General features: G+C 42.5%; 8 protein-coding genes across 13 annotated transcripts in view; 3 read left to right on the top strand and 5 right to left on the bottom strand.

Moving 5' to 3' along the window:
* The window catches only part of kcnt1a (potassium sodium-activated channel subfamily T member 1a), a gene marked incomplete at its 3' end in the record, with an annotated part of 29,895 nt that extends 3,513 nt beyond the window's left edge, over positions 1 to 26,382 (top strand). Inside the window, exons 2-30 of one of the 2 annotated variants that reach the window (XM_083929509.1) lie at positions 3,597 to 3,676; positions 3,768 to 3,915; positions 4,868 to 4,915; positions 5,558 to 5,606; positions 5,810 to 5,869; positions 6,191 to 6,265; positions 7,270 to 7,353; positions 7,785 to 7,879; positions 9,757 to 9,937; positions 10,020 to 10,184; positions 10,417 to 10,553; positions 11,789 to 11,852; positions 12,228 to 12,336; positions 13,792 to 13,900; positions 14,903 to 15,052; positions 15,909 to 16,138; positions 16,258 to 16,474; positions 17,540 to 17,645; positions 17,764 to 17,936; positions 20,241 to 20,312; positions 20,492 to 20,626; positions 21,029 to 21,140; positions 22,202 to 22,303; positions 22,528 to 22,611; positions 22,703 to 22,831; positions 23,877 to 24,171; positions 24,265 to 24,327; positions 24,416 to 24,500; positions 26,265 to 26,382. In XM_083929509.1, coding sequence (XP_083785635.1) covers positions 3,597 to 3,676; positions 3,768 to 3,915; positions 4,868 to 4,915; positions 5,558 to 5,606; positions 5,810 to 5,869; positions 6,191 to 6,265; positions 7,270 to 7,353; positions 7,785 to 7,879; positions 9,757 to 9,937; positions 10,020 to 10,184; positions 10,417 to 10,553; positions 11,789 to 11,852; positions 12,228 to 12,336; positions 13,792 to 13,900; positions 14,903 to 15,052; positions 15,909 to 16,138; positions 16,258 to 16,474; positions 17,540 to 17,645; positions 17,764 to 17,936; positions 20,241 to 20,312; positions 20,492 to 20,626; positions 21,029 to 21,140; positions 22,202 to 22,303; positions 22,528 to 22,611; positions 22,703 to 22,831; positions 23,877 to 24,171; positions 24,265 to 24,327; positions 24,416 to 24,500; positions 26,265 to 26,382 — 3,475 coding nt within the window. Of the gene's footprint in view, positions 1 to 3,596; positions 3,677 to 3,767; positions 3,916 to 4,867; positions 4,916 to 5,557; positions 5,607 to 5,809; positions 5,870 to 6,190; positions 6,266 to 7,269; positions 7,354 to 7,784; positions 7,880 to 9,756; positions 9,938 to 10,019; positions 10,185 to 10,416; positions 10,554 to 11,788; positions 11,853 to 12,227; positions 12,337 to 13,791; positions 13,901 to 14,902; positions 15,053 to 15,908; positions 16,139 to 16,257; positions 16,475 to 17,539; positions 17,646 to 17,763; positions 17,937 to 20,240; positions 20,313 to 20,491; positions 20,627 to 21,028; positions 21,141 to 22,201; positions 22,304 to 22,527; positions 22,612 to 22,702; positions 22,852 to 23,860; positions 24,172 to 24,264; positions 24,328 to 24,415; positions 24,501 to 26,264 lie in introns of both variants that reach the window. The other variant, XM_083929508.1, reaches the window with a different exon arrangement.
* A 4,162-nt stretch (positions 26,383 to 30,544) lies between these two features.
* camsap1a (calmodulin regulated spectrin-associated protein 1a) lies at positions 30,545 to 49,972 on the bottom strand (the record flags this gene model as incomplete). Its single annotated transcript, XM_083929291.1, has 20 exons — positions 30,545 to 30,835; positions 30,932 to 31,050; positions 31,784 to 31,905; positions 32,008 to 32,095; positions 32,427 to 32,489; positions 32,680 to 32,888; positions 33,015 to 33,151; positions 34,140 to 34,742; positions 34,908 to 36,627; positions 36,771 to 36,852; positions 37,195 to 37,280; positions 37,537 to 37,663; positions 37,774 to 37,870; positions 37,957 to 38,096; positions 39,138 to 39,279; positions 40,150 to 40,182; positions 41,687 to 41,767; positions 41,851 to 42,012; positions 43,363 to 43,625; positions 49,786 to 49,972. The coding sequence occupies 20 exons, from the start codon at positions 49,970 to 49,972 to the stop codon at positions 30,545 to 30,547; spliced, it is 4,752 nt and encodes a 1,583-aa protein (XP_083785417.1).
* Positions 49,973 to 55,072: 5,100 nt separating this feature from the next.
* notch1a (notch receptor 1a) lies at positions 55,073 to 77,223 on the bottom strand. The gene is made up of 34 exons (XM_083929788.1): positions 77,002 to 77,223; positions 75,709 to 75,790; positions 68,880 to 69,142; positions 68,452 to 68,790; positions 67,307 to 67,429; positions 66,961 to 67,194; positions 66,696 to 66,851; positions 66,406 to 66,591; positions 66,186 to 66,299; positions 65,436 to 65,549; positions 65,096 to 65,329; positions 64,890 to 65,000; positions 63,302 to 63,494; positions 63,041 to 63,186; positions 62,817 to 62,930; positions 61,966 to 62,085; positions 61,692 to 61,844; positions 61,372 to 61,600; positions 61,077 to 61,278; positions 60,825 to 60,978; positions 60,515 to 60,699; positions 60,211 to 60,343; positions 59,853 to 60,110; positions 59,655 to 59,767; positions 58,966 to 59,537; positions 58,416 to 58,856; positions 58,149 to 58,294; positions 57,835 to 58,048; positions 57,616 to 57,700; positions 57,347 to 57,509; positions 56,951 to 57,249; positions 56,698 to 56,845; positions 56,508 to 56,605; positions 55,073 to 56,401 (listed from the first exon to the last, which is right to left on the bottom strand). Exons 1-34 carry the CDS (start codon positions 77,057 to 77,059, stop codon positions 55,151 to 55,153), a joined length of 7,431 nt encoding a protein of 2,476 aa, XP_083785914.1. The 5' UTR covers positions 77,060 to 77,223; the 3' UTR covers positions 55,073 to 55,150.
* Positions 77,224 to 94,196: 16,973 nt separating this feature from the next.
* Positions 94,197 to 111,651, top strand: sec16a (SEC16 homolog A, endoplasmic reticulum export factor). Of its 4 annotated transcripts, XM_083929791.1 has the most exons (30): positions 94,197 to 94,255; positions 96,319 to 99,749; positions 99,903 to 100,054; positions 100,307 to 100,395; positions 100,578 to 100,671; positions 100,798 to 100,996; positions 101,866 to 102,049; positions 102,155 to 102,297; positions 102,517 to 102,578; positions 103,063 to 103,201; positions 103,304 to 103,546; positions 103,636 to 103,733; positions 103,851 to 103,932; positions 104,056 to 104,173; positions 104,287 to 104,398; positions 104,510 to 104,615; positions 104,837 to 104,977; positions 105,087 to 105,200; positions 105,301 to 105,502; positions 105,615 to 106,066; positions 106,213 to 106,260; positions 106,574 to 106,738; positions 106,829 to 106,933; positions 107,069 to 107,125; positions 107,230 to 107,353; positions 107,495 to 107,632; positions 107,734 to 107,816; positions 108,267 to 108,338; positions 109,914 to 109,982; positions 110,104 to 111,651. In XM_083929791.1, exons 2-30 carry the CDS (start codon positions 96,393 to 96,395, stop codon positions 110,176 to 110,178), a joined length of 7,023 nt encoding a protein of 2,340 aa, XP_083785917.1. In that variant the 5' UTR covers positions 94,197 to 94,255; positions 96,319 to 96,392; the 3' UTR covers positions 110,179 to 111,651. The 4 variants fall into 4 exon arrangements, with proteins under 4 accessions (XP_083785917.1, XP_083785918.1, XP_083785915.1 ...); XM_083929792.1 differs by lacking the exons at positions 109,914 to 109,982; positions 110,104 to 111,651 and having other exon boundaries at positions 96,319 to 98,612; positions 99,219 to 99,749; positions 108,267 to 108,605; XM_083929789.1 differs by lacking the exons at positions 109,914 to 109,982; positions 110,104 to 111,651 and having other exon boundaries at positions 108,267 to 108,605.
* A 1,225-nt stretch (positions 111,652 to 112,876) lies between these two features.
* LOC310958987 (uncharacterized protein) lies at positions 112,877 to 115,215 on the bottom strand. The gene is made up of 6 exons (XM_083930150.1): positions 115,069 to 115,215; positions 114,836 to 114,950; positions 114,179 to 114,291; positions 113,927 to 114,026; positions 113,284 to 113,405; positions 112,877 to 113,141 (listed from the first exon to the last, which is right to left on the bottom strand). The coding sequence occupies exons 1-6, from the start codon at positions 115,157 to 115,159 to the stop codon at positions 113,017 to 113,019; spliced, it is 666 nt and encodes a 221-aa protein (XP_083786276.1). The 5' UTR covers positions 115,160 to 115,215; the 3' UTR covers positions 112,877 to 113,016.
* Positions 115,216 to 116,297: 1,082 nt separating this feature from the next.
* rpl28 (ribosomal protein L28) lies at positions 116,298 to 118,448 on the top strand. 2 transcript variants are annotated; one of them, XM_083929247.1, is made up of 4 exons: positions 116,298 to 116,383; positions 117,405 to 117,528; positions 118,057 to 118,169; positions 118,333 to 118,448. In XM_083929247.1, the coding sequence occupies exons 1-4, from the start codon at positions 116,303 to 116,305 to the stop codon at positions 118,423 to 118,425; spliced, it is 411 nt and encodes a 136-aa protein (XP_083785373.1). In that variant the 5' UTR covers positions 116,298 to 116,302; the 3' UTR covers positions 118,426 to 118,448. The 2 variants fall into 2 exon arrangements, with proteins under 2 accessions (XP_083785373.1, XP_083785372.1); XM_083929246.1 differs by having other exon boundaries at positions 118,057 to 118,175; positions 118,313 to 118,448.
* Positions 118,449 to 123,333: 4,885 nt separating this feature from the next.
* Positions 123,334 to 126,845, bottom strand: pdcl (phosducin-like). Its single transcript, XM_083929721.1, has 4 exons — positions 126,744 to 126,845; positions 125,428 to 125,615; positions 125,141 to 125,322; positions 123,334 to 124,370 (listed from the first exon to the last, which is right to left on the bottom strand). Exons 2-4 carry the CDS (start codon positions 125,600 to 125,602, stop codon positions 123,807 to 123,809), a joined length of 921 nt encoding a protein of 306 aa, XP_083785847.1. The 5' UTR covers positions 125,603 to 125,615; positions 126,744 to 126,845; the 3' UTR covers positions 123,334 to 123,806.
* Positions 126,846 to 128,753: 1,908 nt separating this feature from the next.
* On the bottom strand, positions 128,754 to 139,128 carry LOC310958362 (prostaglandin G/H synthase 1-like). The gene is made up of 11 exons (XM_083929266.1): positions 138,941 to 139,128; positions 138,764 to 138,847; positions 136,322 to 136,438; positions 134,984 to 135,124; positions 134,722 to 134,865; positions 134,081 to 134,262; positions 133,788 to 133,871; positions 133,293 to 133,539; positions 131,565 to 131,851; positions 130,231 to 130,378; positions 128,754 to 129,405 (listed from the first exon to the last, which is right to left on the bottom strand). The coding sequence occupies exons 1-11, from the start codon at positions 138,945 to 138,947 to the stop codon at positions 129,044 to 129,046; spliced, it is 1,803 nt and encodes a 600-aa protein (XP_083785392.1). The 5' UTR covers positions 138,948 to 139,128; the 3' UTR covers positions 128,754 to 129,043.
* Between the last annotated feature and the right edge of the window lie 2,220 nt (positions 139,129 to 141,348).

Genomic DNA, 141,348 nt, shown 5'->3' with positions numbered 1-141,348 from the left:
GAGGCGTGTTGGTCAAGAAGCTTATAGTGTAGGGATTAAGACTGAGTGCTCGACGCAGCTGCAGGTGTCCTGCACAATGGATCCGAGGATCGTCATCCCAACCTGGGTCAATTCGTCCGTGGGCACTTGGAGGTCGGACCCCTTTGGTAGTGATGCCGGGCAGAGGTAGGGCCACATGTTGCCTCATAAGTGCGCATGATGTCTAATGTCAGTGTGGATTGGTTCTGGATGCTCTCAATGGGAAGCGAGGGTACTTCATAATGAGAAGTTGTTGTTGTTATTCTTATTTTTCTACTGAAATGAATTGCTATTATGCAATACATTTGCAGATGAAGGAAGGAGGAAGCAGACAACGTGCGCTCACTCTGCCCAGTTTGACAAGCGCGCCCAAAAACTGCTGAGATGCACAGAAATGTCTGCTACTCATTTAGTTCACTGAAAAGTCCGTTATTTATTTTGTTCATAGACACAACTGCTGTGATATAAAGTAGATATTCAATTAAATGTCTGATCTTTTGGTGTGTGTGGAAAGTGAAAAATGCCTCTCCCAATTTCAAAGTTGGCTGTTTTGTGTTTTTCTAATATCTGCAATATTCAAACCTAAAAAGTCCCAAGCTGTGATTTTAATTTTTAATAGTTTGATAACTTTTCTTGTTTTTACTTATTTAAGCTCTAATATAAAACATTTTTATTAGGGCTACCACTAAGGGTTATTTTCATTATCAATTAATCTGCCATTTATTGTCAATATAGTTTGGTCTATAAAATGTCAGAGAATGATAAAAAACATAATTGTTCAAATCCCTGTGGGATGTTTTCCCTCTGGTTATTTTACAACCAATAGTAAAAACCAAAAGATTTTCAGTTTACTATCAAATAAGACACAATAAAACCAGAAGATACTCGTAAAAAAGACAAGAAATTACATTAAAAAGTAAATGTTTTTAAACAGTTGCTACTGCTACTGTCAGTTGACTTATCGCTTACTAATTTCAGCTCTAACATAAAGCGCTTTATATGTGGGCTGCAACTAACAGTTATCATCCCATTGCTTGTTTTGCCAAAAGCCCAAAATATATTACCCAAATATATTCACTGTGACGTAAAGAAGCAGCAAATCCTCACAAATGAGAAGCTGAAGCGAGGTCATGTGAGATCATTTCTGCTTGAAAAAAGGGCAAATTGTTCATTATTAAGTAATTTTCTATTTTAATTCAAAGTGATTCAATTGTTTCAGCAAAAATTATTTTTGTGAGTTGAACCACCTAGTTTGATTTTTAAAAAGTACCGTATTATAAAAAGTGAGATTTCTATGTCTTATCATAGTATCACAGCACTCAGTCCAATGAGAAATGCACTCAGCCCGTTTTCAGAAACTGTGACTTTAAATGAGCCGTCAGGACTTCTGGATGGTTGTGATGTCACAACTATACTATATATACTGTATATAGGTAGAAAGTGCTGTTACAGTCCTACTGCAGATTAAATGAGTGCAGAGACACCAAGAGCGCAGATATGAAAGATACAGAAGACCCGGAAACACTGACCAATCCGAGCAAACTGTGCTTTTTTAAGATTGGGGCTTAAAGAGACAGGGGCTAAAATGTAGCGTTTCATACAGGTACATCCAGACAGACCTTATTAGGAAAATAATGTGATTTTGAACATTAAAGTTTGTAATTATGTTCTAGCAGAAACGTAAGTGTTAACCTAAAGATGAGTATAATATGGGGGGCTTTCACTTTTTTTTTTTATTCAGAGCAATTGTGTATTGATTTGATAAAAGCAGACCCACTCCAGAGCTACACGATGATTACACTTGCAGAACTTTTGCAGGATTAGTCATTTTAAATTACTCCCAGAGTGCCTTATCGCCTGAGACTCCAATGTGACACCGCAGTGTGACTAATGTCAGACCTCCTCTGTTAGTAATTGTGTGCTCAACAGAAGCTGATTAAGGGCCATTACTTGCACCATTATATGTGTGTGTGTGTGTATGTGTGTGTGTGTGTGTGAGTGTGTGTGGCTGTGTGTGTGTGTGTGTGTGTGTGTGTGTGTGTGTGTGTGTGTGTGTGTGTGTGTGTGTGTGTGTGTGTGTGTGTGGGTGTTTGACACAGAGACAGACAGAGAGCAGTCTGTAGGACCCTTACAGCCAGCTCTCAGTTGAAGTGCCTTTACCTCCAGAGCTGATCTCTGTCCTGCTGCGGGCCAGATGTGACAGCTGTTTTCAGAGCTCATCACAGAGGATTTCTCTGTCAGCTTTCCACAGTTTCATCTCCGGAGGGTTTTATTCACTGTTCGGCGTAGCTTTATCATCACGCAGACCTGAAATAGCTTTTGCTGTGCATGCCCAAAAGGATGTCTGTGCATCCGACAACCCACACTGCCTTTCCCTTCCCACTGTGAACCTTTCAGCCGCAAACTGAAACTTTGGATAACTGCTGCAGAGGGACCACAGCCTCACAAGCCTTCAGCCTCCCTAAATTATTTTAATCTCCATTATACTTGCCCTCTGTCTTTTTATTTTTTACCTGTCTGCACTCTCTTCTGCAGGCACTACTGTGAAAACTGTTTGTGAAAAGATTTTCGGTGTGTTGCCAAGCTACCTACCGTATGAGTTGTGCTTATTCTCTCTGACTGACTCTCCTCTTCCTGTGTCTTACAAATTAACACCTGTCATGTTCTGTTAGGTCGCAATTAATGTATGTGTTTAAAAATATAGGGAAAAGGGGAAATATTTATTTACCCACAAGAAAGTTACTCCTGATTGCCGACCCAGAATTGAATTGATGTTATGTGTTTTGCTGCATCTACAGTCAGCAAATCGACAACAACAAGAAACACATGAAGGAAACCTTATTTCACTGTTTTTCTTTATTCCAACAAGAATGTTTGTTTTCACTTGTTTCACAGTATATTATTAACAAGGATTTCTTTTGTCCGTAAGTACTCACACTTGCAAAAATAGTGAGGAAGTATTGACAGGTGGGGACTGCATCGTTACCCCTTTATTTAGTAGGACAATGTTACTCAGAATTAAGTCAAAGGGAAACTAGAAAATCCAATTAAAGTAGCAAATAAATAATTATTACACATTAGAACTATATAATAATAATAATAAAACAATCAGACCATAATTAAATGTTAAATTGTTAAAAAAGGACAAAGATATAAACACTACACACTTCACTAGGTGTGGGTTTTAGAGTGGATACGTTTCTATTACACAATATCCATATTTCATTTCCTTTATCGTTTAATTATGGTCTGACTCTCCTGTGTTCTGTGAGAATAATGACGTATCATTTTCTCTTTTAATTTTAATTTTAAATGATTCTCCGTACTGTAGCAGCTGCTCTTTGGCTCCTTGGGTTTGCGCTGCGTGTCCTACAGTAACCCCGTCTCGTAACTGGGAACAAAATCAGAGACAGATAATTACAAAACTCTCTTCGGGCAGATGATTAGAAAAACAACATTGTGAATGTTCATGCTGTGTAAAATGTCATCCTTAAAAAAAACCCCTGCTTGTCAAAACATCTGCTCTTGTCTCTTTGTGAGTCTTGAATGACAGTTCCTCTCCTTCTCATCACTGTCAGGGTGCAGGTGGAGTTTTATGTGAATGAAAACACCTTCAAGGAGCGCCTGAAGCTCTTCTTCATTAAAAACCAAAGATCAAGTAAGTGGATGGTGCTGGTCATGTTCTCACATCCCTCGATTGGCTGTGTCGATTAAAGATTTTTTTTAAAATGGGTCACTCTCACCTTTAGGCCTTCGGATTCGTGTGTTCAACTTCTCCCTGAAGTTGCTCACCTGTCTGCTGTACATCATCCGAGTGGTGACGGATAACCCCGGTCAGAGCGCCGGCGCCGGTCACAGCACAGGACAGCAAAGCGCTCCCAGTGGCAACAACAAATGGTTTGTGCATTGTCAACAGAAGATCTAACAAACTGTCCAAATGATTGTTAAAAGAGGGACAAAGCATTGCAATAAAATGATTTAAATAAACACAAGCAACTTACCCCAAGTGAAGGAGTTCAAGTACCTCGGGATCATGTTCACGAGTGAGGGGACGATGGAGCGTGAGTTTGGCCGGAGAATCGGAGCAGAGGGGGCGATGTTGCAGTCACTCTACCGCACGGTTGTGACCGAAAGAGAGCTGAGGAAGGCAAAGCTCTCGATCTACCGGTCAATCTTCATTCCTACCCTCACCTATGGCCATGAAAGCTGGGTCATAACCGAAAGAACGAGGTCGCGGGTACAAGCGGCCGAAATGGGTTTCCTCAGGAAGGTGGCTGGAGTCTCCCTTAGAGAGAGGGTGAGAAGTTCAGCCATCCGTGAGGAACTCGGAGTAGAGTGGTGGTTCAGGCATCTAGTAAGGATGCCCCCTGGGTGCCTCCTTAGGGACGTGTTCCAGGCACGTCCAGCTGGGAGGAGGCCTCGGGGAAGACCCAGGACCAGGTGGAGAGATTATATCTCCACACTGGCCTGGGAACGCCTCAGGATCCCCCAGTTAGAGCTGGTTAATGTGGCCCGGGAAAGGGAAGTTTGGGGTCCCCTGCTAAAGCTGCTGCCCCTGCAACCCGACTCCGGATAAGAGGCTGAAGATGTGATGAGATGAGAACTTACCTTCTTTAAATAAATGGATATAACTTTTTCGACTGGTTCAACAGTGAGCATTTCAGTTTCATTTATTTCTGTTTGACATAAAAAAGTTAGAGGCCATTCTGTTTTAAGTTTCAGACAGGAGAGGATGAAGATTTAACAGACTGATGGATATAAAATCTCATGAAAGACAGTGCTTAAAGTGCGCCAGTACAGATAAATTCATTAATTTTTCATTCTCTTTTTATTCCTCATTATTCTGAAGCGTTGACTGCCAGTGGAACGGATCAGTGCAGGACAGAGAAATTAACTGGTAAGCAGCAGAAGGTGTGATTTCTGTTAATGGGCCGACATTAGTAGAACATGACTATGTAGCCTCTGGTAAGAGCAACACATTCCCTCTTCTCATTTCTCAGTTTGCACGTCTCAATCGTTTTCTTCTCCTCCTCTCCAGAGAGGAGTCTTCGGTACGAACATTTGAAGTCGATTCAATACGACCTGTGGCGCAGCTGCTATAGTTTGTATATATTCCAGCTGTGTCACGCCTCTTTTATACGTAACAGGTGCTGCAAAGACTCCTCGCTCCTTGAGATGCAGTTTAGGAATTGAGGCATCCAGGTGCTGAGATTGATTTCCAGGTCACAGGAGGAGACGAGGAGGCACGAAATGTAGAAATGAGAAGTGCTGAAAGTTTGCTCTTCCAGCTCTTTGTTTGGTATCTTCACTTATTTTCTGCACTAACCGAAGTACTTATCCTGGCATAAGCACAGTGTTATCACATTCATTATTCATACCATCTAAAAAGGTATAATAATTGACAGCTTGATCATCTACAGGTCTTGTTTTGACATGGCCTTTCTCTCCCTGCTGGTTTACAGATAATAATACGTTTCTTGACTGATGTAGAGGATATTTAATGTTAACTGTGAAGTAAAGAGTTGCTGTTGTCTGACAGGGAGTTGATCTTCTGGGTGGATAGAAAAGTTCCCGTCTGGGCAATTCAAGTAAGTCACAACAGAATATATGCAGAGGGAAATAAAAATGTATTTTAACAAACCAAACTCTAATAACCTGAAGCATATGAACTGAGATGATCAAATGTTTTACTACACTGTGAAAATACTGTGGGTTTCATTTTCGGGATGATTTATATCTGTTGTAAATAATTTATGAGCGTGTTCGTTTTTCATTGTTTTGGTTCGCACAGGTGATTGTAGCCATCATAAGTTTCCTGGAGACTATGCTACTGATGTATCTGAGCTACAAGGTAAAACACACACACACACACACACACACACACACACACACACACACACACAATTATACACAGACTTCAAGCACGTCAGTAATACAGTCTGTGCAATTAGTCACTTACAGTCTGTGAGATTGACAGTCGATAAGTGTCGTAATTAGACCAAGTCATTTGTCACGGCTACATTAAGGATAGACGGTAATTACAGGATCTGGTTGAGGTGAAGGATTAAGTGGTCATGGAAAGTGACAGACTACAATTAAGATCTGCATCTCTGCAGTGACTCATAGTCTATTGTGTGTTAAGTCTGTGCATGCTTTTTTTTTTGAATGTTAGGGGAACATTTGGGAGCAGATATTCCAGGTGTCCTTTCTTCTGGAGATGATCAACACAGTTCCCTTCATCATTACGGTAAAACTTTTACCATGGCAACAACGAAATACTCATCTTTCCTATGTCTCACAAAACCACATACTTTTAACTTAGAGGAAATGTCTAAACAACATTTATGTAAGCACTCTGGTTGGTATCTTTAAGACACAAGACATAAGAATTATTTAGAGTCAGACTCGGTTTAATTGACCCAGAAAAATGAGGTGGAAACATTTATATAGCTAGAAACTAGAGACTCTGCACCACAGCGGGTGTTAAAGCAAGTTGTACTTTTTTTTTACAGGTGAAACATAAGCTTAAAACTTTCTATGAAAAATAGGTTGTTTTTTCTTATTTGCTGAAATTGTCTCGATATCCTGAAAGCATAATGAAACAGACGATCTTTTGCCTCCACCTGCTGCTCCCTGTGTGCTGCTAATGGCATCTGAAAGATTCCACTGCCATCGAACTAAAATAACCAGAGCTGAGAAGTCTCTGACACAGTGTCAATTACATTTTATATGACTCACCCCTTTTAAATTATATCAAGGCTTTAAGTCATGCATAATTAATGGTGTGGCCACTCTGAGAAACAGGTGGGTGCTGTCCTTCGGTAACTTGTCCTCCAGCCCTCCTCAGCTCCACCCACAGTCCACCTCTTTGCCCATTTTTGGAATAGCCGTGTCAGGCACTGCCAAGGCAATGGCCGGAGCCACCCATATTGAGCCTCATAATGGCTCTTCAGAAACCTATGGGTGACATCATGGAGACTACATCCATGGTTTATACGTTCAATGCATGGATACAAAGATCTGAACACACGTAACAGCTGTAAAGAAAAAACAGACTGTGCAACATTATTGCATCACTTTAAGCGTTAAAATGTAGATAATAAGAGCAGACTGTTGTTTTTCACAGTTGAAGCATTTAAGCCACAGTGTATACAAAATGTCCCATTGCTGTGAAGTTTAAAATGATAATAATGAAATGAAACCGAATGAATTTGAATCTGTCACTGAGTTGAAATGTCTCACTTTCTCCAGATCTTCTGGCCTTCGATAAGAAACATCTTTATTCCCGTATTTCTCAACTGCTGGCTGGCCAAGTGTGCTTTGGAGAACATGATCGTGAGTGAAAAGCATTAACTTAATTGTTTTCTGGTAATGACTTGTTTTTAATCAACATTTTGATTACTTCGTTAAGGCAAGACACTTTATGCTCAGTCATACTGCGGCTGATATCGACAACAGCACATCCTTCTCCTGCTTTGCGTCTGTTCTGACTGTTTGCACCCTGGAGAGCGTCGGCTGCATTTCATCATGTTCTGTATTTCATGCTGCTGCTCAGCTGTATCGCTGCAGCAGGAAGCATCCAAGAGCATGAGCATAATGTCATCTCAATTTGCAATAAATATCTAAACTAATGATGTAAGTGACTCCTGACAGAAGTGATGCATCTATGGTCAGAGAAAACATTTAATCGATGCAAGTCAATATATTTCTTGTATGAGTCGAGTTTTTAGCTTCAAACGTTAAAGCGTGCTGTTGTTTCCGGGTAGAATGATGTCCACAGAGCAATCCAGAGGACCAACTCTGCCATGTTCAACCAGGTCCTGATCCTCATCTGCACCCTGCTCTGCCTGGTCTTCACTGGGTGAGGCTGCTTTTTTTTTACAGATTTGTTTTTGTTGTTGTTTGTTAGTTCCTTCTGTCATTCTTATTAAAACTTCTCTATGTGTGTATTCAAATTAACTGGGCTAGAAGTCAAGAATAGTATTTAATTGTTGAGTTCATCTGTGGTACTATAGGTCCTGTATTAAGTGTTTTATCTAATGTTTTATCTATATCAGCACTTCAAGAGGAAATTTATATTCAGGCTTTTGTATTAAATTACTTGCACATATTCCATCGGGGACAGGTCTATGCTGGTATACAACATATCTATGATAGTGAATAGCAACAGCAACTTTGTGAGGAAATTAGGAAATGCTGGTAACACTTTAATTTTCAGGTCTATAAATTCCGAATAATTTACTAGGAAGTTTAATGGAAAGGAAGAATTGTTTAATTTGGTTCTAATTAAAGAGAAAACCATGTTTAAACAGTCTGTACACTTCCAATTAATTCCAAATGGTAAACAAGCCCGAGGTAAGTTGAACATGAACAAAATGTTAAATCTTATATTTATAATGAATTTATATTTATTTGGGTTTAAAATAAAGAAAATCTGGAAATCGATGATAAACTAAACACAACAAGTTTAACTCACTAATATAAAAATATCAGAACTTTTGTCATATTTTCCCTGAAATTAGTATTAGGAGTAAATAATTGGACCTTCACAATAAAGGGAAAGAGACTGTCCTCCCCCAAAAAATGACCACAAGTCATTAGTACAAGCAGATTATTATGAGCCATATTCAGATATTTACGTGACCTCTAGTGGGCGTCGTAATTATGACGGGAAAAAAAGGAGGAAGTTAAGGTTTGGTAGTATAAAGAGCAGCAAAGTCTGTGCAGGGCGGAGGTTGGCGTTTTAAACCACAAGTCAAAAGATAATGACTTATTTGAACTGAAGTTAACATGTAAGTTATGTATGTGACTTTATTACGCTACATAACTACATCAAATACGTATGTACTTAATTTAACCCAAACTGGGATCTTTACTTAAACCTAATAAAGTAGTTAAACCTAACCAAACTGCAACCGTGTCACAACATACCCTTACATATAAATATGAGGATGTTGATCCCTTTCACCACTAGAGGTGGTGCTGTATATGCTTCTGTGGGTCATATTAGAGGATAGAAACAAACAATCTTAGTGGTTGTATGGGTTGGGAAATCTATTTTTATAGCCAAATCTTTTTTTTGTTTTTTTAATGCATTTTAAAGCAATTCTTACCTTTCTTGCATGTCTCACCCTCTTCCCCCTGCCTTACCTCTGACGCTCCCTTCTCCCCGACATGTGGGGTGAGAGAGGAATGCTTCGTTCCAGTGCAATGGGAAGTCCGACGTTGTGGGAAGGACCTCCACCTAGGCAAAGTGCACAGGAATGCCTGTCAAAGTGCAACCTACTAATTTTGAATTCGAGGGATATCGACCTACCCCGAATTCGCCGGTAGGGGGTTCCACTTTGACAGGCATTCCTGTGCACTTGGCCTAGTTGGAGGTCCGAAACTTTGGACTTCCCATGGTACTTGAACGCAGCGTGAGCAGCAAAAGTGAAACGGAGCGATGGATGACAGGCAGGAAGCTCTACAGATAATTTTATGCAGCCCGAATAAAATGATTGGTCAAACCTTTATCAGAAATATGAGAATTGATTATTGATGAGTTTCAACACCTGGTGTAAAATGCCAGAAAGGTAAGAATTGATTAATACATAATAACTGTATTACATATTTATATATTGCATTATAATTTTGACTCATTAGATAGCCTCCGACTGCTTTATGTTAACATGATAGTCATAGATTCTGGCATTATGTTTGTTTGTATACATGGTTTATGTAACGTGTTCTGCACAGCACATGTGGAATCCAGCACTTGGAGCGAGCAGGCAAAAACCTCTCCCTCTTCAATTCCTTCTACTTCTGCATCGTCACCTTCTCCACCGTGGGCTTTGGAGACGTCACTCCCCGCATATGGCCCTCCCAGCTGCTGGTGGTCATCATGATCTGTGTGGCTCTGGTGGTGCTGCCTCTACAGGTAGGAAGATGCTGAAAACAATCTTGGGTGATTTCTCAATGTTCATTTGTGAGTTTTTCTCAGTTTACTTGTTCTGTGTCAGTTTGAGGAGCTGATGTACCTGTGGATGGAGAGACAGAAGTCTGGAGGGAATTACAGTCGCCACCGTGCACAGACAGAGAAACATGTAGTGCTGTGTGTAAGCGCACTAAAGATAGACCTGCTCATGGATTTTCTCAATGAATTCTACGCCCATCCTAGACTGCAGGTACAAACAACAGACAATAATGCAGTTTTGTACATATATGAATTGTGATAATGATCTGCATGGGGTGTTTCTTAGCTTATTTAAAGGGAAAATACCTCCTCTGAGTCAGACAAGACAGTAATTGAGAACTATAACGAAATTTGTAGCTAGATTTTGTGACAATAATATCTTCCATGTGGTTTTTCATGCCTTCAACAGTGGATAACAAAGTTGTTCTTGTGCAATCTTAAAGGATTACTATGTGGTGATCCTGTGCCCAAGTGAAATGGATCTCCAGGTGCGGAGAGTGCTGCAGATCCCTCTGTGGTCTCAAAGGGTCATCTATCTGCAAGGGTCTGTCCTCAAAGACCAGGACCTGCTAAGAGCCAAGTAAGTGGTGCTTGAACTTCGGCCTGTCTGTCTTTTGTTCGGTACACCACTAAAATATATTTTTTTAGTACCATGATACTGATGGTCTGCAGAGGATAAAGCCTACTAGCAACACCATCAGGTTAAACATATCTCAGTGTCTACTAACATTTAGACATTTACTGTTTCCAAAAGCACCAAGTGATGTAAATTCAAGAAAAAAATCCTATGAATCATATCAAAATATATACAAATATATAGGCATGCATATGGATATATACGGACATTCCTTTATGTGTACCCATACAGATTATTATTATCAAATTATGAAAAAAAAACAAGAAAAAAGGGACAGATAGGATAATAAAAATGAGTGAAAACAATTGCAATAAAGTTCCGGGGAAGAAATACAATCTCATTTGAATCTGGGTAGACCTGTTGCCTCAGGGAGGACCGACAAGAGAGCAGTGATGGAGGATATACGGATTAGAAATCCCACCGCCTCGACAAGTTATCCAAAAACAGACACAAAAATCCAGAGCTATGGAAGGACAGGAGCAGAACATATGGTAACGGCGCTGATGGTCAACTTGTAAATTCATTTCAGTACCCTGTGTACTAGTTAGTACTTCCCTGTAAACATTTGGCAGGTTTTTGATACGGAAATTAGAAGTAGAGGACTAGGTGTGTGTGTGTGTGTGTTTTGTGTGTGTGTGTGTGTGTGTGTGTGTGTGTGTGTGTGTGTGTGTGTGTGTGTGTGTGTGTGTGTGTGTGTGTGTGTGTGTGTGTGTGTGTGTGTGTGTGTGTGTGTGTGTGCGTGCGTGCGTGCGTGCGTGCGTGCGTGCGTGCGTGCGTGCGTGCGTGCGTGCGTGCGTGCGTGCGTGTGCGTGTGCGTGTGCGTGTGTGTGTGTGTGTGTGTGTCATGCTTAGATCCTGCATCTGCCACTGTTTGAAATCCTCCCACACTTGATTTGCATTCAGCTCTCTCCTGGCTGTGTTAATCATATGCAATAACAGCTCCACATTACAGCACATATACAGTGCGGAGCATTTCAGGTGGCCCCTTGTGCGTTTGTCTGTACAGTATGCAGGCAAGATTGAATTAAATATTGAATCAAAGGATGTTGCCTTGTATCTTCTGCCCGATCAGAGGTCATTGACTCATTTGTGTCAAGGTTAAGGATTCACTCTCGCTGTTTTGTTTTTCATGCATTTTGACTTTTTCTATTGTTTGTCAACTTGTCTCACTGCTGCAGAATGGATGACGCTGAGGCTTGTTTCATTCTAAGCAGTCGTAACGAGGTGGATCGCATGGCTGCGGTAAGAAGGGCAACAATTAAAGAACTCTCTGCCATAACTCTTTACCAGTTGTGAGTTTTCATTCACTCAGGGAGCGCAGAGCTCTGCAGAGGCATGACCTGTCTCACAATGTTAATGCAGTAAGAACTTTTTCAGAACTTAACTTTCCGATTATTCTGACTTCACTTGGATGCAGCACAAATGCCCATCCACCAAGTTTAATTAAAATCAGGACAGAAGTTTTTCCGTAATCCCGCTGACAGACACACAAACAGACAGACGTGACCTCCTTGGCGGAGGTAATTAATGCTGTCAGTCATGAAGCTAAGTTCCGGTTAATTAAAAGGTGCAAGAGGGAAGAGTGAAAATGCATTGTCTTTGACTGTTTTCCCTCAGGACCATCAGACCATCCTGAGAGCCTGGGCAGTGAAGGACTTTGCTCCAAACTGCCCCCTTTATGTCCAGATACTGAAACCTGAAAATAAATTCCATGTCAAATTTGCAGGTGAGAGTTTCTAAACTGTCAGTGAAACACTTATTTGCTTTCTGGCTGAGAGTTAGTTTGAGCAAAGCACCACTTTTATCTGTTCATGAATCATGAATTGTTATTTTTAAACTCCTTGTATGTGAGATGGGTGTCCCGTAGTAATAAGCCCACAGAGCAATATCATAAATGCGGCAATTCCCCTCCGCTCTAATAGTCTCATTGCATCTCGGCCGGCACTCTGACCATCCTGCTATGTTTAGTTGAATGGGAATGTCCATCTCATTCTATTTCAATGGCAGGGAGTCAATTAGCTTAACTTAGCATAAAGACTGGAAACAAGGGGAAACAGTGCTAGTCTGTCTCTGTCCTCCAAACATAACAAAATCTGCCTACCAACAGCTTGTTTCCTGTTTGTTTAATTTGTTTAAAAAACAGAAATATTTAAACACTAAGTTGTGGTTTCAATGAGAGTTGATGTAGCTCACTCTGGGCATCACTTTCCGGTTTCTAGGCAACCAGTGTGGCAGTCCGCTGTCACCAGGAACAACTTTTTTGTATTTTTTAACTTGATTTTTCTACGGTTAAATAAACAGGATTTAACACGATAATAAGAAAGTTAATTAGAACTTCAGAGAGAGATAATCTAGAAGAGATAAACTCTATTGATCTCACGCTAAGCTAACAGACTTTTCTTACTTAAGCTAACGCCTAAGTTAGCGGAACTGTGTCACCAGTCGGACAGTTTTTGGCTAAATTCTATCAAACTTTCTGTTTAACCTACGGATAGAACTGATGGTGTCATGTCTTAAGTTCATTTAATGGTGTTAAAATAAAGTGTAACTTCTTATCTTTGTAACCATGTATCGTTTTAACGGCCTAATTTATCTTTGTGTTTACAAGAGTGGTCACAAGGACACCGGTGAATTAGCCGTGTGCTCCTCTCGGCCCTTGTCGGACACCCCGATCTCTTTGCCTTAAAAACTGGGAGCTGCTGGTCGTCCACATTAACATCAATGATGTCAAAACATTCGGGACAATACTTCAGTCCTTCACAATAAAATGACACGCTTTAACAGCTCCAAAATATACCATAACGACTTCTTAATTTCCATTTTTAATGTAAACCATGCACCATCTGAGCCGCTCAGGCCGAGTTACTGCTTTCTCTCATCAAGGTCACTTTCATATACTAATTTGACGTGTAAATGGCCATGTACAAATATGCAACTACTCTTGTAGTTTCTTAGAAGTGTGTTACTTAATTCAACTTGCACTTCGGTGGCGCTCACCCAGTAAAAGCAACATGAAAAGACCACTACGGCAAACTACGGCAGACCAGCGAACGTCATCGGACTGGTGATAGATTCCCTATAACTCAACCAGAAAGCAAATAACCTTTCCTATGAAAATGTGTTTTCCTTATTTCTGTGTAACACATGCTGATATAACCTCTACTACTTGTATCCTTTTCAGATCATGTTGTGTGTGAGGAGGAGTTCAAGTACGCCATGTTGGCTCTCAATTGCGTGTGTCCGGCCACCTCCACCTTGGTCACGCTCCTTGTACATACCTCCCGCGGACGGTCAGTCATTTTGCATTACCAGGGACCTCCTCAGGCTTTTCAATGTCTTAATACTGAGATTGCAAACTTCTTTCAAATGTCTTCACATGTTCATGTCTGCTCATCGAAGTGCTGCAGAGAGGTGAATAAGCCCAAGCAAAGACAAAAGGTCTAGTTCATTATGGAAAACGGCAGGAGGTGAAGAGAGGGCAATAAAGCAAAATACAGAACAGGCAGTGCCTAAATGGATTTTGTAGGATGTGTTCTTTGTAAAACAGTGGGAACAGCTCTCCGGTGGAAAATGATTTTTCACAGCATGCAAACGGATCACTTCTAAAAGCTGATGTCAGTGGCTGAGGGGATTTAATAAAGGGGAATCAGTGGGCTCTAGCATTACTGTGTTGCTGACAACTCTTCAGAAAATGAAGCTTTGTGAATTTGTTTTGCCTCAACAAAAGTGAATAGGCTTTGAGAGTGCATACACCAACATAAGAGGTGTACATGAATGTGCATTATAGACTGGCTGACTGTGTATGAGGGATGTTTATGGAAATGTGTGTCTTATGTATCGTTTGGATTGTATCGGTGGGCGTCCTTGAGTGCAGGAGAATTTAGAGACATGCAGCTCATCAAGGAGGTTCAGTGGCAAATAAGGAAAAAGGAGCAGGAAATATTGTTATTGTTTTGTTTCTTTTACATGTAAACTTCCACTCCAGGGTTGTGTTGAGCATCTCTCACAGTCTATTAAACTTCAAAGTGTTTGAGCAATTACCGTAACTACCGGAAGACATTACAGTAGGCATATTAGAGACAAGCTGAGTGATTGACACATGGATCAAACAGTCTGCTACCAGAGACCCCAGGATATTCAGGGTAAGGGCAGGAGACTGGAGGGATGTGGGAGAGAGTTTTGCATAATGATGATCCTGAGTGCATGTATATTATCATATGTGACAAACAAACACTTTAAAAAAGGTGTCGGGTTTCCTGATCCGTCGTATGTTTGTCCCTTAATGAATGCAGGGAAGGACAACAGTCTCCGGAGCAGTGGCAGAGGATGTACGGATGTTGCTCTGGCAACGAGGTCTACCACATCCGAGTGTGTGACAGCAAGTTCTTTGGAGAGTACAACGGCAAAAGCTTTACATACGCCTCCTTTCATGCTCACAAGAAGTGAGTTGACATGTCAGCTAAAGCATCTCCTTCAGATGCTGACACATTGAAAACATACCAAGTCCTTTACAGAGGTTCTTACATATTTTGTTACAGTTTGTTTGACATGGTATAATCTTGTATAATCTTCTAAGTGCAGCAGAACTGCACTGTTCCGTAGTTTCATCTTACTTTAATATTAAAGCGACTACAAGGAACTTTCCTTTTGTGTTGATTTTGGCAGCCCCTATGGAAAAAGTGATAGTGTTTCCATGTGCACCCCCACCATGTGACATAAAGATCTTGATTTGGCTAGGGTGTGCATTGCTTTTGGCCATCAACATTAAGCCATATATTAATGTAAAACCATGTCTCGCAATGTATTTCATGAATAATGTAGACATATTACAAGAAGAGGGCTAATTTACAATGTCTGTATGTTATGCCGCAACCAGCACTGGTTTGCTTAGCTTAGCCTAGTTTAGCTTAGCCTGGCTTCGTCCGAAGATAACAAAATCCACTGAGCAGCACCTCTAAAGCTCATTAATTAAGCTTGTATGTTACTATATTTTGTTTGTTTTGTCCATAATAATTTGTGGATGTATGAGGAGGTTATTTGTCAGACTATTTCTGTGCTTGTAGGCAGTGGAAAGAGCCAGGCCGGCTGTCCCACCGTTTACAGTCTTTATGCTAAATTAAGCTAAATCTTGGCAAGAAAGCGAGCGACTAGGCCCAAAATGCCGATCAATTCCTTCCATGCCTCAAGTATAATATCTAAGCTATTCAATATTTTTATGGCATTAAATTTAATGACAGTGTTCTGTTGTTAGATATGTTCCTCGAGTATTTATGCTGACAGCAGGTCTGTGACGTGCAGGTATGGTGTATGTCTGATCGGTATAAAGCGGGAAGACAACAAAAGCATCCTGCTGAACCCTGGCCCGCGCCACATCATGGCTGCCACGGACACTTGCTACTATATCAACATCACCAAGGAGGAGAACTCGGCCTTCATCTTCAACCAGGAGGAGAGGAAGGGCCGCCCTGCCGGGGGACTCTATGACGGACCCTCGCAGCTTCCTGTGCACAGCATCATCGCTAGCATGGGTGAGAGAGTGTGATGAACTGCTCTTGTTGATGAAAGAGGCCTGACAGGTATCTTGTTTGACTGTGGAGACGCTGGTTCCTTATGTGTGATTGAAAGTTTAGGTTAATCTAATTTACAGGCACTGTTGCCATGGATCTTCAGAATACGAGTCCACCTGACGTCTCAGGCGGTAAACTGATCCCACCCACAGTAAATGGAACAGGGGGCCGCCGGCCGAGCATCGCTCCAGTACAGGAGATCGCTGACTCCTCTTCAATTTTGCCATGTGACCTCCTCAGTGACCAGTCAGAAGATGACTCCGTCTTCATAGATGAGAAAGGCCACTCACCGACTGAGTATGGTTTCTGTTATGCTTTGTGAACATAAATACTCATACTTTAAAACCCAACCACAAGGAGGCAGAGAAAAGCTTCAAGTTGCAGAAAGAGTACTTTCAACGTCCTACTCAAGCATAAAAAGAAGTTAGTGGGATAAGATTACTTCAGTAGCAGTTAGATTTCATTGTGCTGAAAACTACAAATATACTTACTTTAACTTTGAGTCTCCTAGTATTAATGACCTTGAAATTATTGATAGGTCGTCTGACTTCAAGGGGTGGAAAGTAACTAAGCACAAAATAAAAGTATTTATATTGTACTTTATTCTCTTATAGTTCACTACAGTTCAGATAATAATTCTGTGGTTTCACTCCACTGCATTAAAAGCTGTACTTTTGTACTTTGCATTTTCCTCACAACATGAAATCAGTTTATAAAATAGCATGCATCGTTATAATATAATATAGTATAGTATATAATAGTGGTTCAGATTAGCTCCATATCCACAACCTGCAACAATGTTACTTATTAATGCACAATAATTGAACTTATAATCATATAACCTACACAGACAGACAAAATACTTTTACTGTTTTAGTTTTTGTATAATAATAAAAATGATTTTCAGGTCCACAGATAGTTAGTTCAATTCATTAATATTGCTGTATTCAGGTTGAGCTTAATTCAATTAATATATGCTTAACCTGCAAAATGCAAATTAAGCAAACATACATATTCATACATGCATATACATCATACATATTCAAATTGAGTCTTGAGTGCTTCTGTGCTATTATGTAACCTCCCAAAGTGACCAAAACAAATCAAAATAGTTTCCTTAGGCTGTTGATGGCTAATTTCCCAAGGTAGTGACTTCTGCATCTTCTTTAAATTACTTCTAAATGTTCCCTTAACTTGCAAATGTCTTAACACAGGAAACCAGATTAGCCTTTTTTGTTGTTGTTGTTGTTGTTGTTGTTGTTGTTGTTGTTGTTGTTGTTGTTTTAGACAACATGACCAGTGTCTTCAACACAGCTTATTTCCATAAAATGTGTCATTCATGATTTTTGGCTTTGCTGGCAGGTACGTGAAAGGTTATCCCCCTAACTCTCCGTACATTGGGAGCTCGCCTACCTTGTGCCATCTGTTGGCTGAAAAAGCCCCGTTTTGCTGCCTACGACTCGACCAGGTGGGCAGTCGCTGTCACTCAATTACTTACAGCCTCCATCAGTCCTTTCCTCCTCTCTCTGTCCTTCACACCATAAAAGCAAGCCTAAAATACCTGTGTTTTTTTTCCCCTTATGCAGGGTTGCAGGCACAACAGCTTTGAGGATGCGAAGGCTTATGGTTTTAAAAACAAACTCATCATTGTGTCTGCTGAGACTGCAGGGAATGGTCTTTATAACTTCATAGTGCCTCTCAGAGCTTATTACAGACCCAGGAAAGAACTTAACCCCATTGTCTTGCTGCTGGATAACCCGTGAGTTCACACACACGTAACACACACACACCGTTCCTTTCTTTAAACCATCATCATTTCATTCTAGGAAACATTATGTATGCTAAAAGCTCACGTCAGCCGAACACTTAGGACAAGGCTGTGGAGGTGGAACTCCATTGTCACTCCTGATGTTAGGTTAAATCTGCTTCTCGCACAGTGACGCTGTGTTTTTAGCGACAAAGAAAACAAAATCGCTGCACTATGTAGCTCCAGACTGTAACCATAGCAACTTGCTTTGCCTTGAACCTGAATTATATATATTGCTACAAGGGGAGAACAAGATAAAGCAAATTATTTCTTTGGAGAACACATCGACAGCCCTGATGTGTCCCTTTTCAGCCCCCACATGTGAGCTCTCTCAGGACTCCCATAGAAACACACACATAACAATACACCCCCCTCCATGCAGCACTCTCTCCCTCACCTCCTATCGCTGTCGCACATGTACAAATACAAACACCCACACACTTGGATACGCAATTCAAGCACTTACAACAGCCTTGGGTCTCTAGTCAGCAGGACTGGGCAGATGCATTAATGTTCTGTCAGGGGTGGTGATGGTGGACAGGCAGTAATGAGGCAGCTCAGCAACAGACTGATTCATCCCTCAGACCATCAGCCTTAGGACACACCAAGCAGGGCGTCGAGCACAAAGGCTCCTGACGCCCCCGTACTCACACACCTTAAACACTCACACCCCTAAAGCAGATATGAAGGTGATTTCAGTGTGTTTAATGTGTACTAAGTCAGACATCTCGGAGGCAAGCGCTGGAGAACAGCTGCTAAATTATCAACACATCGTTTTCCAGAATTCACTAAGAGAATTTAATCATCAAGTAATACTTGTATGTAGTCCAGTATGATGTTTATTTTTCACATGGTTTGTTCATTTCCATTTTTTTGCAAACTATCTGGCAGTTTTATGTCAGACATGGAAAACAAAACAAAACATCTTCCAGTTAACCTGATGCACCAGATGGTCTGTTACGCAGAAACATGTGAGAAGCCACATCTGGCAGGTGATTGGATACCCCTAAGTGCCAGCCGCTCCTCACAGGGCGCTTGTCGGTCTGAACCGCTGGTGGTTCAAACCAATAACACTTTACTTGGAGCCTGACAGGATGGGTAGAGTGCTGCAGGAATGAGTCACAACCCACAGTAATTAGTTAGAATGTTTGCATGTTCAGCTCTCACGTCTCGAAGTTTTTTTGAATGGGCTTTTAGTTAGGTGCCTGAAATAAGATCTGTGGTTAACACAAGCATTTGTGAAACTTGTAAAATGTGTCAATACATAACACACTAGTCAATTTATTTTCATTGTACATGTCTTTAAAAAGGTGGTTGCTAACAAGTGGCTAAATGAGACTACAAACGTCATCACGCCAAACACACAAAATCAGTTAGAAGCTAGTTGTGATGACGTTTTAGTCACACGACTATAATGTAGCTATTTTATACCCTAACGTTGTAACCTAATGTATGCTTTAAAAATCAGAGAAATGGTGTTAACTTTTGATCGCTTTTTTTCTGCAGTAATGCAAAATTTAATGAAAAATCTGCTTTTTGTTGAGGGAACCAAAGCGTTGCTTGATCTCTGCAGCACTTTGTTCTTGCTGCATTCTAGTTGAACTCAGAAGTTGGAAGTTTTGAGTTCCCTGTTAGAGGAACCTCGTAATCCCAACCTCAAAATCCAACATGGCTATGCCCAGCATCAACAAAAGTTAAAGCTGTAGGAATACAGTGTTTATTCGCACTCCTGTCTTATTTGTGTCTCATTAAATCAGTCGTACACAGAGTGCTGTCCATGTTCTATATCTGTGGACGTGTTGCTTCTATGTTTGAATGTGCAAAATACCCAATAGTGCCTTGTTATCAACTGGTATTGCTAACAATGGCTTACCTGGCTAGAGCCCCGTTAAATTTAATGGCTTTCCAAATTGAAACTGGAACAGGGTCAACTCGGGTGTGACGTCATTCCCAGTTCTGACCGCTGAGGTAAATGGAACGCAGCAATGTGCAATCTCGCGATATTGCGAGAATATAGCTTCCATATACAAAAAAAAAGAAAAACATCAATCATTACGTCCTATTTACAAATACATAACTGCAAGTAACACGTTTCTGTACTCATTGTGGTCAAGGCTTTCTCCGAGTAAGTGGTAAGATAGTCAACTCGGTCTTTGTGCATCACCTAAGTTAAAAAAAATACTAACTAAGAAATGTATTATGGAGTTTGAAGTAAAAAGAACAATAGAAAACAATCATAATGTATGTTTCCTGCAGACCAGATAATCACTTTCTGGAGGCCATCTGCTGTTTTCCCATGGTCTACTACATGGCTGGGACCATAGACAAGTAAGACTGTCATATATCCAACTGACTTTCAGAATTATTTTATCATACATAACATTTATATTTTCATTCAAATATAGTGAAGAGGAGTTTTTACTTCTGAGATTTAATTTGATGTGCAGCATCAAATTGCAGTCAGCTGTTGCAATGCTCATCGTCATCTGCGTGTCTGTGTGTTCCAGTCTGGACAGCCTGCTGCAGTGTGGCATTATCTACGCCGATAATTTGGTCGTCGTAGATAAAGAGAGTACAATGAGTGCCGAGGAGGACTACATGGCTGATGCCAAAACTATTGTCAATGTACAGACAATGTTCAGGTATTGATTAGATTTTATCCCAATGTTTCTCATTCATTTAATTGTCATCGTGTGTATCCGAGTATGCACTGGTTTCCATGTTCGAAGGGTTGCAGTATTGCTAAAACGATAAAAGTTAATACATCGTGATATTGAGTCTCATGCTCTGACTCTTTTTAAATCACTTTTTTTTTTTTAAATCTCTGCAAAGGATGTTTTCATTTTGGTTTGTCTGCGGAAGGGTGTAACAAGGGCCGCAGAAGAACCAGTTAAATTTGTGAGAAGATCCAAATCACGGGGCAGATACACAAATTCTTTTTCACTTTCGTTAACATTGCGAAATAGGATATGGCCTTGACGGCGGTCTGCGCTTTCAGAGTGCCCCTCTAGTTGTTAATGCAACACCCTTCTCTCTCATTCCAGGTTGTTTCCCAGTCTCAGCATCATCACAGAGCTTACTCACCCATCCAACATGAGATTTATGCAGTTCAGAGCAAAGGACTGCTATTCACTGGCCCTCTCCAAGCTAGAGAAGGTAAGACATAGTAACAGCGGATAACATTGTATGAATAATGACTAACACGTATTGTAAAGAGAGACAGTATTTTTTCTGAAGCCACTGTTCCTACTGTTATTATGTTAAACCTCTTATGCTAAGGTTGCCCTTAAATTTACATCTAAAGATGCCTTCAAAAAATAGTTGCAGAAAATCACCGTCAGTATTTGTGTTGTGAGGGAAAACGTGTTGTTTAAATGTACCCATACCAGTCTCTTAAACATAAAATAATTTGTAAAACATAAGACAATGACTGAATTTATGGTGATTGAAGAGGAGGAGGAGATACCAAGATGTATTTCTTCACAACAGGGTAAAACCCACTGGACACTGAGCGATGCACACCTTGTTAGAGTTTAGATGTGACCGTCAGTGTTTCTTCAAGTCTACAGAACTTGAACTGGACCTTGAACACTGTAGAATGAACACACTTGAGTTTTTTTGTGTTTAGGACTTTCCATTCTAGTTCCAGGTTGTGAGAGATGTCTCTTTTACCAGACTAAGTTCCCTAATTGCCTTGGTAACTCATTATAAAACAAACTTCCCTCAAACTGGACAGAAACAAAATAAAACTCCAAGAACCTGCCTTGGTTAGTCTATCTTCTGTTTTTTCTAACAGCCGGCAACTCTTGTTTGGTCAAAATAAATCCTTAATTCATAGGCAGCCCATTACATTAGCAAAATAAAATGACTGATAATGAAAAGAATCATCCCCCAAAAACACAAACCTATAACCCTATATATCCGTCCTGTCACCCAAACCTAGCTAACACTAACAATAATGCTGTTAAGTAACGATTTGAGTGAAGTGTAACCATTTTACTGTCGTTGTTTTATGACAGTAACCAATGAGAAAGCCTAAGTCTACACTTAGGCAGAGATATAACCTAAGAGGCTACATACAAGAGGACAAACCAGACAAAAACAAATATAAAAGGACAAACCAGGTAGTTTAGTATGCAACCGGGCAGAGACCGGTTGCATACTAAATGCTCTTGATCATTGCTGCGTTTTCCGTGTTTCTTGGCTCTTCCCCACAGAAGGAGCGTGATAAAGGTTCCAACTTGGCCTTCATGTTTCGCCTACCCTTCGCTGCAGGGAGAGTGTTCAGTATCAGCATGCTGGATACCCTGCTGTATCAGGTGGGTACACGTCACACCTACAGCTAAACACCTTCAAATAACTCTTTTCAATACCAAATGAAATAAATGTCTTAAAGCAGCAGAGGAACAGAGCAGCATTACCAGCATAAAGCAAAAGTGCCCTCTTGTGTTCAATCCAAGGAAAACTGACCCCAGTTTCTTTATGTCCACATGTTTTTAGTTATAAAGTTATAAAAGTGTTTTTCTGTGTGATTCCGTGTCAGTCTTTTGTGAAGGACTACATGATCCTTATTGCAAGGCTTCTGCTGGGACTGGACACCACTCCAGGATCGGGATACCTGTGTGCTGTGAGTTAGATAGTAAAAAGAAAAGATCTGACACAGTCCCGTACTCCAGTTCATCTAACCTAATAGTATACCCATTTATCTCTTGTTCCAGATGAAAGTAACAGAGGAAGATCTGTGGATTAGCACTTATGGCAGGCTGTTCCAGAAACTCTGCTCTTCTAGTGCTGAAATTCCTATCGGGATCTATCGGACAGAATCCCACGTTTTCCCGACTTCTGAGGTGAGATCTCAGATTATTTTGTAAATTTTATCAAGCTAAAAGTCCTCCTTAAATGCAAGAAGAGGCTTCTTACTGTGGGTGCAAATATTTAAAGTCAAGTTTAAATAGGCTGAGTCTTTTTGCTTTTGAAGGAATATTTATTGATTTTATAAATATCAAATCTGGATGGAAATGATAAAATACAAAGAAAACATTGGAAATGGTTGTGTTTATCTTTTTCTCAATGTGCGAAACAAACTAAACCGAAACTGTGCCACAAAAAACGAAATACAAACTGAAGCGTGGGCTTGTTGATTGAGCCGTTCCACCTCTATTACAAACATTTCATCCTGTGTTCAACATGAATGGCTGAACCAAATTTCGTGGCAATGCATCCAATAGTTGTTGAGACATTTTATCCAGAACCACCAGGGTTCCCACACATCCTGGAAATATCCCAATGTTGTCCCGGAACACTTTAATGGTATTCTGGTCCCTCACTCAGAGCGACTGTGTAAGCCGAGGTCTGTATTTAGTTTGAAACTCGATTTGTTGGTAGGATAAGCTGCACCGTATGACACTTAAGTAACGCCCCCTTTTCATTTCGGTTCTGCAGTCAATCTGCAATCAGTGAGCCAGATAAATCTCTCTGTACTGGGCCTACATGTAAACTATGTTAATGTTTGTGAACAAGTGCTGTCCTGTATTTTAAGAAACAACTCCTGGAAATGTCCTGGAAAGGTTCTGGAAAATGATCATTTTAAAAAGAGTGGGTACCATGAACCACAAAAGTTAACCTCATTGAGGTCAAAGATTATCAAAGTCAAGAGTTAATCCTCTGCTTTTAAAAGAATGTGTGCTAATTCAATGTAATAGAACTAATTCACAGAAGAAGCGAAAACATTGATCTGCTGGTGGTGCTAGAGAAAAAGTCAGAGGACGACCAAAGTCAGTAGCCTTTAGCCTCTGGGGACCCTGTCTGTACAAAATGTTTGTGGCTATTGTTTATCTGAACTTGTATTATGAGGAGCATCCTGTTGGTTAAGGTAGCTTCCTACCCCCCCAGTCACAGGTGTCAGTCAATGTTGACGACTGCGAGGACACCAAGGACAAGGGGGAAGAGTCTCGCAGCAATGACCAATCAGATCACCCCCTGCTGAGGAAGAAGAGCATGCAGTGGGCACGGCGTCTGAGTAAAAAAAGCGTGAGGTGGCAGGGAGTGAGCCGGGATTCAAGCAAGGACCACGCCCAGCGCATCGCTCAGCAGCGCCACAACCTCTACCGGCGCTCCGAGAGGGAAGAGCTGTCTGAGCTGGTCCGCAACCGCATGAGGCATCTGGGCCTCCCCACCTCCGGATATGGTGAGGATGGACACATGCCAACTGTTCAGAGCTTTCCTTTCCCAAACATTCATGTCTCCTTCTGCTTAAAAGTCTGTCTGTGTCTTTGTGTAGAAGACCTAACTAATCTGACAGCCAGTGACGTGATGAACAGAGTCAATCTGGGATACCTACAAGGTAAAGATTTATTGAAGTGGTAGAAGTGAGCCCATCATACAGATGTGGCTATTCCAGTTTGCTGATTGAGGGGATGTTTCTGTTTCAGATGAGCAGAATGATCAGCAGAACACTCTGTCCTACGTCCTGATTAACCCTTCTCCTGACACCAGGCTGGAGCTCAATGACGTTGTGTAAGCATTACTCTCCCCGTTGCTCGTGTGTTTTGTTGTGTGTTGTTCTTTAGGACAAATGGTAATCTGGTGAAATTTGAGTCACCACTGCACTTCTGTTTATTTCTCAGCTTCCTCAAAGCTGTCTTATTTGTGGGTGTACTTGTTAGGTACTGCTGTGTACATTTTGTCAGAAATTAATCCAAGTGTTAATCAAAGCATAACAATAGAATAATCAGCCCACAAATCTGAAACTGAATCGTTTCACAGAGCACCTTTAAAGTGGCCTTAAAGTAATGGTTACAAAGTACCAAGCAGCTTACTCAATTTTTAACTTTTTTTTGTTGTCTAGCTTCTCCACCACCTGCTATTTACATGTAGATTGTATTGTCTGCACGTGTTGTTGTCTTGTTGTGTTGTTTTATTTTGTGATGTGTGTTTTTTGATCATCAAATAAAATCAATCAATCAAACTGTTTGATTTTTCACAGTGGCTTTAAATAAAATCAATATTGAAGACACATTCAATAAATATCACTTTGTCACTACAACTTCCCATTATTTCATAGTGCATTCATAATTCACTTAAAGCTTCAAAATTAATATGTTTTATATCATCAATAGACGAAATGGCCGTGAGTAATGTGAATGGGATCGCTTTAATGCGTTTTAACTCATTGTTTTGATTTGACAGGATGCCTCTTTGCACTTTTGATTCACTCGAGCTTATTACAGCCACAGCTACTTGCCACCTGACGGTAGACAGACAAAGTTAGCGACTGAACATAGTGGAGCATTTAGCAGCTAAAGAGCCAGATCTCTCCCTCAGGAGTGAGTGGGAACAAAACAGAACTAAAAGGAGAGTTAGTGTTGGGCTTGGAACAGGGCTCGCTGTGCTTCTTCAGCAGCATTTGGCTGAATCAGGCACCTCTCAGCTGGAGGAAAGAGGACTCCCAAAGAAAAAGAAAGGACTGGAACTGATTAATTCACAGCATTTCACGGTGCAAACAGACTTCATCAGAGTCAAACAGAACAAACACATGGACAACACATATATAGTCAACCTACAACAGGTGAGCAATCCTCATTGGACGATTGGTTGAACGAGATTTTCAAATCTATTGGATGGTGAAGCCACAAGTGGGCGTTGTCAACATCAAAACACCACACCCTATGCACAACAATCAGAAACAAAAGAACACCAATATCTCTAAAGTTACAGATATAGAGAGCAAAGAATACAAAAAGTGCTGCATGAATGAATATTGGGCGTACATGTGTCAGGTGACTAGACATAACTCCAAAATGAAAGTGATGTTGCTGCTACTTGATGTGTAAATTGACAAGTATTTGAAATGCAGCATGTGAACTTATAATGTGATCATGTCAAAATCATGATAAAAAGTGTGTAGTGTATTACCTTGGAAATAATGTAAAATGACAGCTTCGCAACATGAATTTTGACACAACAGCAGAGGAAGAAAGGCATATCAGTATCCATGGCGACAGCTTTGTCCTGTTGTGTTCAGTGAAGAGTGCACCCAACAGTTTATTTCTTTGTTTAGCTCCACTTCTTTCTTCATGTGACTTCTATACTCAAGGGTTGGTGAGTACGAATTGCTGTAGGAAGGCGCCTGAATGCTGAGCTCCCATGAGGCAACTCTTAACAATTGATGCACATGCTTATCTCATTTCTTTATCTGCCCTCTTGCCCTCTGTCTCTCTCTCTCTCTCTCTCTCTCTCTCTCTCTCTCTCTCTCTCTCTCTCTCTCTCTCTCTCTGTCAGGTACCTGATTCGTTCAGACCCTCTGGCTCACGTCCCAGAGGAGCTTCCTGTCCACAGAAGCAGCCTGAAAGAGAGACACGAGTCCAGCACAGACACCAAAGAGGACACCCAGCTCTGATACCATGCTGACCTTCACTGGAAACACCTTCATAATCACCCCCTTGGGCTTTCCCGAGGGTCCGGTCGCGTCCACGCAGGTCCAGTTGGAATTTGTAAGAGGACAATTTGTGATGCAATGTTCCAGCACTGCAGCCTGCAACTGTATTATATGAGTGCCTACTGTTTGGCAGGTGACATTTGACGTCATCTTTGACATTTTTCATCCTCTTGAAGCAGAATTTGTTTGTCAGAATAGTGCATTGATTGCTGTGAAAGCTTTCTTAAATGAGCAGTCATGGACAAGCTTGTTAAACTAATTCAGCAAACCGAGGGGATTTGAACCAGGTCCATCACACCTGCAGCGTTGCTGTTGTTTGAAGTGAGTTGGAGAGATTCACCAAACAATATAGGGAATTGTATATTTTGTTTCTGCTCTTTTGGGTTGTGGCTCCCTCAGGAAAACTGCAAGATGAACATTAAGATTAGAGATTAGAGGAGTGTGGCTATGGAGTCAAAGGAGTACCATTAAAAAAAAAAATCTGTAAAAGAATAAGGAAATAAATGTGGAAACACCAAGAGGAAGGGATGAGTAAATACAAAAAATGTGGAATTGTAAAGACAAATAAAATAATAAATAAATGTGGAAATATAAAAGAATAATTAAAATAATAATGTATTTAATTTATTCATTAATGTATCTGATTTATATACAACATTACAATATATGCAGAAAAATAGAGTAATTTATATTCAGAATAAATGTCTGTTTTTTAAGAATAGATGAAATATATACAGAAATCAATGAAATTTGTGAAAATAAATGAAAATGCTTATTATTTTAGATTGTGTTATTTGTCTTTATGTTGCCACATTTTCTTAGTCTTTTACTGATGTAATCTTTTTTTAATGAAACTGCTATGACTCCATAGCTTGCCCAGGATTTATCCATCTGTTCTTGACTTTTTTAAATGAACAGAAATCCGATGGAATTATTCTAAATGTCCCTGGGCCAAACACTCACACACACATTCTCCACCAGTCACATAAAATCAAACATAACTTTAACACTTTGAGACTTTAATAAAACATGTGCATTAAAGCTTTAACTTTAAAGCTTATTTCTTGTAGCTGAACCATAGAAGTAGTTATTCAGTGGTGTAGAGGTCTTAATTAGTAAGTTATGTACAAATATGGTTATTTATATGTTTCTCTGCAGTACATTTCTTAGGCTGGAGGAGGTTTTTGAACTACAAATGCTTAATTTAAACCTTGAAACAGGTCGTAACATATATTTCATGTATTCAGTATTGTGCCATAAATGATTTATTTGATTTGAACCAGATTAGAAATCAGAAAAACTCATGTTACTTTCAGCACTGCTTAGTGAAAGGATGTGCTCATGAATTTACATTTGTGGCTGTTTGGAAAAGGTATGCATTTCTATAATGCTACATCCTGTACATACCAATTTTTGACTTTGACTTCATCCTAATTTAAATGTTGAAAATATTTGTACTTGAGTTTTATTTTAATTTGCACATTAAAGTGCTATAAAAAAAAAAGCATATTGGACGTGTTTGTTGTCTAATAATTAAGCCGTAGTATTGCTAGAAATGGCAATTTAAAAGGAATAGACTTGGGGAATTTAGAGACTTAGATGGGAAGATTGATACCACTCTTACGCTTAATATGAAGCTACAGCATGGAGACAACAGCTTACTTTAGCCCAGAATAAAGACCGGAGACAGTTCATGGTCTGAGCTCAATGCAGATTTGTCTCAGTTAACAGCAAGAAAGCAGAAAACCACAAAAGTGAAAAGATGAGGTCGTCTGAGTGAAACCATACTGTAGTAAAATATACACTATTAAACAAAACGACAAAAGATAAAGAGAAATAACTGTTGAAATAAAATGTTAAATGAAAGCAGGTGGGAGATGTGTGACTAACAGGTGAGTCACGTCACTGGCAATCAAGACTGGAGATGAGGTCTAATCAGGCCACTCAGCACCTGTGTTTTCATGTGGGTGAAGGAGTTTAATAAATGGAAAAATAAACAGCAAGAGGGACAATAGGTGAAGCAATATGAGCAGTAAGAGCAGGGCAGCGGCGTTTCGTAATTAGTGCAGGTTTAAGGACATAGTTCAACGTTTTGGCAAATGTTTATTGACTTCCTTGTACATTTGAACCGGAGTGTTGACTCAGTTTAGGTAATAGTTACATCTGTGTTTTTCCATATAGTTGCTGAGTGGTCGTTAGTTTAATATTCAACGTAAACGTAAATACTACTAAATGTTAGTTTTGAGCTAAGTTTGAGTAAGTTATGACTTATGATAGTTTAATTGACCTCTTCAATTAAAATCCATTGCTACTTCCTGTCAGGTGAGATCATTCGAGTCCACCGAAACAGGAAATAAACTGGGGCACATTTACAGTGATTACGTTTACAACTATCTTTATTGAAAGAGTGGAGAAGAGTTCTTCACTTTTAAGTAGTAAATAATTATGGTCCGCAGAGAAGTGTGACTGAGGGTAAGATTTTGTATTACAGCGTATAATAATTTTCGTGTGAGTACGCATCATTTATGACTTGAACAGCCTGACAGACCTTTCATACACATACTCTTCCTTCACCACATCCAGAAAAGACAGAGGGAAGGGGAATAGAGCGGCAGATAAACAGAATGAGACAGATGTGGTGAAGAAGACGAGAGTGAAAGAGGACATGAGATAGTCAAAGAAAGAAAAGCAGTAAAGAACAGATGCACATACAATACACACACACAAGAACACCAAGAGACAAAAACAACTTAAGCAAGCACACACGCTTCATCAGAAAACGCACCTAGTTGCATTTATTATATCTCTTCAAAATAAATAAACATACAATATAACACAATGAAATAAGACTCATAACATCTCTGAAAGCCTGTAACAGAATAAACCTCAAAATAGTGCCTGCGTTTTTTTAGTAAACAAAACTTGTACGTAACGTACAAAAATACTACTCAGAAATGTACAAAATGCAGCAAACAAATGTCAAGTATTGTGCAGTTCCCCCCACCACATTACACCAGCTGCTGACAGTCAGTCGTTACAGGGAAATTACTAGTATCGAGCGCCAGAAGCTACATTAAAATATTACGTCTCACCAGAACCCAGTGAGCAGCTAATGAGCAGCAAACAGCTCGGTGGCATAGCTCAGTTTATTTTGGTTCAGCAATATGAGCCAGTTAGGGATCTCAAGTAGTGGAATATACGTATGTAGTTAATAGAATATAATGCACTACTGAATCGTTATAATGCACTGAGTTTGAAAAGCGCTCCCTGTTTTGGAATACCAGTACAATTCCCCCTTCTGTAAAAATGATTTCTTTTCCACTTCTGTAACAGCAGCACACAACTCCCAAACTAAAAAAAAACAAAAAGGTTTTGTTGCTTTGTTCCATAGTTCTGTTGCAGTTTTAAAGCATAATCGAAAAGAGTGAAAGAACACATTCAGAGAAGGACGCACAAGAGGTGCATTCAACTCTCCCCTCCCCTAACAAAGACTCACACACACTTCCCCAAACACACTAAATAGAAAACAAGACTGGACGTTACCACTCACTAACATCCATTCCATACTTACATTAAAAAAGTTAGTTCCCTCTTCATAAAAGCACTGACCAGTAGGAGTTACCGGTGAATAATAGGGGCTGTGTCTGTATGTGTAGCCTGGATTAATCACAGCAGAAGGGTATTTTTTTTTGCCAAGCTGAAATAGCATTATCAAGGGAATGTCCACCACTTTCTGTCTGTAGTTACACTTGGTATTAGTAGTATGCTTGCCCCCACGTAGATTCAGTGGTATTTGACTTGAAGGTCCATTTCCTCTTCACTGCTACTTAGGAATCAGTCCGCCATCCATAGTACCTAATTAATGTAGGGCGTACCCACAAATTAAAAGTGTAACATGCAGACTAAAGAGCGAACAAGACCAAAAGAAAAGAAAAAACATTCAGTTGGCAGGTGTTTCATATTCTCGCACTGCCGTAGACTGACATCTCTGTTAATGAGAACATCTAACCCCCCTGTCTAAAGACCTGTCAGTCACATTATCACGTGTCATTCATCTCGGAGATTATTGGGTCCTGCCCAACAATAGTAAATAGAACAGAAGCTATAGCAAATGTCATCTGTTTCACTTCCTCCGTGCACTCCCTGGTCTCTTGACCTGCCAGAGCTGATTGTGGATGGTCAGGGCATCCACGCTGGCCGACACCGACTTGGTGGGGATGACGGTGAACTGTTTGCGGTCCGAGCTGTATTTGTAGAGCTTGTCGATCATCTTCCGGCCAATAGAGCGCGGCCCTGTGCCCGTGAACTTGATGATCTCCTCTGTGTCCGGTGAGTATGAGTAAATGCCGCGGAACTGGCAGCCACCGTCGCGGAAGAGGATGAGCAGGTGATTGGACTCGCACTTTTCCAGCTCCTGTGATAGATACATAACATAACATGGAATATTTGCAAGCTGTGAGTATAACAAATTATCGCCACCGATTTATTCATTTCAAGCGATCACACTGACCTCCAGAAGAACATTCTTCTGGGTCTCATTGACTTTTCCAGCCAGACAGCAGTGAGCGATGGCATTGATGATGATTGGCTTGTTGGACTTGGAGCTCGGCTCCTTGAAGAGTTTAGGACCTTTTAACACACAAAACGTAACAAAAAGATTAACAAGATACATTCATAAAAGTCTGTAAGTATTTAAAGGAGTAACTGGGAAAATACATGCACTTGCTTTCTTGCCACAGTAGATGAGAAGCTCAGTGAACTCTAATTTCTGTGCATCAACTATGATGAAGCTGAGTCGTGTTTAGATGGTAACCATAGATTTGTGAAAATTCTGACGACCTATACTGACTTAAACCAATCAATGCCTAACCTTAACCATCTTGCAGGAGTTTTGCAAATTTTGGTTTACCATCCAGGCAAGACCATGAAGGTGGAGCCGGGAGTAGATTTCTTTAGCTTAGCAGAAAGACTGGAAGCAGGGTCGGGCGCATTGACTTGCTTGGCAACCTCAAGGTAAAGGCAAGAATCCAGGAAGTCTTGGCCCAAACATGATAATTCCCCTCGTAACATTTTTGTTTTCACATTTCTGTTTTATTACGGATTAATCAAATGGCTGCTGGTTGTGGCAACTTATGTACAGACAAGATAGTGGTGTTGAATTTCTCATCTAACTAATAAAGCAAATAAGCACATTTCCCAAGAGCTCCAACAATTTCTTTAAAGCAAGTGACAAAATCAGAAATATTTTAAACATTGGCTTAAAACATTTCGGCACAAATGATTTGATTTGTAATGGTGGCAATAAATTGAAAACTTGAGTTTGTTAAATAAATAAGCAGTCCTTTTCTGCATTTTTGCTTACCATTGTACTCGGTTGAAGTGATGGAAGAGGCTATAGAGCCGTTCTCCCAGTCCCTCTCCATGGTTCTGCTAGACGCCCTGCTCAGCATGGGGAACGACTCCATAGAGCAAACTGATCCAGCCCTGGAAGACACACGTTTATAGGTCAATCAAAGGACCACATGGGTACGTGTGGTCCTTTGATTGGATGGAAAGAGATTATGTCCTAGAGAAAGGAAGTCTCACCTATGTGAATCTGCCCCTCCAGAGATAATGCTGTCCGCCTCAGTCGCCAAAGAGAGCGTCGATCCTCGATGACTGTAGCTCAGATCAGCTGAAAATGCCAGAGACAGAAGGCTTTAGTGCCGGTGGCTTCCCTAAACAAAATAACATTTTTGTCTTGCCCGTTGCCCTGCTGTTCTACTTTGTATATTATTACAGTTTACATCCCTGTGAGCCAAACAAGGTGCAGAAGGTGAGACAACCAAATGACACATGGATCATAAACAGGTCAGATTCAGCTGCTCTAAAAAGACTGACGATGAGTGTAAGTAGAAAGAAATCCATAGCTGACACCTCAGAGGGTCGTCATATTCATTATTTTAATGGGCTGGCTGTATATGTATATTGATATGACATCATGCAGAGCAGGTTAGAAGGTTCACCTTCCCTGCAGCCTGCTGCTGAGCCCTGGGCTTTGATCAACATGGACTTCTTCAGAGAATTACCTGCATAACACACATGTACACACTCAAGAGGATGCCAACGAATGTGAACGAAACTGAAAATACGTGTGCACATGCAGCCTCTCAGACAAATACAAATACAAATACTGCGGTCTAAGCTGACAAATGAAATAAAGACAACATGGAGCACCAGACAAAAATATACGCTGTTAAGTGCTAAAGGGCTTCTTACGTGTGGTGGATCCTTTGGAGAGGCTGTTGAACTCTTCACGGTGCAGTGATTTAGGCCTGTTCCTGCGGGTTTTAGTTCGTGGTCGAGGCTTGACCATACCTTGCTCTTCCATCAACGCTTCCTGCTTCCTCCGCAGGTATTCCTGCTTAATTATCTCCCGTCGCGCCTTCTCCTCCTCCTTACGAACACGGTCCTCTTCTGCCTTGCGCCTTTAAGTTAACACAGGCAGAATTTAACAACATGAAAAAGATACACACGCCTGCACACATACCTGAAGACTCAGACAATTCCTGATCCTTAGAGTTAGTTTGTGAGTGGTTGAAATGGAGACGTACCTGGTCTCGTCACGTTTGAGCTCACTCTCCACCTCTTGCTGAAGTTTCCGTAGTCTCGCTTCTTCAGCTTTGCGCTGCTGTTTGAGGAGGAAAGCAGCACGACGTTTGGCCAGTTCATCCTCTGCTTTTTCATCATTCTGGAAGATAAAGTGTGATCATCAATCTTTACGTCTATATGCACACTATTATTTCACTATAATGTGGAATTTGATAATATTCCAAATTTGATACAGGTCATATAAACAGTAGTGATAGACCGATACACTGGCCAGCCGATATTATCGGACAATATTTGCGTTTTAAGGTACATCGGTATCGGCCGATGCGGGCTGCTGTGTTCGCTGATATTTTTTTCCTGGCATGTGTTCGCCGATATTTTTTTCCTGGCATCCCGCTTTCGGAATCGGCCCTAAAAAATCCATATCCATCGATAACTCGGAAACAGCATATTCCATTTGGATAATCTGAATTGGGGCTTATTGCAAATGGAGCATTTTCTGATTAATACGTGGGATGCGTTGATGTTATTTGTGTTTTAGGAGCATTCTTTGGACATTGCTATGGCAACTAGCCAACAGTTTGCAAAGCGGGAGTAGTGATGCGTGCTAAAAAGAAAAGCCCACATTTCTGGTTGGAATGAGAAACACACCTACTTTTAAACATTATGAAAGACTCGAATATCAACGGGTTTTGTTTAAAGTAGTACACAAATATCTAAATGCCAACCTTTTCAAGGAGGTGGTTGAAGGAACAAAAGAGAGGCTGTGTTTGCGTGGTCGAATAAGTTTACCACCAATGGAAAGCTTAAAAAAATACTATTTTGATGTAAAGAAACAAAAATGACACAACGGCAAGGACAATTAAGTTGTTGAAAGGGAGTAGCCATGGGATGTACGTCATGGGGGTGTTTTACATTAATTGGAGTGTGCGTGGCTGCATGTAAACAGGTAAATTCTGGAATATTCGTTTTCATCAGCTTAATATGAATATTGTTTTATTTTCAGAAAAAGACCAACAAATTGAATTTTTTTGTGCATGTGAACATAGTCACTGGATTGGTAATTAAGCTTCCCAACGAAATGCTTAATCTTCCAAATCATAACTTAGACATTTAAGAAAATTTACCTTGAAAAAGAAACCTAACGAATTCTTCTGCTCGCCCTCTGCCGTGCAGTCTGTAACGTCTGCACTGCCATCCTCCAGTCTATCCTTGAGCTCTGATAGGTCCACCTCGATCAGTTGACCCTTGACCCTGGCATTCTCATCTCCCCCCGCGACCTCTGACCCTGAGTTGGCAACTTTGTTCTCCTCTTGTTCTGCAGCCTGTGAGGGAGACGTCAATGTGCTGTCTGAGGCGCACCCAGTGCCCTCTCTGCTGCTGCGTTGGTCGAGGTCATCACAGACTCTGAAGGTGGTCTTTCTCTGAATGATTTTCTCTCGCCTGGAGCTCTCAACACTACTCCTCTCCTTCTCTCTGCACTCCAGGGACTGAGTATTAGACTTGACAGGAGCCGTCTTGCTGTTCTCTCTACTTTGTTTTTGCTCTGAGGCTTTGTTGCGTTGGCTGGAGCTAAGCTTGGGTGGACGGCGAGCAGGGGTCGTGCTGCTGCCACTGATATCTACAAAGTGAACTGCAAAAGATCTGGAGTCTGAGGTAGAGGATGTGGATGTTGTTGTGTCGTAGGTTGTGCTGGGGCTTGAATCTACAGGTTCTGTAGGTGAGACCGCACGCTTCATCCGTAGTTCTGGAGGTGAGACCGCACGCTTCATCCGTAGTTCTGGAGGTGAGAGCGCACGCTTCATTGGTAGTTCTAGAGGTGAGACCGCGCGCTTCATCGGTAGTTCTGGAGGTGAGACCGTGCGCTTCATCAGTAGTTCTGGAGGTGAGACCACACGCTTCATCAGCAGGTCTTGCTGTAAAGACAGCTGCATCATCTGATGCTGAATGGAACTAATAGCATCATTGAGAAGATCTATGGAGTGGGAACACTCATTCAAGTCAGGTTCTGCCACATTATCCTGGGACCGGGTGTTCAACCTGTTGTTTCTGTTCATCTGTCCTCCCCCCGTTTGACCTGCCTTTGACTGCACCTTCATAGCGTCAAGACAGGAGTCATCCTTGCATGATTTGGTCTTCACTTTACTGCTGTCAGCTAGTTCTAAGGAGTCCTGGGAGTGTTTCAGGGGTAGGGGAAGTGTGTCACTCTTGCCTCCACCCTTCTTAACAATGTTCAAGAATGCAGCTTTCCCAAGCTTTAGTCTCTGCCGTGCTGACAGGGTCTCCATCTTCTTCTTCTGATACTCAATAGCTCGTCTTTGCTCTTCTAGCTGCATGTGAAGTTGCAGCAGCTCTGAAGGCACTACTGAGGGGCTTACCACCATATTTTTCCCCAACACAGAACTGGGCTCCTTCCCTAGCCAACCAGAGGTACAGTCACTCCTTAGTTGCCAGGGGGGACAGGGGGTAACCTCAGAACCATCTGGTGTGGTCTTCTGAGAGCTGCTGGTGCTGGAGAATCCATCGCGTAGACCAAGTTTGAGGAGCTTTCTCTCTGCAAAGCTGGTCATCTTGACACTGGTGCTTCCTGAAGCGCTGCAGCTGCTCGCCCACGATATGGTGCTGAGGCAAGGGCTTGAGCGTCCACTGCCGCCTTCCTTATCCTCCCGCTCACTAACCTTGGAGTCTTCTCTCAGTTTGGCTGACTCACCCTCTCCCTCTCCAAATTCACACACCTCTCCCTCCCTTAAGTATTTTCCCTCTACTCTCTTCACAGCCTCTTTAGTCAGTTCCATTTGATCATCCTCCTCCTCATCTTCCTCAAGGTCTGCAATGTCAGAGTCAGAGTCATACCCTACCTCAAATGCAGAGGTGGAAGGACTGTGGCGGTCCAGCTCTCCTGACGAATGAAGGAAAAAGGCTGACTGTTTTTTCTCAGACTGAGGGATTCCCGCTGACCCCTCTGTGGGTGGCCTGAGAGAGCTAGGGACTGATTCTGCCACGGGCATGGGCGTGAAGGTACTTCTGTTTGACTCAGCCACAGGGGGTTTCCTCTGTGAGGCGTTTGGGACACTGGTGGGTGCTTTCCTAGCAGCTCCTGCCGCTCTACAGCGACTCTCACCACTCTCTTGCTCCTTGTTCAGGCTGATACTCCTCTCTTTGGCTGGCTTAGTGATGGCAGGCATCAAAGGCTCCAGATAGTAGCTGTCTGCCGGGTGGTCGGAAGTGAAGGGACCCATGTCAAGACGGGGAGAGCGACGAGTATTAGAAACCCTCGAGGTGGAGGTGGAGGTGGAGGTTGCGCTCGGGATTTCCAGCTCATCCTGCTCCATGTCACTCCCACGTCGACGTCGAGAAAACGCAGAAGGGTGGATTACAGCAACCAGTTCCTCCTCTTCTATTTCCTCCTCCTCATCCTCTATGCGCATGTGACTGAGTAGGTTTTGACCACTGAGTCTGTGTTGAGGCAGTGGAGGACCCAGCATGTGTTTTGGGGTGATGCTCAATATATTGGAGGCCAGGCTGTCTTTGCTGATGGAGCGAGCGAGGCTGATACTGTCTGCGTCCTCCTCCAGGGGACAGTGCAGGACGTAGGGCCCCGGCTGGGATAAAGGTCTGGACAGGGAGAGAAGGAGAGATAAGATTTGCATGAGCTAGGTTTCATGAAACAACAATTGTTTGTTCTACAGGTACCTGCTGAGACACTGAATAAGTGTTGTCAGTACAGTGATTGTGTAGGTTTCAATCGCACTGCTCACCTCGGCCTCCGCTCTGGCCAGGCCAGTATTGAGCCCTGGTTCTGCATATCACGTGTCAGAGAGTTGGACCTATTTCTCAGCTCTGTACAAAGAAAATATGATTCATATTACAACAAGGACTTCTAAAACATGCTTAATTAATCGTGGATGATTTTAATAATCGACCCTTGGGGAATTTATTCTCCAGAAACAATATAAAGGGAACTTCCAGCCCTGGAACATTAAATATTCCGGTGTCGAGGACCTTGTGGATCTTCAAATAAGCTACAAGAACACAATTTTTGAACATTTCACCTTCAAATCAATCAGACTCTTCTTCCTGCGCTCTATCTTCCCTCTCTCTTTTCTCAGTTTGAAGAGCTTTGTTTGTTACCTGAGGCAGCAAACTGTGTCGGAGACCAGAGTAAATATTATTTCATATTACCTGAAGCGCTCTCCTCAGCAGTTTTTTGTGGTCTCTGTCTCAGTGGCAGTAAAGAGTGGGATGGGCTTAAGGAGCTTGGTTTAGAGCTGTAAGGGAAAAGACAGAGAGGTTTGGGGTTATATATTTATATTTTTTGTGTTTTTATTTTATCCCGGTTTATCATTAAACCAGTTTCCTCTCCAGTAATTAGAATGTATTATATAAGTTCCTTGAGTACTGGGTTCTTTAGTAGATTTAACATTACTAGTATGAAAATTTGCGAATGGACAAACGCCGATGGAAGGAAGAAACTATGTAAAAGTGTGTGTGTGTGTGTGTGTGTGTTGTGTGTGTAGATATTACCTGAGGTCAGGGCTCTGGGACGTGGTCAACATGTCAGCAGAGTTTGATGATGTCATGAAACTACGTTTGGTGATGTTGGAGATGGGAATATGGGATCTTGAACTCTTAGGCTGCAGCAGCAATCTCACTAGAAAAAGCATATTAAGGAACCATTAGAAGAGATCCTATAACACAGTGTTCCACGACCTGTTTGATAAATGACAAACATTAAACATTAAAGTACAGAGCGTGTTATACCATCTCTGATTTCATGAAGGTCCCTCGGCTGTACGAAGTCTGGCTTCACACTCTCAAACCACCAGAAGAGCTCAGCGATGAAGACCATCATGTTATTCTGCAAGACACAGTGATCACATTCAAGGTGAGTAGGAAGACATGACTATATCCTTAGAGCCTGTATTTGTTTGTTTTTGGGCTCACCTTTAATACTGGTGGAGAATACAACATGTCTTCAGGCTTCAGATAGAAGCATTTGTTCAGGTATTCATTAGAAAACTCCTGTAGTAGCTGGATGTTGTACACGCTGTCTGTTATGGAAGGCACCTCCTTCAGACAGATATCTGCATAGAAGATGAAAACAATGGCGGATATTCTCAGGCTTATACTGTATACTGTAATCGTTACGTGGTAAACCCTTTACAGCCCCCGAACACCCACACAGGTGTTGTCAGTTAACCTGGTTGATTAGACCTGGTTTCAGGACTGTGTGTCGGTGTGTCTACTGTGATTGATTAACATCTTTCAACTCTCCTGTTTGCTTTGTTTCACCTGTTGAGGCGGGACAAAGTACACCTGTATCATTCTTATTGGTAGACGGACATTTATGACCTCATAAATTCCCAGGCAATTATCATCAAAGCCCCGCCCACCTTCAACCCAAGCAAAGGTCTAATCAGACAGAATAACTGAAAACACTTGTGTGGGCGTTCAGGGGCTTTAAAACTTTTTTTCTTATGGGAGACCTTAAAGGAACATGTTTTGCAATTTGTGAAATACATTTTTGCTCTTTTGCCAAGAGTTAGATGAGATACCACAATACCACTCTCATTTCTAAATACGGCTAGAACCAGCAGGTGATTAGCTTAGCTTAGCATAAAAACTTGAAACAAGGAATCTGGAAGGAGGTATCAAAGGGGGCCATGATGAATTAATGAGTGTGTTAATAAGTGAACTTAAGAGATGCTACTAGGCTGATTTTCTTAATTTTACATCTAGCCAGGATAGCCGTTTCCAGTCTTAAAGCTAAGGCAAGCTAAGCTAACAGTCTCCTAGCTTCGTATTTAGCGTCCAGCCATGAGAGTGGCATCTATCTACAGCCCAGTATTACCGTGCCTTCTAGTTATTTTTAAATATGTGGCTAGAACCAGCAGGTGATTAGCTTAGCTTAGCATAAAAACTTTAAACAGGGAAACATCTGTATCTGAGAGGAGGTATAGAAAAAGGAGACACAATGTATTAATTAGTGTGTTAATAAGTGAACTTTGGAGATGCTAATAGGCTGATTTCCTTATCTCTAGCTAAGCTAATGGTCTCCTGGCTCTAGCTTCATATTTAGCGTCCAGACATGAGAATGTTATCGATCTATGTTAATGTTATCGTACCTTCCAATCGAATGAGTTCTGGGCAATAGAAGTGGATCACAGCCAGCAGAGCCGTGCCGTCACACACATCCTTCAAAAGGTCGTCCAAGAGAGGGAAGTGCTGAAGTGTCCGACCCGACAGGTGATCTCTGCGGTAACGCACCTAAAGGGGAAGAGCGAGCACAAGTTTAAACACACACAAATGGTCTAATCAGAACAGAGTCACATGCTCTCAAACAAACACAACATTTCTCACTTTGTAAATGATTATTTCTCTCTTTAACAGATAAAATACTGTGCAGTAGGTATCTGTGACTGGCATCTAGAGCTTTGCAAAGTCTTTTAGAGGATCTGATCTGTCATGTTGTACAATAATGTGTGCCTTCACTCCTAAGCAAGTAAATATTTAACAAGACTTAGATGGGTTTCGTAATTGCTGCATTTGATAGATGACAAAAAAGCAAAAAGCAATAAAGGTCAGGATGAAATAACGAAAATGTTCAATGGTGGGTATATTACCATGTGAGAGAACTCCACAGGCTCCAGTAAGCAGCTGGCCAGTGCATGCAATATATCAGGCTGGTGAGGGGAGAAATGATTGGGAGGAAGTTAATGAAATAAAATGAGGCCGGCCGTTACTGGATGAGCGGACTGCAGACAGGTTGCTTTGTGGCAACAGTGAGTCACTCACTGCCTGTTAGCTTAGTGCACCTTTAAACATAAAAAGAAATGAGAAAAGTGTAAAGGGGTACGGTGGTGTGTGGATATTTGGAGGGAGGGAATGTGATGACTGTAAAAGCTCGGCTGAATCTTAAAGGAGCTGCTAAAGGGTTTCATGCGAAGTAAAAGCAAATGAGCAGGGGGGAAAGATTCTAATGAGCTTGCTGTTTCTTCCTTTGCCACCAAGGGGCACTGCTGGCTCCTTATTGTGCTGTCTGATCTGACACATGGAGACACACACACACACACACGCACACGTACACACACACACACATATACACTCTCACAGGAGATTTCTAACGGTTACACTTACAGGTACAAGCTTCCAGTACCATTTGGAGGGAGACTAGTGTCCAAGAGGCAGATCGGAAAGGAAAGTTTGGGGAGACACAAACAGGAAAAGCAGCAGACAAGTCAAGGGTCATATACAGTGACAAGGAATCAGATTATCTCCCGTTACCATGGAGACAAATCTGATTTTAAACTGGTAACTGGAAAGGGTTAGACAGGAATGAGGAAAACAGCTAGAGGTGTTTATGGACATTGTAATTAAAAGTTCAATGAGTACTATCACACTCCGTGTTCTCTCATTATTTCACACTAATGGGAACCCAATTACAGAAGCAGCCAAACAAGACATCGTGCTTACACTAACAATACACCTTTTCAAGTTGATTGACTGGAACAAAGACGAGTCATCAAAGTGCAGAGCTCTTCGAACTGTGAGGCACATTTTTCCCCAGAGAGGTGTGGGAGAGTTGAAGGGGCGCAGAGTCATAACTCACAAAGTGTCAAACACTTATACACTGACACCAGAATTTGCCTGAGAATCATCATGTTTTTAAGTTTTATTAAAGTAATCTAGTGATAGTTATCTGTACATAAATGGGTACACTGCAAACAGGAACAGCTAATCCGCCTGTTAAGTCTGACATAACACCCTTTCAAAATACGATTCCGGGTCCAAATGCTCCGTTGAAACAAAACAGACACAACCGCCGAACGTGCGAACAATTACGATCCCCTCTTTCGTCAGTTAGACATCTTTTTTATCCATAAGAAAGCGGTAAAATGACAATTACGAAATACGAGGCTCGGAACGGCTTGGACCCGGAAAATTATTTTGAAAAGGCGTTACATCTCTACTTAACAGTCGGATAGCTAATTCAGGATACTTTTAACTGTGTCAATAATCAGAGATAAAAGCAGAAAACGCAGGGTTCTAACTGTAGCCTACAGCCTTTATTGCAAAATTTAACTTACACTTTACATCCCCCAAACTCCCAAATTATGGCAACTTTAGTTCCAAAAAGGTGATTTGATTGTCATCAGATCCCAATGTCAGCAAGATCCAATGACTACACACCAATCTCACACCACATGGGCTGTGGGTCTGACGACGATTTAGCCTCTGGGGGCAACAGACAATATTTAGGCCTTTCCAGTGTAGCCAGTGGAAATCTGGGCCAAGACTTCCACTCTACATCATAGTTTACGGTCTGATTAGCAACTTGAGGAGCAAGAATGGAGCTGGAGTTGAGACATGACGTCTCTATAAACAGATATCTGTATAAGAATGCAGATAATTGTGTATTGTTTACCTGAATTCATTTGCAGAATCTGTTTATAGAGATTACTACACACCTGATAGTTAATGCACCCAGTGAGGAAAGGATGCATGCGTGGGAAAACCCATCCAGACAAACGATAAACAAAGGCAACAAAATCACTAAAGGAAGACACAATTCAGCGGAGAAGACACTTTTTTTCTGAAGCCGTGAGGTGACAAAGTGACAGCCAAAGAGAGCGTGAGACAAGGGGACAAAACAAAGAGACACACAGGCTGTTACCTTCTGGTGACTGGGTGACTCCAGCAAATGTTGCTTCATTTTCAGCTCTTTTTCCATGATGTCCCTCATCTTTATGTTCACCTGTAGAGACAAAGATACTGTATGGCAACACATACGGAAGAACGCACAGATGCCAAACATTAACACCCACGTCTGGTTCTTACTTTGTTGATCCAAAAGACCATCGCATCTTCCAGGTCAAAAGGCAGCTCCTTGGAGGCACTGAAGTTTGAAAAACGCTTGACACTGGACACCACCTTCTCTATGGTGATCATCTCCACCATATAGGCCATCATCAGGGCATCAATAAGGTGGACGTGGGAGCTCTGGAAGAATACGGATTTGGCTGATTATATTGCATTTAAGGATTGTATTGTATTATGAATAGTAGTACAAATGTGTTATTTTCTGTTGAAGACAAAGCTGACTTTAAAATCAGAAGTAAGAGATGCTCCATCATTGAGTTGCCATGGAAACAGTGCAGAACTTCCCGACTGAAACATGTAGTGAGTTTAAAAAGCAAAATCCCTGACAGCCTTCACCAGAGACAATCACTACGTATGTCATAATTTCATGACTCACACTGTTTTTATTGGTATAAAAAGGCCAAGGGTAAGCTGAATTAAATGAAAGTGTGTTTGGGCATTCGGATTTCTTTTCATTAAAGAAGGTTATTGCACTCTAACAGAAACAATGACGTCAGCACCTCATTCTCAAACAAAGAATCTATTAACGACGGTCTGAAAGTCCCTTCAGTCTCTCCACTTTTCATAAATTGAGCCAAGAGCAAAGATTACTTTAATATACTGACACATAAACTGCTGCTCCAGCTTTTGGGTTTTCACACCTATGGGATATGAGTAATACCTCACAAGAGTGGGTTCACATTAAATTAAAAATGCTGCATGTTATGGTTCATTTTGCTTCGTGAATATTTCAGTTACATTCTCTAAAACCTGCAAAACATCCTCTGGTGCATTATATACCAATACTCTTATTGGTATGGCTCATTTTCAAAAGCAAAGTCTCAGTAGCATGTTGACAAGTGGCAAGTGTGGGATGCCGGTTCACTGGTTTATTCTACAGCCGAGAATGTAACCTTATTCAAATACAAATGAACATTTCCTGATTATCTAATAATTCCTAAAGCAGCATTAACTATTTTTGGTCACATGCAGGCAGTGGAGCAAGCTGTAACTTATAAAGGTGTTATATATCAAATGTATTAGCAAATCACCATCTTACCCCTGATCGAGAAATATCGCTTTTTTTTTTTAAAGATTATATTTTTGGCAGTTTTTAAGGCTTTTATAATACAGGACGGACAGGAAATGTGGTGAGGGAGTGGGGGGGGGGCATGCAGCAAAGGGCCGCAGGTCGGAGTTGAAGCCTGCCTTGATGACCTTCACCCTCTTTACATGGGGAGACTGCTCTAACCACTGTGCTACGCCGCCCCAAATATCGTCACATTTTAACATTGAGATCTCGTGGGACTATATCTCCTCACACCCCTAGTGAAGTACCAACTAAAGCTTGCCCGGGATACGTTTGAATCTCAAATTTCTAGTGACAAACTTCACTCAGATCGGATCAGTATAGTCACTGTGAGACATTTGAGAGGATATAAACCATAGAGAAACACATTTTTGAGTGGAGGGGGACTTTAAGCTACCCACCATCTTGATGGGAGTGGAGCTGAGGTCCAGGTCAGAGACGGGTGTGTTGTCTGCCTCCAGGACATAGATGCCTTTCCTGGACAGGGCCTGGATGACAGACTGGTGGCTTTGGAGTGAGGCGGCCTGCTCAGCGTGCAGGATGAGCCTGCACACCCGGCAGTAGAGCTCTCCAGACAGCAGCAGGCGGATGATGGTGGGCTTGATGTGTTCCTGCTCATACTGGTCGGTATAGAAGGGGTCACGCAGGTCTGCAGGTATGTGATCTGGAAAGGATGACAAGCATACATGTATTTTTAAATGAATGTCTATTTGATGAAACCTTCAGGGTTAGCCAGTGTTGTGTTTTATCTATTAAAGTTGTATTAAGTCACAAATCACACCATGCATTCACATCCATGCTATTTTTGCACACACACACACACGTGTCCACCAATGCCTCACCATGTTACGTAACAAAGAATCTCCCAGAACACACACTATTAGGTATTAGACCGTCTAAGAAGAAACCAATGAAAGAGGCAAGCACTGAGACAAAGTCAATGGTTAAATAGCATGCCAGGTAGCAACCCTGAGGCCCAAAGGTGCACCAGAGGCTTTAAGCCAATGAGCTAAAAGGACTTAGTGGTGATACTTAAGCTGATGGTGTTGTCCAAGCCTGCAGGGTGTTTTCCTGCTCGCGGACACAGACATGAGGCAGCTATTTTTATATGCTTTGTTAATCCAGAGTTAAGGCCGAAGCACTCACGAAATTTAGCTTCCAGCACTTTCTGAGTAGATTTAGGCAGGAATAAACAAAGGGACCGTCTGATAGAGTTAGGAAAATGGGGTTCAGGAATATTTCCTAAATTAATATAAGTGAATGATTCCTTCCTTCCTTTAAAGGAAGATTTGTCTTGTACTACAAACTGGGTCTTATTTTAGTCGTTTTTTTCCTGTCAGTATTAATTGCATTTTACCATCCAGGTAAACTAGATATAGGGGCGTGCTTACTCCAGTCATTATAGCTTAAAGGACTGGTTTAACATTTCAGAAAATTAGCTTATTCTGTTTCTTACCGAGAGGTGAGACAATGAAAAGATCAATACCACTCTCATGTCTTTACACTAAGTATGAAGCTACCACTGGCAGCTGATTACGTAAGTAAACAAGTAGCTAACAAACAATATACAGTATATAGCAAGTTAAATAGTGTGCTTTTGAGTTACCGGTAGGTAGGTTATTTAAATATATATGTATATAACTTTACTGAATGAGTTTTGCATTCATAGAAAAATATACACACGTCCAAACATACTGAACTCATACAGACATTACACTGCAGTGTACCCAACCCTTATCTCTCCTTGGTCAGAGCCAGGCTGGCTGTTGACCCCTGCTTCTAGTCCTTATGCTAAGCTAGTACAAGCTTAATACACAGATAAGAAAAAGGTCACAATTGTCTCGACTCTTGGTAACCAAACAACATATCGGCAACATCCATTAGATTGTGTTGAGCAGCTTATCTGGTTCAGCTACCATAAAAGCGCACAATTTTATAATGCATGATGATCAATTTGCATACATTCACTCATAGTTTCATTCTGAAAATTGGTGGTTTAGAAAAACTAGGCTCATTGGTGACTTGTTTACGCCTTGTCTGACTGTCTTTAAATGCTCGTCAACAGCACTCATGAATAAAACTGCATCTTAAATGATATGAATCAAACAAAGAAATACCCACAACATTCAGCCACTTAGCACACAGCAGTATCTTTTCTCATTTAGCTTTAAATTAGAAGCCAACTGACTAGGATGAACAGACAAAAGACAGAATCAATAAGAAACACACACACGTGCACACAGCAGGCTCAGATCAGAGTTACAGAACACTGTGAAAACCTTAGCTGTGTCTTTCACAACAGACTGCTTGCTTGGCACGGTCTACCTACAGTATCCATCTCACTCTGTGCTGCTGTGTGGGGCTGCCATATGGCCATGAGAATCCCAGATCATGTCAGAAAATTGCTCATTTTACATCCCTCCGGGTCTGTCTTTATCTGTCTCATTTGCGTTTCTCTCAACAAGAGCAAAACTTGCTCTAGCAGATTTCTAAACACATCTCTCTTTATCCTGCCACTTCCTGCCACTTCCTCAGCTCTCCCAGAATGCCCCATCATCCTCTGTGGTTGCTGTGGAAATGGTTATAGGGGATGCCAACATGGCTGGAGGTGGGGGGCTGGGTTGCTGTTTCATCCCATCACCCAGGCCTGCTTATTGAATCGTTTTATGGTCCCTGACTGCAGGAGGTCTGTGTGGGAGTGTGTGGGAGTGTGTGGGAGTGTGTGTGTGTGTGTGTGTGTGTGTGTGTGTGTGTGTGTGTGTGTGTGTGTGTGTGTGTGTGTGTGTATTTGTGGCTTGGGGAATTGAAGGGGGAGTAAGAAGCTCCTGTCCTAATCCTTGATGCTAATACTCCTTAGATATTTATCATCCACCTGATCCAAGTGTTAAAGCCCACCCTGGTGTGCATGCGTGTGTGTGTGTGTGTGTGTGTGTGTGTGTGTGTGTGTGTGTGTGTGTGTGTAGGGGGAAATCAAGAGGAGGGGGGTGCAGGGAAAGCCTTTGTTCGTATTCTTTCAGACGCAAGGTCAGATTGATCAGCAAAGATCTTGCTGACAGTCAGGGCAGGGCTGTCAGACTCTGGGCTCTCAGAAAGGCCTGTCAGACTCTGGACTCTGCAGGGGAAAGCCTTGACTAGTCTCTCCAATGAGAAGGCTTAATGGAGAATCCTGCTGAAGACGGTATTTTGGGGAAACAAAGCCTTAAGCCAATGCACCCTGAGAAAAATGAAAAAGCTGGTATATGTAGCTGAAACGTCAAGATATGTAATTAAATAGAGCTCATAATTTTGATGTGTAGTTCACAATATGATACGACACAATACGATATGATAAAATACAACATATGATACGTATGACAGGATTTAGTACGGTACTGTACAGTACTGTATGGTACAATGGGACCCCATACGACACAATACGACACAATATGACACAATACGACACAATACGACACAATATGACACAATACGATATGATGATATAAAGAACATATAATACAACATGATAGGATATGACAGGATAGAAAATGATACGATACAATACAATGTGATACAATATCATATAATACAACATGATACATTACAATATGCTACAATACGTTACGTTACGCTACACTACGATACGATACGCTACGCTACAACAGGACAGAATACGATACTATACGACACATATACTGTATATATTGATAAATAGACAACTAGTTATTGTAGGTAGACCGATTTCAGCATTAAACAATCCTTCTAAAACAGGAAATGTTTGGTAAAAGTATGTGAATTATGAAACAAAGAAACAGCATCTCTAATCAGAATTAAAGTAAGGAAAAAACTATTTTCCCTGGTTTCTAGCAATAACATTTGGGGATATATCTTGAGGTTTCTTAGGGCCATTAATAAAACTGTCATGAGTCTAAACAGGCTGTGTTGGACAAAGACACAAGCCTCCAGGTCCAATCCCATTAAACACTTAAACATGTGACTGTCTGTGCTGCCTTTCCCACCAGCACACACAGACAGCACAGTCCACAGTCCTCCCTGCACTGATGTGTTGGTTGGTTTGCTCTATAATCTAATCAAACTGTTTTGGTTCATCTGACCTCCACACTATCAATGACCAGAGATTGCAAACGGAAAACAGACACACTGTACATCAACATTGTATAATGTTTCAGAACAGGAACAGGAGTATATGGATATATTTTGGACTATGTATAGGTATAATATATTTATTAGGTATAAAGCATCCTCAAGCTTTTTAAGTAGCTGTGAAATGCAGTTTTCGATTCAATACATTAGGCGCCAGTGAGGATTTTGCCCAAATGCTGCCAAGAACAGATGACCTATAACATATTCATAAACTCCAGTCAGTTAGCTGTCTTACAGTATCATAACCTGCTCACCAAAACATTTAAAGGTCCCATATTATGCTCATTTTCAAGTTCTTACTTGTATTTTACGTTTCGATTAGAATATGTTTATATGCTTAAATGTTAGACATTATTTTTCTCATACTGTCTCTCTGAATATACCTGTATTCACCCTCTGTTCTGAAAGCTCCTATGAAGGCACAGTTTCAGAAAACAGGCTGTGTATTTCTCTGTGGATTAGGCGTTTTAATACTTTAACAGTATTTATATAGCACCGCAACTTACTTTATAATACAAAAACATTGCTGCCTTAGTAAGTATGACATGAGGGAGCAACACTTTAAAACAAAAAGTTGATGGTTAATGGTTTCAGACCTGACTAGAATGGACCAATCCTACACACCTGATCGGCATCCATATTAAGCAAAAACGGGATCATCAACAATGACGTGACCGGTCCACAGACAATGCAGCTTCTTGTTACTGTATTTATAAAATTCAGTGTTTTCACTATCAGCTACAGTAATTCAATACGACATGTTCTGCCCCATCACTAACTTGTAAGAAGTTATGACATCGGTCAAACTATATAATGCTAGTACTGTCCATCATTTGTGAAAAATTAGCCAAGATAGTGTAGTTAGTGCATCGGTCTCTTGCTGAAAAGGGCTCCAATGTGTCCTGGGCACAGTGTGACGTGAGAAGCAGATTAAGGGAAGCTTGAAGGGGGAATAGGTGATGGTTTGGTGGTTTATAATGGGCATCTGATCTCTGCCCTGTTGGCTAACAGAGAGGTAAAGCTTTAACCAGCAAGACAGAGCTCACGATATTTTTCAAACATCGGCCCTATGCATTAAAATGTTCCAGCTGGTGGGAGATCAATGTGATATAAATCATGCTGATACGGTGCAATACTGGTTGTGTGTTTCACGTGTGTTATTTCTTTTTTTATAGGGAAAGTAATATCATCACTTTGCTGATCAGTTAAAAATTTACCTCACCACATTACAAGCTTTAAATGTTAGGGTTTTGTTCCCCTCTTAGGGTAAACTGACTGAGTCATCCACTGTAAAACAGGAGACAGCTCTGTAAGGCAGGAAACACTTGAACTACTGTATGTCTGGCTTATCAAATGGATATGAGAAAGAGTTTTCCTTTACTGAATGATCGTCTCTGTGTCTCTTTCCAAATGCTTCGTTGTCATATTGATAATAAAACCACAGCTGACCTCCTGCTCACACTCCTCAGCAAGCGATCAGTGAGTGACATAAAAACCCACATTCAAGGAGTCAGTTCGAGACATTTACTCACAGCCCAGCCATGTCGCGCAGTCATTTTTAATGTTTTAGTAGACCTCATCAGAGCTGGAAAGGTTAGTGACCCATGTGTAAAAGACTTTGGCGCATCATGAGATGTCGGCCGGAGTATTCACTCACTAACATGAAGCTCTGGACTGTTGCTATGCTTCTGTCTTTTCCTCAGATCGTTTGTTTACATTTTTGACAGTGAAAAGAGCGAGACAACGAGGCAAAAGACAATACAGGTCACTATAATGATGATTTTCAAATCTATTAATTTGCTGATTGCTTTCTAGATTCATTGATGTTGACGTGGTTTTAGTGGCTAAATCTGTTTTTAAAGCTAACTGCTGTTTCCTAAAGCCCGAGGTGACTTTTTCAAATGTCTTATTTCATCAACAAACAGTCCAAATACATTCAGTTTCCTATCATATTACACATCAAAAAGCAGCACATCCCTATATTTGATGAACTTACAAGGTAATGTTCTGTAGTTTTGGTTAAGAAGTGACATTAAGGATAAATCAAAATTGTTTTGATCGATTACTTGACTAACCTTTTCAGCTCTAATTATAACCATAACAACCCGCGTTCGATTCTGGCCAGGGGCATTGGCTGCGTGTTGTACCCCTGTCCCTCTCACTTCCAATGTTTACTGTCTGCATCTCCACTGTACTCTCTAATAAAAGCAAAGTGCTAAAAATCAGACACCATTTCTAAACCCCCTAGTGCACAGCTCTAGTTCATACATGACTGCATTATGAACTGTGTTTTTCTTTTCACTGAGCCCCGGCCTGTAATATACTGTATGAGCTAATACTACAAGTACTGCAATATACCAGCCAGGCTCTTTGACAAAGATCTCGACAGCATGCCAGAAAAGGAACTGATGCAACTGTTAAGGATTTGCATCTGACAAAGTGTCCATGCAACTACAGTCTATACTGCACATATACTGTAGATCATAACATGTGCAGCTGCTGGTCTTCTTTCATCAGGATATGCACAAGTGAACCACTCCTGGGCTATATAAGACAACCTGTCTGAGTTTAGTTCATGCAGTGTTTTTTTTTTTTTACTTAAATAAATTAATAAAAGCACAGCATTAAGTGACTACCTTGACTCAAAGCCTCCATTAAAAAGGTCAATACAGAGGAGGTCTTACCATAAGCTTTGGCAAACAACCAGCGGAGATTTGCGTCTATTTTGGCTCTTGCAGAGTCGTACAGCTCCAGTGGTACGACCTGAGCCTCCATGCCTCCTCCACCTGCATCATCTGGTGCTGCTGCTGCTGCTGCTGCTGCTGCCCTCCTCCAGGTGCTGTCCCTGCCAGCACTCACCTCCACATCCATCCTGCATGGGACAGACACAGACACATTATTATCTCCACCCACAACTGGTAAAGACAGACGGCCATCCTCCATAGACCTGGGTCTGTTCTACGTCCCTGCATGTTTAAGGGAAGGTTTCCGTTTTCAATATGTGCACGAGATTGCTGGATAAATACTGTACATATTATTATTAGTAGTTGTAGTAGTAGTATTGGTATTATTATAGAGATTGGGACTTGCTGCTGCTCATGAAGGATTTGCTGGGTGTCTTTAAATCATAAAGAGTGTGGCCTAGACCTGCTCTATATGTAAAGTGTCTTGAGATTTGTTATGATTTGGCACTATGAATAAAATTTAATTGAACTGAATTGAATATTGCCAGTTGCAGCCGATTGCATGACATCATTGATTATGAAGAACAACAACCAGGGCCTGCTCTCTCTCTCTCTCTCTCGACAGCACCTGCTCCGATGATGATGATGATGATGCTATGAAATAATACACATACTTAGACCCACCTTGTTTAACCGGCTGGTACTGTACGTGTATCTGCAGCCAGTCGCAATATGCATGTATAGCTTTGAATCAAATCCCCCTCAAAACACCATTTATTCGCACATTGTTCCAGCTGATGATCAGCTGATGAGGAGGGGTGAAAGAAAGGCTGCGTTTATTTGGACCCGAATGAGAGCTGATCTGTATTTATTACCTGCTAAAAACGTGAAAGAAAACGCTTTCACGACGGCTGCTGGGTCCAGTCCAGGCTGAACCAAAGGGTGACCAATGAATGACCTAGCACACAACCAGCAACACTGAACTGACAGCATTCACGTTAGCTAGGGTTAGCTCCGCGCACATACACAGACATTTCAGCCCGCAGACATAATAAAGACTCACCTCTAACAGTGCATTGGATGCTCTCCGCCGCTTTGTGTTTCAGACGTGTTGTTTAAAACGTCGACATGTTTCGTGTGCTCTTCGGCTAGCGGTGAGATAACGGAGGACTCCTCCCTGCCCACAGACACAAATCTCCGGCCTCTCAGGATAAAGCTGCGGCTGGCGTCCGACGCTCGTTAATCCAATAATACAAACAAATCTGATTTGGAAAACATCCGGGAATAGGTTTTCGAGGGAATTATTAATGTCTAAAAAGCCGGCTGGTTCATATTGAGGCTGTCAGCGCCTCCGTGAGAGAGGAGCAGCGGGTCTAACGGTGTCCCTGTTTGTAGGAGCCTGTCTCTATGGGGACGACTGTGCCGTCAGCTCGGCTGCAACACACCCGCTCACCTGCTGGGGGCGCTGCTGCTCACCTGTTCGTCTGACTGGCTGTCATTTGAACCATTTTACTAGACCAGGGGTCTGCAACCTTTACTATCAAAAGAGCCATTTTGCCCCCTCTTCCACCATATAGAATTTGTCTGGAGCCGCAAAACATATTTGATGTCACAGCTTATAAAGGTTTATATATAGTTACTGTTACTTGGCATTGTTATCTGTCCTAAAATTGTGGTTGTTCACTAATTTCTCACCACAATACAAGCATACAGGTAAGCCATATTCATGTGAAATCAAATTAATATGTCCACAAAATACTAATTTCCTTTGCTGATTTTTTGGGGGGGGATTTATCCAGCATCAGTGCTGGTCACCAACTCCAGATCAGCCACCGGCAGGGAAAGGCACTGAGCCGTAGACCAAGGATGATATTGATATATATATATATGACATATTTTCACGTAATATTTTTTCAATATCACCTTGAACTCCAAGATCAAATGTTTTCCCTTGTCCACTGTGCAAAAAAAACAGGTTATTTACACATTGTTTTAATTTTTTTGCCAAAGCTACAGGGAGCCACTGATAAGGGGCTGAAGAGCCGCATTCGGCCCCGGAGCCGTGGGTTGCAGACCCCTGTACTAGACTGTAGACATACAGTAAGTGCTAATATAAACGTGCACCCAGTGGCGGATTAAGGTGGTCATGGGCCCCTAGGCTACTGTTTGTTTGGGCCCCCCACATTATTTATCATGCTTTATCAGAAAAAAACTGCTAGAACAGAAGAAGAGTCCGCAACCTTGAAAAATCCTATCAATTTAGGGATTTTGGCTGTTTTTCCATCGTTGTGCATTTCTTTTTCATGCTCTGCTATCACATTTCCTTTCTGAAAGTTTGCCACTATACTGTCTAGTAACTGTTAGTGGCGTATCATTGACAACAAAACTGACCTTATGAACCCGGCCAGTGGCGTTCACAGACTTTTTGAAGGGCAGGGGCGAAAAGGAAAAAAAAGGGCACATACAACGCGTCCTCGGCACTGAAGAGGGCACTTAAGCACACGGTTTGGCTCTTAGAGGGCTCTTAAGCACGCATTTTGGCTCCTAAAAAAGCTCTTAAGCACACATTTTGGCTCCTAGAGAGCTTTTTAGCACACATTTTTCAACAATTGAAAAATTGCCCCCTCCCTGTAAACGCCAGTGAACCCGGCCACATGATGGCAGCTGACTGGGTAAAAGTGTTCCATATTTATCCAATCAGCAACTTAAAAAAAATAAATAAATAAAAAATGTCTGGCCAGTCCAGGGCCCCCGCACACCTGGGGCCCTTAGGCTGCAGCCTAGGCCAACCTGTGCATTAATCCGCCTCTGTGTGCACCAGTTTACATAATTTATTTGATCCAATGTGTCAGTACACTGGTATACTGACCATTTTGTGTGCAAGGAGTTCCCCTAAAGCACTCTGTAGTCATATTTCAACGTGTGTACACACAAACACACACACACACACACACACACACACACACACACACACACACACACACACACACACACATACACACACACATACTCACACACACACACATTCACCTTCACATGCAGTAGGCTATTTACCACAAAGCATAATACTTAAATGTCAGAGTAATGTTCAGTGTGAATAATAAATGAATAAGAAAGAAAACAGTCCTCTGGTTATCACGATGGACAGCAGTACACTGATCAATCAGATACACCTGTTATGAATAATGACAATGTTATAGAATATGAACAGATTGAAACTGTATTTTACATATTAAAAGGATATGAAAGTCCTCCAGAAAATCCATAAAGGCTGATAGGATATGAAATCACGAAAAGCTGCCTTTCCCAGACATGGTGAATTTCTATTACAACTGGAAGTGAAAGTCTTAATATATGGCCCGTTTAAGGAACGAAAAAATAAAATGATCTCGTCCAGTTAAACAGCATACAGCACAGATTTCTATGATGTCTGTGTGCTCACATCCAGAGGCTTATACGGACAGAAAAGTGAGGAAACAGCAACCTTAGTTTTCTCAGTTTGAGAGCAGAGTTGCTCTGAATAGATTCAAGACTGTTTTTTTATTATTATTATTATTTTTGTACTATGGCTTTAATCTTTAGATCAAAATGTAACCCCAGACAAATATAAAATGCATATACACTAGCTATTCCCTATAAAAATGCCATTTAATGTGGATAGGTGAACATGCATGCATATGAAGTACAGAGCTTCATGTGGAGACTGAATTGTGGTATTTGTTGTTATCCAGATCAATTTGAACAAACCATGTCTGTCTTTTTCTAAAGGTTCAGCACTCTTTCTCTGCAGAGCAACTGGATTAGTAGAGGATTATTTATGTAAAGGATATTATCAACAGCCTTTTAGTGGTAAACTGGATATATCTTTTTATGGCGGCATCCAAAGGTCTGTTCAAGTCTCAAGTCTGCTGAAATAAACTGCAATGATTCGCAGCAACAGCAGTGATGTTTTCCTCACTGTGGTACTATCAGGCTATCACCACCAGAGGGGATCAGACACCAACGCCTGTGATGATAGCGCTGTCCTTCTCACATAAATGAAACAGATGTTTGAGGAACTACAGATGAGGTGAAAATGAGAGAGGGAGCCACATCTTAAAGCTTGACAGCAGCTTTTATTGAATCAAGACAATTTTTACAAAACATTTTTGAATCAGGAAATACTTCTTCGCAAACTACAACTTTGCATGAACATTTGATTTTTTGAATTACAGCTTTTCTTAAAACATCTTTTACCTCTGAATTAGTTTATAAAACATGACATTGAGACACCTTAAACCACACAAAGTGCAGGCGGTGTCGTTAAACACACAAACAAAGGTCCCCATTTCTTTCCCGAACAATGTTTTCCACCTCGAAGACATTTTTTTTTTACAAGAAATCTCACAAATATGTTGCTTTTCTTAGGAAAAACAAAAATCACACTGGCACTATTTTTAAACTGTGGCAAATGTAACATTTCAACGTTTCTACAACAGGTCTGCAATTTAACACTTAAACAGGTTAAACATGGTAACCATAATCACATTTGGGACACGTTATGACATAAAGAAACAGTCTTTGCATCATAAATGACCTCAAATCAATTACTCAGCACCAGCCAAGACCATTACTCAATAAAAAATAGGCTCAGGTTGATTTAGATGCAGTCGTTTTGAAAAGCATCTCTCAACTCATAAGGGATATTTGTTTTGTGCTTTAAAGGTCTTTGTTACCTTCGCTCAGTTACTCTCTTTGTCATTTTGCCACGAAAGGACAGAAGCAACATCATGAAAGGGGACACTTTAAATATATATATATATATTTGATCATCATCTAAACTCAGTGATAAGACTTAGTGAAATGTAGTTCAGTAACAAAACCTGTGTCATTTAAAAAGACAACGGAGGTTAAAATATAATTAATTAATACTGAAAATTTTAAAATAATCTATAAAAGTTGAAAAAAATCTGTACAAACATAAAGCAATGCAAATCCCGAAAAATAAAATTTGTGAAGGCCAAAAGATTAAAATAAATCCAGTGAATATAGCAACACAAGACACAAATAAATAGCCAGTGTACACATCTAGGAGTCTTTTTTTTCTGATATATACTCCTTTTCAACGGTTTCTAATCGTCCCATACATAACAGAACAAAACAAAATAAAAAAGCATAAATATAAAAGCATCTTCTGTATATTTCAGGTCAAAAAAAGCACATAAATAAATACAAAATTACTAAAACTGTTCTTATCGTTAGTATAAAAACTGATAAAAAAGGAACATCTTCAGTCTTGAGACAGGTTTGTCGCACTCTTTGTGTATGAACTTTGTCTGTATATTTTTTTTTTCAAACTTAATAGTCCTGTCCATTTTACAAGTCTCTACTTAAACTGGTCTGGGATCAGATTCATCTGTGAATGGATACTTGTTGGAGGGCTGGAGATGCCTTCTGACCAATCGGACATGTTGGAATGTGGGGACGAACTTGACCATTGGTCGGGGGAGCCGGGGGAGGGAGTTAGAAACGGGTGGTCAGGCACCTGTAGCTGGTGGTTAGGTGTGTTGTCCATGGGGCCAGAATAGCTGTGCTGGGAGGGAGGGGTGAGAAACTGGTTGCCGAGAATCTGCGTCTCCTGGGGCATTACCGTGTGGATGGACATAGAGCGACCGTTGTTTTGCTGCATGTCAGAGCCGCTCAGCTCGATATTTGGGAAGCTCTGGTTGAGGGACTGCCCGGCCGTGGTGGAGTTGGAGTTCTGGTGCTGGAGCTGCCTCGAGTGAGCCTGCTGCATCATGTGTGCAGACGAGCCGAGGTGGCTGGTCTGCAGATTCTGGTAGCCCATGATCTGAGACAGGGTGGCGGTGCTGACGCCATGCAGAGCACCCATCATGTTGTGGGACATGGGCGGCGCCTGGGCGAAGCCTCCTTGTTGGCCTACACCTGGGTGCATCCTGGAGATCCAGTCACACTGGCCTCCTCTGCTGCCACCGATGGATGTTGTGCCCTGACTGCCAGGGCTGGACACAGGCATGTGGGAGAGACGGGGCGGGTTATGATCAAAAGACATACAGCCCATATCCTTACCCATGCTCATCTGGCCCATATGGTCTCCATTGCCTTGTAGTTGATTTAGAGACATAGGTGGGGACTGCTGGAAGGGTGAGGTCATGGGAGGAGAGGCCACATCAGACAGGTAGCCATGCGGTGACTCCAGGGAATCGACAGGGGAGAGGACAGCTGACGTGTCTAGCAAGTTACCCTTCCCGTCGAGAGACTTTTTCTTCTTCATTCTGTTATCTTTGCCCCCATCCTTCCCTCCTTTCCCAGAGCTAAGTTTGCGAACCTTCTTGACAGACAGGGAGGGCTTGAGGTTGCTAAGGTAGTCATTGGGGGAACAGAGAGGCGGCGAGAGGCTGGAGGTGCTTAGAGGGCCATTGTGAAGACCGGGACTCCTAACCACGTTGTACTCATCCAGAAGGTGGACGATATCATGGTGCATGCGTTCCTGGGCGATATCTCTGGGCAGCTGGTCGAGATGGTCGGTGATCTCACGATTGGCAAAGTGTTCCAGGAGGACTTTGGCTGTCTCGAAGCTGCCTTCACGGGCTGCGAGGAAGAGTGGTGTCTCCTCCTAAAAAGCAAACAAAAACAAAAAACAGTTCATACACTATGTAAACTACTGTGAATGTGTCCGTACTTGTCAAAAAGCTCCATCACAGTCACATCGTGTCACATACCTTGTTGTCTTGCATGTCTTTGTTGGCACCGTTTTTCAGCAGCACCATGGCAGCCTCCACATTGTTTACAGCCGCGGCCCAGTGGAGAGCAGATTTACCTGCAGAGAGAAGGTGAGGGTTGATCATCATAACAGTTCATCACACTGCGCGGGATCTTTATGGACTGTGGAGATGATTAAATGTTAACTACCAGAATCATCTGTGGCGTTAGAATCGGCGTGGCAGTTGATAAGTTCTTCCACCATGCCCTCAACCGCCAATCTGGCGGCCAGAATCAGCGGCGTTGTTCCGTCGTGCATGCGGGCGTCAAGATCAGTGGCGCGGTTTCGGATTAAGATCTGCAGGGACACAAACTTGTTTAGTTAAGTGCTTTCAAACAGCTGGACAAAGTCTATCAGAGCGAGGAGAGAAAAAAAAAAGACTCCTGTGGAGGAAAAGGGTACCTGGAACACTCCCTGTGCATCTGCAGCCACAGCAGCGTGAAGTGGAGTGCGGCCCATGTTGTCCTGAACGTTGGCATCTGCGCTGGACTCCAGGAGGCGTTTGGCAGCGTCAGAGCGGGCGTAGCGAGCGGCCAGGTGGAGGGCAGTCTCGCCTGTGCGGTCGGTCTGGTTGTGGAGGTTGGCGCCCTGGTAAATGAAGTCAGAGATGATTTCTGTTGAGGGATCCTCTTCCTCTTCACTGTTGCCGGTCTCCAGTCCTCCGCCGCTGCAGGAGGCGATCATCAGGGGAGTGAAACCATCTGAAAGAGGAAGGGAGATCATTATAATGAGTTCACAGAAGATTACAAAATCTTTCAAGGGGTTTTCTGTAAATCCTCTAATAACAAGTGTACACACCTGGTCCTCTGACATTCACATCCATGCAGTCATTCTCTATCTCGCCCTGAGGAGGGGTAGGAGCAATGGACGCAATACGCAGGTCAGCTGCATCCAGATGCTGCTGTGTCCACTTCCTGTGGTCTGTGTTGTCACCCAAATCCAGCATGGCCTGCTCCTCAAACTGAAAGACACACCAATCATCACGTCAGCATGGGCAGCATAGACAGTTTGGTAAAACGTAGTTTAGTAAGACAATAGGAGACTCATTTCAAACTGTTTTTTCTTACCCTGAAGCGCCTGCAGTCTGGATCCTCATCATCCCATTCATTTTGATTGTCATCCATTAGATTGATGTCAGAGTTTTTCATAGGTCTGTTGAAAAGAGGAGGCAGGTTAGTTACATGGTACAGTAGACTGCTGCCAGTCAAGCTTAAGAAAACACCCACAGCTGTCGGCAGACTTTAAAGCGTCACCGCCTTCCTATTCCACTTTCAACGTCTCCTTACCTCAATCCAACAGAATCCTCTCCCAGTGGCTCTCTGCGTTTCTTTTTGCTCGGCTCCGATGCTTTAAATCCTTCAGGAAACCAGAGTTGCCCGTGTTCTCGCCGCCTCTTACGAGACACCAGAACACCGAGGCAGATGAAACCCAGAGCAGCCAAGCCCAAGAAGACTACATACATGGGGTAGAGCTCTGAACTGGAGGAAGTAGGTCTCACACCTGCAAAGATAATCAAAGTCACCACGTGTTACTAAGGATATCAATAGACATACACACATATACAGTATACATATATAATTATGGCAGATGAGTTACGTACTGGTGACAGCTTCAATATAGGGAACATTGAGATTCCCACTGGTGGCCAATGCTCCAAGGAATGCAGCTACATCTGTGGCGCTCTGGAAGCATTCACTAGACTGCTGGTAACACTGACGGTTGTCAATCTCCAGGTACACCACAGAACTACAAGCAAAAATGGGTGGAAACATTAAAATTCCACACTTCTCTGTGATAAATATCATTAAAGACATGTTTTGCTAATGAAAACTTAGGAAAAAAAAGGTGACTTCTTTGTAGTGCCTACCCTTTAACTTGCACAGGATCCAACTCTCTGCGTTTCCGAGGGCTGACCATGGCAGACACGCTTTCCTTCACTTGACCCAAAACGTTGGCTGGCACTGAAGCCCAGTCAGGCCAGCCATCCGCAGAGCGCTTTAGCACGTTGTGTTTAACGAGGTCCTGTTCGTTACCGTAGTACGGGAAGATCATTGGCTCCCCTTTGGCGTCACGGCGGAACACCACATTAGTGTGGAGAACACTGCTGAGCTCTCTGAGAAAGGCTGAAGAACGATTTTTAAGCTGTTCGGGGGGAATATGGACCACCAGAACTAAGTGCCCATCTGCCAGCTTCTCTGGCATGTTGTTGGCACAGTCCAGGCCATCCCATTCACATTCGGCATTGTTGCAACCCTGGTCACAGTGACCGTCAGCATAGTGGTCTTTACAGTACTGGTCATACAGTGGGCTGGAAGAAAAGTAGGAGATTTGGTTAGCATTCTGATACACAGATATATTGCAAATCCTGAAAATAGTTTGATGATCCACAATAACTTTTCTCTGTGTTCTAGACTTACTTGCATTGTCCTTCCTGTCCCTGGCAATCAAATCCATCATAGAGACACCCAGGGCTGTTGCACTGGCCATCACACTTCCCGTCGTTAAAGTAGCGCCAGCACTGCAAAGCCGCAGAGCAGTTTTGCCAGGGGTCATCAAAATTAAGAGAGCAGTCGCCTCCATCCCAGCCGCAGGCGTGGTTGTTGCACAAAGAGTCGCAGATATGGTTGCCGGCCCACTCGTCACACTGAGGAATCTCGCAGCTCACCTCTACTTCCGGAGGGGGGGTAATGTCCCGGCCAAAACCTCCGACAAAGGAATAGTCTAGGATGTGGCACAGCAGGCCGTTGAAATTGCTGGGGCAGCTGCATTGGAAGAAAGGCACGTCTGGGGTGATCTGGCAAGTGCCGCCGTTGTAGCAGGGGTTGGAAATGCAGAGGCTGTCAGTGGGGGTCTGGCACTCAGGCCCGGTGAAGGTTTGTGGACACAGGCAGCGTGGGCCTAGGTGGCCTGACACACATGTACCTCCGTTCCTGCAATTCAAACTCCCACAGGAGCGAGAATCATACTCGCAGGAAGAGCCGGTGAAGCCCTAGAGGGACAGAAATGGACCGAGGTTATGATCACTGGGCTATACTTGAGGGAAAAAAGGATATTAAAAGCATCTCTAAAGAGGCGATAGTCTGAGGGATCACACAGCTGTACTCACAGGTGGACATTTGCAGATGAAACCGTGAGGTGTGTTACTGGCAACAGCACATGTCCCTCCATTTTTGCAGGGTCTTCCTTTACAGCCATCAAACACTTTGTCACAACGCTGACCTAGAGAACATAAGCAAAAGGTGTTATCATTCTGACTCTGCACACAGGGACATTCCAGTCTTGTTTGCTGGATGCACATCAGTACCTGTATATCCAGTGCGGCATTCACAGCGGTAGCTGTTGGTGAGCTGAATGCAGTTGTAGGACCCTCTGGGGTCACAGGGGTCTGACAAACACTCGTTGACGTCACCTTCACAGCGCTCTCCTACATAGCCAGCAGGGCACACACACTGGTAACCTCCAATGCGGTCCACACACTTGCCGTTGTTGAAGCACTTGGGCTCATTGGTTAGTGGGTCGCTGGAGGGAGTGCAGTCATCCAAATTAATTTCACAGTGGACACCTACGGGAGACAGAAATGTTACGTAAGAAAATATACATATCCTGTTTTTTTGTGGTTGAATGCTGACGTAATGGCTTAAATGTGCTATGCAGGTGTTTACCTTGTGTTCCTCTGGGACAGGAGCACTTGTACGTGTTGATGAGGTCGATGCAGGTGCCTCCATTCTGACAGGGCTGTGACTGACACTCATTGATCTCTTTGGAACAATTGACACCATGGTAGCCAGGGACACACTGAGAGAGAGAGAGAGAGAGAGAGAGAGAGAGAGAGAGAGAGAGAGAGAGAGAGAGAAGAGAAAGAATTCATTATAGAAATTGTCATTAATTGATTTCCTATGATCACATTGTCATCATATCTGTAGATTTCCATGAGATTTATCTTATTCCAATTCAAAATCAACCTACCTCACAGCTGTATCCTCCCAAATAATCAGTACAGACGGCTCCGTTCTGGCAAGGATTGGGTGAGCATTCGTCCACTTGTTCCTGACAGTAACTCCCGGTGTAGCCGGCCTGGCAGCGGCAGTAATGGGTGTTCCCAGCATCCAGACACTGGCCTGAGTTCCTGCACAGGTGAGCCACCTCCACCCCTGTAATCAAAGAGGAAGGAGTTACAGAAAGCGTGAATCACACACACAGGTATTGTAGATTCATAATGGCTATTATAGAAAGCCGTATCACATGACGGAAAATCACTTTTGGCAAGTTATCTTACCTTGTTGTTTGGCTGCAACCTCACAAGACACACTGGGGATGTCACAATAGAGACCAGTCCATCCAGTCTGACACTGGCAGGTGTAAGAGGCCCCCTGCTGCCAGCATGTACCTCCATTTTTACAGGGGGATGAGTCACACCAGCGCACAAGGTTCTAATAGAGGGAAATAAAGGCAGAAAATACTTAATAAACTGTATAAATGAAACCACCACAGTGCTTACACAATTAGCCTGATAAAAGAGGATTTCTACCTGACAATTGACTCCTGTGTAGCCCTGAGGGCAGGTGCACTTGTACGTCCCATAACTGTCAAGACAAGAGCCTCCGTTGAGGCACGGTTTGGAGTCACACTCATTGATATCATATTGGCAGTAGCTGCCAGTGAATCCTGGTAGACACAGGCAGGTGAACGCATTTATTCCGTCCACACAGGTGCCACCATTGAAGCAAGAGCTGAAGAGACACAAGAAAATAAAAATGTTAAAACCGGAGCTGATTTGGGCAGCTTAAACAGAGTACACACAATTTTTTGACATGGCGATGTACCTGTCAGTGCAGTCGTTGGTGTTGATCTCACAGTTGATGCCACTGAAGCCAGGCCGGCAGGTACACGTGTAGCTGTTGACACAATCGGTGCAGTTGGCGCCATTCCTACACGGGTTACTCTCACACTCGTTTATGTCCTGCTCACATCTTCCGCCACGAAACCCAGGCAGACAGGTACATGTGAAAGTGTTGATGCCATCGCGGCACAGACCGCCGTTACTGCAGGGATCTGAAACACAGACAAGAGGAAATAAAATAACCATCATCTAGTTTTGAATTGTAGACAACATGAGAACATGAGGTTGAAATCAGTTCTTTACTTGGTTTGCAGTCATCAGTGTCCGTCTCACACTTCTGGCCAGTGTAACCTGGCTGACACCTGCACTGGTAGCCACCCATAGTGTTATGGCAAACAGCACCGTTGCGGCATGGGCTCTTCACACATTCATTGATATCGATCTCACATGTTTGACCTTCAGGCGAAGAGAAAGATAGTACAAGGAAATGTTAATCACTATGTCCGGTGGGGGGGGTAGATTATTGGACAGGTAGAAATGAAACAGGTGGAGCAGAATTGGATGGATGGATAGATACCTTGCCATCCTTCAGGGCAGATGCAGGAGAAGCTCTGGTAGTCTTCAGACTCCTTACACACTCCACCGTTTTTACAGGGTCTGGGGCTGCAGGGCGCCAGCAGGGTCTCGCAGTTTTCACCTGGGGGCAGAGATGAGATAACATCAGTGTTTGCATTGCGCTGGTAGATCAGAGCAACTGTTTCAGACTTTAATATCAAACACCAAATCACTAATTAGATACATTAAAATTCCCTGTAAAATATTTTATTTGTAGGAGTGACATCTATTCCTAAGTCCCAGTTTCTGTCCCACTTCCTTATCCATTTCCATGACGACTTAGCCAAACAGGAAGGGCCTTCATGTTTCCTGCTATTGTGTGATCACAGACAGGAAACAGGACGTAACGGAAGTGGGAATAGGGCTTGGAGCAGGCTCCAGTTGACTTCTATTAGCCACTGTGGCATGTTATTTCACAACACACACACACACACTCTCTCTCACACACACACACACACACACACACACACACACACACACACACACACACACACACACACACACACACACACACACACACACACACACACACACACACACACACACACACACACACACACACACACACACACACGCACACACACACACTGTTATCCCTACGAAGCAGGCAGATTTTTCCACACAGAAATCCAAAAACACACGTCCCTGTTTGGGGCCATTGGCTGATGTTTTCTAAAACAACAAAATGTAGGACTGGATAAACCTTCTGTGTGGAAAGCGGAAGACTGTCTTTACATTCAGACCTGTGCAAACAGCTCACTAAATTAAAAAACCCAGGTGGAAGCGTGAAAAATAAGCAGCTAAGTGTCATACCAGTGTAGGGCAGCAAACAGTTGCACTTGTATCCAGCCACATCATCGATGCAAGTGCCCTGGTTAAGGCAGGGGTTGGAGGCACACTCATTGATGTTAGTTTGGCAGTTAGGTCCTACGGTGGCAGGATTAAAGAACACACTTGGGTTAGATATAGGCTAACAGGGCACACACACGCTCTAAATGAGCAAAGGAGTGACAAAAGTCATGAGGGTTGAAACTGACCAGTGAAGCCGACTCTGCATGTGCAGTGATATCCGCTGGTCATGTCCTTGCAGGTTCCCCCGTTCATGCATGGGTTGGACTCGCACTCGTTATTATTGATGTCACAGTTGGGGCCGCTCCAGCCAGAGTCGCAGGTACATTTGTAGCTTGAATGCAAAGAAAAAATGTCACGTCAGTGTTTTACCTTTTTTAAATGTAATACATTTTATTTCTGCTACATTTTTGCTACTCAATCATCAAACTTTTTAGATCATTGCTCACCCATTGATGAGATCCTGGCACCGGCCGTGGATGCAGGGGTTGCTGCCACACTCATCCACCTGAGACAAACAGGTGGCGTCGTTGTAGCCCTCTGGGCACAGGCAGGTAAAGCTGTTGATGCCATCAACGCAGGTGCCCCCGTTGTGACAGGGGTTGATGGCACACTCATCGATGTTGATGTTACACATCAATCCTGATAGATGATAAGACAGGATTTAAGGCCAATGCAGTAAGACATTCCTTTTGAAAGATGTGTATTGATAAATGTCGAGACTGTCCATTATGGATGCCACACAGCTGGACACTTTGCTCTCTGGTGTGGTATTCTTTGAGGCTTTATGCGCTGCTAGCTGAGGTGCACTGTGTGGCTTTTGGACAATAGAGAGATCTAGCACTAAAGACTACTCTAAACATTCAACAGGCAGAAGCTGTGGCAGCTCCAATGTGTGCCTAGCCTGGCGGCCCCTGGAGGCCCTTTTGCCTCCTCTCCATTGATTGAATGGCGCCCTGATGAATAGGCAGAAGGAAGGTTTCAGCTGGATCTGAGAGGGGGAGGTGCTGCCAGGAGGTGGGTGGGGGGGCTGCAGCTACTCTCCCTATTCACAACCCCCCCATCCAGGGAAAACTAACCTCACCCAGGGCTGTTTTCAGGGGACAGAAGGCCAGACCCATTTCACACACGGCCGAGTAACAATTAAACCCCCCCCAGATCCCCTACCCAGCTCCCTCCTCCTCTGCTCTTCATCAATCAGGAGGGGAGGGCCCAACTGCCTGATCTTCAGATACAATAGTCCTCTGTCCCTCTGTGTCTCAGTCCCGCCATGCCCTCCACACTCACCCTGTCAGCACAAAAAGATGGAGGGGAGGAAGAGGAGGAGGGATGCACAGAAGCCTGCACATACACACTTGTTCCTCCCTGCCCCCTTTTAGCATAATCATTTGGCCACTACCAGTCAGAACCGGCTCTGTTGGGCCATGAAAGGGAGGAAGAGCCCACATGTTGCTTAGACTTTGTCACTGAAGTTTCATACACCAGAACTTTACAGGTGGATTTGAGTCAGTGAAGTATGTCCGGTGAAATGTCCAGAGATTTTTATGGGATTTGCCGTGCAGTTACACACTAGTAAACATCAGATATGTGATTAAAGGCCAGGCTCTTTTCCTTTTAAAGTATCACCTAACAGACTCTTTCCAGGCTTAACGTCACAACCTTTTCAAATGGCAAACAAAGTTAGCGCTTTGTGTGTGCTTTGTGTGTGTGTGTGTGTGTGTGTGTGCTTTGTGTGTGTGTGTGTGTGTGTGTGTGTGTGTGTGTGTGTGTGTGTGTGTGTGTGTGTGTGTGTGTGTGTGTGTGTGTGTGTGTGTGTGTGTGTGCGTGTGTGTGTGTGTGTGTGTGTTTGTGTTTTTATGTGTGTGTGTATCAGGTTGGGGACTGTGTTCCTTTCTCTACCTCCTCACCCCCATCCCACACAGGCAATCTGACACCATTGTTCCGCAGGAGTGGACCCGCCAGCCACCTGTCCTACCTGCCCCTCCCAAGGCTCAGGGGACCGCCCCTCTGCACCTGTAAACTCCACCCAGTGCTTACCTGTGTAGCCGGGCTCACATGCACACTCGTAGCCGTTGATTTTGTCGATGCATCTCCCGTAGTCGCAGGGTTTGCTCTTACAGTCGTCCAGGTTCACTTCACAATTTAAACCTGTCGATTTAAACACATTTGTGCAAAGGATGTGAGGAAAATCTCAACATTTTAACTGCTGTGATTCTGTCGAATGTTGATGTCTGGAGTCTTACCTGCAGTGCCTTTGGGGCAAGCACAAATATATGTGTTCTCCCTGTCCTGGCAAGTGCCACCATTCTTGCAGGGTTGGCTTAGACACTCATTGATGTTGGTCTCACACAAGCGGCCAGTGTAGCCAGGGCGGCAGTAGCAGGTGAAGGAGGCTAAGCCATCCTTGCAGGTGCCGTAGTGGCAGGGGTCAGAGTAGCACTCGTTGATGTCTGTCTCACAGTGCTGCCCTGTGTAACCTATGACAGGAATAGATAGATTTTAAGTATTTAATACAATTATGGCAACGTTCATTTGGAGAAAAACTAGAACAAATTGCATGAAAATTCAAATTCATTTTTTTACCTTCAGCACATTCGCAAGTGTACTTGTTGGGACCATCGGTGCACTTAGCTCCATTCTTGCAGGGAGTGCTGGCACACTCGTCAATGTCCACCTGACACAGATTACCCGAAAAACCTGCCAATGCATTGAACGAAATACAGAATGAAACTTCTTTTCCAAATTAGTGTTTAAATGTGTGAAATTTTCCAAAAATATACTCTGTATGTCATGGCTACAGTGAGCATATGCAACAATGGAGAAGAGAAAAACTAATTTGCATTTGAAGCAGGTCTGCAGGACACTGAAGGTCCTAATGAACCATTCCACAACACTCCTTCCACCCCCCTAACCCCCTCTTCAGCTCTTACTGTGCAGTGAAATCTTTCTTTCAAACCACAACACAATGGCCTCCAGCTCACCGACCATAAACCAATCCTTGCCCTCCCCCAGTTTTGGCGCTAAGCTCTAACACAAACTCTCTAACTCTCTCATGCCCGCCAAATATGCTAATGTTTCTGCAACCTGATCCGCTCTGTCCTGTCCAGTCGAAAACCCTTCAGTGAGACTATTAGAGGAAGTAAATCATTTACATTTGATCAGTGAACCATATATGGCGTGCTATACTCATTGACAGCTAAGTTAATGATCCACTCTTTATAGCCTCTTCTCTGCTCGGACTGTCTGACCGAAGAGGGGTTTAAAACAGACCGGAAGGATCTGAGAGCCTATTTCTTTAACTCACTTTAACTCTTATCTCTAATAAGTTCTCACCTTTGGGGCACTCGCAGTGGAAGGAGTTGATCTTGTCGATGCACCTGCCATTGTTGAGACAAGGTTGGCTGGCGCACTCATCTGTGTTGACGTGGCAGAACACACCCTCGTATCCTGAAATCATAAAGAGTTATTAGTCAATGTCCTTGGGTTTAAACATGGTTTTGTGAATTTAACTTTCCCCCTTTCATCTCCATGTAATAGCAACCAATGATCTTACCGGGCATACAGATGCAATGAAAACCTCCAATCTGATCCAGGCAGGTAGCATCATTATGGCAAGGGTTAGACATGCATTCATTGACGTCCATCTCGCAACGAGGTCCTTCATATCCTTGAAGACATCTGCACTGGAAAGAGCCTTTGGTGTTGAGGCAGCGACCGCCGTGTTCACAAGGGTTGGCACCTACAACATTTAAGATTGACAAGATGTCATGCATATGTTGTCATTTATGCATATTCATTTCAAAACTTTACCAGAAGAGGGAAACAATTGACTTTATAACTTACCAAGGGCACACTCGTCAATGTCCAGGTTGCAGGCTGACCCAGAGTAACCTGGGGGACAGGTGCAGATGGCCTTGCCATTGACTGGGTTGGTGTCACAGTTTGAACCCTTTTGACATGGATTGCTGATGCAGGCATCATCGAGGTGGCACAGCAAACCTGCGAGCACCACAACAACAGATGTTCATCAAACCTGTATCATTACATTTACATTGAAAATCATAATCTGTGTGTACTGTGTGTCGGGGTCAGCCACAGATAGTCGTACCTGTGCGCCCATGAGGACACTCGCAGAAGAAAGAGGCTACGCGGTCGTGGCATGTAGCGCCGTGGTAACAAGCCGCGCTTGCACAGTCGTCGATGTTCTCGCTGCAGTCGTCTCCCGTCCACCCGTTGACGCAGACGCAGTGGTAGCTGCCGTGGGTGTCATGGCACGTGCCTCCATTCTGGCACGCGTTGGGCATCAACTCACACTCGTCCACATTTTCTGTGCAGTACTGACCTGAAAGAGTTTATAAAGAAAAAAAGGCCATAAACACAGCGTAAATGTTTTCTTTGTATGTTCCTGGTTTCATTTTTAAAGTATATGGTTATTCTCAAAGCAAAAAAATCACCTGTGTAATGAGGTGGGCACTGGCAGTTGTATGTGTTCACACCATCCACACACACACCACCATTCTGGCAGTTGTGGCCTGGACAGTCATCAATGTTGTGTTCACAGTGCGGACCTGTGAAGCCTGAACAAGGGGAGAACAAGACAAAAAGAAACATAATGTGAAAAGAGGGGAGTAACAAAGATATAGTAGTAGATCTAGCATTACCCATATTGAAAGTTAATAATAAGACCCTTTCTTCCTCTTATTAACACTGTACACTTAACAGAGAGATAACTTTCTATATTCTTTGGCAGATTGTTATAGATGACAGAGCAACTTGTGTCCTCCTCAAACATCAAAGGCTTGAGTGGGTGTTTTACAGCCACCAGTCTGATTAACTATCAACCCACAGCTCTGCAGGTGCCCGTGCAGCTTTGCTATCTAGCCGCATTCCGGCACAAACACCCACGAGAGACACACAGCATGGGTTAAACTTTAACACACAACCCTATAATATCCCTCATTCATCTGCATATCCAAACAACTTGATCTGTGCTGGTCATAAGAAGCACTTAGTGAGACATTAATACAGGCAGCTGAAATCTCATGAGGACCTCATATTGAACCTTTCCAAGAAATAGAAATGTGCTTATTATAATGTGGTTCAAAGGGGGGGGGGGGGGGTTCTTCACAGCTGCAGTTCTGCTCCTAACAACAGTAACCACAATTGCTCAGTTTTACCAAGGTTTTAAACAACACTGCAGCAGCTCTGAGTGCCAAAACAATAAAGACGCCAAACAGACTGGCTGCATTTAGCTGAAAAACAAGATATTTTTGTGTGTGTGCGACCTCATGAATAGGGTGTGTATATCTATACATTTACGTGAATGCGTGTGCCCCTGGTGTTGTGGGGGCTTGCTTGTGATTATCAGAAGGAAACGTCTGTGTGACTGCATCCTGCCAGTGGAGGCTGGCAGAGAGAATTGGAAGGGGGGTAACCTACTCATTCCACTCAATCAGATTTTACTACAACAACAGGCTGGTTTTTAGGTCACCTGATGTAACAGGAAAACTAAAGTGTGTGCTGCTGCACTAGCCATATGCAACTCCATATGTCAACAGAAAAAAATATTGTTCTGCTTATTTATGTGTTTGCTGGTTACCTGGAAGGCAGCTACAGTCATAGGTGGTGTCTCCCTTCTGCACACAGGTGCCTCCATTGTGGCATGGTGAGGGACTGCATGGCATGTAGGGTGTCTCACAGTGTTGCCCAGTGTACTCGTGAGGACAGCGGCAGCTGTACGAGCCGACCTCGTTTACACACACACCACCATTAAGACAGGGAGAGGGAGACTGGGCGCACTCGTTGACGTCTTGCTTGCAGGTTTGACCGTGGAAGGCGGGTGGGCAGGTGCAGATGTAGGTGGAATCGAAGGCTGAGCATTGGCCACCGTTTGCACATGGATTGGAAGCGCATGGGTTGGCAAGCTGACAGGTTTTACCTTGAAAACAAAACAACAAGAGATTGTCATTAATCGTTATAGCTCATGGTAAAAGGGCAAAAGTATTTGATAAAAATGTATCTACATACCTGACCACCCAGGTGAGCAGCGACAGCGGAAGGCAGTGAGGGTAATGAGGTCACACGTCCCTCCATTGCGACAGGGGGAGCTCATGCAGGCGTGGTTGTTGGGGGTCAGGCATAGCCGGTCGGTGAAACCCAGGCGACATACGCAGCGGAAATCAAATGTGTTGCCATGGGAAACAGCACGGCATTCGCCACCATTGCGGCAGGGCGAAGGGCTGCAGGGGCTTGGGTATTGGCACCGATTGCCTACGTAGTCACTGGGACACCTGGGAGTAGACAGTGAAGGGGGAAAAAGTGGTGATTAGAAAACATTAACGAGGATCCTTTTTCGTTTCATTCCTGGGAGTAATTATCTGAACAAAAGGGGAATAAGGGGAGGGTGAGAAGAGGGAGGTATGGAGAGGGACTAAAATTTTCCCGCCCAGGAAAGTCCCACTACAGCGGGGACTGGGACGGCATGTTGTTCTAGTGTGTCTCTCTGGATTAGACTCCCTCAGAACCTTGAAAACACATTCTGCCGGGACAACCGACGCCACTAAATAGTCTAGCCATAGGCAGCAGCCCGTTCCCATCTACCTTTTGCCCCCACGCTGTCCACACTCATCCTGAATGACCGTAGAGATCAAGGGGACTGTGCCGGCTCTGGATGTCCTATATGAAGCACTGCATTCAGGCCCTAAGCCCCCGGGTGCTTCCCTCCCAACCAGACCATTAAGGACGGATGCTGCTGCAGCCACATAGCTCTAACTGGCTGAAGTGAAGACTTAGAAACTCAGGACAGAAGTTGGACAAAGATGAGGACTAACCCCCCTCTAAAAAACAAAAAAACAATTCCAAGAAATTCACTAATATTGATCTCCAAATCGCTCAGACATCATCTCACATGCAGCTTGTACTATCTGCCACGCGTAGGAGCATTTACAGCACAAAAAGTGTTTATGTTTGAACTGGGGCTTGTGTGTAGTTGTGTAGTTGTGTAGTTGTGCATATGTGCGTGTGAGTGTTTATGTGTGATGGAGGGCATCTGTTGGAGTATCTCCACAGGGAGCAGGTGCGCATGTTAATGAAGGCAGCTGTTGGACAGGGCTCCTCCTCCTCCTCCCCTCCCTCCCCTCTGTCCCCTTGTCAGATGGGGGGGCTGAAAAGCCAACCTCTTCTCCAGGGACATAAAGAACCCATGTGAAGTCAGCTGTTGCAACTTCTGTCTCCTCACCCCCTTCCTCAACTCAACCACCACATTCATTCTTAATTCCTCTCTTTTTTACCTGTTCCTCTTATGACTTCCTCTGTTATACCCTAATACTGAATCTTCTTTCTTTCCTTACAGTCCTCTACTCGCCTCTGCTTCAACTCACACTTCATTGCTCTGTTTTCTCGTCTCTCTCTCTGTGTGGACTTTTTTACAACTCCCTGTTTGCTTTTTACGGCTTTCTCCTTATGTCACATGGTCCCGCTGAAAACCCTCTTGTTGACCTTAGTGAGTTGAGACCAATCAGGGAGTTTTTAACAGTGCCATGAGCCCCGCAGGGAGCCCAGACAGTTGCAATTGGCAGAAGATTGTAAAAGCATTTGGGACGGCTTTGAAGTTTTTCCTGCTTCCCATTCCACTTTACCATGAAAACACACCGAATTATCACAAAGGGATGTCACTGTTTTCATATAAAATCCTCACACAAGTATAATGAAACAGATGTCATTAATGGTGTGCGTGTGTATGTGTGCACTCGTGTGTGTGTGTGTGTGTGTGTGTGTGTGTGTGTGTGTGTGTGTCATCCCACGCTAACTAACTGTAATAGATCCTCTTTGTCCTGAAGTCAGTCCAATCTGAGATAAAGATCCACCCACACGCTGAAAAGCTAAGCAGCACACACCACGGCAACAGGTCTCTCCCAGCAATGCAATGTCCCCTCAGGCCGGAGCAGATGCTTCCCCGACCTCTGACCCCAAACACTTTTGTGACTGTGGGCTGGCCTCTTTTGCCTTCTCTCCCCTGTCTCGTATCTCCCCGCTGGGCCTGATCTACCATCTGCCACTCTGGGGTGACTTTATCCTCCGACACAAAACCAGCCCCACTGTGCGCTGGAAATGCCACCGCTGTGGAAAATGTTATGTAAATGGATGAGGGTGGCGCACAGTAATTATATTCACTCAGTCTGTAAGAATTTTGAACCTCTTGGTTTTACTGTCATGTTGTTTATGAAAGTATAACATCATCATCTCTTTTCTCGCTTTCCACTCTCATTAACACCCACTGCCCTCTTGTTCTCTTTAAGTGGCCATTTGTTTCTGCCCTTTCCTCCTCATTCATTTTGTCTCATTAAAGGATGTTCTGTTGGATGTGTATAATCATTAGCCACAGTCTGACCCCTGGGGGTCCACATCTGTTATAGTAAGACCAAGAACAAAACGGTGAAGCTCAGCTAGAGGAAATGAGAAATGCAGTGGGCCTAGAAAGCTCTTAACTCCCACACAATGACCAATCTGCACTTTCCTAGGATCAGTGGGTTTGATACTACACCGAAAATAAAAGCCTGCATAATAGCTGTACATACAGTGATAAGCAAGTGAATTAATTCTTATTAAGAGCCTCTCAAGATATACTTTTCCTAACAGTATATAGTTCAAAAAACAAATCTTGTGTAGGCTTAGTGGAGTTTCATCTTGCAAAACAAGTATCACAGAAAAAAGGCTCATAAAGAGATCACTTTGAGAGTGATGATGCTATTTCCTGCCGCGCTCTCTGTGAGATGTGAAGTAGGAAGATTTATTAGGGTCAGCCACAGTGACATGATCTGAGCACCTGCTTCACTAATGACCACAAGATCGCTTTCACACACACAAAATACCAGTTAACTTCAACCGTGCCTGGTGTGAGTGAGCGATAAAGCTTGTTCTACTGGTGGCAGAATCATGGAGACATCCCCACCTCACAGGCAAACAAGTGAAAAGCACCTGCCTGCCACTCCACTTCTTACGATCGTTATCAGTGACAACACATCTGCTAAAGTACCTCAGGTCATCATTAGTCAGGTCGGCACATCACATGTTACCACAACATTCTCAGTCTGGAGCTGAACTGGGACCAGTTATTCAAAGCATGTCTCTCTAGTGATTTGTAATATGGTGACATTAGGGATAATGATCTGTAACTACTTCAACTGGTAACCTTTCCTCTCATGGATGTAAATAAAACACAGACAGGGAAGAAGGCTTGCACATACAGATGCATCTAACCGATGTACCCGATTGCTCCATGATTGTTGGTGTTTCTACATTTGACAGCCTGTGTTGGTGCATGTGAACTTTCAGCACCCACTAGAGCCAAATAGCCTCTTATCGCTGTGATGTGACAGCACAGCTTTGATGGCCCCGCTCTGAGGATCTCCAGACTCACAGGATCCTCGTCACTGCCCAGTCTACTTAAGGGCCCCCTCCGACACTATGTATCAAATGTTTTACTCCAGTAGCTTTTTTTAGTTTGACTGAAACATGAAGTTTAAAACACTCTGTCCCACCGTCACCCTCATTCGCTGTTGTATCAAGGGGGGGCCCTGGCATCTAGGGAATGGGCCTAACCAGGGGAGTGGTGGCCTCAGTGCTTAAACCCCAATAAAAGCCCCACACCAACAGGCACACTTGACCCAGCAGTGCACCTGATTCGTTTTAAGCCCACATGGAGCTGAGCTTTAACAGAGACCTGCTCGGTAATCCTATAGGAGGACAAACGAAGAGCGACATTCCTTCTTGAGGGAGAGGGGAACATCTTTTTAGTGGTGCTGGACTCGCTCTAGCCGGTCTTTATGGTTGAGACATTTTATCATCGATATGCAATAACAGACAGCTCTGTGCAAGGTCAGAGAGGTCTGACTACATCAGCCACTTTCAGTTTTCTGACTCAAGACTATTTCCGTCAGACATCTCGCGGTATTTGCAGCAAGACAGTTGAGATGTTTTCGGAGTTTATTATTAACAGTCACCTCAGTCTAAAACAGTGTCTATTTCAGCAAAGCAGCATCGACAGTCAGTCAGCCGTGCAAAGGCAGGGGCAGGGGCAACAACCTTTCGACCTCGCCATGCCCTCTCACATATGGAACTAAATTTGACTCACACCACGCTCCGTCCTTACATGCTTTTAAGCTGCCTGCATAACCATATGACTACAGCTGCATGGGAAACAGGAAGCCCTAGACCTTCAGATAACCTTTTACTTCACAGAATCATGACCGAGTGCTTCCCCATTAGAGCGGCTGGTTGTTGTATCTGTTTGTCTAGTGGCTCCTAACGAAAGTACACTTTAAAGTCTAGACGCGATTCAGATTTTCCCCCGAACTGAACCCTTTTCTTTTGACAAATTCATCAGGGAGGTAAATATGATGGAGAGCTAGAACATGTTTGTTGATACTGTGTTTCCCCTCAGATGCCATGTTTGTCCAAAGGCAGGGATGGAGGTCTCATCTATGTTTTGTTTTTTGTAAAATTCATTCAATTCATAAAATGCATTAAAACCTGTCTCTGTTACACAGTTGAAGACTGCTCTCTGCCTCTGTAGGACAGATACAGGTTAGCCTCATCAACCTCAAGGAGATAAATATGACGCAATTTAATAAACAGGACACAAGCCAGTTCCTGTTTTGGGGGAAAGGTCCACATTGAAAAGCTTTAAAATTAAGGGTGACTAATTTTAGAAACAGGAAGGACAGAAAACATCCTTTCCGCAGGACAGGGCAATGGAATACCAATTTAGTCTCAACACGATTGTAATCCCTCTAAACCCATCCGTAAGACATCTGATTACCACAGTTTACACCGAGCCTAACCTTGTTCTCTATGCCAGCATGTGATTTCACTCTCACACTCGTGGGAACTGCCCTGAAAGAGGATTTAAATCTACAGTACCTTACCTTTTAAATCTGTCACCTCACACGCTGCTTACAAAACACTGCTGAAAAAAAAACACCTCAACGCAAAACATGACTCACTTGTAAGTTCACTGCTAACATCATGAACTGCAAATGTGGGTTTGAAGCATTTTGACCTTGCATTCAACATTGTGTAATGGGAACATCGTAACCTCCCAACAACTTAATCTTAGTCTGAATTTGGGGCATTGTAGCACTGTGCCTCTTCTTTTTCCCCTCAGGTGGACTTTCCACTCATGTCACTACACAATGCCTGACTGAACTTGCCAGTAAATGTGACACAAAATTCAAATAGCGATGATAACACCCCAACCGTTATTGGAAGCCCCGTTGGTATACAGACGCTACACTCTGACCCCTGAGCACTGACTGAAACCTCCCAGTGCACCCTGTGACTGATGGCTGCTGCGCTTGGCAGGGATGAATGATTAATGAGAGGAAAAGCGAGGAAGAGAGAGAAGCCAGGGTGGCTGAAGTGATGCTCTTATCCTGTCTGTTTCTAACTGGACCGAGCAGAGATGGAGACCACAATAACAGCTTTGTGGAGGAGGAGGCCGGTGGAGAGACTGTTTCTGTGTGCACACGTGCAGAGTTCTGTATGTGTGTGTGTGTGTGTGTGTGTGTGTGTGTGTGTGTGTGTGTGTGTGTGTGTGTGTGTGTGTGTGTGTGTGTGTGTGTGTGTCTGTGTGTGTGTGTGTGTGTGTGTGTGTGTGAAGTGTGCAGATTAGATATTGTGAATTAGTGGGCCTGAGCTAGCAGCAGCTTTGGCTCTTCAATAGCTCCCCCTTGTCTCTGCAGACCCGAGCAGCGCCTGCCATGGACACATACCCCGAGGGTAAACCAGGCCACCCCTGAGCTTGCAGATAGATTTTTTTAGTATGCCACAACTGGAAATCTCTTTAAAAAAAATTCTGGGTACACAAAAAACCTCTCTGTCTCCCATCTGGATGAATCAGGAAGCTTACAGGGAATGTTAGCATATCGAATGTCTCACCCACAAACTATTAACACCAATCCATAGCCTAAACAAATACCCCACAATCTGCCTCTCGGTCTGTTCCCACTTGTTTGCCTTCAAATTTCTGCACTTTATTCCAATTAATCTCACTCTCTTGACATCCAATCCAATTACATTTCACAGCCATCTGGCTTTCTAATGGAGATCACAAGCGGGTAGGTTGGGGGGTGGAGGGGGTGTCCATTCAGAAAGCAGGAGACAAGCCTTTTGGAGGGGGGTTTGGGGTGGAAAGGGGAAGGGGGGGCTTATGGCAGAGGTTTGGTGTGTGTTGTGGTGTTTGGGGTGGCTGTGGCATGATGGGAAGCCCCACTCAGATTAGTCACACAGCATTATTCTGACTGCAGGACAATGGGTGACGGGCGGCGGGCGAGCCCCAGCTGTCGCCCATGAAAGAGCAGAAAAACAAGATTTAGGACTGGACGCGTCCTCTCACTTTGCTGGTGAAGGGGTCTTGCATTCATTAACGGGATTGAGAGGGGGGAGTGGGCTTTTGTCCGGCTACCCTCGTCTCACCTCTCTGGAACCGCACTCTCTTTTTTATTTCTTCACTTCTTAAACTCTTTTCTTTTTTAAGGGAATGTGTGCGGCCTCACAGAGCAATGTGGCTCCTGGAGCGGTACAGGAGCACACCAGCCCAGAAGAAACTCGAGGGCCTCTGGTTGCCGGGCACAGGGCCCGCTCAAAGGCTGGAATGAAAAGGGTGAATATGTGGCCCCCTTTTTTCTCTCCAACCAAAAAAAAAAAAAAAAACACTTTCAAGTACCAGAAATTACACTACACTGCACTTCTAAGACTGCACGCATTTCAAACACACAGCACAAAAGATAACAGGAAAAGCTCATTCTGTGTGGGTGTCTGCAGTGCAACATCTGCTGCACTTCTCCCTGTTACTTACTTGCATTCTCCATTTCCATTAGAGGTGGATTCACATCTTCCTCCATTCAGGCATGATTCAGTGGGCAGGGAGCATTTCAGACCTGTTGAGCACATAAAAAAAACATATTAAACATGTTATGAACCCACAAGGCAAACAGTGAAACCCATACTGTTAAACTAGCTGTTAGGATTAAATAGGATTAGGCTGATGGATGGAATTATTAGTGGGAAATTATTCATCAGTGAGATCTTTTTAATGCATCTTTATTCGCGTGATTTTTTTTTTTTTTTAATGTACACATGCGCGTGCACATCCTAAATCTTTAATTGATTTGTTACACGGTTATCCTGTGGGGGGGGGGGGGGGGGGGGGGGAGGGATTGGGGAGCCTGTCGAGGACACCGGTGAGGCTAGAGCGCGTGGTGCGTGGCTTTTAAGGGAGGGAGGGGGGGGGGGGGGGGGGGGCACACTTTTGCGGGGAAAGCAGCGCAGCAGCTGCGGGGCTCAGATGCGGAACAAAAGAAATCAGAGTCCAGCACGAGCCATAAAACACTCTCCTCGGGCATTGTTTACCGGCAGACGGGAATAACAGCACCTCCTCCACCCCTCCACCCTCCACCCGGCGCTCACAACACTCTCCCACACATGCAGACAAAAGGTGCCCTCCCTCCCCCCTACTCGCGCTCCCCCCCACCGCGTCCCCGGCCCCAACACACGCACCCGCTTCTATTATCTCCCATGTTATTTAAAACCGGTTCTTAGAACAATTTAAGACCTACATCCAAGTAAAGCTTATATATTCTAGGCACAAAAAGTTACAAGACAGCACAGACAACATGAGGAGGAGTTTTGGTTCCCGTAGTAACTTTTTTATAACTTATCTATTGCATTAAAAGTGCTGATTGCAGAAGTGTATGGCTGCATGTGCAGACAAAATAAAATAAAGAAATAAAAAACGTGTGTAAAGTAACTTTCACAAGCGTAGCCCGCTGGGGAAGTCAGCAGCCAAGCGCACCGCAGCGTTTGGCTCCTGCACTTGTAGTGGATTCATTCCCACGACCAAGAGAGCCTCTTAAAGTAATTCAATAAAAGTTTCCAAGTGATTTACTAGATTGAGTCAGTTCCAAGTCTTCTGCTCGGGCTTGTATAGCACTTCTAATCACACACAGTAGCCGTATTAAATGAATACAGCTATCAAGGACTAACTTTATTCAAAGTCTAATTTGAATTCTTCGAGGTTCCCTTCCTCAGTCACGCTCTGCAGCCTGCAGCGCGCCTCTGCAACGAAACCTATTTTCAAAATGCATTTTACCTTGTGTGATGACGATTGCAGGAATCAGAAATGTTAGTTTCACAAAGAAACGATGCATTCCTCCTGTTCAACTTCACAAATGTCGTGAACTCCCACGTAGGGTTGGCATAGATCCGCAGTTTGGTACACTCCAGGTGTTGGGTTGAAATAAATATCCTCGTGGAAGGGGGAAAAAACGGTAAATCCAACAGTGAGAGAGGAAAAATCTTTAAGAGGACTCAGTTCATAGATGTTAACCTGGTGCTTTCCGAGTTCTCAATGAAATCGGCAGGCAACTCTACAAGTTCCTCCCCCTACACCCCCCCCCCCCCTCTCCTCCTCCTCTCCTCCTCCTCCTCAGGCCAAATAAAAGCCGCCTCTCTCACATGCTGGAGGAACACACACTCATTCCCCTTGAATTGTAAATTTATTAGCATTAGACAGTGTGGTGGAACGTAACCAATTACGTTTACTCAACTGCACCTGAGTGCAATTGGGTATTTCATTATTTCCATTTGTCTGTACTTTAGACATCCACTTGTTGCACTAAACTCGTTAAGATCTTACACATAAACTCATAAAATATGATGCATTTTTATAGATGTACCTGCCCAGGTTTTGGAATGGAGATGACAAATACTATTTATAATAATGCAGTGATAATAACATTTGCAGGACATTTTCCTGCATGGACTAGCTACTTTTGATTCTCTTTTGAGAGCACTTCACCCTCAAAATGATCATTTGTACACCTGTGAATGTTCTCATTTGTCCAGGTCATCGTTATCCCCAAAGCAATTTCAAGAAATTGATCATTTGTATCTGGTATCGATTACTCATCCTGTGTTACCTTGAATTCTTGAAGAAAAATGTGCTTTCCTCGCATTCTTCCACAGTGATAAAAAACGCTTCTCTATTTTGAGATTCTTTGTTCACCATAGAGTAGTGACAAACAGATACATCAGCCAGCAGATATTATCGGACGATATTTGCGTTTTTTAGGGGTTGATCGATATCGGCCGATGCGGGCTGCTGCGTCCGCCGATAGTTCTTTCCCCCGCATTATTTACAGACGGGCAGCTCCGTGTTGCTGGAGACGCCTTTTTAAGTTCAATAATTGTTCCTTTTTTTTTTTAAATTGAGACTTGTAACATTTGTAATCATCATTGTGTAATTTTTATGATGTAAATTGAGGGAGCAAAATTAGTATCGGCTCCAAATATCAGCTCAAGAAAATTGGTCCGGTCCGAATCGGTCATCGGCTAAAGGCTGATGGGGAAAAAAACGGTATCGGTATCGCCCTAAAAAATCCATAGCGGTCGATCCCTAGCATGGAGGCATGTCAGAAAAACAAACTCTTCTTCAAGAATTCAAGGTAACACAGGGGTAGAAAGTGATATATAAATCATAATTTTGAGGGTGAAGTATTGTAATTTTGCTAATGATTCGTATGGAATTACATAGATTTTATTCGAAGCAGGAGAATTTTTTCATTGTGGTGTTGCTACTTCAATATTTCAGAGAGAATAGTGTGCTTTTTAATCCTAAACATTTATTTGACAACTTATCCAGGTCAACCTATAAATTATTATATTTCTTACAGATGAAACTACCCAACTGTATATGAAACAGTTCTATCATAACTGGTTACAACATCACACATGCTCTTGCACAGTCAAGCATCATTTTGTTTATAATTCATCTGAACTTTGATATGATATTAAATGCAGGACTTACTGTAATGTATGCTCTTTTAATGTTGTTGAATTGCTACTTTCAAAGTAAAGGACCTGAACATAAAATCTTCAAATAAAGGTATGACTGCACAAACTAGTTCATTGTGCTTTGGTTTCATAACTACACACTCCACTTTTGTGCATGTGATGTGAGAATCCCAATCGTCTCGTGTCTGCTTTAATTTTAGTATTCTGGACTCTTAAACACAAAATCTTAATCTCATAAAAATAAGGACACTTCCAGCTCCTGTTTCAGTTTTATTCTCACAGCATGGCTCGCTGCGTTGATCCTTGTTCTGAAGAATCTTTGAGACACATGTCTTTTCAAGAGCATAGCATGACTCGACATTTCAGTTACGACTATTACACAGACAGAGAGTACATGTCAGTGCCAGATTCTTTTTTTCTCTCTCTCTCTCTCTCTCTCTCTCTCGCTCAGGGCAAGTGAAACTGTCGGGGAGTAGCTGCAGAGTTTCAGCACCCCAGGGCAAAGATTATTTTATGATGAAGCCCACGCACACTTTGGTCCTCCAGTTGGTGTGACAGCCAAATGGATCAACGCCAAAAGGGGCTAGGTCTCATGAGGTGCGTATAGTGTGGGAAACACCGGGAGAAAAGAGAAGGAAAGAGGGAGTGTGAGCAATCAACTCTAAATGTATTGCATAACGGAAAACCAAGCAGTGTTGGACGCATGAAATAATGGTGATGTGTACGGGCATGTTGGGTGATAGTAGAAAAACACCTGACCCACCGTGAGAAATGTCAAATCTATCGAGCACACACTCAGCTCTAGTCATTCCTGCTGTTACTACATGCCCACTTGTATCCTCAATACATGTACCAAAGGTGTGGTTGGGTCTTCAAATCAGAAAGTGCTGATTTGTCAGAAGTGCCGACAGAGCGTGCCTTTCTTTATCTGTCACGAAATCAGAGCTTGTGTTTTTGCTTATGAGACTCTCTCTCTCTCTCTCTCTCTCTCTCTCTCTGACTTGTTTTGGGGGGAACATTGTAAGGCCATGAGAAAATGCTCCGTGATGGATTCACAAGGTTGGACAAGGGAAGACGCAAAGCTCGGAAAACAAACTCTATCAAGGCTTAATATAGAAACAAAACCCGAAGAGGTCGACGCACAGTGCAAGACAACAGAGTCATTTCTCTGAGATTAAATATAAATGCGACTGCCCTCTGCGGCGTGAACCCTGGTCGCTCCCGACCTGGAGCACATTGAGATTCCTTTAACTCAGACTCCCTTCCTTCCTTCTCTGGGTTGCAGGAATAGAGCGAGGCCAGAGGTTGTGATAAAAAGTAGCACCCCTTGACAAGGACTACATGATGTCATCCTACTATCAGACCACAAACGTATTATACTTGGTTCATACCCAACCGGTTGAATCAGTCTCAAAAAGGCCTGATGACACAAAGAAGATGGAGAGAGCAGTCATTGAACAGTGGTGTCCAATATCTCTAGACAGTGTTTAAATATGGCTCCCAATAAGAATAATAATAAGACATATTCTTCAATTGAATACTGGAATTATTGAAAAAAATAAAAGTTGAATGCAAGTGCGAATAAATGAGCAGCTTTAAATGTTTAGCGTGAATGTAGTAAATTACATTTATCTTGCTCACATTATGGTCGTCTATCTCTGTCCTGTTAGACTTGATCACTTAATCCACTTTGATTATGGGAATATTATAATTGAGACGTGACTTAGTAAAGTAAAAGAGTTGCATAATTTTAGTCTTGAATCTATCAAATTGGGAAAAAAAGGCAATATGAGAGGTTTTAGCGGCATAACTCTAGTATAGCATAGTCAAAATCAGTCATCATGGATACACATGTTCAGCTTGTATTGGACTGTTGTAGTTTTACAGAAATGAAGAGGATAAAATACAATTACTTAACATCAAGATACATTTCCATTTGCATCCAGGACTTTATGAGTATGATCGCATAATGTGTTGGTAGCTTATTCAACCCTCCTTGGTTCAACAATGGTTCAAATGACGCTTTGGTTGCAGGAGTTGCAGGTTTTCAAACACATTTAAGGTTCAACAATTCACCAATTAAAAAAAAGCCAGCACATCAATTTACAACCAAAAAAACAACACCTCTTCTGCATGAATGCTCAGATAGAAGAGGGGCTTTGTGCAATCTTCTGCTGCTAAACACACTTCACACCTTCAGTATTTACTAAAGGGCTTGGACTGAACTGGCTGCTGTTTGTTGGGAAACAACCCGGCTCTGTTGGTTTTCTGAAGATAAGTGATTGGAAAAGCACATCCCTCAATCAAGAGAATCACCGACCCCCTCCTGTTGAGTTTCTGTTTGTTTTCTCTGTGGAGGATACGGCCCTGGATCAGAGAACGGAGGTCCTCAGGTGTCCCAATTATCACCTTCCTCTGATGGCCGTCACATTCACTTTTCAGAGAAGCCTCTCATATGTACGTAAGGCATGCTAATGTCAAACATGCCCAGACACTCATGATAATAATGAGAAAAGAAAGCTAACAGATCGAGCACTTTGCCACATGAGCGTCACGTCTAATCCCCAGTGGCAGGTCAGCACAGGAACTCAGAGCTCATCATCAAGGGGACAGTCTGAGACTACAGCAGGACCCCATTTATCACTGATGCAAATATAACAACAATAGTAATAAACATCAATTATAATACAACTGTATGTACTGATGAGAGCTTCTAGTTGTATGCACGCTCTAATATCATTGTCAATATTAATTGGCTACATGTTTGAATTTGCATATATCTGTGTTTGCAGAAGGAACAATGGAATGCAGGAAGGCCCCGGCTCCATGCTGTCCTAGAAGGCATACATACTTACACACACAAAGACTTTTCTTTTGGGGGGGGGGGGGGGTCCTTTCCCCCCACCTTTATAGCCCAGAGTGAGAACAGTGCAGGAAACGGGCTCTCATTCACAACCTTGTGACAACCTTGTGACAGAAAGGACAACTGCAGAAACACAAACACAAGTGGAGGAAGAAGTATTCAGATGCTTCACACAAGTAAAAGTACTAATGCCATGCTAAAAATACTCTACTACAAGTTAAAGTTCTGCATCTAAAACCTGGAAGTACTATCGGCAACATTTAAAAAGTAAAAGTGCAGACGGTCAGTGTTTCACTATTATATATGATGTATTGGACTAATATTACTGGTGCATTAAAGGGGACAAATTAAAGCTCATCTTCAGGTTCATACTTGTATTTTGGGTTTCTACTACAATTTGTTTACATGCTTTAATGTTAAAAAAAAAACATATTTTTTAATCTAAATATACCTGTATTCTCCCTCTGTCTGACATACTGTGTTTTAGCAACTGGCTCTTTAAGAGAAAAAAAACACAGTCTGCTCTTGATTGGTCAGCAATTCTGGGTTTTCTGCATCTGCTTTCTGCATCTCTGCACCATCTCGGGGTATGAGTGTAACAGTACTGTAACAGCACTTTCTACCTACAACAGTCAGAAGTTTGGACACATTCAAGTGAATGACAAAGGGTGTCCAAACTTTTGACTGGATAGTACACCACAACTATACAAGTAAGTCCTGACAGCTCGCTTAAAGGCACAGTTTCTGAATACAGGCTGCATGCATTTCTCTGTGGACTGAGAGTTTTGTTTTCACAGTATTTTTTATAGCAACTCAACCTGAATTATAATATTAAAAAAAACTTGGAAATCTCACTTTTTAAAACATGGAACATTTGATGTGCATGTTCATTTTACTGCTGCAGTCAACTTTTGATTAGTTCACCAAAACAATGACGATGTATCTTCCAGCTTTTCTACAAGGGAGTTTTCATAGTCTGTTGGGCTTATTAATAATAATAATAATAATAATAATAATAATAATAATAATAATATAATTCAAATTCACCACATTTGGAGATGCATGGTTTTTACTGGACAAAAAGAAACATTTGTAATCTGTTAAATAACTTCAGCTGTCAGACAAATGTAGTGGAGCAGAAAGTACAATATTTGTCTCTAGGAATTAGTTATATTGCATAAAATGGAAATACTCAAGTCATGTACAAGAATCTGGAATTTGTACTTAAGTACAGTACCTGAGTAAATGTACTGTCCACCACTGACAATAACACGCACCCAAATACAGAAATGAACAGTATCAGCAAATGACCGAAAAAGAACATAAATTAGATTTGCTGCCCCACTAAGCAGACGTTCAAAGCATCTAGACAGGAACATTTCATGGTTTTGGCTGAGGACTGGAGCAGTGCAGCAGGCCACGCAGTTGGCCTTTACAGGCCCACTGATCCGATCCATAATAGCTGCACGAAAGGGTCAGGGTCGCACAGTTGGAGGCCAATAGCCATCCATGTCTGTCTGTCTATGCAGCCTTTAAAATCCACCTCCCCATCGTGCCCCAAGGTCTCTCTCTGGGCAGTATGTCGGTGTGTGCCTCTCCTGCCAGCCAAATGCTGCAACAAAGATACTTGTTATCCTGCTGTACCCACAGGCAACCACAACCCTCACACAAACCCCCTGTTAGTGTAGCCAGTCTGTAACTGGGTCTGACTTGGGTCCTTCAGTTAAGAACAAATGGAGAGTAAGAGCGAGCGAGAGACAGACAACTTGAACAAAAGAGATAATGAGCCTCCATACTCATTTCCAGCTGACGTGCTGTCAGTCCACAGCAGAGAGTGAAGAGGTAAACCAATGTCTCAATCCAGCAAAGTGGTCAAAGACAAGACACAGCTAGGAAAACCAACTGGAACTGTGTGCCTGGAAGCTTTGTGTGTGTGTGCGTGTGCGTGTGCGTGTGCGTGTGCGTGTGCGTGTGCGTGTGCGTGTGCGTGTGCGTGTGTGTGTGTGTATGTGTGTGTGTGTGTGTGTGTGTGTGAGAGAGAGAGAGAGACAGAATATTCACTATGAGAGGAGATATTTGTTCAGCCGGGGAATTTACTGATGAGATTAGGCGCTGGAGCTCTGGTAAGGGGGTTTGGGGGGGGGGGGGGGGGGGGGGGGGATGTAAACAAGAGGCAAGCGAAGAGAAAGACTTAAGATTTAACCCCCCCCCCCCCCCCACCACCACCACCCCCCACCCTCCCCACCATTATTCTTCCTCCCTCTGTGGCTCCAAAGACAAGTGGGGTTCAGGGACCAGCCCCTGTAGCATGTGTTAACGTTACTAAGTGGGTTTTCTGCAAATATTTTAGTTGAATTTATGAATTTATATGCACAAGTCAGACAAGGGAGCAGGAAATACTAGAAACTCTGCAACAGCCTCAACCAGTAAGGATGGTTTATCAACGACACAGCTGGACTGTGTAATAGTCATGAAAGAGTTTCTTCTCTGTCATAACTAACTGAAAGTTGGTGTTTTTCCGACACTTTAGAGAACAGTGACAGTGAATAATGACCTCCCTCTTTCACATACATCACGTACTAATGCGATGTTGGTACTAATGGACACTAATGGATGCTGGTATGCTTTCTCCCTCTCTCTTTGAGAGCAGGCCAAGTTTTGGGGGTACAAAGAAAGGGTTCGTGTTGCGTCAGCCAACTGAGGATGGCAAATCCCATCATTAAAGGGTAATTCTGGTCTATTATAACTTCAGTTCTTATTTTTGGTAATTGTTTTTATCAGTTAAGATATCATTTTATTCATCTGAGTAAATGCAGAGATTTGGGAACAGGGTGACAGATCTCAGCAATTAACTTGGTTAACAGGGGCATCGCCTAGTCGTTAGGATACATCGTCTGAGAACCAGTTGAGATTCATCCTCTGAAAACCCTTGATATCTGTACCAAATGCCATAGCAATCTATCCAATAATCGCCAAGACATTTCACTCTCAAAAGAGTACTCCACTGTATCAAAGTCAATTCAGCAGAACCAGAGATATTGTCTTTTCTTCATGCTTCTTCCTTGTCAAATAAATTACCCACAATACAGTTTGGTATGTGATTCCAAAGATGTTTTACAACTGAAATGACGCTACACATACTAATGTCCTGTATCCGTGTCACGTTTTGTCACTGCCCTGCCGCTTTAGGGGACCAGCGGCAGGTCCTGAGTGTATTGATTTAAATTGAAGAAGTGGATGTGAACACAGATTATGACCAAACCCTTCGCCCCATAGTCACTGAGGTAAATTTTTCACAAGCCACATATCTCACAAATATTCTGACACTAAAATGCATTCAGACGGACAAATCAGGGGATCTTTTCTGTATCAGCAAAAAACTCTCACAAGATCTGTCAACTAACATTTGCAAACTCCTCAAACGACTGATTTTTGTAAAGCTAAATATGGTTAGCTGTGTAAATATCTAATGTTAGCAAAAATATATATAAATACATTATTACCATATGATCTTCACAATCATTTCAAAGGGGGTTACGCCAATTCCTTTCCATTGGCGCAGCTTTGAACGCACTCTCTTTAGTAAAGAGAATCTTTGGCGATTGGTTGGTGTTATGCTAGTAGTGCTCACAGTAGCCTTGAACAGTTAGCCTCAAGCAGCCTAGAGAGCTCAATCCTTTCTAACGCCAGATTCTTTTTAGTCTCAAACTTGTAGCCTACAGACCCGACCAAGGTTGACATCACTTGAGGGCATTTGTCAGACTTTGCGCCGATCCCTCTGCAGCCCCAAAAGGCTTTATAAAACTTTTTCACATATGCAATAGTACTCCTCAAGACGTGCAACACGCTTTGATATTTAACATCTAAGGATTACCCATTTGATCAAAAAAGTCAATCTGATGGTGTCGCCAAGGGAAAAGTGAGGGGATAACCAACAGACCGACAATTGCATCCCTTTTTATTCATTCAAACTGAAGGAAAAGTTACATGTGACCTTGTTTATTACAAAAAGAACATCATCTTCAGAGGAACAGTACATGCACTGTACATAACATATTATGTGTCATCACCCATTATCACACTGCTGCTCAATCCGTCCCCTTTATACCGCTTTAAATCCACATACTGGTGCTGAAGATGTCAAACTTGTTGGGTCCCAAGAGGGAGATTCAATATCTGGTGTCCAGAGAACCTCATCCCATTTCCCCGCTGTTTATTTTAGGGACCTCCTGATATGCAGCCTGACTGTGGAGAAGGAGGAAAACATTCACCAAGGGGCTCATGATCCAGGCCCCATGAGTGCATGGGTGGGGCGGGATGTATGCATGAGGTCGACGGGCCTTTCCACAGTACGCACTTTGAATGTGATTGAAAGAGTTATGGGCAACGCATGACTCTGTGGTTACAAAACAACCTCAAGAATCTGCTCTGTGGCCTCGATACGACGACTGTAATGTAGTGCATGTGTGTGTGAGCGAGAGAGAGAGCAAGGGGAGAGGTAAGGAGGCACAGATGCTGAGATTTCCATTTACCCCCAAGTTCCACGTTCATTACAAATCTGTCCAGAGCAAAGTGAATGTTAAGACGCTCCAAATTAACCCTGAGAGTGACAGAAGCTGCCTCAGCTGTCTGGGGTATCACTTTCCATCCAAATGGTATGGATGGGGGTCTGACAACTGTCACCCTGACCTTGCTCCTCTACACCACTCTCTCAAGACTCACTAGACTCTCTGGGGCGGGGTCGGATGAGATTACCAACATTCACAATCTCTCCAGTCTGTCCAAAAACAGCCATATGCCAATCACAGAGGTGTACTAATCATGGGGTACTTCCAAGTATATGAAGACACTAATATGTTAGGATCTCAGACTATATTTAAGGTAAGTGTTTGTGTGCCTCTCTTGCATGTCACGTTGAATCACAGCTGAAGGTGACAACTAGTCCGCCAGAAATTGCTGACTGGTTTATTGGCTGATTAGCCAGCCACGTCTGATTCGCAGAACTAAATGTCACAGAGATAAGTCACATACTTCCCCTTTCAACTCTATATCTTCACAAAGTACGTCGCTCTCGCTTTCATCTTCCCTGTGCCTTAATTCTCATCTTATCTTCTGTCCACATTTTGCGCTGGACTTTTGCGCTGAACTTTTCATAGTTCTTCAAATGTTAACATCAGAGTAAACAGCAAGGAGAAGGTGAAGAAGATGGCTCATCAGCTAGCTAGCTGTTGCGATCTATGGCTGCGGCCCTGACTGCAGCCATCTCCATCTCTTCATCAGAGGGGGAACAGAGGCTTGGAGGAATTAAAAAAAATGGAATTCATGGATCGTCTCTGTCGGGCATCCTGGACAGGCATTCGAGCTAAGTGGCCTCCATCCTCATGTTTCTTTTAGTCAAGACTTGGCTGGATCCTGGAGTGACCAAGTGACCCTTTTTTGTGTGCTGATCCGATGGACACACTCAAGTTTACATGACTCTTGCACAAATTGAAGGAGCTGTTGGGATTACATTTCACTGAAATTGTACCTGGTAAAATGTAATGTCACACATAAAATGGACTGATTGAAACATCAGCAACATGTCCACTTGTTTGTTTAAATACTCCAGACACTGACCTGCTCTATTCACACATGGGCTCAATTCGACAGTACACAAACTTTTTTCAAGGGAACTGGCAGGGTAAAGGCTGTTTGATGTCTGGTTCATCCGATTCAGACATTTGTGTTCTCACATACAGCTCCACCTAATATGTCTAGATAATTTCAGGTTTGTAGTGCATGTGTGAAAGGGGCTTATGTTTCTGTGTACTGGCTGTGAAAACAAGAAGGCCCTCTGGGACAAATACATCTAAATCTAGAACAGAGACCTTAATATGAAATCTTGAGGTCACACTTCATATTGGGTTTTTCAGTGAGCCCTGGTGGTCGTTACAGTTGCCAGGCCAATCAGTGAGAGAGGTGACATGGAAAATGCAGTGACAGAAGCCCTTAATCCTGCTAATGACAGACATGAAATTTGCTGTCATGCTAGAATGGATAAAGTATGTACGCATGTATCGGTGTCAGATGTATACTGTACAGAAAGTGGATGTTCCTTGTTGACACTGAATTTACTTCTTCGAGGATCAGTGGCTGCAGAATATGAGTACAAACCAGGAGCCATCAATTAAAGCCAGAACCGTGTCTTCACATTAAACTGGTATATGATATCCATTCGAGGCTACTGGTTTCAACCAAGGCCAAGTGAGGGGCGAAAAGAGGGAGGGGGGGTTCCTCAGGGGGATGCTGTAGGGTGTGTGTGAAGCAGTGGCCTGCGTGCCGTCGACCAGCCGCCCAAGGGGGAGGCACATGGTGCCAACAGCTGCCATGGTGAAACGCTAACCCCTCTAAATGCTCCGTCCAGTAAACAACGCCGGGCTGAACACATGCCAATGGGGGAGCCTGGGTGAGGAAGAGGTGAAAAGGGGGGAATGGAGCAACCCAGCTGACGCCGTGGAGAAAGGAGAATTGACCCCTGTGAAATGGCTTATTAAAGTGTGGTGGTCACCATTCTGGGGGGCCAACACAAGACAAGACAGCGAGAGAAACTCAAAACCCTCTTTGGCAGACTGAGCACTATGCACGCCACAAGCCGCAGACAGGAAGCCCCAGATTCAGGAGATACTTTTATTAGATGTATCTGCATAGACAGAACACACCGCATGCATGAAATACTGACGACAGATGCTTTTATTTTCATTGCTGTACCCAAAGACCAGATCATGCAGAGTTTATTTTATCTCACGAATGGATGATGGGTGGAACTCTGCTAAGTATCCATCCTCACCCCCTCAAGTCCAGTGCATTCAGACCCATGTACGGCTTCTTTTACCATTTAAGTTGATAAATGAAGTGAACTCTGCAAGGCCCGTTGCAGCCATTAAAGCTGCTGAAGTTTCCCATGCTCTCAGGCTTGCTAGGGAGTGGCAGGAACAGATGTGTCGTCCGCACGCCCTTGCTCGTGAAACAATCCATCTTCCACTTGTTAAAACATTACTCTCCACCTCCATCGTCTCCTCTCATAACTCTCGCTTTAATCAACGTGAAAACAAAGTAATCCCTAATTCTGTAATGTGATAATTGCATCCAGTCCTAATTGATGGTTAAATGTGATACAGGAAGCATTAAAGTAATCCAATGAGCCCTTCAATCTGTCATTGCATTTTGCTCTCACTGCTTCTTTTTTCTAACACACTCAATAATGCGCGCACGCACACACACGCACACACACACACACACACACACACACAAAACTGGATCAACAAATTCAAACATACAAACTTAGAATCTTGGACGTCTTTTTCTCAAAAATCAAAATGAAATAGCTCATCATGAAATGTAAAACTAATTCTGAATCAGCACATTAAATATGTGCCATTTTATTCCACTCATTTTCATTTGTGTCTATTGGCAAGTCAGCTGAATTCACTATCGTTTTATGATAAACCACCTGAGCAACAACGCCCCCATCTGGTTGTGTTTAAGATCCTGAAAGCTGCACAGCCTGCTCGCCTGCTCACTCCTGGCCGACCATTTCCCTCAGTTTACTCACGTATCAGTATCCAGAGACACAGGAGTATTTAATTGACTCGATAATGGCTGCATTTGATTTAGATGTCCCTGTTACCCTGGTATTGTGCATGCTAGCTCACTGGCGCCCTAAATGTTATTAGTGGCAGCTGTGCTTTTCTTGCCAATACAAGTCAAAATGGGGGAAAGCCAGTAATCCTGATCAAAAGCTACTTATTATTGAAGAATATTGAAATTCAGAAGCTAGTGTGTGTGTGTGTGTGTGTGTGTGTGTGTGTGTGTGTGTGTGTGTGTGCGTGCGCGCGCGCGCGTCTGTGTGTGTGTGTATGTGTGTGTGTGTGTGTGTATGTGTGTGTGTGTGTGTGTGTCATCCTGGTAAAATATGGTCCTGGAGACACCTACTTTAGCAGGAACTACCACAGAGACAGTTTGGGGTAATTTGCCTGGTGTTTATGTGTCTGTCTGTCTGTCTGTCTGTCTGTCTGTCTGTCTTCCTGTCTGTCTGTCTGTCTGTCTGTCTGTCTGACAGATTTTGTCACTTCTATCTTCTAATATTTATAAGTTAACAGGAGAATTAAACATTATCCAAGTTCTCGTGGGACACGAGTCCAAGTGGGTTGAGCTTAAAAACAACTTTAAATTTAAAATGTCTATTATATTTTCATTTTATGATACTTACACTTCTACTCTGCTACATTTTAGAGAGGAATATTGCTTTTTACTCTACTAAATGTATCTTACTGCTATAGTTTCCAATTACTTTTCTGTTTAAAATGTTCCATTCAAAACATATTATATTATATCATATTTATAACATATGATGCCCTTAATAACAAACATCATATAAAGCAATTACAAATAGCTTCACTTTGACCAGCTACAGCTTTAAAGTACTGCTTATATGTTAATGCGTCATAATAATAATAATAATAAGAGTAATAATCCAATATGATAATAATATTATGCTCACTGGGGTCGTTTTTGCATAAGGAGTACTTTTACTTTTGATACTTTAAGTACAGTCTGTTACTAATATTCCTTTCTACTTAAGCACAACTTTGAATGCACAGCTTTTACTTGTTATGGAGTATTTTAATAGTGCCTTTTGATAAAATATGTATCTGCAAATGTCTTCCACCACTGCTTTTCAAGCGGTAAATATAAAATGGCAACACCCAAAGTGAATATACAATCTGTAAGTTATTTTAGGCCAGTAACTGTGATACTGTGGTTCCTTATAAAAAAGAAACTGCATTCATGCAAACAACACTGCAGCAGCATGAGTGGGGTTGTGTTTCTCATGGCAGCAACGCGAACACTGGTTTATCATGAAGAGATTCTCTGATAGGAGATGTTCCTAATCTTTGCATCCTGTGGTGTAAAACCAGGCCCACACCTGCCCATACAATCTTTTCTATCACTCTATTAACCACAACTGTGTGTGAGAGAAACCCAAAGAGGAGGAGAGGATGGGAATGTAGACTTTAGTATTTGCTCTTCCCGTCTCTGACTATTCAAAAATCATCTATCTGCCGAGCTCCTATCTCAGTCATCACACACCTGCCAAACATGACAGCTGATTACAAGCATACGTGCCTCAGCAAGGATGAACTCACTCCAGGGATATTGTTCGGAGATCCGGTGTGTCATTAACAAACCACAAGGCTCAGGTTGATATTCAGGGGCTTATCAGGAGTTTATAGTGGTTAACCAAACATGAACCACTCTCCTGGCTTTTCTATAAACACAACCTTAATGACAGGGTAGACAAAGTCTCAGAGGACAAACACTGTCAGTGTCACATACACTACATACCCATGGGAAGTGATTTAGGCCACAGATATCATTGATTGGCCATGGATGAGTGTATTGAAGTGACAGAGGTCCCTGTTGCAAATTGAGCCAAATGACGAAACAGAAAATGAGAAGAGTCGGGTGTATGGTTGTTGTGCACATCTAGCAGTTCGGGTGGGGGTGAGAAACAGTGCGTACATACTGTGTCTGCATGTGTACAACCTATAAGGCAACTTTAGTTACAACACTGATTTTGAGTTGTGTGGTTACACTCATGACTTTTCCTGACGATGACTTATTTCAGATTATTTACAACTATGTTTTACATTGATGAACAGTTAAAAATACCTTATTTCTGCTTAGAACTAAATTATAGTGTGTAATAAATGTGACTGCAAGTCTTATCATTATCATTAAGTCCTGTATTAAAAGTATTTTACATCACCCTCAGCTGAAACAGTCACTTAAGTAATGCTTTACATCAATAGGATTCATTACATGTTGATCCCATTATGAGAGGCTCTATACTACATTTTGACAAGTTGTTACATTATCAGCAGCTACAAGAGCTCATGATTGCTCAACTCACTCACCCTGCACCCAGAAGACCAGCCAGGGGTTTTAAGGTGTAAACGTGAGGGTCTGTTCAAACCTGCCCCATGGCCCACTGTCTCCAGACACAGTCTAGTGGGAGGGTAGGTTTCGGTTGACAAGTCTGAGCGAAAGTAGAGGAAAAAGGAGGCGTGCGTGTGTGTGTGAGTGTGTGTGTGTGTGTGTGTGTGTGTGTGTGTGTGTGTGTGTGTGTGTGTGTGTGTGTGTGTGTGTGTGTGTGTGTGTGTGTGTGTGTGTGTGTGTGTGTGTGTGTGAACAAGACATAAATCTGCATGTATCGTGGTTGTTTGAGCGCTTCACTAAAAAGTGTGTTGTTTTTCTCATTTGCTTTGAAACAGGGATGGCTCTCAGGACTTTTCAAATGGAGACTAATTAGATACACAATGTGGTTAATATGTCTTACTTTAAAGTGAATGTCCGGCGTTAAATCATTCCAGGGTCTTTTTAGGCAAATACACTCATCATATAAGCCATCGAGACAATTTTTTGTCGTGGAACAACTATTAAAGGAGCTATCACTAACAGCCGAATGCGGCAAAACACTGATTAGCTCGGGGCAGCACGGTGAATGCATTAAAATGGCTCTTTTAACCACTAATACTGCTCATGATAACATCAAATATCTGCAGTAGCATGATGAGAGTCCCGACACATTAATTAGCACCAACAAGTTGTTGAACCCAGAGTTTATTAAAAGAGTGTTTTGAAAGACGTTACCTACTGGCCCCGGTAGCACCTTCTCTCATAGTAAAGTCCATTCCAGTCATGACCAAATTCAATCCAAAAGGAAGGAGCCCATTGGTGCTTCATTTTATGTGTAGGGACTCTTATCGTGCTGCTGCAGAGGTTTGGTGTTATTTTGAGCAGTATTAGTGGTTAAAAAAGCCGTTTTAATGCCATCAACGTGCTGCCCCGAGCTAATCACTATTTTAGCCGCATTCGTTAGCGACTGTTAGCGACTTTCTGGGATATCGCCGTTAATAGTTGTTACACAAAAAAATTGTCTCAATGGCTTATTTGATAAGTGCATTTGCCGACAAAGACCCTGGAATGATTTTACGCCAGAATTTCACTTTAAGTGAGAAGCAGTGATCCAGTGATCCCAGGGTGGAGAATTGTAGAGTATCGTAGCTGATGAAATCTATTAACTGATGAAAAGAAGAAAGACATTTATGATTTGACTCAAACCACATATTCACATTAAATCAGGTCTACTACAAAAATTGAACATTCATGTAAGTAAGTAGCCTTCAAATGCTGTATGAAGAAAATTAGCAATATCCTCTTTTATATAATTAACAGAATTGATGAAGAAGTTCCTGTGACAGGGCTTTGGGGGTACCTTGGACCAAAAAGGCCAGGAGCCACAAGTATGCACATGGCACCAGAGCACCGCCTAGTGGACGAATGCTATGGCCACATTGCCTGCACTCAGATGTTTGACTGATATTGGCTCTTGGGACTATAATGCATTACATAAGCAGAATACTTTAATCGGTTGCTGAACATACACATGCATATAGACTTTCTTATGTGTATAGGTGCTATCTATGCGTTCATATATACATTGTTTTGTTTAGATTTCTGTTTTTCCAAATATATATGTTATCTGTATAATGTTGTTGTTGTTAAATATGTTGTATATATATATATATATATATATATATATATATATATATATATATATATATATATTTATATATATATAGCTGCAGTTTGCAACGAAAATAATTTCCCCCTGGGATTATTAAAGTATTTCTGATTCTGATTCTGTTATCTCATATTTCAACTGTATATACAATATATAGGGAATACAATATTGATATTATATTTGTCGTTATTGGGTTTTATTGTATTAATATTATTTTGTTTATACATGTTATTCTTAAATATAGTTATTATGCATATATATATATATATATGTACTTTAAATGTAAATATACTGTATATCACTTTGATCTGGAATATAGGGAAACAATGCCAGCCACTATTGGCTGGTACAATGTAAACATAACATGACAGAAAGTCATTGTCAAACTTGTAAAAGAAAAATTAATTAATATTTTTAATGGAAAAGCAATACTTTCATTCTGTACCCCTTAAAATGCCCCGTGGGTGTATTGTTATTACTTTTTTAAATATAGCTTTTAATTGAGATTCTACATATGAAACCTTTAATATTCTGGATATGTGTAATGTAATTCTTACTCTGAAAACTGCAGTTGTACATATCTGTAATTGTATTTTGGATGGTTAAAATTACATTATGGATCTGGAATAGTTTTCATTTGGGGCATCTGAAATCCAAATTATGACAAACAACAATTGGATTGTAGTTATCTGAAAATGGGACTGTTCCCTAGTAAGAAATACATTACAGATATCTAACATGTAATTGTGGATAGCTCGAATTGAAAGCCTTGTACACATAAATGGCAAAAGTGGCGTCATTATGCATATCTGAAATGTTCTTTCTGACTAGGAATAATTGAATTACAGATATATGCAATACATACCCACTGTAGCTATAAAATCTGGCCATAGCTGCACATAAAATGATTCAGGTAAATGTTCAGAACTCACCTTTAACAAGCCCCGCCCCTGTGGTGACGCAACCGTTGTTTGGCCCGTGACGCTGCTTGTACACGTAGCCTAGTAGGATGTGTTCACTGAAGATGGTGGCGGTGTGTCAGACTCACTATCCTGCACATTTGTAAGAATTTATCTATTTGTTTACACATTTCCGACACCGGGTAAGAGTACACATACCCTATCGTTAACAAAGCTTTACTTCTAACGTTTTAATCTGGTGTATATGACGGACATGAAACTGTTATCCCTGCAATTAGCATAGGCTAGTTAGCATGCAATGCTATCTGAGCACCGATGCTAAAGGCTAGCTGACCGGGCAGTGAACCTGTTAAATTATGCTCGACGAGTGGCCAGCGACCGGTAACTGCTCCCTGTCAGTGTTAAACATGTACAACAAATGATACATCTTTCGTTTTCGGACAGTTTTAAAGACGACAGGCGACTTTACATAGCAATGTTTTGCTTGGTGTGGCGTTTAGGACATGTAGAGCAATGTTAGCCTCACCGTTAGCTGTTGAGCCGAGCACTCTGGCTCTGGACCCTCTTTAACGTTCAGGTGTAACGTTAATTTAATGTCGTGTCAGAACAAAAAGTGTTTGCTGCCGGTTAGGGTTCAACAAGTCTGGATAACGATCAGAAATTGATAGTGCATATCTTGGTAGCTAACTTTGTTTTGTGTCATGTTGACTGTCGTTAGCAGAAGAAGGGGTTGCGGCTGTTAAGGGTGCATTCATAAGCCGGAACGCTTGAAGGATCCGTGATCCTGTATGTACAGTTAATCTGGCCACTTCTCTACCAGTTCTTTCTGTTATTGATCCCTTTTTTTCCTTATTTCAATTTAATTCAATTCTGTTTATAATGCAAAATCATAACAGAAGTTATCTCAAGACACCTTACATATGGAGTAGGTCTTGACCACACTCTATGATTTATTTATGATTCACTGAGACCCAACAATTCCTCCATGAGCAGCAGCAAGTCACATCTATATAATAATAACAATAATTATAATAATAATTTAGATACCGTTTTTATCCATCAATATTGTGCACACAGTTGCAACGAAAACCTTCTTTCTAATAGGCAAGAATGGCGAACTGACCCAGCTCTATGGAGGACGGCCATCTGTCTTGGGGGTAGATTGAGAGACCGACAGACAGACACACACACACACACACACAAAGACATCATTTTAATTGCTCAATGTCAGTCCGTGCTAGCTCTCCTAAACTTCCCACTGACAGATGCACAGAATAAGGTTGACATTATGTAGCCTATCTCATCGATATGATAATCTTATCAAGGCATGACTTAGTCAGCGGTCTTATTTTTTGTATCTGTGGCATCTTTGTTAAAATGTTTCGCCAACAACTACCAACAATAGCAAATAAAGCCACAGAAGTTAGCAACAGGACTACAGCAAGTTCCTGTTTTAGAAAGCTCAATCCCCAAATCAGCTTTCCCTTTATTTTAACATACACATCTGCTTATGTATCAATGGTTTCTAGTAGCCAACCGATTCAAAATTACCTTCCGACAAAGGCTGTTTGTCACCCCAAAGCAGGTGCTTTTTTAATCCAGAATACCTGATTTCTATCTGCTTTTGAAACATGAAACCTGTTCGGCAGCTCCACTTGTTTCAGTGATATTACCTTAATAGCTAGGTTTTGTTTTACCCCAGAGCATTTATATTTTCATATAACAGATATTTTGTGAGTAAAATAAGTACCAAGCTCCAAAAGTAAAACCAGTATACTCTTTGTGTGTGTGTGTGTGTGTGTGTGTGTGTGTGTGTGTGTGTGTGTGTGTGTGTGTGTGTGTGTGTGTGTGTGTGTGTGTGTGTGTGTGTGTGTGTGTGTGTGTGTGTGTGTGTGTGTGTGTGTGTGTGTGTGTGTGTGTGTGTGTGTGTGTGTGTGTGTGTGTGTGTGTGTGTGTGTGTGTGTGTGTGTGTGTGTGTGTGTGATGTAATCAAAGTTAGCATTCATTACAATCAGCCAATTGTATTTTTAATCAGTAAAGTACCGTATTATATGCCATCCCTTCTTAGAGCTGATGTAGAAATTGCCACGTTGTACCATTTGTATAAGATCCTAGACCATTACACAAATAAAGGTGTGGTTAAGTCCATCAGGAATCATGGATAGCTAGTTGTTAACCACTCCCCGTTTCCCTTTCTTTACCCAGCTTTGCCTGACTCCAGTCTCTTCAGTGACATCTACTAGAGTAACCTGGTCGTTTGACCTGTTATCTCTGCAGCCATGCAGCCCCCTCCTCGGGCCGGACCTCCAGGAGCCTCTGGCCCACCTCCTTCCGGGCCCAATATGTTCCGCAGGACAAGGCCTCTTAAGCATACAGCAGCGGCTACTGCCACTATGCCACCTGCAACTCAACCCATGACAAACCCTTTTGCTTTTGTAAGAGCTCCTCCCCCTATGGCTGCAGGTGGTCTCCCAACAATACCCAACAGCAATCCTCCACCAATGCAAGCCCCACCTAACACCATGTACTCTCAAGCTGGCTCAGGGCTGCCTCAACATCCACAGACACTGGAGGATGCCCCAGCTGCTCCCCTTGGTCCCCCGCCATCCTCTCTACCAGGGGTGACACTGTTCAACCCTCACAGTACAGCATCCCCTGGGTTTTACCCAGCACCCAGTCCCACAGGATATGCCTCATCACATAGTGAACAGGGCTATTTTAATTCAACAGAACAAACACCAACAATGGCCACAGAGCCACCACCTGGGGCCTCAGCCCCAGCACCAAGTCAGACACCTTTTAACCAGGAATTTCAAGGACAGCCTTCTCAGCCCGTGCCCTTCCAGCCTGTACCTCCAACCACCTCCTATTCCCAGTGGGCCCCTGATCACGGAAGTCGCCCTCCGTCAGTTCAGAACTATTTCCAGCCTACAAGTGACCCTCCGCCACAGCCTTTTAATTTACCTCTGCAGACCCAGATGTTCCCCTCCCACACCCCTTCACCCCATCACAACACCCCCACCCCTCCAACACAACCTGGACATCCCCAGATTCAGGCTCCGCTTCCTCCCCAGAACCCTGCCCATGCTCCAAGTTCTCAGTGGTCTGACCCAAATGCACCCCAGCAGCATAATTCCCACTTCCAGACTCAGAACTACTTCAGTCAGAGCTCTGCCCCCCAGGACTCATGGTTCAGCATACCTCAACAGGACTCAGGCTACCATCAAATGGGGACTGGCCAATCCCATCCTCAGCCCCGGCCTGACTCTGTTGGATCTCAACATGCAACCAACTCCGGACCTGGGCCTAGTTCTACCCCTGTCCCAGTCCCTTACTCTCAGGAGTCAGGTACCCTTTCAATGTTCTTCAAAGACAATGATGTGGAAAATGAAGAAACACTGGCTGGAGACAGAAATAAGGCAGTGAATGGTATTCCTGGATCCTCTCAGAATCACAGCAACCCCCAAGTCCACAGTGGCCATCCAGATATTCCTATGGATTACCAAGGACCTTCTCTGCAAGATCATTCGCACCTACCATACATGAATGATGGCAACCATGCACCACAGGCAAATACCCATCGGCCCCCTGATCCCCAGTACGACCATGTAGAGAATTTGGAGTGTGTCCCGAACCAGGAAGTATTACCCAGTGAAATCCATGTCAGCCCTGCTGCTACTGCAGTCCATGGAGTAGACCAGTTTGAAGCCGGGCCTAACCTGGAGACTCCAGATTCTATTCCAAGACCAATTAGATCTGCCAGTGTGTCATCCAACTATAGCAATATGAGCCACGGAAGTGGGAGTGGGACTCGTCGGCATCAGGGCGTAGTAGGCACCTTTATTCAGCAGGAGAGTCCACGTCTCACTGATGATGCTAACCTGTCTGCTGCCACTGGAGGCTATTTTGAGCAGATTGACAGTTCTCCAGCTGGAGATATGGGTGCGCAACAAAGCTCCCTGGAGCAGATGTGGCCTCCCACACCTAGCCCTCCCAAACCAACTGGTATATTTCAGGCCAGTGCTAACAGCTCTTTTGAACCTGTGCGCTCACATGGAGTTGGGGTGCGTCCTGCTGAAGTTGATAGGGCTAAAATGGTAGCAGAAGGAGTTCCAGATTCTACACCTGGCAACCTGGAGCAACCACCAGATAATATGGAAAATATTTATGGCTCAGGACACCCTCTGCCTGCCGGGGCTGGAGGTGGTGTTCCTCATCTGCCACACCCAGTGGTGCATTCTCACTCTCGGCCTTCATCCCGTGCTTTTGGGGCCAGTCGGCCCTGTGAGAGCCCTGCCACGACTCTGTGGGCTCAGCATGATCCTACAAGCTTGGGTGCTAACATCCTCCTAGCCCCCGCTGCCCCGACAGTTCTTGCTCCTTTACGAGAGCCCAGTGTTGATGTCATCCAACCTCCAGAGGATGGCCCACTGGACCTGCAGCCCTCCCAAAGAATCCAGCCAACTTCACACACAGAGAACCTAGAGAACCCACCAAAGGTGAGTGAGGCAGAGCCAGCTGACCCTCAAGGCAACCTGGGATATGCTTCTCTGCTTGTAGCTGACTCGCTCCACCAGCCTGTTTTAATTGCCCCTCCAGTTTCCAATTACAATGTGATTGTCCCTAGTTCTGCTGCTCAAGCACCCAGTCAAAGTAGCCTTAGGGAAACTACCCCCCCTGTGAGACCACTTGCACAGGGACAGGGTGCCAGTACCACCCAACCACCTTCAGTAACCTCTAATCAGAATCCAATGTTTGCCCCTGGACCCGTAAGCTTCAATTATTCAGCAACTAACCAGGGCCCGCTCAATCTGACCCGAGACAACACGGAAGCAGCAGCATCAGACATCACAGCTCCGCTGCAGTCTCAGCCGGCCCGCCCTCCTCTTTCAAGGGGCCAATCACAGGGTGGAGATGGCCAATCTGCTCTTCAAGTTAATCTACAGGCTTCTCTTGTGACTGCTCCTGTCTCTAATCATAATCAGCCATCAAATTATGAACTGCTTGATTTTTCTATGCACCAATCACAATCCCACAACCAAGCATCCGGCCATCCTTCCTCTCTACATGAGTCTCCACAGTCTAGTAATGGATTTTACCTACAGGTCACCAAAGATGCTCAGCAAGGGGTAAGAGCGATAGGGAATGTCCCTGTCCAGACCCCTGCGTCTTCATCTACCCCACAGGTACCACCAGCACCCTTCAATGCAGCTGCAAACATCCAGCCGCCACCAGCTGAAGCTCCTAAGACATCAGATTCTCAGGCTGCACTGCAGGGACAAAATGATGCTCCTCCTGTTCTGGTGAGTGGAGCACAACCCTCCCGTGACCAGTATCCACCTTTAGCACAGGGCCCTGTTGCAGGGGGTGCTCCTCCTCCCCCTGCTGCTTCATACCCTCCAGGGCCTCGGGGACCAGTACCTCCAGGGGCTTCTCAACCAGCTCCTGCAGAGCCACCCCGACCACCCTCCTCTGCAGGCAGCCAGCAAAGCTATGGTCCCCCTGCTCCAGTGCCAGGGCAGATGTATAGTGGATATTATGGTAATTATGGAGAATACCCGGATAGCAGAGCGCCTTATCCTCCTGGCCAGTACCCACCTCCACCCGGGGATCCTAGAGCACAGCAATATTATCAAGTATGTGCATCTAGCTTCTAAATGTATTCATCTTCCACTTTTTTTGTATAAAACATGTTCATCGTAAATGCACAAGAAAAGCATGCATTAACAAATGCTGCTATAAAATATACACATTTGAACAGAGAATCTGTTACTGCTATTATCTTTCAGGATGGTGCATACAGGGGCAGAGCAGATCCTTGGTATGGCAGATATGAAGGACAGACCCCAGGGTATCGTGATCCAAACTACCAGTACAGAGAGCCTCAGCCAGAACGACCCAGCTCCAGAACTAGTCAGTACTCTGACAGGCCCTCATCCAGGTCTGTAAAAACTGTTTCAATTATCATTTATATAGCATGTACTTTATTTTAAGTCAGCACTTTCTTATTTTGTCATGATTGTTTATATATGTCCTACTTAAATTAGAGAATATTGAGAACTAGGTAAGAACCCCTTCATTGAGATGTCAGTGTCGTTTTAGCATACATCTGTGTAAATTAAACTCAAGCATGTTTATTTGTGTCTTGCATTTGACCTTTTAAATGTCACCTTTTTCTTGCTTTCTCCCATAGGCAAGGTTATCCTGAGGATTACCACAGAGCGAACCAAAGTGCCTATAATGAATATTATGCAGATTACGCCAAGCACTATGATTACGGAGGTATGAGCAACAGAGTTCAAAGCTGTGATGTACTTACTAGTATGAATATGCATGCATTTACCCCTTCTTGTCCACTGAATTTTTGTAAAATAATTATTTCACAAAACATACATTTTTTTGTGTATATACATTTATTAATTGTGATGTTTTCTCACACTCCTCTCCGTATTTTCTGCGGGAAGGATACAACTATGGACAGTATGACCCGCGGTACAGAGGATACTACGATCAGTCGTACTGGGCTAACTACTATAATCAACAGCCGTATCCTGCCAGGTATGTAGAGAACCATTTATGTGAATGAAATTGTTGCTATGACATTAATGCATAATGGCTAAAAAGCCATGTAAGAAAGTGATGTAGATGATGGAGAAACACTGACACTGTTCACTCTCCTAACAGGAAAGAGGGCTACGACGATCAGTGGCAGTACTATCCTGGATATGATGCCAGTTTTGATGATGATTACCGTCGACGCGGAGAAACCTACGCCGATGAGTTTGACCGGCGCAGTGTCCACAGCGAGCAGTCGGCACACAGTGTGCACAGCTCTCACAGCCACCACAGCAGACGAAGCAGCTTCAGCTCTCAATCCCAACAGGTAAATGTGCAGATTTTTCTTGTGTGCTTTGGTGTTTTTACCTTGTTGCTATTATTATTATTATTATTAATACAGAGGCTCCACGGCTGAGGTACTTGTGGCTACATCTGTGAGATGTACGTGTGTTTCTAAACATACACAACAACAATTTGGGAAGAAAAGTTGGAATGTTTCAGTATGGGGTTCCTGCACCTATAACAAATTCTTCTGGTTCATTTTAAGATTGTTAATTTCTACTACAACTCAGATTTGGGTTTTTCTTACAGTACTGTTAAGCTATTTCCCTTTCTTGCAGATAGCCTCTCTTTGCATAAAGATTGGAAACAAATATCGATCTTCATTGACATAAGAGGGATTTCAGACCTTTCAAACTATCTCTTGGCAAAAAAGCAAATTAGTCTATTTTTCAAATTGTGGAACTAAGTGGTCATGCTTTCCCATGACATCCTATTTAGCATCTTCTCTTTCCTGTTAGCTATGCTTTTAAGCAGTCTCATGATCATTCCTGCTTCTCAGCTGCTTCATTCATCTGCTCCTTGATCATTTTAGGATGGTCACAATGGCTACATCACATCGTTTTTATTGTGCCAGGCTGACACCTTAAGTGAAAAGTATGTGCTGACATTTCAGACTTTTCCTCCTTCCACTCTACATGCTTACCAGGGCTGCACTATTTACACTCAACATCCCAATAACCATCAGCAGCATAGGCTTAAGATAAAGATACTGACCTGGCAGCTCATTCTGAAACCGAACAGCTTTTGGTTTCATACAAACAAAATGTGTGCAGTGTACATTATGTGGGGTTTTCTTGTTTTATTTGTCTTCCGATTTGATAATTAACTTTTGTTTGTCTCCACACCCTGCAGAGCCAGGTATACAGAAGCCAGCCTGACTTAGTGTCAGCTGTCTATGACACCACATCATCCACTTTGGCTATCGACTACTCCTATGGACAGTACCCAAACCAGACTGATGCCAGCCAGAACTACAGCCAGTATCTCTATCCCTCTGAGTACAACGCAGACAGCACCTGGATTGCCCCTGAGCAACGTTAGTACATAATGCTTTAAAAACAGAACAGACCAAATTTCAAACTTTATACTGGTTCCTTATTTTGTCCACTTGCTCTTAGTCTGACTGATATTTTCCCTCCAGCTCCGCCTCGTCCTGTGACCCCAGAGAAGTTTTCCATACCCCACCGCTGTGCCCGCTTTGGACCCGGTGGTCATCTGGTCCAAGTTCTGCCCAATCTCCCCTCAGCTGGGCAGCCTGCTCTTGTTGATATCCACAACTTGGAGGTATATTTTAAACAAATGGGATTTACTCAAATTTAGCACCACTAGACTCTTGAGAATATGTTTCAGAATAGTTGCTCAACTTGACGAGAATGAGTCAGAATATGGTAGCTTTCCTTGTGCATTTTGTAAATTTTTTGTTAGAGAGCATGCATATGAAAGTCAGTTACACAATGTTAAGGCTGTTTAAAGTAGTATTTTGAACCATATCTGTATTTGCAGACCATGCTGCAGGATACCCCGGATCAGGCAGAACTACGAGCTTTCCCTGGACCTCTTGTTAAGTATGTGTATTCTGCCCTTTTTGACTGTCACAAATGTCTTTGAGTCACTGACCTTGAAAACCAACAATTCTGTCTCTTAATACTGTGTGTCTCTCTGCACACAGTTGATTGGTTTCTACTGAAATCGTATATTATATCATTAGCAAATCGGTGTAAATGATGCATTTGTTGTTGCTCTGGCTACACAGACAATACTTCATTCAAGTCATTGTTGGTTTTGCTCTTTTAAAGGGATTTTGGGGAGAAAAACAAAACCCCTTACATAATTGTAAGACTCTCCCAGCACTCTGCCTACTTTTCTACAAAGAACCTATTATTACTGACCTTTTGATTCCACAACTTTTTGTTCATATCTATAAATGTGTAAATGCACACAAAAATGTTTCTTATGCATGGATATCTGTATGTATGAAAGGTAGCACTTTGACACTGGTCTGACTAGTCACTGCTAACGTCTCATATCTTAACGTCCTGTGTTCATCAGAGAGGAGACACATAAGGTGGATGTGATAAAGTTCTCTGCGAACAAAGCGCTGGAGTGTTCCCGTGACAACAGCCTCTTGGACAGGGACTCTGCCTGCCTTCTTTGGGATTTCATTATGCTGCTCTGTAGACAGAATGGGGTAAGACTAAGCAGACATAACAGTGAATCCGTCAAAGTAGGAATGTGACTTTGTTTATTTTCCTGAAACAACTTTCTCTCTGCCACACTCTGGTTTCTTAAGACTGTGGTCGGCACGGACATCGCTGACCTTTTGCTGAAGGAGCATCGCTCTGTCTGGCTACCAGGAAAAAGTCCTAATGAAGCCAACTTGATAGATTTTAACAATGAACCCCTGTCACGAGCTGAGGAAGAGCCGGGAGCTGGGCCGCTATCCCTCCTATCTGATACCTTCATGACTGTCCCAGAGAACCTCGGCAAGGAAACAGAACGCTTCAGGGAGCTGCTACTGTTTGGCCGCAAGAAGGTAAAGAAATATCCTATTCAACTGCATTATTTTCATTTATTTAGTATCTTGTGAAACCTGAAATGAGTTCCACTTTGTCTGTGAAATAGGATGCGCTAGAAGCAGCTATGAAGGGAGGTCTGTGGGGCCATGCCCTGCTGTTGGCCAGTAAGATGGATAACAGGACACATGCACGGGTCATGACAAGGTAAAGCACCAGTGACATTAAAGGTTGTGACTCCTAAACTGTGCTGCATCTATATTCTGTTATCATTTCAACAAATTAAAAGATGAAATGTTAATTTTGTCTGTCTTTGTTGTTTAGGTTTGCCAACAGTTTGCCTATCAACGACCCTCTCCAGACAGTTTACCAGCTGATGTCAGGGAGGATGCCTGCATCAGCCACTGTAAGTGTTTCTTCGACCATCTCTCTAAAACCCCCTTTCACAAATATCCTAAAGCAAAAGCTTGCTTTGCAGGCCTGTGTGTCTTGATTGCCACTTAACTGACATTTGTTTGTATTCCTACAGTGCTGCGGAGAGGAGAAGTGGGGTGACTGGCGCCCTCACATGGCCATGGTGCTGTCTAACCTCACACACACCCTTGACCTGGATACTCGCACAATCACCACCATGGGTGACACTCTTGGTAGGATCGCAACAAAAACACAGTCTCTCACTGCACTGAAAAAATAAGGTTTTCATTCTTCACCACAATAAACACATGGTCTCACATTCTGTTCTCATTTTGTGTTGTGGCAGCTTCCAAGGGGCTGATTGACGCGGCACACTTCTGCTACCTGATGGCCCAAGTTGGTCTGGGATTTTTCACAAAGAAGAGCACCAAGATGGTCTTGATTGGCTCTAACCACAGGTTAGTGACAGACGCAGGCGCATTCACCGTTGCAAGGGACCTTTTAGACCACAATACAGCTTGCATGTAATATGCCACGCATATAACCTTTTCTTTGTCTCTTCACTTCAGTTTGCCCTTTTACCAATTTGCCACTAATGAAGCTATCCAGAGGACTGAAGCATATGAGTATGCTCAATCTCTGGGCTCCCAGCCGTGCTTATTACCCAATTTCCAGGTATTTGTTTTTGGTATTTACAGATAAACGATTAACTAACAAACACACAGTTTGTCTCTTTATTGCTGTGTCCTAAAAATTAAGTAATTGATTGTACTATTAGAAAGTAAATAGGTCAGTGCAAACTACTAAAGAAGTGATTGCATTTCCCTACTGGTATGGCATGTTTTTGAGATTATACTACTGAGGAATAACACTGTTCTCTGCTCATCTCTTATTAGGTGTTCAAGTTGATCTATGCATGCCGCTTGGCTGAAGCAGGCCTGAGTGCTCAGGCCTTCCACTACTGTGAAGTTATTTCAAGGAATGTCCTCATGCAGCCTTCCTATTACTCTCCTGTTTTCATAAGCCAAGTTATACAGGTATGCATTCACTGTCCTTATTATCTTTCCCCTCTGTACCTCCTCTGTTCAGATACGTACCAGTTCCAGCCTGTTAAACACATGTAATTTTCTGCTGCTATGTTTACAGATGTCGGAAAAGCTGCGATTCTTTGATCCACAATTGAAGGAAAAGCCGGAGCAGGAGTTGTTCAATGAGCCTGAATGGCTGATCCACCTCAGACAGCTGGATGGACAGATACGGGTGAGGAGGAGGAATTGTTTTTGTAATAAATTTAGTATTTGAGTTATTCTGTCCCATTTCCCATCTAACAAATGTTTGATGCTTGTCTGTGTTTTTTTAGACGGGGATGATTTCATACAATGAAGACAGAGAAACTCCTGCACAGTACGACTGCAGCAGCCCCAGCTCTGACTTGGACCAGCCCAGTCCACTCGAACCTTACAGCATGCCAGTGGAGTTAGATGGCCCCACCCCTGACAACCCACTAATGAACTCATTACTGCCCGGGCCTCCACCACAAGCGGTACAGCTGATGCCTCCAGGTGTGTGTGTGTGTGCAAATGTATTTGTGTTGTGTTTCTTGTGGTCTCCTGTGTAACCTCTCTTTAATATGAGGCCGATTCATCAGATCTCATGTCTCCTACTCTCTCTCAGCTCCCACCTCTATCCTCCAAGATGGGATGGCCCCTCCTCAGCATTTACCCTCCAATGATGGGCCCCAGTTCTACCCAGTACCCCCCAGTGGACCACCAGGCCACATGCCCGTCTCGGGCTATCCTCCACAGGATCCTGGCTACGCCCCTCCTCCCTTCCAGCCTCAATCTGAGCAGATAGAGATGTACCCAGGAGCCCATCAGCAGCCTCTTCAAGTGGGCCAAATGTCACCACACATGCCCTCCCCTCAGATGGTGCATTCACCTGTACAGACAAACCACCCGCCACCCCAGATGCCTCAGCACATGCCACCATCTCCCGGGCACATGCCACCTGTAGAGCAGATGTCCCATGTCCCACCAGAGATGCACCCTGCTCAACCAATATCATCCTCCCCACCCAGGAACTCCTTTACACCACAGATGGACATATATGACCACATGGCTCATATGGTTATTATCAGTCTAAAAATCTATCAATCTAAAACAAAATCTTTGTCTTCTTTTATTTTAGTATTTATTAATCCTTTATCCATGAAGGTGTACTTGCGCACATTAGATAGAAAATAATAACTACATTGTTTTTTCTGGCGCTGCAGGGTTCTGGAAGGAGATCGAGGACTACTTCACAATCTTCAATGCATTTGGTACGTTTGTGTGTCATGTCATGGTTCTTCTGTTTCATCTGCTCAGGGCTTGTTGGTATTTGCACTTGTTTTCAGAACTGATATGGAGCAGGTTGTTTTTGCTCAGAAAGAAAGTCGCTTAACTTCAGTTAATAGAATCTCTTCTATGTGGTTGTTAAGAGAGTCCTTCTATTTATCATTGCACTCCTTTAACATTGTCAGACTCAGAATGGACAATGGAAAAAGAAGGCTACCCAAATACAAGCTCTTCCTGCCCGAGGCTCAAAAGAAATGTGTATTTATATTATTCTCACCAGTATTTTCTGATTTGCAGGCTTCAGGACGTCGCTCTCGCACCACCTCTGAATCTTCGACTCACTCTGGCGGGAGAGATCGGAGCAACTCGGCTGTCAAACAGGCCTCTCCACCTCCACCTTCGATTCCTGAACAGCCTCGCAAAGAAGAGGCCAAGAAAGTCAAGAAAGACTCGCCGAAAAAGGTTCCTATTCAAACATAACCATTAAGATCTTCAGTCAGTGCTCCTACAGCATTAATGAATGATCGGTGTTATTTCCTTTCTTTCACGCAGGGTGGTGGCGGTGGTGGTGGTGGAGGAGGAGTTGTTGGCTTGATAAAATGGATCTATGGGAAGGGGAAGAATGAGGCTCACTTGCCAGATGACAAAAACAAATCTGTAAGTCATAGCTGTTATACGCGCAGGTCTTATTTTAAAATCCCTCTGTATTCAGTTTCACATTGCACAGGTTTTTTTTATGTACTTCTTCATATGAACAGTACTAATAAGATACGCTATGTTGTTTATTTGCAGATTGTGTGGGACAATGACAAACAGAGATGGGTCGACTTGAACGAGCCTGAAGAAGAGGTCTGTAATGTTGTAAAATTGGAAAGATTGATATTCTTTAAGCAGGCTGACTTTTCTAAGAGCTTAATAGATCAACTCGTTCGGATCTTATGGTTTTCTTTCAGAGTAAGCCCCTTCCACCACCTCCCCCTGGCTTCCCCAAGATGCCTCAAATGCCTGGCCCTGGAGGGCCTCCCGCACCCCAGAGTAGTGGTGGTCCTCCTGTCAATATGTTCTCCAGGAGGGCAGGTGAGACGTGGGATATTCACCGTGGCCTTTGGCTTCACAAACACCATAATGCTTTTCATGGTTGAATTACACCACATACTGTAACTATCTAACAAATTAGTTAGTCAGGGGTTCACACCTGTTGTGTTTCTTTCTTCTCAGGCACGAAGAGCAGATATGTGGATGTTCTGAACCCCAGTAGAATTGCTAAACCGGGAGGACTAGCCCCTGTTCCTGCAGACATCTTCGCTCCTTTGGCACCAATGCCCATGCCCGCAAACCTATTTGTGCCTAGTTCTGGTGCGTTTAGTGTCAAAATTAATTAAATTTAAATGATAACCTGTCTTAGTTTGTATGTACGTATATATATATAAAACATTTTTTATGCATTCCTGGTTTAGCTCCTGACGATCAACAGCCTCTAGAAGGCAGCGAAGGAGGAAATCAGGAGCAGAATTCACCAAACACCAGCTCTGCTCCACAGGTAATTTCTCTATAGTAGTGAACCTATTGGGTTTATGTTTTAAAAAAATATGTTCACATTGTTGGTCTAATGCAGACCTTTTGACCTAATTTTAATCCTACTTCTCAAAAGTGTGATTACTATTGTTGAAATGTGAAAGCTCAGAATATATTCACTACAATATTCTGTATGTTGTGGAATGTATTGAGCTTAGGTGTATTTTGTTACCTTTTGGATAGAGCCTGGTTGCCTGACCGTCTGTTTCCAGTAGTTATTCAGCCATGAAGGTGGTATCGATCTTCTAATCTAACTCAGCGTGAAAATAAATAAGCAGAAGCTCTGTTGGAGAGCTTTCTTCTTCAAATAGGGGGAACCTAAGATAGAAAACCATAACCATAATCAACATGAAGCACAAAGCCGAAGCTCTATTCATCCACATTCCCTCTGTTGCACTTTAATGAATCGTTTCAGATGTTCAACCCAACGTTGTTACCACCTGCCCCAGAAGGTCCTCCCGTGCCCGATGGCTCACAGTCCGGGGAGGTAAGACACAATTCTCCTGGCAACTGCTACCCTAGCCATCATAGTACCATCATGCCACTACTGAATCATGATGCTCGACACCCTAACAGCCAGTGTTTGCAGTGTGCTTACTTGTATGAATCTAAGTTACTGTGTGAGGGAGAAAGAACATGGGAATGCATGCATGTCAACTTAAAAATCTTTCCCCATACTCATGCTAAATGCTCAGCCTTGATCAAATGTAAAATCTGTGTTCCATTAGCTGTTTTAATCTAATTCTCTCCATGTCTCCAAGTCATAGTTTTCTAATTATTTTCATTCTGAACTGGTGGTTAGTGGAAACAGATCTAATCCAGTGCATGGGAGGTTATTAATATGGGTTTGTGTTTTTGTTGTCTACTGTTATTTCCCTTCTGCTATCTTTAGCTCTCACGTTCTAGCTCAATGAGTTCTTTATCTCGCGAAGTGAGTCAGCATTTAAACCAGGTACCTCTAGCTTGGCCTCAAATGGTCCACTCTCACCCCTGCCTGCCATCCACCTCGCTCACCACATCACTAGTAGCACGTTTAACTATTTGCACCTGAAACTTCACCGCCCATCTAACCCAGGATGTCTGCCTGCTCGCCCTCCTGCTGTCTCCAGTATTTCTAACTTAACTCTGTATCTGTTATTAACAACCAAACCTGGAAAATGATCAACAAATTAAAGCTAATCAGAGTTACAGTGAATTTTCCTTATTTCTTAGCCATGCTAGTGGCGTGACTGGTAGGGAATGGTAATGTCAGTCTTTCTAGACTAAAATGTCCCATCAACTTTAAGAAAGATTGCCAAGAAACTTTGAAAACATTTATGGTCCCCTGACTTTTCCTCTAGCAACACCCTGAGGCTGACATTTGTGGTTTTGAATGAATTGTGTTGACTTCTATTATAGAAATTCTAATAACTGTGGTGATCCTTTAACTTTGCACATTGCCACCATAAAATCAAAATATTAATTTGTCTGATACTTCAACTTATAACCAAAAACCTGCAAAATCCGCTTGCTGTACTTTGCGTTAAGTGCTAGCGAATGTTAGCATGCTAAGCTGCTAAAGAGATTTTGAACAGAGTAAACATTCCCTACATTGTCATCATGTACAGTTAGCTGCCTGGCATTAGCATTTAGCTAAAAGCCCAGCTGCCTCACGTACAGCCTCACAGAGCTGCTAGCCTGGCTGTAGACTCTCAAGTCTCATTTCTACTACGGTACTGAACCATCTGCTATCTGAGTCACTGGGTAATTTTGAGCCATAGATCAGAGTGAAGTTTGCTGGAGACTGTTGCAGGACGACTCCCTTGCTTGTTGTCATGGGAACACACGGCTTCAATAACCCTGTCATATAGCTTGCATGGTCATTAAAATATGTGAAACGGTGGTTTGTAATGCTGCCTCACTGTGGATCCTCTTTGAAATGACTTTACCCTGGCTTCTGTTTTATAATGTCGCCCTACCATTGTGTAATACTGAGAGTGGATCTTCCTCTCCGCCTTTGCTCATAGAAGCGATGGGATAGCAACGCCGCACACACTGTGGTAACTTTGTTTGTTCTTTGCAGAGTCATCCTGCCCAGGTAACTGCACCTGCTGGAGGTGTCACCTTTTATAACCCTGCACAGTTTGCACAGGTGAGGATTTAGAAAAAGAGCGTTTAAATAGTTTTGCAGTTGTAAAAGGGGTTGTCTCATTTGTCTTCCTTCTCACTTGATATTGTTTTGTCCTCATTGTTGTTTTTCTCCCTTTCCCAAGACGAGTGCACCATCGGGAGGCGGACACCGCTCTGGTCGTTTGGGCGGTCAGCGCCAGTATCCAGTGATGAAATAGACATCTTGCAGAGAGATTGTGTAAAACAGACTTGTCGGATAGAGCGATATCCTACCTGGAAGTAAATGAAGCACATGGACATACTGCTCTCTGCCTAAACGGCCCTTCTTTTTGCTCACTCCCAAGAAGAGCATAATCACGTCGATCTTTGTCCCCCAGCTTAACCACTCTTTCATCTTCTTCTTGGTTCAGTAATTGTCACTGTATTTTTAACAGGTAGTGTTTTCTTGAAGGGCTTTTTTTTCCTGCATCCAAAACAGAAAACAGCCAGTTGCGTAATGGGTTTTAATAGACAGACCCGTAACAGGCTTAATCCGTGGATGCATTCATTCACAAACTTTACGTTCATGTACAATAAATATGTTGCTCTTCTAAGCTGTGCAGCTTCCCCTCAAATCTAACACTGTTAACAGAATGATCACCCCAGGTCTCGTTTTAGGGTTCCCTTTGTGTCTAGTCCAATTGTCTGTGTTTGATTGATTGTACGTGTGATGGATAGAAGGAAAGTGGCTCCTTTTTTAATTTCATATTGTGGACTGTCAACTGAAGATGGCGCTTTTTCATGAGAATGATTCGTGTCAATAATGCGTTGTCTGCTGTGTTGTTTGCTTTTTCTCAGTCACGCTCCAGCACAGGAAAGAGACTCATACTGGCTTCACAACATGCGTGTTTGAGACGGTCAGCAGTGTTAGGATGCTGCTCCTTTCAGATATTTATTTAAATGTCCACCTGCCCATCAACAACTCTTGACATTAAAGATGTGTCGGGGTCTTTCGTCCAAGTTGGACTTCAGTTTCTCCTCTTGAGAAATGTGACAGAACGAGGGGGCGGTCTTCACAACAGCAGGAATTAGAATTAAAATGGGTTTAAATGTCGCTGAGAAGAAATCTATCCAAATATTTGTATATCAGATTGATTGTATTTATGAGCTGTAGGCAAAGTTGAGTGAGTGAGTGAGTGCGTGTGTATGTATGTGTGTGTGTGTGGAGAGCAACTACTTTTTTCTGATAAGCTTTGAAGAAACGCATTAATGATTCACCAGAGATGATGTGGATTCCTATTCGTTTGTATTGGCCGCTTCTGCAGACAAATAAATCTTTATCGAAATTGTGAAGTGAGAGTTAATTGTTCTCTAAATACGTTCTTGTTATTTTATTATGACTTCTAATGCAATCATTTGTCAACCCCAAATGTTTCTGATTCAGTTATTTGTAGACTTCTGGTTATGATTTTAAAAGGTCCTCTTTTGTTTCAGAGAAGGAGTTGTTTGCCCCAATGTTTTAGAATTCCTCGTGTAAAATTCTCGACATGAAACAGAAAATACAAAAGGTGAAAACGAAATGGTAATAAAGTTATTTTCTTGCGCTCTGTAGCACTTTGAAACATATGTCTATTGGTTTTATTCGTTTGAGAATTTTGTGTTTTATAATCATTAACTATGAGAAATGTGTTAAATCTTGAATGCTTTTGGCAAGCACCTGTCAGTTGGGAGTAACCTGTGAAGCTGCCCTATTTTCTGCACATAACTAGGAGTGTTGTGACTGAAAATAGCTCCAATATGTTTCGATAATAAATTATTTGAGAATCCGACAGACACCTAACAAGAAATAATTAAAGGTCCTATATTGTAAAAAGTGCAAACCTGTCTTTTTTTTATTATTATTATAAAGCAGGTTGAGGTGATATATAAATACTGTGAAAGTATCAAAATGCTCAATCCACTAATGCACACAGCCCGTATTCTGAAACCTAAACAAGCCGTCAGGACTACTGTATGGTTGTGATGTCACAACTATTAGCCTGAGACCCAGATACAGTGACCAATCAGAGCAGATTAGTGTTTTTCAGGAAGGGGTCTTAAAGAGACAGGCACGAAAACAGAGTATTTCAGACAGGGTGAATACAGCTATATACAGTCTGAGAAAAATGTGTTGTTTTTTAACATTAAAGCGTGTTAACATAAAGTATGAACCAGAACATGATGGGACCTTTAAATGACTATTATAATCACTGCTATGCCCAAACATTTTCCCTCTATGTATTGCAAATTCAGACACTATGTAATCGATTAGATGTTATGGCTCATTATCCAGGAGCATTTGGACAGTGATGAGGGGATTTACAAGTTTCTACACAATATACATGCAAATGCAATCTAAACGCACTGGTGTGACCATGTCCAGATATTTCAAGATAGACTTCTGTTTATATATAATCTGCTGTATTTTCTGTTAGCAAAGACATTTCTCCAACTTAAACTTACATCACTATATACAGTAGAAAAACCAAATCTTATAAATTATCATAGCATCACTGTTGGCAACCCTTAGATCAGCACTCTTTTTTTAGAGCCATACAAGTAAATTCTCCCTTACTGTAAACATATTCCTCAAGCAATAATGATTGTTGTGGAAGTCCAGCTCCCAGGTGGAGACACACTGATGGATACACGTCTTTCATTATGCTCAGTCTCCTAGGGAGGTGTTCCAGGCACATCTCCACACTGGCCTGGGAACGCCTCGGGATCCCCCAGTTAGAGCTGGTTAATATGGAAAGGGAAAGGGAAGTTTGGGTCCCCTGCTAAAGCTGCTGCCCGTGCGACCCGACCCCGGATAAGCGGTTGTAGATGAGATGAGATGAAGTGTCACGCGCTTGCAGAGTGAACATCCGTATTAGCAAGGTGTAATATCAGTTTGGGCTTACGAGTCTCTTCAATGATTCAAAGGAAGTCTAGACTCTCCACAGAGCCAGCTCTTCCCAGCGTTATATTATCTGAGTTCATCAAAATCAGTCATTTATTAATGTCTTGTCGTGTGTTTAAAATGTTTCCTCTTCTGTTCAAGAAGACAGAGTTGGATTCTGAGTGTCCAATGCTGCTTGTGCTTTCTGAACAGCAACCTCCAGCATCGTGTGGTCTCGGAGCAGCTGGTGGAGAGCAGCTGGGTCCATCTCCAGTAGCATACCTGCACAAATAGATGCGGAAGATTTGACCCAAAATACCATAAGTGTAAACATTTAGTCTCTGTCCACATCTTACCATAAGGGGCCTATACCATAAGAATGATGACAAACTTTTCATCAATGATATTTAAAGTATCAGGTCACCTGTAATGTCATTAGCATGCAGTGGATCCAGCTCTTCCACCAGTGAGAAGATCTTCTCTCCCAGCCTCTCTGTGTCCTCAGCGTCTGACGTGTCGCTAATGTCTGTTTCCTCCATGCTCTGTCTGAAGGGAGACAGCAGGAACATTATGTCACACAAGTGGTTTAAATGGGACATGTGCTCAATTTCAGGTTCATACTTAAATGTTGGGTTTCTACTAGAACATTTTACATGCTTTGTTGTTCTTTATAGTTCTCATACTGTCTTTCTGAATATACCTGTATTCACCCTCTGTCTGAAATGCTAATTTTTAGCACCTGTCTCTTTAAGCCCCCCTCCTGAAAAAGCCCCGTCTGCTCTGATTGGTCAGTGTTTCTGGGTCTTCTGCCTCTGCACTCTTGGCGTCTCTGCACCATCATTGCAGCTGGAGGATGACTGTAACAGCACTGTTGCAGCACTTTCTACCTATATATATATAGTATAGTTGGGACATCACAACAGTCCAGAAATCCTGATAGCTCGTTTAAAAACACAGTTTCTGAATACGGGCCTTGACTTTACAGTATGGGGCTTTTGACTGTAATTATCAATGAATATTTTATTTTGTAGATTTAAAATGCAATTGAAGTGTAATAAGTCACGTACTCCTTTAGTGTCTCCACGGCAAATTTCACCTGCTCTTCCAGCAGTTTAGGATCTGAAAGAAGGTTTAAAACTGCCTCTTTGTGCTGCTCCAGAAGCATTCCTGTTGAAGAAAAGCAAATCATATTTCAATGCATCACACACTAGTTGTAGGCTTAACTTAGATACAATATGCTCACAGTGACAGTGCTAACATGCTGAGGTTGCTTCATGTCTAAGAGGCATTTCAGTTTTTGTTGAGGACTGTTTGCTTACCTGTGATTTTCTGGGAGTGGCCGGTGTTGTAAACATCCACCAGCTCAAACAGCTGCTCCCCCAGAGAGTCAGAGGACGCCGACTCGCCATCCTCGTCCTTACCCGTTACCTTGCTGCAAAGAGGTGCAGTGACATGAGATTTAAGTGTTTTTTGACACATGAATTCCATGGTGTACGAAACAAACACATCTATTAACTGTTCATTGTTCCCAAAATAATACACTGACCTAAACTTGGTTGTAAAAAGCTGATGTTGCCATCATGGGCAAAATTACCCTCATAAATACAATTACAGTTATTGTCTCTGTTAGATTAAATGTGCCCTTAGAAACTCTTCACTCTACTCACATCTGGTTGCAGATTCAGATGTCTGATCTAACGAGCATGCTACAATAAGAGCTTCATGTCCTCTCCCATCACTGTGTTCCTTGTGGTTATGTTATTGTGTGATGATCCTTAATTGTTCTTCTGTGTGTACAGGCTGTGGAAACAAATTTCCTCTGACGGTGGTCGATAAATTATCTCCTTATATACTACCTCACTCCTCTTGCTCAGAAATGCAGACTTATGAGAACTCACATACTGTCTAAAACCAGTCTGCTCAGGACGATGGAAGGAGGAGATCAGGTGTGGCCTACCCCCTGCCCATTGCTGTACCTGGGCTCCTGTGCCAGCTGCAGGGCTCGGAAGGCTTTCTCCACAGCTGCAGTCAGCGTGGCCTTGTCCTGCAGCATGTGACTCAGGACTGGACCTGGCAGCTCCAGCAGCATACCTGCATCACACAATCAGGTTTGGGAACTGTTGTTATACAGTAAGTTTCAAAGTTACTATCATACAAATGCTTTTATAATACCACAAAACAAAACAATGTGCCATGCAGGTCATCTTACCTGTGAGTTTTCCAGCAATGTCTTTGTGTTTGGGATAAATCAGAGAGTACAATTTCTCACCCAGTGTCTCCAGCTCTTCAGCTTCACCCATGTTTGACTTCTCACATTAAGACACTGCGTGCAGGTGCCATGTTACACCAAACTGTATCTTTGTAATGTGCAGTTTTACACATATGAAGTCTCTGACCACTGACAACGTTTGGGTTCACGTCGATATTCTGACATAACATCCACAAAATACTAGAAATTAAAACCTAAAAATGCAGATTTTAGTAAGATTCGTCTTATTTACTCTGTGTTTGTACTCATGTCATAATCTAAAACATGACTCTCGTGTTTGGTGTTAAAGCAGATGATATTTGGAAATTTCATTTTTTGTGTGACGGCAATCTGTAAACACGCGGCGCGTATTAAAGACGTCATGGATCCGTCTTAGAGCGGTGAGGACGTGTTCCTCCGCTGGGCTTTGTGGACAACTAGTGCTCAATAAAATTGCTTTCAAAATATGATATAGCGTCGGTATAAAAAATAACACTACTACTGTGACGATAATGGAGATACATTGTATGTTTTAAACGTGCTTGAATGTAGGTTTGAGAGTAAATGCTGCATAAACAAGTATCTGTATGTGCGCAGTGATCTGGGACAGAAGTTCCGTAAAGCGGTCTCCGGTTTCTCCGGTCCTCTTTCTCCGCTAAAAGGTAACGTGGTCGCCTCGGCAGCTAACAGCCGCTCACTAAACTGTATTAACTATCTCCCCCTGTTTGTATTTAGTCTCATAAAGTAAGATAGTATTATTGTGGTGGTTGTTGGACATCCCGTGTGAAATGAATTGCCCTTGTGTAGTGTAGGAATTAAAAGATACATTTGTGAAAACGTCGCTCGTGTTAGGCCTCGTCGTGCTCCATCACTGGAGCTAACTTTAGCTAACTGTGCTTTAGTCTAACAACTGTCTTCTTGATATGAGTGCCCGTAAAATACACTGTGGGTTTGTTTTACAATTCTTAAACACTGGTTTATAATTTCCCTACTGAACCAAGTGGTGGCTAATCTATAAATCGTGAAACTAAGTGAAGACGTTGACAGTAACGTTAAGCAAATGGTAGCAAACATAAATGACGCTTGTCAGTTGCGGGTAGAGACTGTGCATCTCCCCTGTTTAAAGTTTCCTTTAGCTGACCACACAAGTTATTGTAGTAACACTCCCATTGGTCTTGTTGTGTCCAGGTTCATCATGTCGTCCCATTTGCAGTGGATGGTCATCAGGAACTGCTCCAGCTTCCTCATCAAGAGGAACGGACAGACCTACAGCACTGTGAGTTGTCTTTTCTACTCAGACCACCTGGCTGACAGACCTGTGTCCCAGCTGCACATTAAATAAATATGAGTTTTGACCAGGCATTTGTGGTTTGATCACACTGTAAAAGGTGTTCTTAAATAGGCCCTGTGACTACTAAAAGCCACTTTTGAGTGTGCGTTTTACAGTAAAGTACGAATGAGGTGCTCGTAAGGGAGTTTGAGAAGATTTTGTAAAATATTTAATATTAAAACTGAAGTTGTCAACCATTTCTCCGTATTTGCTAAAACTTCCACTATATCCTGACTGCACATTGAGACAAAAATTGTTGCTCTACTGCTCGGGTGTGTGCTCCTAATGTCATCTACTAGATCCACTTCAACAGTCAGAGCCGAGCAGCAGTGTCAATGACTGCTCTAAGCAAACTAGGCAGTGTTGATCAAACATGAATCAATATTCTGTTATTGTACTGCATATTTCTTGCATTAAATGTTTTCAAATACATATTGTAATGTACTGTTAATTTGTAAAATGATTTTCTGGCCACCGTCTGGGTTAGGCTTGACTTGGTCATAAACGTTCTTGTTTTGCAGCGTAACGTCACAGTAAATATGTTCCTCAACACACCATGTGGGAGAATTGGAAAAATACAGTCACAGAATACAGTATGAAGTCATATTTGATCCGCGCTGCCAGGTTTCTCAGTTTGATCAGAGTTCATGAGCAGTATTTGACACTGCGTCAGACTCCTTGGCTTTGAGTTGTTGTGATATGGCTGTGGTGGAATCTAGCAGTCTGTGTCATTGTGCTTTCTAGGAATAGTGACTGTCTGCAAGTATGGAAACATTTATTTTTCATAAGTTTTCAATAAATCTGTTGGAAAAGTTCTTAGTGCCCAGCAAAGCCTACATACCACTGTAACGTACATATGATAGGACCAGTCTTGACAGTGATGGTAATACTCAACTGTCATTCTTTGAAGTTGCCAACACAAGCTGTCCAGAAGGGTTGTCTAACTAAAATCTTATTTCTGTGACAGGAGCCCAACAACCTGAAGTCCAAGAACTCTTTCCGCTTCAATGGTTTGGTGCACAAGAAGACTGTAGGTGTGCAGCCAGCTGCCGATGGCAAGGGAGTCGTCGTCGTGCTGAAGAAGCGTAGAGGTAAACATTTGATGTTGTTTTCATCTTCGGGCACGTCCTGTCTGTGAAACAAATCATTTATTGTGTGGAATAAAACTGGCTTTACCTGATGTTCACAAGGGCTTTCATTTGAATGAAAATAATCTGATTGTACATTGATCTGAAGTCTGTACTTCATTGTCAACACACTTTTCCCCCCTTTTTTAAAAAAAAAATTGAAGATAAAATTGACCTGTAGTTATTGAAAAAATATTACATACATTTGAAGGAACAGCAGCTACATTTCTGTAATTTATTGATGCTTCCTTAAATCAGGAGTGCTTACTTCCAATGGATTCAAATAGTTGCTCATTGCATAAAGTCAAGATATCAAATTGAAAGAATTCACATGATGGCCCATTCCTGGTATCAGCTAACATGCACTGAATTGCAAAGACAAGAAACTTTCAGAAGATGTGTAACCTCAGACACTCTGGTTATTTGTTGTTTTTGGATCGTTGAAGAGGATGCGGTAACATTGGCACATGTTATTGTTTTCTTATCGCACAGGCCAGCACAAACCTGCCAACTCTTACGAAAAAATCACCATCAACAAGAACTCCCGCGCCACCCTCAACAGTGTGAGGCACATCATCAGCAAGAGCAAGTACAGGAAGGACCTGCGCATGGTAAAAAACTTTTGTGATTTTCAACAGAAAACTCTTACATTTATTGCGGCACTGGTTCGTATGATGGTCTCTTTTTATTTGTAGTTTGTATTTCAAAGCGTTCAGGAACTTAATTTGTGTCTCGTTGGTTTTCCCAGGCTGCCCTGCGTCGTGCCAGCGCCATTCTGAAGAGCCAGAAGCCTGTTGTGGTCAAGAAGAAGCGTACCAGGGCTGCCAAGACAGCATAAACTGCTACATGTTTAAAAAATAAAAGCTTCTCATTTGGATAAAAAATGTCCCTGGATCTTGATTTCATCCGTGGTTTCTACATACTTTGCCATACACTTTGTTCCATAGTTGTCATCTAGTTGTTAGTTATTTTGGGAGTGTAAACGCTGGCAAGATTAGCCACAATCTGATCAATAAAGGATTTAGTCAGAGTTAAATAACGGAGAAGATGCAAATTAGTTGATCTCAGAAAAGGGTGTACAAAGGAAGCTGATGTATCTTTTCCTTGTTTTTCTGACATGACAATTTAATTGTACAATAAATTTATATAAAACAGAAACCAGCAGTAAATGTCTTTATAAGCAGTACAACTGAAACAAACATGTTTCTGTGCTAAAGTTAATTTTCATTCATGTGTGATTTCCTGTTTACTAATCATCCCCAAACCTGATTCGAGTAATTAAGCTTTCCTGTTGAGAAATAGGTCAGTGAGTGGGCACTTTTTTGCCGTCTCTTCTGCCTTCTCTATGATCTCGGCATCAGACCAACCTCAAAAACCTGTCCGTTTAGTCAAAATCTACACAATTATTCAGGGAATGCATTCCAACGTTTTTGTCCCCACTGCTCTGATTTTGTACCAGTGAGGATGTGCATACTATACGCCACGTGACAGAAAGGATGTGCAACTAATCATTGACTGTCTGTGCGCTCAGTTGGCACATTGCTTCCCTTTTTACCCATACTTCTGGACTAAATTCGACCAAAAAAATAAATCCCGCAGAACCGAACACGTACGTTTGTTGACACAGCAATTGTCTAAAACCTATTTTCATTTGAGGTATCACGAAGCAAACCGGGCCTCTGTTGCTTTAGTCCCAGGGAGCACTGATGTGGAAACATTGGATAGATTTTAAAGCAGCCCACTGGCAGCTTTCCATACATGGCTTTGGAAAGTAATAAACTGTTGTCACCTCCCCTTGACTCTAAGCTGATAAAGTATTCTGCACCAGACATTCCTGCAAGTCAAGCTCATCTCTCACGCAGGATTGGGACGCAGCAGCTGTGTGAGAAGGATGGATTGGCTTCGGTGAAGATGTGACAGAAGTTGTGGACGCTATGAGGGGACCAAGGCCGGTGCTTTTCTTCATGCCCTTCGCTCTCCTGGTCCTGCGAAGTTGGAGCTTTGAACTACAGGATACAATACATGCACTGATAGAGGAAAATATCCATCTCCATGACCAGCTGGAAAATCTCACCCAAGCCCTCAGGGAACTCAAGCGGATGCTCCTGAATCACTCAAACGGTACTGAGTCCTTTACAATCTATAGAGCTTACATACTGGTATTTGTAAAAGCAAACTTTACGTACATAACCTCAATTTAATAGAAAAAGAAAAGAAATTGTTATTCAACAGTATTTGGCAGTAGCTCAGTCCATAGGTGACTTGGCTGGGAACTGAAGGGTTCAAGTCCCTGTGTGGACTGGTGGCTGGAGAGGTGCCAGTTCATCTCCTGGGCACTGCCGAAGGCACCGAACCCCCAACTGCTCAGGGTGCTGGTCACTGGCAGCCCCCTCGCTCTAACATCTCTCCATTAATTGCATGTATATAGGCCCTGTTTGTGCATGTGTGTGTATTTTGGGCCTCTGTGTGTGTGTGTGTGTGTGTGTGTGTGTGTGTGTGTGTGTGTGTGTGTGTGTGTGTGTGTGTGTGTGTGTGTGTGTGTGTGTGTGTGTGTGTGTGTGTGTGTGTGTGTGTGTGTGTGTGTGTGTGTGTGTGTGTGTGTGTAACATGAATAACAATAATAGAGTGAAAAAATCGAATTTCCCTGTTGCGGGACTAATAAAAGAATTCTTCTTCTTCTTCTTCTTCTTCTTCTTCTTCTTCTTCTTCTTCTTCAGAGTAGAAAACAATGTTAAACTAATCGTAACTATTAGGGATTTATTAAAAATGTCTTTGAATCTTGAAAACTGCATTTTCCCAGCATGGGATCAATAAAGAATTCCTCTTCTTTTATATATTTTTTACTCTTATTGTGATTGTTAGTATTCATTGCACGCTAGTACAGTATTGCTCGTTTATATGCAAATAAAACCCTTAGATTCATGCATACTGGTTTTATGAAATGTATTTATGTATGTCCAGTCCCCAAGGTCAAAACAGCTGCCTGCTCTTTCCCTTCACTCTCATTTCCTATTTGTGTCCTGTCTGTTTTATCTTAATCCTTTCCATGCTGTCTTCAATCGTTCATAATTCTCATGTAGCTTTTAATTGTTGGCTTCGCCCAGAGGATAAGTACATTTATCCCTGATTGTGTGTTTTTGCGCAGACCCGGATCATCATGACCACCATGAACATCACGATGAGGACGCCCAGCATCTGTGGGACGAATGGTCAGCTCACGGTGTGTATCCCCTCATGCTGGTCTCTTTTACTAGAGTTACTGCATTGTTGTTGAGTGTGCAAGTTGTGGCAGAGCCCACAACATTAGCTGGCATTGATTTCATGGCCTTGTAGGCTGCAAGTTAGGCTCACGGGGTCATGTCAGCACCGGAGGCATAATGAAATGTTAATCGCTTCTGCCACAAATGAGCCTTGCAGCAGCACAATATGTTGCACACGGATGATAAAAGGAGCTAAATACTCCTTGTGTGAGATGATGTGACTGTTTCTCCCCTCCTTGCAGGCGTCAGTGCAGACACCCATCTCCTGTTGGAGCATGCCTTCTGTGGACATGACGTGCACGGCTCAGCTGCTCCCCTCCATGAAGAAACAAGCCAGCTGCTGCTGCTGCTGCTGTTACCCTGCCTCACCCTGCTGCTGCTGATGACACATTTCTAGGCTACATTATATTGTGGCTACTGGGACAAGTGCAAAACAATTGAATAGTGAGTTTTGATATATTTCCAGGGATTAGCTCTAGCCCCGGCTCTCCCTGTTCAGAGTGATTATTGAGTGGACAGGATTGGATGAGTTGACCTATCCGCAATTCCGTGCTAGACGAATCACCTCGACTCACGAATTTATTGAACTGGAAAGGAGTCTGTTGATGCTGGTGTATCATCACAGAGGAAGCTGAATTATAGCAGGTTAAACTAACTACTTCCATTGTAGTCATGTGTTATGTTAAGTTATGTGGTAAATTGTCACATTTTTGTTGCTATGATAGTGATAAGAGGATAATAACATGACACTTTAGTCAACTTCTGGCTACCTCGATGTACCCAGAAATGTAATTTTGCCCAAATTTCAAGATGTTAACACATAAAACTTTGACTTTAACTGTGATTTTTTTTTTTACATAATTAGGACTAATTTTTCAACTGTTCAGCTAAAAACACTGAGAAACATCAAGTAGTTCAGATTCCTTGAGAAATAATCATAGGTAGACTGTTTTTTCACCGCAGACATAGCAGGAGAAGCACAGGTGAAATAACATTAACGATGGCTCTAATCCAGCAGTTAACAACCTTAATCACACCTGTGTTTGACAAGTCTGAATGTCTGTTTTGAGAAAGGTCCTTAATGTCTGTAAGTACTAGTATTCAGCTGATTTGAGAATGTAATAAATGGCCATTTGAACGAAGCAGCCCAGTGTGTTAAACATTTGATTTACTGAGCAACTGAATGAAAAATGAATATTACAGCTGCATTTGTTTACTTCTGTGGCCGCAGGGGGACAGAAGAAGAAACAGCTGTAAGCACAGCATTGAAAATTATCAACTTCTAAAAGTTGGTTTGGAGTTGTCAAATGTGTTGACAAAATTGTATTGGTTGTAACCCTTTGTAGCATAAAGTTGCTCTACTCAAACCGTGCTCCTGGAGAGCTACTTACATGTTTTATCTATCTGCTCTAACACGTCTGGTTCTAAGTTTTAACTCGTTGAAAAACCCTTTTGACAAGCTTCAGCTACTTGATCTTCAGCAATCATTAGAATCAGTTGTGTTTCTACAACATGCAGGGCAGTAGCTCTCCAGGGTTAGGGTTGGAGACCACTAAAGAGCAACATTAACATTTATTTAGAGTCCTTGTTTTTGGCCACCCATCAAATTCCAATGATCAATCTGTTATTTAGCTTTATTTTGGTCTCCACCGACTCTTGAGGGAAATATGTGGCTCTTGGACTCTGTCCGTCTGCTGTCTGGGGCTGAGCATGGAGCATAAAGGGGGATTATCAGAGCCTTTCCCCCCGGTAACTCAGCTAGAAATGAGGTTAATGAGAGCATTAATGAGTTGGACAAACATTGAGCTTAAAGAAGCAAAAATGCTCTGTGGTGCTGAAGGGAAACACAGAGCTGGGTGATTGTGGATTTGTTTCTGAGTGACTCTTTTTCACGTGTTATGGAAAAGATGGTCCTTTCCACTTGAACTGGAAATTACCAGTGCGTTGTGTTCAAGTGTGTTTGTTGTTGTAGTTTAATGGAACACGGCGGACCCATAAATCCTCATCTGTTACTTGGGGAAAACCATTTTAAACTGCCTAATTCATCAGCTACAGTAAAAAGAGGATTTATCTAAACACAAACAGTAAACAATATACTGTATTTTTTATAGATCATGAATAAAAGATTTTTTAAAGGACAAAAGAGAGAGCTAATATTTCTGTTTTAGCTACAAAAGCTGGGTTTACCCTTATCTGAAGCACAATCTTCCCTACCATTCAAAAAACAGTGTTGTTGAAGTAAAGTAGACTCTTGCGTTGCGCTCCGCCATGTTGAAAAGGTCAGGGGTCTCATCTCGGCAACTCGTGTATCAAAATATTCTACGAATTTCCCAGTGGAAATTACCACACGAGGGGGTTTTCATGTTCAATCTTCACGTCACATTTTGGTATTTACCAGTTTTCCATAGGATGTGAAGGCTCCATTTATTTTATTGTCCACCTCTACCTTGGACAATTCTGATAAATGAAACATACAAACAGGCAACAGTCCAAACATTGTGTTTATTCTTCCCACTATTTGAAATGGTACAGCACATAGAAAAGTTATAAAATTAACTAAGTCAGTTTGGGCTGCAGGATCTGTATTCTAAGAGAGTGAACATACATTTAATAGAATAAAGATGCACATGAACCAAAACAAGGAATGTGTCTTAACACACGAATAAATAATCAAGGCTCAAACAAAACATTTAATCCTACATCTACATCATTCTCACTGTGTATAACAGGTCCTCGATATTAATAATAGCAAAAATGGACTTTAATTAATCATTATCGTGGATTGATGTCATGATAAAACTCACTGGGCCGTGATGTTTTGTGTGCATTAACTTCCGGTTTTGCTGAGTGAGTTGAAACATGGCAATCCTGGCTCAGTCCATCATAACTACGGGGGTCCACAGACATAAAAATTATCTATAGTCCATGCAGACTGTGTACGCGTGTTTTCCAAGCATATAATGAGTGTTAGATATTGTGGCTCTAGTCTATATCAAGGTCAGAGTCCTCATCGCTCACTGTGTTCTGTACGATGGCTCCATTGCGAACTGTCTTCAGGACAACAGGGGGCTTGTCGGGCAGCATGCCATACTCCTGCAGCAGGGCCTCCAGGTCCACCGCAAAGAAGTCTTCCCCGAGCTGATCTGTGACCCGCACAAAGTTGCCGATCAGGTCCCCTCCTTTGTAAACAAGCAGAGCAGGCAGAGCACTGTCCCTGAACAGTGCACTGGTGCTGATGGCTGAGCTGCGCACACTGCAGAACTTGACCAGCGGGTATTCCTGAGCCAGACACATCAGGCTGCCGCTCATGGCCTCACAGCCCGGGACGTCTGGCTCGTAGATGTGGATCATAACCAGTGTGCTTTTGTCCTCCTTGTCCAAAGCCTCAAGGAAGTCCTCTCCGCTGTTAAGCTCATAGACCTGCGCAAAGCGTTTGCCACGGCAGAGCTGGCGCCGCATCTCTTCAATGCGCTGCATACGGTAATGCTGGAGGAAGTCTTCGTCGTCCTCTTCTTCCTGGAGCATGTTGTACTCTTGCATGGTCATCTATAGGGTAGACAAAGAGGAAAACATATACAGTTAGTAAAATGAATAGTTTGACATTTTGGGAAATATTCTTTATTGCAGAGAACTAGATTTGAAGTTTGAGGGCGCTCATAGATGGGTGCGGTAAGTAAGACTGTTAGCTTAGCACGAAGACTAGAAATGCGGGGGAAACAGCTAGCTTGACTCTGACCAAAGGTAAGACAATCAACTTACCAAGACATCTACAGCTCACTAATTAAAGGCATGGGTGTAAAAATGCCACTTTGCCATTTTATATTATGTGTTGAACTTTATCATGGTCTGGACCAGGTGCCAAGCAACCAGCAGAAACTGGTCCCAGCCCAGAAATAGTCCAGTACATATTTTTTACATTTCATAAAAAAAATCTTTGTGACAATGTCTTGGGACACTTATTTTACAGATGCTCCGATGAATCCAGTGTTTACTCTGTGACTTATTATAACTCTATCACATCTCTGGACGTAAGATATGTGTAAATGCATAATAGTTGGCAAGGTGAAACACAGTGTGCCACTTATTAGATTGTCAGAAATCAGAGGATGAAGGTGCAGGGATTCCACTATATTGACCAGGTTGTGTTTAATTAATATCTTGCCTGTATTTAGCCTTTTCCCAGAGCAAGTGTCCCATTAGTGGCACAGTTTCAAGACGAAGTCGGCCATGACAGGATGGAGTTAGGAACAAGACGTTTATGCTAATTTCATAAGCATTTCTTTCCCATGCGTATGTTTTGTCCTCATCCTACTCACTTTGCCTTTGATTTTGTCCTGTAGCTCTTTCTGCTTCTCTTTGTCTTTTTCCAGGTCAAGGTCAGAGCGGCAGCTCATCGACAGCTTCTTGATCAGTCTTTCCATCTCTTTCTTCTGCTCTTGTTTCTGCTCCACCTCCAGCTGCTTGTACTTCCTCCAGTCATTGATGACACCCTTTGGTCCTGAGAGAGAATAGCCAGCGTCACCCGTTATTGTTATTAATATACAATTATACACACAGTGGTCTTATTAGGACAGATTTCTTGGTTTGGTTTGTGTATGAATACCTGTGTTGACAGCACTTCCATCGGCGCTGTAGTCTATCTCAGGCTCGTTGACGTTACCGTCCCGGATGGTCTTGTTCTCCCCATCCTCATCCTCGTTGTCGCTGCCTTCATCCTCACTGCTGCTGTAGTAGTACTGCAGCTTCTCTCCCAGGATCTTGTCATCCAGAGTCGTCATGACAACGGCTCACCTGAGGGCAGCAGTCATTAGTGTGTTTTTAGACAAGATACAGATGCAAGTCACTACGATGCTATAATGAGACAGTATCATTATGTTTCTGTTTATTCTTCTTATTAACATGACTGAGCTCATTCTTCATCTTTGTCTGCATGCACAAGAAAGTATGCACTAATAAGTAAGTAACTGAACATACGTATGCCTTAAATTCACAGATTGTATTTAAATAAGCACAACAACTGCCATTTTGTTTTGGTAATTTGAGTAATAATTTGCATGAGCTCTGCGGTTTAAAGTGAGACAACACTGCCATTTGCTTTATCTTTAAAGCCTTTTAGATAAAACCTCTACAGATTAATATGTTTTATCACACGATAGTATGGCAGCAGAGCACATCAGTCAGTGGAGCATAATAATCCAGATTGACAGCCATCCAAACTGTCACAGGTCGGACAGAAAGGGCTTATTTTAAAAATAGGACATCGACACTATACATAGCTTACACTAAGTGTGTCAACAATATTTGTCTGAGAGCCCTTTGCTGATGCACTGACCCGTGTGTAAGCCAACTCAATGTGCACAGATGGAGATACAAGGAGGCACACACCCCCTGTTAAATCCCTCTAACTATTCACAGTGTTCGTCAGTCAGCAAAATGGAAAATATGCCGAACTACAGCTATTTTTCTTTATTGCTGTTGACATTAGGTGTCAGTACGAAACTGTATCTCTCAACTGCCTGTGGATAAAACATCTTAAACAAATGTAAACAGTGCGAGCGAAGGCCGAACAGCCAACACCTACTTTGTCCGACAATCCCTAGAGATGAGACAGCTCCAATAGCTAAAGCAGCTATCGCTAGCAAGCTCCTGACTGTTGTTGCTATTTCCCCAAGTATCTAAACGCTACTGGGAGGAGGACAGAGACAATCCAATTATCTTATTTGTTAAGCAGGACACGGGCCAAACCGGCAACTACCGTTTGAGAAAGTGAGCTTAGGTTAGCCGACTGAGCTAACTAGCTTGTTTTACACTTCCTCTGCCGTAAACCGAATGGAGATTAAACTCGCCTCTTCAACATTACACCGCTGCAAACGCATAAAAACATGTACATTACTGTCGAGTGATTTGTTTTGGTCTTACCTTGATTTTATGAGCAGCTACCGTCGGTAAAATATCGCCAACTCCCACTGCTCACTCCTGCTAATCTGCTACTTTAGCTGCTGAGAGCGCTGAGCACTATCCCAGAGTGTGATGCATTCACGGTTCACAAAAGTGTCGGAATTTTGAAATACAAGCTCACAGAGAGCTGACATTTAGCTCCTGAGCTGCAGCTTAAGCAATGGTGGAAGAAGTACTCAGAGCTTTTACTCAAGTAAAAATAGTAACACCACACTGTAGAAATACTCTGTTACATTAAAACTCATGCATTCAAAAGGTTACTTAAGTAAAAGTACAAAAGTATGAACATTAAAATGTACTTCAGGTACAAAAAGTAAAACGTACTCATGCAGAATGGACCATTTCAGAATATTATATTATTGGATTATAATTAATAATAATAATTATCGGTGCCTGTGGGTACTGTGAGCCTATGGGCGCCTGGGAAGAAGATTTATGCTGCCAACGGATATCATTTTTCGGCGTGGCCGGGAATAATTTAATACTGCAATACGCTGTGTGACTATGAGCATTCCCTCATACTAATCAACAGCACGATACTGGACACTTTTTTTCAATGTGCCCAGAATAAATTGGAAGAGGCGACCGATTCCTAAATAAATCATTAAAGGGCTCCTTCCTTTTGGATTGCATTTGCTAATCGTCTTGAATAGTCTTAACTACGAGAGGAGCTGGTACCAGGGCCAGTAGGTAAGTCTTTCAAAACACTCTTTTAATAAACTCTGGGTTCACTAACTACGTTGTTGGTGCTTCTTTTTATGTGTAGGCACTCTTAACATGCTACTGAAGAGGTTTGGTGTAATTTTGAGCAGTATTAGTGGTTAAGAAAGCCGTTTGAATGCCTTCACCGTACTGCCCCGAGCTAATCAGTGTTAGCCACGGCAGGCTGTTAGTAACTCCGGGATTTCTCTGTTAATAGTTCACACATGAAAAAAACTGTTTGATGGCTTATTTGATGTATGCAAGTGTCAAAAAAGACCATGGGATGATTTTACACAGGAATTACACTATTTTTATAGTTTGGTCGTACTGGAAACCTTGTCAGTGTCACTAAATCTGTGTATGTTTGTTACAACTTTGTAAACACCAATAGTGTCCCGAATGTGTGCATTCAAATCTATTCAAAAACAACGCAGCCACTCAAAATTGCTGAGCTGCTCAGTTTATTCTGGCATTATTGCCATGTCATGAGTGTCATGTTTTGGAGGGGCCATTCTATAAGGTTAGACTTTCCTGAGAGCACTTAAAGGCAACACGATACCAAACTGAGGTACAGTAGAAAATGTAGGAAGCTCTGCTGGATGTGTCATTATGCAGCTCCCACCTTCACAACTAGAGGGCAGCATGAATATGAAATAGTGGTAGGCCTTACTACTTTTACTTCTGCTAGCACTACTTCAACAACCACTGCTGGCAGCCTCATTACTCGCTTAAAAAGTGCATTTTACACAAAAGGGATACCAATAATAGCATTATAAATTCACTCTCCCCTGTGCTAATACAAATCGCTACAGAATGAATCTATTCTGATGGCCTAATCCTTTTAAAAAGTGTCTGTTGATTTGTGTGTATTTTCTGGCTGGTCTGTGGCATGAATTATCTCATATTTATCCTAATTTACCTAAACGTTCTAAGCCAAAAGGTAATCACGCTTTGGTTTTATGTGTGTTTAAACCTTGCTGTGCCTGTTTATATAAAAAACGTACACCCTGCTATTATGTGAGTCTTCCTTGTGTTCCCATCATGAGTATTCAGTCTCAAGCCAAAAGAAACACAGGATTCACATGAAGCAGTGGGTGAGAGGTGGAAGAGGGAATGGAGAGCTACAGAACAATGGACAAAAACAGACATTTTAATCACTGCACATTTAAATGAATGGGCATTGGGCAATAATCCACTTTGTGTCTATAGTTTTATTTCAATGAATGGTTATGTTGCATTGCAATCATTTATTTCAAAATAAATCTACAGACGGTACATACCTTTATTACTGGGCAGCGTGAACAAGATGGCATTTCAGTCTTCAGGCACAAAGTATTTAACAGAAATGACATGTTTATATCCTCACTGATGTGTTTGTTCATGTGTAAGAGAGAGAGGTTAAAGGACGAGGCGTTCTGAGTCCTGTAAGGATTTCCAGTGCTGTTCAAACAACCATTACTGTAGTTTTCCACACAAACATCTTCAACACTTGTTTGTTTGTTTTCCTCTTCTTTTACCTTCATATATGGATCTCAAACCATGTGTGTGTCTGCAGGTGGTCATAGTTCATCAGTCCTTACTTTACTGTCGTCACTTCCTCTTTGTGATTGCTCCTCTGTTGGTATCCTGAACGCCACATACGGACACGTCCTGGTGTTCAGACACACCAGCCTCTTCAGTGTGGCAGAGTTCACTATGTCAAAGCCGACTTGGCCTCCAAAGGTGCTGGGCTTCCAGTAATTTGGAGAACATATGGGGTTTCCCAGGAGGCCTTTAAGGGAGAAGGGGGCGCCCATCTCTACCATGCTCTCTCCAAATATTGACCCCTGTCGTGTTTTCTCCAACAGCAAACCAGGATAAAATTCAAGAGTGTCAATGTCACCGTATAATTCCTCAAGCTCGCGTGCAATTTCCTCGTTATCTGCAAATGGTAATCACAAGTATTGCACCGTTAATAAAAAAAGGAATAGCTACAATGTACTACATCATGGATTAATCTATAACTTTTGCCAGCAGCGCAGTATTCAGGATCCATTTCTACCCTTTAAAGAATAACAATGGAAGAAACTATAATAGCAATAGAGAATATTCTTTACAGGTCCCAGATTATGCTCATTTTCAGGTTCATATCTCAAATATGGGTTTCTACAAGAACATGTTTACATGCTTTCATGTTCTTTATGTCTGAATAAACCTGTATTCACTCGCTGTCTGAAACACTCAATTTTGGCGCCTGTCTCTCTAAGACCCCCTCCTGAAAAAGCAGAGTCTGCTCTGTCTGGACAGTGTTTCCGAGTCTTCCACATCTGCTCTCTCTGAGTCTCTGCACCATCATTGCAGTCGGGGATTGACTGTAACAGCACTATAGCATCTCTTTCTACCTGCATTTAGTATATTTGTGACATCACAGCTGTACAGAAGTCATGTTTGCTCATTTAAAGACAGTTTCTGAACACAGGCATGTGCATGTGTTCTCTGTGGATTGAGCATTTTTGATACCGTCACTGTATTTAGATAGCACATAGACCTGCTTTATAATGAAAAAAATCATGCAAATCTCACTTTTTACAATATGTGCCTTTAAGAAAATGGAATGCCTCAGAGAGAGTACAACTCCGCTCTGCATGCCATTCATTTCAAGAATGTGTGCTCAGCTGCTCTCACTGACTTGTGAAAGTGACAAATTGCAGGGTTTGAAGGTTGCACGTCGTGATGTGTGGTCTGTACACACAGCTGTTTTTCTTACCAGTGAATTGTCTGAAAGATGTGTACGGCTTGAGGTGAAAACGCTTCCTGTACTCGTTGAAGGGCTGCACGCGGAGTTGGCGGGACTCCTTTATGGCCCCTACAGCCACTCTCGTCACCACAGCATTGATGTTGTGGCCACCGCCAATCTGTAAGACAAAGGATTGAGAATGAATGATTAAAAATGAAAATATAATATTAATGGTGATTTTACAAACTGAGATGTTGAGTTAGAATGATTTAAATGGCAGATGAATACATAATTAATTAATTGTTGGAATCCTGTAAAAAAGAAGTCCATTGATACAGCAAGCAAAAGGTTGCAATATTCTCATATTAATCTTCATATACAGCACAATGCCTACCCTTCCTACACAAACTAAAACAGTACAGAGTGCTGAGCAGCTCATGTGTATGTGTTTTTAATTGTCCGGAGGCTGCTCACCCATGATTCATTTTTAAAAGTATATGCTAATGTAGGCTAGTTAATGTAATTATCTACGTAAAGAAGACTATAATTAAAGCTGCAGTCGGCAAGTCTGGCAGATCGAGTTGACTTAGTCAAATTTAAAAAATAAAAACAACTCTCACGCCCCTCCCCCACTACCACCTAGCTCCTCAGCTCCCTCCCATCGAGTGCTCGTCAGTGCGCCCTTCTCTTCTCTCATTGATAAACGGCATGGAGTACACACTACACTGAGGTAGGCCGGCTAACTTACTAACTACTGCTACTGCTAATGTCATTAAGTGTAAGTCGTGAGGCGTGTGCATGTGATATTGTAACATGCGCAGAGGGGGGTGGGATCTGGGGTGTGTGCACGAACACAGCCCTGCACTGAGTGGACAGGATGATACGGGCGCGGTCGATTTTTGCAAAACAATCAACAAGCTCTAGGTGCACGTAGAGGCGCTGTTTTTTGTTTTTCTAAAACCGTTTGATTTATGTTTTATTTGAGCATAGTCTTGGTTTCAGTGAATATGAAGAAAAAAAAATGTTGCCGACTGCAGCTTTCACAAACATTGCCGTCCCTTTTTTCAAAAAGTGAACCCTGGGTTCAGCCCAACATAAAGCATTAGTATAAATATAAAAATCCCAACCAACCTCAGTTAGTCACACAACTGCACCAAAACATTCGCCAAGTCGCCCTGAGTAATCAACTTTAAATCACTTACAGGATACAAATCCAGCAAAACAGGAAGACGTGACATGCGAATGCCAAAAACCACTTTACACGGATATAACACTGTAGATTACATCCTAACTTTTTTGTAGACTAAACTAAAAAATAACTTATTATTGTTGCATTTTTATTATGTTACATTGTCGTTTATTACCTGGCCAGCAACCTGCCGAGAGAAGGCATCCACCAGCTTTTCGATGCCGTAGTGTGTGAGAACGGAAGTGTTGAAGAGGAACTGCGTGTATGACAGTTCATCTCCGTTAATGAAGAAGCTGTCAGGCATCAAGGGGTGCCAGTGGTAGAGCTGGCTGAACTCCAGAGATATACGGTTCCCATACTGGAAGTTGGAGTTAAACAGCAGGGTGGGGTCAAACTTCAACTTCAACAGGTATCCACTGAGGTGCTGCACGTACTCCTCTATCACTATTTTTATTGTCTCACCTGGGAGAAACATGCAGAGACAGAAAGAGGGCAGGGAGATTAAAATGGAGTCATGGAAAGTTGTCTCAGTGTGCTGACATACACTGTTATTAAAGAAAACTTTAATAAAACCCGCCACTTAGCTTAGCACACTAATTGGAAACACGGGGAACAGCCTGTCTGGCTCTGTTCGATGATACCTAGACTTGCTTACCTCACCTCTAAAGCTCACCCATGAACATGTTATATCTAGTTTGTTTAATCTGTACAATACCCAAGGTAAATCAGCAGAGACTCTTAGACAAGAAGTGGGAGGTAAATAGTCCTGAACATGAGCCTCTGTAAAATTGTTGTTATCCCATGTTGTAAAAAAGTTAGATTCCCATGTATTTTTGATAATAAAGCAGGTCAAGGGGCTATAAAAATACTGTTAAAGTATCAAAACACTCATGTCACAGAGAAATGCACACAGCCCGTATTCAGAATCTGTGTCTTAAAACGAGCCTTCAAGACTTCTGTCCAGTTGTGGTTTCACAACTATACTATACAATAGTTAGAAGGTGCCACTACTAGAGTTGTTTTGATACGATATCAGTACCGCAAGTGCCTCAGATACTGCCTCACACGCGGGTATCTGTACTGGCAAGAATGTCTGCACCGATCTGATACCATGTAATTTAGCCCTGAAAGAAATCTACTTTAAAACTACTTTATTTTTTTTTTTTTCATTATGACTGAATAAAGAAAGTTATGTGGCATCCATTCTCTAACTGCATTTGTTCATGTTTTACAAAAGATTTAACCTGAGTCAGACCATACAGCCATTATAGCAAGCATATCCCATCTATAATAGTAATCCCGTCTAAAATTATTAGAAAAATATAGTTTTTTCAGTATCAGGAAATAAAGAAATATTTTGGAACATCTCTAGCCACTACAGTACCGTTACAGTCATTCCCCGGTTGCAATAACAGTGCTGAGATGCAGAGAGTGCAGATGTGGAAGACCCAGAAACACTGACCAATCAGAGCAGACTGGGCTTTTTAAGAGGGGGTCTTAAAGAGACAGGCGCGTTTCAAACAGAAGGTGAATACAGGTACATTCAGACAGACAGGATGAGATAAATAATGTGTTTTTTGAACATTAAAGCATGTAAACATGTTCTAGTAGAAAACCAAAATACAACTGGGAGTATGAGAATGAGCAGAATATGTGACCTTTAAAAGAAATTAAGTATTAATCAGTGAGTTTGAGAGGTGAGCCGATTTTTGGACAAATTCACGCCAGCTGTTTCCCCATTTCCAGTCTTTGTGCTAAGCTAAGCTAACCAGCTGTTGGACATAGCTTGTATTGACCATATAGACATGAAAGTGGTATCAATCTTTTCTCTAACTCTTATCAAGAAAATGAATAAGTATTTCCCAAAATGTCAGACATTCCTTCACAACGGTGTCCTTCTCACCAATGATGATGAGGCGTGTGGTTTGGAAAAGCTGCTCATCATCCCAAGTGGGATGCTCCACCTTCAGGATGTCGCATACTCTGTTATGCTCCCTGAGCCACAGCGTGGCGAACATTCCCAAACCGGGGAGGAGTCCATACACTTCCTGACCAATAGCCATCTGACCCTCAGGAGGAATCCCAGGAGGGTAGCTCATCTTAACGGGTGCATCAGCTACACTGGGGGGGTAGATCTGGCCATCAACTAACTGGACAAACAATAATGAATGATTATACATTACAAAAAATATACACGTATGATATCTGGCAGATGTTTCTTAGAGTTAATGATTAAGGCAACGCTAGCAGATGAAATGAGATTATGAAAACTGCACTGTTAGTAACATATATGGCTAAAGGCGACGCAATGGAAAGATATTGGTTCCAATATTGCTCAACATGTTGAGGTACATCTCCATGCACATGTTTTCTCTAGTAACCGTTTTGATTCTTTCACCTGATACTTGAGTTTTCCATCTTTGTGAAGCCTCAGCTGGAGCTGACGTTCCAGGTTGTCTCCATAAATGTGCCCTGCATCCACCTGCATGTGTCACAGAAGGGGACAAAAAAAGCAAGTGAGAGAACGAGCGTAAATAAACAAAGGCATTCACTCATTCATTCAAAGCATGGATAAAACGTCACTGCAGCCACATTCTGTGAGTCTTTTCTACTCAAAAGCACAAGCAAGAAGAGTGCTTTTTAAATAAAGTTTATTATTACAAAATCGACAAAGGCTGTAAATGGACTAACCCCATGCGCTAGAGCCTTAGTGAAGCCCACACCCATGCGATTGTAGGTCTTAAAGAACTGGTGAGTGAAGTGCTGTGCGAAGAAGGCGAACATGAGGTTGGAGCCTTGGGGGTCGGGTCTGAACGTCCTTCTCTTCAGCAGCCTCTCCACCAGCAGCTCAGGGTCAGGCAGCCCAGCCTCGCCTGAACAGAAACAGCACGCCTCTAGTCATAATACTCAAAAAGTGCGCCTGTGAAATCAGTACTGATACAGTTAACACATCACACAATAAGTGTCATCAAGGTCAATAATCTGCATGCATATCACTGAGGGGAAGTGTTAAACTTCAGCTGAAACAACACTGAGCAAGATGCATGTTCTGCATTATTGATAGCGTCACACATCTCATTATGAAATATATCAAAATTATCCATGGTAGAAAGTAACCACATTTACCCAAGTACCTGAGTATTTCTATTTTATGCTACTTTACACTTCCACATTTTAGAAGGAAATATTGTCCACACTTATCTTTTAAAGGTCCCATTGTGTAAAGAATGACATTTCTTTGTTTTAACTTATTATAAAACAGGTCAAGGTGCTGAACGAACACTGTAAAAGCATCAAAACTCGATTAAAAAAAACATAAATGAGTGGATAACCTTTGACCCCCAGAGGTGTAGGGCAGTCCTCTGGCACCGGGGGCAGAATCCGGGTGTAGTAGCTCACATTATAGTAGGACTCCCAGTTGAGGTAGCTGTATTTTGAGTTGTAGGTTGGAGGGCTGGGTATTAAGTTGGACCGAACTGTTCATAAAAATAAAATTTAAAAAAGTTATATATTATACTATATATAATATAATATATATATATATATATATCGAATATGTGACAGCTCTGAATGAATGAACAGCTGACTCTGGACCTGTTAGAACCAGCCGCATGAGGACGTCCCGTAGGAAGGTGTGGTTGATGATGTCCCAGAGCCAGTGGAAGTGTGTGAGAATGTAATGCACCGTGTCCGGGCTGGGCTTCAAGAACTGACGCACTCTGGTCCAAAACTCCGCTGCGGTGGGAGAACACGTGAAAAAACAATATTGATTTTACTGGAAATCAGGGAACCTGGGAATTTAAAGTGGAAATTCACTCAGGATAACAAAGTCATTATGTCACAGTCCGAGAAGATGATTGGCCTGACGATTCATAGGATGAAGTTATACGAAATGGCAATTCAGTCGGATTATGGTTTTAGCATCCTGGGGGTAAGGCTGGATTATCAACCAGGCAAAGGGGGCAACTGTCCCCGGGCCCCTCAAAGCTCCAGTCTTACTGTGTCGATTAGTTTATGGTCATTACACTGAACATTTGAGATCCATTAAAGCACAGTATCAACTAATATGATAAAGGCTCATAAAAGGTTCTTACAATAAATGTCAAATTCCTCAATTAACTTGTGTTTAATCAAAAAGCATTCAGTTAGAGTTGTGTTTCTGAACACCTGGCACATGTAAATCTAATATTCACTGTGTGTTAGCTCTGTTTTCTGTCTCTGACACCTCCTGAGGGAAATAACTGTCTTTCTGCTGAATGCTGCACACTGTTCACCGGCCATCACTAACTATGTCTATCTGCCTTTCAGGACCTCTAAAGATCAAGATAAAGCTTCAAAGTTGATTCTGTTTGTGTAAAATGAGCTACATGTGTGGCTACTGTACCGTATGTAAGAGACAAAAGTATTATTTGAAGCAAAGGCTATCACTCAAACCCATTTCCTCTTTTCCCGTTTGACCTTGCTTGTCTTTTCCTTCCTTTTCCTCCCAATCTTTCTTTTTGTTTGTTTTTTCCCTCTCTGCACAATGAAAGCAAGGATTAATTGTTATGAAGCCAAGTGGGTGCGATGTAACTGCATAACTGTCGGCCAAATCCCCATCACATCTGATTAAGGACCACAGTGTGTGAGCGCTCCTTGTTAATGAGGAGCAGAGCGGCAGAGATAGGAGGTGGTTCAGCAGAAGCAGCTCTGACCCAGCTGCTCTCTTTCTGGCAGTTGCTCCCGTTAAACCAATTTATTTCCAAATATTTGGGTCTAGACAAGAAGTTCTAATGCTTTGACCCAAAAGCCATGTTCCACTATTTCCTGATTTAACAACAACAAAATGAAACAACCTCCTGCATCAGCCTATCTAATCCTTTCTGAATTGTGTACAAGAGTATTGCAAATTCTTTTTAAAAAAGCAATAAAAAGGGAGGATATGAGACTCACGGACTGTGCAGTTTTCTCCGTTGTAGCCAGTACGAGTGCAGTCACACTCATACTTGTCCTCACCATACCTTACACACACACCCCAGTGCTGACAGGGTATGTAACAGCAAGGGTTCACTGTGGAAATACAGAAACTCACGTCAAAGACTGTGAGAAATACTTACATAAACATATACGTGTGACGCTGCGACATTGTGAGATCAAATACTGACGCACACTGTTACTTCCTGCACAGAGATTTAGTTCCTACACAAAAACATCTGTCTTAGCACACCATTGGATCATCACTGCTAGAAACATCTGTCCTTTAGCCGGACAGGAAGTGTCGGAGTGAGCCAACTTTTATTAAAAAAAACATCTGCTGTTAAAGTGAGGTCATTTAATCTCATTCCTGCTCCCAGTGCAGGTCTTGTTTTTCAGTAATGTTGTCAGTGTCCTGTATAAGAGGTGAAATAAGCCCCTCAATGTCACACTTTGACGGACTGTTTTACATATCTGTTATTTCCTCAGAATTTCTTGAAACAATTTGATACATATTTGAGGTCAAATTGAGACAAAGACGAGTCCAGTTTAGTTATCTGTGTAGAGTTTGAAAGCCGTTGTTGATCTCCAAAGGAATTTCAATAAAAGAACGGCTCAATTTAAACCCAAGAAAGTATTTATTCATCATTCGCTGCTTACATGTTCTTCTTCATGCATGTTGAATTGCAGCCTTTTTAGCTGACCTGCTGTGCACTCACCAAGAGAGTCTACACTAGTTTAGTGTTGGATTATTGACTATTTTGTAGTTGCCAAACACTATTTTCCTTTTACCTATGTATGTATGTACTAGTGCCAAATTAGTTTTTTTCAAAGAAACCTTTCAAAGATATTATAAAGACGTTTTCTTTTTTAAAGCAAAAGGTATGGCATTTTTTTAAATATGCTTCTGGCAGAAAGTTATTAATGCCACTCTTTTTTTACATTTTAAATGTAAAAGTGTGAGAGTGGTATCAATCTTTACATCTGACTCTCAGCCAGAAACTCAAACTGCTGAACTATTCCTTTAAGAAATGAATGATTTTTATGGATGAGCAACTCTAATGGCGGGATCTAAAACCAAGATTTACAACCACACAGATTGAAATAACAAAGATTGAAATATGACTACCTCTGCCATGGCTGTGTGGTTAGTTTTGTGTAAATGAGCTACGATTCAAGCAAATAAGCGTGGGAAAAATGTTTGGACACGCCAGAGAAAGGGCCTTTGTTCTAACACACAGAAACCGAGAGAGGAGGAGGGAAGGGGCTTATCTGATAGATGTATTGACAAGATAAAACAAGCACTCAGTTTCTCCATGAGAGATCCTCCTTATGGTGGATAAGAGTGTTTGGATCACACATTCCTTCCTCCTAAGATTTATTAACGGATTACTGCATTCTCATAATATTATAGAAGGCTTCAGGGTGTAGCATTACAGATAAGCACGTTGTGTGAACCGTTCACTAAACTATAAACCATCCAGGTAGATGCTAAGCTCCTCTGATAATATATACACTTCCCTGCACATGTAAAAACGTGCCTCTCCCTGCCCGCGCAGCCCCCATCCTTGTCTCCTAGCAGCACACAAAACACACACATGCTACGTAAACTACATGGACACTAGGGTGTATGATTTCATAGGTCAGGATGAGTTCAACTCTCGCATGCAACACAGGAATTCAACTTATTGCACTGTAGATTTACATGAATCACTGACATTTCTGTTCTCCTTTGATTTAACTGGTCTGAAAACCCTTGAGGTCTCTGTGTGCGGGCCCCTGATGCAACAATGACACAGCACCTCATTCAGAAAAATACGACTCGGCAGTACATAGAAGCAGAAATTGGAAGAAAAGAAAAAAAAGGTGGAGAAACTTTTTGTTCACATGTGTGAAAGCTAATAACGTTGGCCTGAGGGAAGGATAAATAAGGGGTGTGAGGAGGGGGAATGTGGCCGTACAGGTGAGGCTACATGTCGGGCCACAGGTCGGGCAGGAAACGCCTGTCTGGGGGGAATGCATGCCTCCAATTTTGTGAATTTATCCGTGATGAATCTTGAAATTGTATCTTTCAGGGAAGACAATTAAAGTGTCAAACATGACCTAAATAAATGACCTTTTTTTGTTATTGCAGTGCCTGTTATTGTACCAGGAGCAGGCTTGCCAGGGCCTGTCTCTGTTATCAGAGTTACGGGAATGTCTAGAAGACGGATGGAAGTTTAACCCACAGTGTTCAGAGGCAGAAGGACTGATAAAACCACAGGGACGAGGAAACAGACGAGTTGGCACGCACATTTATTCACTCACTATTGAACATACAGTATGTTTACTGCGTCTGACCAGCTCATACTCAGACTAACAGATATTACAATGCAGGCACAACACTCTGTCCAAACCCACTGCCATCTCACTCCCACCTACCTGTTTTGGAGGTAACCTCATCCCCCCGGCATGTAGGCTCTCGCAACAGCAAGAGCAGGGCACAAACTGATCCTAGGACAGAGGCTTCAACAAGAGTTTGAAAATCAATTTGTGTTAAGGATCAGAAAGGTAAAAAAAAACAACATACTGCAGCCACACAAGCAACAATATACTCACATCTCATTACAGCAGCCTCAGTTCAGGATAATTTCATTCCAATTCACAAAACTGTAAGAAAAGTGTAAAAATCCAGGGGGCTGGTTCAGGGAGGTGTGAGCAGCAGAGCCAGTGGTTGTCAGACAGAGAGAGAGAGAGAGAGGACCAGAGAGCAGCAGGACCAGCAGTCCAACAGGTTACCTCCTCTCTGTGAGTGCTGCAGACCCGCCGCACTGCGCCTCCTCTACCTGCCGTCACACAGAAAAGAGAGAGTGGGACGGAGACTTCAGCCAAGTGCTGGTTTACACTTCTTTGTTGCCCCCTGCTGGGCGAATAATCCCTCAACCTTCATCCTTCGGACTAAACACTTACATATTTAAGTGGATTATTTATTTATTTTAGAGATTTTTTTTGGCAGTTTTTCAAGCCTTTGTTATATGGGACAGACAGGAAATGGGGTGAGAGACAGGGGGGGGGGACATGTACCTGCAGCCCCTGCCTCGAGGACCTTCAGCCTCTTACATGAGGCTACTGCTCTAAACACTCAGCCACTGGCCGCTGTGATTATCTTTTGACTCACAGCATATGTTCAGGTTCATGGAGGAGAATCTGACAAGTTAAAGTAGGAAAGTACATGTGTAAATGATACTCTACAATTTCCCAGTTTGGGATTAATAAAGTATTTCTATTCTATTCTATAGAACAAGGGTGTCAAACTGATCCAGTAAAGGGTCGCTGTGGCTGCAGGTTTTCATTCCAACCAATCAAAAACACACCTGGTCCAACAAACCAACTGTGTGAAGACAGTTCAGGTGATTGAGTAAGTCGAGTCAGGTGTGTTCTTGCTCGGTTGGAATGAAAACCTGCAGCCACACGGCCCTTTACTGGATCACTTTGACACCCCTGCTATAGAATATTAACTCCATGTACTGTAGCTGATTTAGTATGTTTCAGGGTCCTGTTATCTGGCTCACTGTCATGACTAATGACACTTGAAGAAAACAGAGCCAGTTAATGTTTTTAGAAACACTTTAGTTTTTTCCTTCTACAGTATATGAGAAGTCAAAGTTACTTTATTTTGAAAAGTCATAATGATAATGCACCTTAAAGGTACCACATTAAGTGGATTTTCAGGTTCATACTTGTATTTGGAGTTTCTACTAGAACATGTTTACATGCTTTAATGTTCAAAAAACACTTGATTGATACCATTTTCATGTTTGTATGGTAAAGAATAAAGCTACCTCCAACAGCTGGTTAGCTTAGCTTAGCACAAAGACTGGGAATGGGGAAACAACTGGCTTGAATCTGTTCAAAATCGGCTCATTAGCCCCTCTTGAACTCACTGATTAACACATTATTCAGTTAATGTTTTTAGAAACACTTTAGTTTTTTCCTTCTACAGTGAGAAGTCAAAGTTGCTTTATTTTGAAAGGTCATAATGATAATGCACCTTAAAGGTACCACTTTAAGCTAATTTTCAGGTTCGGATTCATTTGGGGTTTCCACTTGAACATGTTTACATGCTTTAATGTTCAAAAAACACTTGATTGATACAATTTTCATGTTTATATGGTAAAAAATAAAGCTACCTCCAACAGCTGGTTAGCTTAGCTTAGCACAAAGATTGGGAATGGGGAAATAGCTGGCCTGAATCTGTCAAAAATTGGCTTTTAGCACCCTTTTTTAAAGGTCACATATACTCCCAGTTGTATTTTGGGCTTCTACTAGAACATGTTTACATTACATTTACATTAATGTTGCAATAGACACATTCTTTTTCCCATACAGTCTGTCTGAACATACCTGTATTCCAGGTTTTCCACACTGTTCTCTCTGCACCGTCATTGCAGCCGGGGGATGACTAACAGCTGTAGCTCCACTTTCTACCTGTTTAAGGTATATTTGTGACATCACAACCGCACAGAAGTCCTGAAGTTGCGTTTAAAGACACAGTTTCTGAATGTGGGCTACGACAGTATTCATATAGCCCCTGGACTTACTTGAGTTTTTCAACAGTTAATGTTCTACAACAAGAACCACAGTAGGTGTTTCTGGCTCATTGGTTGCTGAGCTGCACATCCTGACTTGTGTTTACTTACAGAGTAGGAACACAGCACCAGCGCAGGTCACAAGGCCAAAGCAGAGGAGGTCTGTCAGGACTGTGTGGATGTGATGGATGACAGCACCTCTGAACCTGAGGTGAGGTCATATACTGCATTGTTTATATTAAACAAGTTTTACTGCTTCATTTATTGTAAAGAATTAAGTTATGATAAAGTGTTGCTTTCTGATTTTAAGACACATGTAGTCCAATTCTTCAGAACTGGAGATTAAAAAAAAAGACAAGATGCAGATAAACTGTGGCGAAACTACTTCCAGAGAGGTGGAGATTATTTTGGCAGCGCAGAGGAGAAACCCTGCAGCAA

Source organism: Echiichthys vipera (genome assembly GCF_963691815.1).
Source record: "Echiichthys vipera genome assembly, chromosome: 16".
In the NCBI taxonomy this organism is placed as follows: Eukaryota; Metazoa; Chordata; class Actinopteri; order Perciformes; family Trachinidae; genus Echiichthys; species Echiichthys vipera.
This window is presented reverse-complemented; position numbering and strand designations above follow the sequence as displayed.

What these genes read in the sequence shown, in the direction of transcription:
- LOC310958362 (XM_083929266.1), bottom strand. An exon ending in TACACCTCTGGGGGTCAAAG is followed by an intron (nt 134,263 to 134,721) that starts GTTATCCACTCA and finishes GTTTCTGTTCAG; the next exon opens with GCGAGGCTGGGCTGCCTGAC. An exon ending in CTAAGGCTCTAGCGCATGGG is followed by an intron (nt 133,872 to 134,080) that starts GTTAGTCCATTT and finishes TGACACATGCAG; the next exon opens with GTGGATGCAGGGCACATTTA.
- rpl28 (XM_083929246.1), top strand. Translation starts at nt 116,303, where the DNA reads ATGTCGTCCCATTTGCAGTGGATGGTCATCAGGAACTGCTCCAGCTTC. An exon ending in ACGGACAGACCTACAGCACT is followed by an intron (nt 116,384 to 117,404) that starts GTGAGTTGTCTT and finishes TTTCTGTGACAG; the next exon opens with GAGCCCAACAACCTGAAGTC. An exon ending in ACAGGAAGGACCTGCGCATG is followed by an intron (nt 118,176 to 118,312) that starts GTAAAAAACTTT and finishes TGGTTTTCCCAG; the next exon opens with GCTGCCCTGCGTCGTGCCAG.
- LOC310958987 (XM_083930150.1), bottom strand. Translation starts at nt 115,159, where the DNA reads ATGGGTGAAGCTGAAGAGCTGGAGACACTGGGTGAGAAATTGTACTCT. An exon ending in CCACTCCCAGAAAATCACAG is followed by an intron (nt 114,027 to 114,178) that starts GTAAGCAAACAG and finishes TTTCTTCAACAG; the next exon opens with GAATGCTTCTGGAGCAGCAC. An exon ending in GCCGTGGAGACACTAAAGGA is followed by an intron (nt 113,406 to 113,926) that starts GTACGTGACTTA and finishes GTCTCCCTTCAG; the next exon opens with ACAGAGCATGGAGGAAACAG.
- sec16a (XM_083929789.1), top strand. Translation starts at nt 96,393, where the DNA reads ATGCAGCCCCCTCCTCGGGCCGGACCTCCAGGAGCCTCTGGCCCACCT. An exon ending in TATGTTCTCCAGGAGGGCAG is followed by an intron (nt 107,354 to 107,494) that starts GTGAGACGTGGG and finishes CTTTCTTCTCAG; the next exon opens with GCACGAAGAGCAGATATGTG. An exon ending in CCTATTTGTGCCTAGTTCTG is followed by an intron (nt 107,633 to 107,733) that starts GTGCGTTTAGTG and finishes TTCCTGGTTTAG; the next exon opens with CTCCTGACGATCAACAGCCT.
- pdcl (XM_083929721.1), bottom strand. Translation starts at nt 125,602, where the DNA reads ATGACGACTCTGGATGACAAGATCCTGGGAGAGAAGCTGCAGTACTAC. An exon ending in TGGAAGTGCTGTCAACACAG is followed by an intron (nt 125,323 to 125,427) that starts GTATTCATACAC and finishes ATTCTCTCTCAG; the next exon opens with GACCAAAGGGTGTCATCAAT. An exon ending in AGGACAAAATCAAAGGCAAA is followed by an intron (nt 124,371 to 125,140) that starts GTGAGTAGGATG and finishes TCTACCCTATAG; the next exon opens with ATGACCATGCAAGAGTACAA.
- notch1a (XM_083929788.1), bottom strand. Translation starts at nt 77,059, where the DNA reads ATGCATCGTTTCTTTGTGAAACTAACATTTCTGATTCCTGCAATCGTC. An exon ending in GGACAGGAAGGACAATGCAA is followed by an intron (nt 58,857 to 58,965) that starts GTAAGTCTAGAA and finishes CTTTTCTTCCAG; the next exon opens with CCCACTGTATGACCAGTACT. An exon ending in TGTGAATGTCAGAGGACCAG is followed by an intron (nt 57,250 to 57,346) that starts GTGTGTACACTT and finishes TTCCTCTTTCAG; the next exon opens with ATGGTTTCACTCCCCTGATG.